The 144179-nt window shown below is 43.2% G+C and overlaps 2 protein-coding genes across 3 annotated transcripts; both read left to right on the top strand.

The window, feature by feature from the left end:
• The first annotated feature begins 2661 nt into the window (after window positions 1-2661).
• On the top strand, window positions 2662-25256 carry TTF1 (transcription termination factor 1). Of its 2 annotated transcripts, XM_021691150.2 has the most exons (11): window positions 2662-2688; window positions 3212-4242; window positions 5566-5792; window positions 7328-7513; window positions 8855-8933; window positions 12231-12361; window positions 14611-14845; window positions 17211-17300; window positions 17560-17625; window positions 21529-21614; window positions 22517-25256. In XM_021691150.2, exons 2-11 carry the CDS (start codon window positions 3230-3232, stop codon window positions 22693-22695), a joined length of 2292 nt encoding a protein of 763 aa, XP_021546825.1. In that variant the 5' UTR covers window positions 2662-2688; window positions 3212-3229; the 3' UTR covers window positions 22696-25256. The 2 variants fall into 2 exon arrangements, with proteins under 2 accessions (XP_021546825.1, XP_021546826.1); XM_021691151.1 differs by lacking the exons at window positions 17560-17625; window positions 21529-21614; window positions 22517-25256 and having other exon boundaries at window positions 14611-14838; window positions 17211-17278.
• Window positions 25257-71329: 46073 nt separating this feature from the next.
• Window positions 71330-132793, top strand: SETX (senataxin). Its single transcript, XM_021691273.2, has 16 exons — window positions 71330-73738; window positions 91038-91137; window positions 100918-101091; window positions 103114-103346; window positions 104302-104469; window positions 105005-105161; window positions 108982-109083; window positions 109272-109387; window positions 111214-111285; window positions 113172-113321; window positions 114574-114681; window positions 117511-117698; window positions 118723-118815; window positions 124750-124848; window positions 126524-126611; window positions 130480-132793. Exons 1-16 carry the CDS (start codon window positions 71954-71956, stop codon window positions 131224-131226), a joined length of 4380 nt encoding a protein of 1459 aa, XP_021546948.1. The 5' UTR covers window positions 71330-71953; the 3' UTR covers window positions 131227-132793.
• The last annotated feature ends 11386 nt before the right edge of the window (window positions 132794-144179 follow it).

The raw sequence follows: 144179 nt of genomic DNA, 5'->3' as shown, positions 1-144179 counted from the left end.
CCATATAGATTTCACCTAGGTTCACCATGCACAGACACACGTTGCAGAATCATCTTGAAAGTATCTGTTGATAGCATCATATGTGACCCTAAACTCTTCAGCATGTATCTATCTGCCAAGAACGGGGACATTCTCACATTACTACAGTGTCATTATCATGTCCATGGATCTCAATATGACATAATAGTAGCGCCTGATGTCTGTATGCCAAGTTGGGAATCTGCATGTTTTAAAAGCTTCCCAGGAAATTGGCACAATACTTTTGGAACCACTGGCCTGGATGATCTCTAGTTCCTTCTAGTTCAGCCTTTTGTGGGTTCGTTCACCCCTCATCATCTTCATTCAATGTGCAAATACCCACAAGGCTCTGGGTAAGAGGGTTCACCAAGAGCAAGTTGCACCAACAGCAAACTTGCACTTCAAGGCCTTATAAACCAACAGTGGACAACACCAGTACTGCATTTCTAGAACAGACCAGACAGACTTCCAACTGCTCATCCAAGACTGGAGCAGCTGTTGGGTGGTGATGGTGTGTGATGTGATATGTACTTGTGATTTCTCCAGCCTGCTTTACTTCCAGACTTTCACAGAAATACAGATTGTGCACTTTTTTTTTTAAGATTTTCTTTATTTATTTGACAGAGAAAGACACAGTGAGAGAGGGAACACAAACGGGGAGTGGGAGAGGGAGAAGCAGACTCCCTGCGAAGCAGGGAGCCCGATGCGGGACTCGATCCCGGGACTCCAGGATCATGACCTGAGCCGAAGGCAGTCGCTTAACCAACTGAGCCACCCAGGCGCCCCAGATTGTGCACTTTTAATGAAAACCGCTTGGCAGCTCACACAGAGGAAGTCAGATGGTAGGTGTAGGTGATGTGGGAAACAAAGGCAAAAAAAATTAAATTTCCTTATTACCTACAGCCCACTGACAAGTCCTTGAAACAGGCAGAGTGACATTCCTCTAGGAACTCAGCTGCCTCGATGTTAATATCTTGCTAAGGGCAAAGGGCAATCTTAGCCCAATCCCCAGCATCCTGTAAGTCTACTTCAACATATAAAAATTCCTTTGGGGGTGCCTGGGTGGCTCAGTTGGTTAAGCGACTGCCTTCGGCTCAGGTCATGATCCTGGAGTCCCGGGATCAAGTCCCACATCGGGCTCCCTGCTCAGCAGGGGGTCTGCTTCTCCCTCTGCCCTCTTCCCTCTCGTGCTCTCTGTCTCTCATTCTCTCTCTCTCAAATAAATAAATAAAATCTTTAAAAAAAAATTCCTTTGGAAGCTTCCTTTATCTCTACCCCCCAAGATATGTGTTGGCAGTCATCCCCCAAGCATGTGACCCACCCATATACACCTGAAGGGTCTCATGACTCAAGTTTTATTAGACACTAATAAATGACCTTTTCCTAACAGCAGCTAGCCCCCTCAAGGTCCTGGAAACTTTGCTTCCAAAATTCCCTAGAGACTTACACTAGCCCTAACCCCTCCCAACTTGAAAGTATATAATCTGCCACTCCTCATGACCCCAGTGCGGCTCTTTCTGCCTACAGGTCCTGTCCCTGTGCTTTAATAAAACCACTTTTTTTCTTTTTGCACCAAAGACATCTCAAGAATTCTTTCTTGGGGTGGGCTCAGAACCCCAACATCTTTCCTACATCACAGGGAGGGGCAGGATAGTGGAGTAGTAGAGAGAGCACAGGTTTGAATCCTGCCTGGGCCACATAAATCCCCTTGTACAAGTTACATTAAGCCCTAGTTTTCTCATCCAGAGGGTGCGGCTGATAACACCTAATAAAAATAATCCTACAATACCCACATGGGCTTGTTACAGGATTTAGTGGGGGGAAAAAAAAACCTAGTTGCCAATATGGTTATGTTCACAATTCAAGGAGTCTAAAAGTTTGAGTGGTTTATATACTGGCCTCGACTTAAAAGCTTTACTTTAAATCATAAGCCAAGTTTCTTCAGGGCACAGTTGCAACGGGAGGATTGGAACACAAGGCTCCTTCTAGCTTCACATAAGCTTAACCCAGCAGTCTCTGCCCACCTCTGCCTTCAACGTCTACCACCCTCCCCTGTATTCACTCCGCTCCAGCGGCCCTGGCCGGCTTCCAGTTCCTCCAGCGACCAAGTGCATGTTCTCGGCCTTGCTTCCAGCCTGGAACAATCTTCCATCTAGATTTCTGTTCGCCGTCTTCGTTTACAACTCAGCTCAAATGTTACTCCTCGAAGAGCCTGCCCTTCCATCTACAGTGGCACTCGCTGTCTACCCTCACTCTCCAACACAATACTGTTTTCCTTTTTTCCTTTCCTTGCAGGATAACCTGACATGATCTTGGTTGATGTGTTATGTCTTCCTCACGTCCGGGACCTCACCGGCTGGCTCACTCCTGGACTAGAACAGAGCTCCGCAAAAACGTGACTAAGAGGAGAGCACCCGCGAGCCAGGAGGCCAGGCGGGGACTTCTGCGCCCTCTCTGTTTTGGTATCACGCTCTACCCCACCCTCACCCCACTCCCGGAGGACCCCCGGAATGAAACCCATGGGCTAATACGCCTGCGTCAAATCGCGGCGGCGGGCGTGTTGCCTTGGCAGCGTGACGCCGAGGCGGGGCCGGAAGCGACGCACGGCTATTTCCGCTTCCACCACCGCGGCATTTCCGGATTGGAAGAAAGGTGGCGGCGCGTTGGGCGGTAGGTTGAAAGCGCTTTTCGGCTTTTCGGTTGTTGGGGCTTTTTGATGCGCGCGTGGAGTCCAGCGGTGGGTGGTGGTGCCTTCGCCTCGCAGAGGCCGCCTTTGGCGGAGGTCTCCAGGGTGGGGAGGCAGCAGAGAGCCTTCTAGAAAGAGGAAATTGTATGCTATCAGACCTTGAGCCAAGGAAAGGGTTGGGGCGTGTTTGAGGAACCCAGAAACGGCGTTGTGTGGCTAGAGCCCAAAGTTGGACGGGAGAGGCAAGAGACGAGGCTGGAGGGCAACAGGGCCTGATCGTGCTGGGCACTGTTCTCCGTTAACTATTTTTTTACCGTATCATAAGGGCAGCGTGACCAGACAGTAAATTACAGTGAGCCTCCTGTGCATTTAGAGTAATATTAAATTTGTAATCATGACTCCAGCCTTGTCATTTGTTATGCAATCTCATTTTTCTGTGATTTTTTTTTTTTCTTTCCTGAGGGTGATGTTTAAAATGCTTTGCCAAAATAAACCATTGTTGTCAAGTTTCCCCACAGGAATAGAATGGAAGGAGAATCGAGCAGACTGGAAATTCACACTCCAGTTTTTGACAAGAAAAAGAAAAAGTACTCTGTGTATAAGGAAGGACATCTGAGGCATCCCCATGAAAGTGTCAGAGACTCCCCCCTGGCAAGCGAGCAGTCTCACGTAACCAAGAGTAAGAAAAAAAGAAAGGATTGCCAGCATCTTCTTCCTTCCCCTTTGAAAAAATCAGAAATTGGTGGTGAGACGAAAAAGGCCACATCCGTACCCAAAAAGAATAAAAAGAAAAAACATAGGGCTTCGGGGGTGGATGGGGAAACAGGTGTGGTGTATGTCTTGGTGGATAAAGAAAATATCGAGAACACACCAAAGAATTTTAGGAGGGATGTCGATGTCGTGTATGTTGACGTGAGCCAGGAACAGAAGCCAACAAAAGAGCCTGAAGCAGGCGAACTGCATTCAGTTCCTAAGTCACATAAAAATGAGTCGGAAGAGCTGCATCATAAAGTTAGGGAGACAAAAAGTAGAAAACATCGGAGGAAAGTGGCCTCCTGGGATGCTGAGCAGGAGAGCCTGCGTGCAAGCCTCGCTCTCCCCAAGCCAGAACCACACAAGGAGGAAACCCTGCTTTCTGTGGACCCAGGAGGTGGAATCACACAAGTACCAGTATTGGCCAATAAGAAAAAGTCTAAGAAAAAAAAGAGAAAAATTGCACATGACCAGGAACTTGAGGCATTGCCTGGGCCTGAGAGTCTAGAGAACGTGTACTCCGAAGGATGGCAGGGGGTCGGTGAGGTTGGGACTGCAGAAGGCAGTAAGGAAGCTGGCCGTGTAAAGAAAAAGTCTAAGAAAAGGAAGCGAAGGTCTTCTGTTGAAAGTCCTGTAGCTCCTGGGGGTGATTTTTCAGTGCCCGCAGGGAGCTTTGAGGACACACACTCTGATTCACTGGAAGGTAATGGTGCCCTGATTGAAGAAAGAGTGAAACCCAGGCCACAGGAGGAGAAAACCCAGGCCTCTTCGGAAGAGGTGCAGAGGTAATGTGGCAGTGGCATGTTTTCTGGTGTGTATGTCCTCTGTGTGAATTCTGCCTGTGACCTCTTTATCCAGCATGCCTGTAGTAAATGGCAGAAATCAGAAAGACAGACCGTTAAATGTACAGAACGATGCATACGTGTAACCGAGTGACTTGGCAGGAAGGTTCCTTTCTTCATATATAAAGTAAGGCAGTTAGATCAGATTTTTACTAAAAACTATTCCAGCCCTGAAATTCTATGAATAAGTTTAAAAGGGCATTTTAAGACCCCCCAAGTTACCTTTGTTCGTCTATATGCATATACTTAGAAAGAAAGAAAAATTCTAAATACTTAGAATTTTTACAGGGCAGGAAAAACCTTGAATTAAGGTTCTCCCTAATAGAAGAAATTTAGACGTCATTATTTATATAATTATTGTGTAAGTCAACTGCTGATATAATAAACACAGCTTTTTTTTTTTTTAATAGAGCAGTTTTTTAAACCACTTTATCTTGGTTCCTAGGACTTGGGACAGATTTTTCTCCCCATTTTTACTCAATGGCAATTTTTTTTTTACATTTTTGCATTTGTTAGGTTGTCCTGGCCTAAAATAGTTTCACCAAGAAGTTCAGTGGGAGACGATGCCACTTCAGGTGGTATCGATAAGAGGGGCCCACTCACCTCCTCTCATCGGGGGTAATACTGATAGGAGGCAGGCATGTCGAGGGCTGTGGTTTTGAACTTGTACTGGGCTGTGGGCCCTCTGAAAGCTGCTGACCCTTTCCTCAAACTAATGGGTATAATTTTTTTTTAAGTTTCCTGCCTGAGTGGTTAGCTGTTACGATTGACCCCAGTAAGAGGGGATTTGGACATCTGGCAGACATTTGGGGATGAATTAGTGACAGTTGCATAGAAAACTAAGCAAAGGGGGGAAAATGTGGCCATTGTTACATTGATTTAATTAATTAGTAACCATTATCACAAAACTGAAATCCTTGGAAGGGTGGGGGGGAGTGTCTTGAGGGTCCATGGGGCAGAACAGGGCTTAGCCCATTAGGAAGTCAGTATCTAAAACCAGAAAACTTAAGAAGTAGTGACACAAGAAATAACACATGCTGGAAATTGGGCTTTGGGCCACACAGGTCCCTTGTAGGCGGCCTCTGAGGTGTATGCATACGTTGGTCAAATTACCTCAGTCCACACATCACAGACTGAATCAGCTCCAACGTCCCTCCTAGCTTTAACACCGGCCTAGTCTAAGTGAAGGATCATTTTAAGAAAAGAATTGGAAAGCCACCAGGGCAAGTGACAGGTTAATGTGAGTTAACTCAATTTTCCCTGCAGGTTAGAACCTACAAATGAAGAGGAAAGACATTTGGAATTGGCCAGAGATTCTGAAACAAGATATTTATCAGAGGACTCCAGAGATTCGGGTGACTCAGATGTGGATTTAGACTCGGCTGTGAGGCAGCTCCAAGAGTTCATTCCGGACATCAAGGAAAGGGCTGCCACCACAATCAAGCGGATGTACCGGGATGACTTGGGGCGGTTTAAGGAATTTAAAGCACAGGGTGAGCTGGTGGCACTTTAATATTTGTCGAACTTTCCTGTCTGCCTAACGAGCCCCTGCCTTTTTTCTGTGAACAATGCAGATTTCTAGATTCACAGATTCATCCTCTGGGTGCCTTCAGCTTCTCCTCCTTCCAGAATTGTTGTCCGAGCCATAAAATTAGCAAAATGAAGAGCCCTGGTTTTGCTCTTCTCCACCTAGCTTCTGGTAGGGGAGGCCTGGAAGGAGAGGAGGAGGAGGAGGCTAAGTGGCAGAGCCTTTGGGGAGGATGCAGGAATAAAATAAAATGAAAACAGCCAGTATTGTCAACTTTGATGAGCTGTAGCTTCTTTCCCCGAGATATTAAGTGGAGGCTAGGCTGGTTGTAATGGCCATGGTTTCACAGGAGACCCAACACGGTCTCCTTCTTGATTTCAGTGTGTTATAAGAACCTCCCAGAAAGCTTATGGAATTGAAGAGTAAACTACACATTTAAGGCTGTGTGCTACAAATGAGCGATATTTACTGAGTGGCTGTGTGAGGTCCAGTACCTCCAGTCCCTGCGAAAAGTAAAATGTGGGGCCTTACGGAGTTAATCGTGGTGAAGAGATTAGTTTTATTTTTTTTTATTTTTTATTTTTTTAAAGATTTCATTTATTTATTTGACAGAGAAAAAGTGAGAGAGTTCACAAGCAGGGGGAGAGGCAGAGGAAGAGGGAGAAGCAGGCTTGCTGCGGAGCAGGGAGCCCGATGCGGGGCTCGATCCCAGGACCCTGGGATCATGACCTGAGCAGAAGGCAGCTGCTTAACTGACTGGGCCACCCAGGCACCCCAAGAGATTAGTTTTAAAAACTAGTCAAATTAAGGAAGAAAAATGTAATTCAAAATAGAGCCGTATCTATAGAATGGTCCCATTCTATTTGTGTATTTTCTGTGGAAATGTTTATGACTGTATTTTATAAAAGGTGCTCTTAAAGTAAGTCTAAGAATAGAAAAACATAGTATATAAGATCGTCAGTACATAATAAAACTTGGTTGCTTTGAGTTACAAAGAGGACTAGAATGTAAAGCATGATGCCATTGCTCCCCCAGCCCCCATACGTATGCATAGAAAATATATGTGAATATTCGAGTTCTTGCCAGTTCACAGCACTGCCTTGCGGGGGGGAGCGAGGCAGAAGAGAGCAAAGGGGAGGCTTCTTTTAAATGTTTGTTTCCATACTGCTTGAATTTTTAATGAACATATATTCCTTTTTAATATAAAAAACAACTACTTTCAAAAGTTGAGTGATAAATGGGGAAGGTCACTTTGGAAGGGGGTGACCAGGGAAGACTTTGGGAGAAGAGTGGCTTGAGCTGAATTCTAAGGGAAGTGAAGTTGGGGGGTGGGGCGTGCACAGCAGGGGAGCTAACAGCAAGTACAAGTACACCGCTGGAGCTGTTCCCAGCAGGGGGAAGCTGGCAAGCCACTGTCTTGTAACTGTTGAAGACCAGATGGTAGGTTTGCTTTTGTTCCTTATTGACAATACATACTTTTTCTCCCCACCCAAATCCTAGGTGTCGCTATTAGATTTGGCAAGTTTTCTGTAAAGGAAAACAAGCAGTTAGAGAAAAACGTGCAAGAATTTCTATCCCTGACAGGAATTGAGAATGCAGACAAACTGCTGTACACAGACAGATACCCAGAGGAGAAATCTGTGATCACCGACTTAAAAAGAAAATATGCGTTTAGATTGCACATTGGTAAGTTTAAAACTGTTTACTCTTTGACCATTCACAGCCTACCAACCGTAAAGGGAGAACCCACGGTAAGTATTTCGCGCAGCGCCTGGAGCATTCAGTGCGTGCAGTGCATGTTACCCGCTGCCATGGCTACGAGTATTCCTGTTGCCGGCCTGTACTTTTGGGGATTTGGAATGTGTTTGTGTCTCCCAAGTATAGTGCTTTTACAGATTTTATAAAAAGTGACCTGATCAACTTCTAGCTTTCGTACTTGGTAATAGGTATCGTTTTGTTTTCTCTTTATTTATTCTTTGTTATGTGTTGTTTTGCATATGCTGCACAAAGTATATTTTTTAAGATTTTATTGATTTATTAGAGAGAGCACAGGGGGAGGGCCAGAGGGAGAGAGAACCTCAAGCAGACTGTGCTGAGCACAGAGCCCGACACCAGGCTCGATCTCATGACCCTGAGATCATGACCTGAGCTGAAATCAAGAGTCGGACGCTTGACCAACTGCACCACCCAGGTGCCCCAAAGCACATTCTTACGTGTACCAGGGTCTTCTAAGTTTTCCAAGTATAGCCTTATCTGTGCTTTGTCTCTGGAACCCTCCTCCTGCAGCTGTACTTGGAAAGTGAGAAAGTCATGAAGCAACACAGGATCAGACTGAAAAAAATCCGTGAATGTAAAGAGGATGATTTCTTAGGTGTTCTCTGACTTCTTTTTTTTTTTTTTTTTTAAGATTTTATTTACTTATTTGAGAGAGAGAATGAGAGAGAGCATGAGACGGCGGAGGGTAAGAGGGAGAAGCAGACTCCCCGCCGAGCAGGGAGCCCGATGCGGGACTCGATCCCGGGACTCCAGGATCATGACCTGAGCCGAAGGCAGTCGCTTAACCGACTGAGCCACCCGGGCGCCCTCTTAGGTGTTCTCGAGTACGCAAGGGGAAACAGACTAGGGGGGTCCCTGTCGAGGGGCTGTTTCATCCTGAGTGAGGAAGCAAGCCAAGCTTGCTCATTGAGAAAGCTCTTCTGTTAATCTTATGGAGAACTGTTGGCATGTGTCCCCCACCTTAGCATGCTTTCCTCTTCATTCAAATTTTGTTAGCATTACTTTGCTTTGTAAGGGCTTTTCCCTCGAATTTAGTAGACCAGAAGCTGGAGCCTTGACTTACTAAGCGTGTAGATTTTAGAGCTCTCCAAGGAAACTGGTGATTTTGTGTGGGATGTATGAAATCCCAGCCTGACCCAGGATCTAGGGTAGTGGTGTTAACAGGAGCCATGCTGGGTTCCCTTTCCAACTGTGACTCCATTTCAAGCCCTGCCCTGTGGGCCCCTCTGACTGCCTTTCTTCTGACTTTAGGAAAGGGCATTGCCCGGCCCTGGAAACTCGTCTACTATCGAGCAAAGAAGATGTTTGATGTCAACAATTATAAAGGCAGGTAAGAAAAAGTCTTAGCATGGTGATTAACATAACAATGAAAAATTTTTTAAAAAAAGAAAAAGCCTTAGCAGCTTGAGACAGAATGTTTTTGCTGATAGTATAAATTAGAATGTCCTCAACAGATGAGAGGTAAAAAACTGAAGATTTTTTCGTGTATGAAAAGTAGACTGTGTATTTGTTGTCAGTGGTATGTCTTCAAAGCTCATTTCGGTTTCTGCCTCTTGAGTAAACGTTTGTGATCTTCCCCTTTCTAAATCCTTGGCCTTTCTTTATACTTTCCTTAGCCCTCAGCGTGCCATGCCTCTCTTATGTTACTCATGAAGTTTTCTTTGCTCTCTGCTAATTTGTGAGCTCCCTGTGTACCCAGACGTTCCTTTTGTTTTGTTTTTTAAGATTTTATTTATTTGAGAGAGAGAGACAGATAGCGAGAGAGAGCACAAACAGGGAGGGGAGGTAGAAGCAGACTCCCACCTGAGCAGGGGGCCTGCCACGGGGCTCGATCCCAGGACCCGGGGATCACGACTTGGGCCGAAGGCAGACGCTTAACCGACTGAGCCACCGGGCGCCCCTCAAACATTCCTTTTCAGTGCGATGTTCCCTTTAGCACTCAGCCTAATTCTTTGGGTTTTCAGTGAATATTTGAAGGTGGGGTAAGCACTAATAGGAGGTCACATAGGAGCGGGTCATTAGTGACAGTGCAGAGTGTCCTGTGGTGATGGTCATTCTCCCTCTTTCCCCAAGCAAAATACCCAACTATATTTTGTTCCCAACATTCCAGATAAAACCGGCATAGATCAGGGGTCGGCTGTGGGTAAGCACTCTGCTCCAGGCCAGAGGGATAGGCAGGAAGGTGTCAACCCCTCCCTCTGAGGGCCCAGCCGACCAGCTATTCGATCTCACTCTGGGAGGCAGATTTAGTAAATCTGACAGGGCCAGTTGCCTTCCAGTTAGCTGCATGATTATAAACCAACACGTACGTATTCTCTGACCTGCAAACACTGATATGACCTTGGTGGGTTTTTTGTTGTTGTTGTTTTAAGATTTTATTTATTTATTTGACAGAGAGAGACACAGCGAGAGAGGGAACACAAGCAGAGGGAGTGGGAGAGGGAGAAGCAGGCTTCCCGCAGAGCAGGGAGCCCGACACAGGGCTCGATCCCAGGACCCCGGGATCGTGACCTGAGCCAAAGGCAGATGCTTAATGACTGAGCCACCCAGGCGCCCCTGACTTTGGTTTCTTAACTTTTGAACAAGAGAAATAAACCTTCAGCAGAGGAAAAGGTTGCCCACAAACTAATACCCGCCTTCCCCTTTTTCCCAAGCCCTGGGGTTGGGCATCTGTGGACAGAGCTTTAAGGAAATGCACTAAAGATGACATGTTAAGTGGGACTTGAAAGATAGCTTTTGGTAAATGAATGGTGGCAGCTGAGGTGACATTTTTCTACCTGTGACATAAGCGTGGGAATGAAAGTTTTAGAATAAGCCAAGTCTGTCATTCCAATGTGTTGTGGTAACCATTTGCCCTTAGAATATATTTTTTCTAACTTAAGGAATTCTTAACTGAAAAAAATCACAGAAAGCCAAAAATCAAAGAATTTTGAGGCTCTGGGGGACGTCAGAGGTCAGTACACCTGTTTCGTCATTGTTATGCACTCACTTTCTCTCTGATGTCCTCCTTTCTGTCGCTTCAGGGGTACCCTTAAGTTGTTTTAAATCTCAGAAAGAGGGACGCCTGGGTGGCGCAGTCAGTTAAGCGTCTGCCTTCAGCTCAGGCCGGGATCCCGGGGTCCCGGGATCGAGCCCCACATCGGGCTCCTTGCTCAGCAGGGAGCCTGCTTCTACCTCTCCCTCTGCCTGCCACTTCCCCTGCTTGTGCTCATGCATTCTCTCTTTCTCGACAAATAAATAAAATATTAAAAATAAATAATCTCAGAAAGACCCTGATTGCCTTGAGAAGGAAATTGCTAGAAAGCATGAGTCTTAGCAGTGAAGGATTACAGGTCTCTCCTCACCATGCTCTGCATTTGTAGATGACCTTCTGAGAGTGCTAGGCTCTTACTGTTGGAAGTAATTCTGGATCACTGTCATCAGGGATGGGTAGTATTTTGCTAGGGCTTCTCTTGTGTTGAGTTAGTAGTAACATAAACCACCATTCCCCGCCCCCTGTATTAAGGAATTCTAGAATGCCCTAAGGATTGCTTTCCCTTCACTTAAACACTTGTGTTTAATCTCCAAATCCACTTAGTGTTGTTTGGTTCTTTTCTTTAGTATAATATTTGTTTTTATGTGGAATGAAAAAGCGCCATACATTCTTTAAGTAATTGTGCATTTGTGTGAAGTCATTTGTCACGTGTTTATTGAATGTCTGTTGTCTGTCAAGCATTGCAGATACCATGGTGTAGAAAAACCAACAGGGTCTGAGCCCTTGTAGGATGTCCCCTCCAGAGCCGTGCTGTCCATCACGGTGGCCACCAGCCTCACGGGGCCAGGGAGCACTTGAAATACATTTAGTCCAAGTTGAGAGGCGCCATATGCTGGAGTTAGAAGGAAAGAACATAAATTACCTCATTAACACTTTCAGATCCTGACTGCATGTTGAAATGGTTGCGTTTTTAATATAGTGGGTTAAGTCAAATATTTTATTAAGTTCATTCAAATGAAATAAAATTCATGTTCACGTGACCACTACAAGGTTTAGATGATGTGTATGGCTCATATTACATTTCTGTTGGACGGCGCTGGTCTAGAGGCAGAGACGGGTAAACGGGGACCCCTCGATGTCCAACTGCCCGTCTGTGGGGGGGTGCTGTGAAAGGGGCAGAGCTTGCTCTGGGGGAGAGCAGCGGGGGACTGGACCCTCAGGTATCGGGACATCCTCGCTGACGAAGGGCCACCTGCAGGGTTTGCAGGAGCTATCCAGGTGGGTGGAGGAAGGCCATTTCCACTGTAGCATGGAGGCTCTGAGGGGAAAAAGGCCTACAAGAAGGCCAGTGGGGCTGAACTGTAGGCCACATGGAGGAGTTGGTGTTTTGTGCATGCAGCGCAAAGCCTTTAGGGTTTGGATGGGAAGAATGTGACCCAGTTATTTGCTCTAGCCCCTGTGTAACTGAGCCAGGCCCCTGGCCTGGGACTGCAGTGACTGATTTATAGGGTGACCACAGTCGAGATGCCGGGACAGGAAGTGACGGGACCAGCCTGCCCTGGCAGCTTTTCCCAGGACTACGGCAAACTGCAATGATGATAGGGTTTTTAATCTTGTACTTAACTGGGAATTGTAACACGTTTTCCCTTTCAGGTATAGCAAAGGAGACATGGAGAAGTTAAAGATCTACCATTCCCTGCATGGGAACGACTGGAAAAAGATTGGCGAGATGGTGGCTCGAAGCAGCCTTTCTGTTGCCCTGAAGTTCTCCCAGATCAGCAGTCGTAAGTGTTGTTCTCTGGTCCTTCCCCCCCCCCCCCCCCCCCCCGGTGAATGGATGGGCCCCCCCACCCCCCCGGCGCAGGCCTCTTTGCCAGCCTGTCTTCTGAGAGAGCTGTCACGTTTTGAGCCATTCTCTGTACTGATTCATTGCATTTCCTCCCGCGTGTTTGTGAAACCACGGGGCCTTTATTCACAAGACCGATTTCGGCCACACCTGAGGTCCTTCACTTTCAGCGCAGCTCTCACCGCCAGCCTGACCCATACATACCCTAGGAAGCTGGCGGGGAGCAGAGCCTGGGCGGAGGAGGTTCCCCCACCAGAGGACAGCAGAGGCTGCAGGGGGCCGGGGTGCAGTTCAGTCGGCCCGTTAGGCAGGGACTTTTCCAAAACCTCCTGTGTCTTTTTCTCCTCTTTTCTGAAAAAGAACATTTTCCTGAGTATATTCTTTGCATTATAAAATTCCCAGTTGCTTCAAGAAGCTCACAGGCGACGTCACTGTCAGCACGGGGATGCTGTGCTAGGTCACATGGCAGAGCAGCGCGTGGGGCAGAGCGGCCGGGCGTCCATGGACCTGGCGTGCCCGGGAGCCCTGCCTTCTGTGCCCCCACATCCAGCCGCTGGTGCCATGTGGGGACTCAGTGTGGCCGGTTCTTCCAGTTTCCAGGAAGTAAAGCAGAAGTCTGCTTTTGGCAGGGGAGGGGGAGTGTTAATCTAGATACTGTTTTTTTTTCCTTTGGAACTCTCAATTTTTAAATATTCATCTAAATTGTTGAGGAAAAGTAACACAATCACGTTATGGGCCAAACCAAAGACATGTGTAGGCTCCCGGTTTGAGGCCTCTTACTTAGCCTAACTGTGACCATCTAGACAAGGAGGATGACCCACAGATGGTTTGATGCCCCCGTCAGAGGCCAGCTTGTGGTTCAGGTGTCTTTGTCATCGAGGCCAGAGTTCCCATTGCAGCTCAGTGCCACACGGGGAGTTCCTGGGGAGAGTTACGGATGCACGTGAAGTTCAGTTATTTTGTCCCCATTAAGTGTTTGAGAACCTCCCAGTTTCACACAAGAGACATTACTGTCAGAAACAAGAAGAACAACATTCTTTTTGAAGTTAAAAAAACATACGTTGCTTTAAGGAAGGACTTCTCTGGCCTTGGTTCTTTTTTTTTTTTTTTTGAGATTATTTATTTGAGAGAGAGTATGGGGGAGCACAAGGGGGGTGGGGCAGGGGGAGAGAATATCCCAGTAGACTCCTGCTGAGCATAGAGCCCAAAGCAGGGCTTGATCTCACAAGCCATGAGATCAGGACCTGAGCCAAATCCAAGAGCAGACGCTTAACCAACTGAGCTACCCATGCGCCCGGGCATTGGTTCTTAAAAAGAAGTGGTTCCAGGGCGCCTGGGTGGCTCAGTTGGTTAAGCGACTGCCTTCAGCTCAGGTCATGATCCCAGGGTCCTGGGATCGAGTCCCGCATCGGGCTCCCTGCTCTGCGGGGAGCCTGCTTCTCCCTCTCCCACTCCTCCTGCTTGTGTTCCCTCTCTCGCTGTGTCTCTCTCTGTCAAATAAATAAATAAAATCTTTAAAAAAAAAGAAGTGGTTCCATTTTAATTTGCGTGTAGCTGTGTTTGATGGTTGTATGTCTGTGTAATCAAGATGTTGCCCTCTGTCTTCTGAAAAGTGCCTGGTTTATCTTTTCTTTTCTTTTTTTTAAGGTTTTATTTATTTATTTTGAGAGCGAGAGTGCGTGGGCAAACGGGTGGGGAGGGGCAGAGGGAGAGGGAGAGAGAGAATCTCAAGCAGACTCCACACTCAGTGCAGAGCCCAATGCAGGACTGGATCTCATGATCCTGAGATCATGACCTGAGCCAAAATCATGAGTTGGACGCTTAACTGACTGAGCCACCCATATGTCCCTTAAGACTATTTTTTAGAGTGGCTTGAGGTCAACAATAAAATTAAAAGGGAAGTAGAGATTTCCCATATGCACCCTGCCCCGACATACAGCCTCTGCCATTGTCAGCAACCCCCCCCCCCCAGAGTGGGACCTTTGTTACAGTCCATGACCCTACACTAGCACGTCCATCATCTTCCAGGGTCCATAGTTCACATTAGGGCTCACCTTTGGTGGTGTATGTGCTGTGGGTTTGGACAAGTATGTAATGACATGTATCCATCATTGTCATTTTGTTTTTGATATTGTGCTTGAAAACAAATAGATTAGCAACTGTAAGATCATCCTTTTGTGTCTACAGCAAGAAATCATGGTGCTTGGAGTAAGACGGAAACCCAGAAACTAATCAAGGCCGTCGAAGAAGTGATTCTAAAGAAAATGTCTCCCCACGAGTTAAAAGAGGTGGATTCTAAACTCCAAGAAAACCCTGAAGGCTGCCTGTCTATTGTTAGGGAAAAACTCTACAAGGGCATATCTTGGGTAGAAGTAGAAGCCAAAGTAGAAACCAGAAATTGGATGCAGTGTAAAAGTAAGTGGTAAGTTTTAAGGTTTCTTACATAAATTTCAACGAGATATTTCCCTCCCCCCTCCCCGTACCACACACATCACTGGAGTGGGTAGATGAGTGGGGTTATAACGGAAGGAGACCTATGTAAGTACCGTGTACAAAACCTTCCATGTCAAAAATGATCACCTCGGGCCAGCTGTTCTAACCACTTTGGTATCAACATCCGATGTAAGTTAGCACCTAACTAACCCTGATTCATCGTGTGGTTTCCTCCAAAGGAACTGGAACCTTTTTAATACTGAATATTGACTTCTGGTGTCTTTACTCTGTCCCTTGCTAAGGCTTTAGTAAAACAAAACAGTTCTCTCTTTGCAACATAAAAAAAACACAAAACTCTCCTCTGGGAGAGAGATCACAAGCACGGTGATGTGCAGGAGCTTGCCCTTCCCATGAGCCTGTCTTGTCCGGGGGCTCCTCTGTCCTCACTAACGCCAGGCAGCTGTATTCATCGTAGAAATTCTTTTTTTTTTTAAGATTTTATTTATTTGACTGAGAGAGACACAGTGAGAGAGGGAACACAAGCAGGGGGAGTGGGAGAGGGAGAAGCAGGCTTCCCGCGGAGCAGGGAGCCCGACGTGGGGCTCGATCCCAGGACCCTGGGATCATGACCTGAGCCGAAGGCAGACGCTTAACGACTGAGCCACCCAGGTGCCCCTCACCATAGAACTTCTTGAGACACCATAGTCACACAGAAGCATTTTCAGTCCTGATCTTGCTGCGCATTCTTTGCCTGATGTGGCTTTTCCGAGCCCTGGAGGGTCTCTGAGCTGGGTGTTCAGCTGCTACAGGACCCCTTGGAGCGGTGGTCCCACAGCTCACGATCCACACGTCATGCACAAAGGAGTGTGGTCATCGTCAGTGTCAAATAAGAGTGAGATCCAGATTAGGTATATTTTATATTAAAAGCAGACTCTTAAATTATACCATTTATTGTTATCTTACAATTCTGCTGTAGAATTATCTGTTTATTTTCATAGAAGATTATAGTCAGGGACATAAACTCCACAGAACAGATAATGTTTTGGGGGATGAAGCATATAACATGGAGGAACCAGAGCCCTTTCTTCCGCTATAGTTTACACTGAAAGAAGGAGTGTTTGTTAAACACTGGTCAGTATTTAAAGGGGGAAATGCTGCAGAGCAGCCGTGCTTCAGGATCGGTATAATTCGGATAACGTGTAAGAGAGACTGCTTTTTAACTTGAAGAGAAAAGCAGGAAACTGAAAACCTGAATGTAGATTTCTTTCATGTAAATTGAAATGACCACAGATGATGCAGTTTACTTTTTTCCTAAAGATTTATTAGAGAACATGGTGGGGGGTCAGAGGGAGAGTGGGAGAGAGTCCAAAGCAGACTCCATCCTGAGCTTGATCTCACAACCCTGAGATCACGACTTGAGCCGAAACCAAGAGTCGGGTGCTTAACTGACTGCGCCCCAGAGGCGCCCCAGAGGCGCCCCAGAGGATGCATTTTGAACGAACACAGTTGGCTGCTGGTACAAACAGTGTCCTCACCTGTGTATCATGGATCCCCCTTATCCAGAATGTAACAGCTAGCGATCTGTCCATCAGATCGTGACAAACTTTGCTATTTGAGATGAGTACTTAAAAAATATTTTTAGCTGGGTCACTGCTCTCGTTAGGAGCTCCAGTCACCCTTCCCTTCAGCCATTAGCTGTGGGCCTCAGAGGAGTCATGACTGTACTAAGTCTCCCTTTGTGTTCCAACAGCTGATCCGTCAGTGTCCCAACAGCAATGTCCCTCTGTTTTCTAAACAATCAAAAATAGAGTTTACAGCTTCATTTAACACCTGTTAAAGGGCTTATTCTCTTCTCCTTTTTATAACGTCTACTACAGAAATTTCATCGTACACACAAATTTAGAACTTGTATCCCTCATCCAGTTTCAGTAACCATCAACTTTCTTTTTTTTGTTTGTTTAAAGATTTTGTTTATTTATTTGACATAGAGAGACACAGTGAAAGAGGGAACACAAGCAGGGGGGGTGGGAGAGGGAGAAGCAGGTTTCCCGAAGAGCAGGGAGCCCGATGCGGGGCTCGATCCCAGGACCCTGGGATCATGACCTGAGCCGAAGGCAGACGCCTAATGACTGAGCCACCCAGGTGCCACCTTTCTGTCGTTTTATTTATCATTTCCCACTTAAAAAAAAAAATTGGCATACTCCCTGGTGGTAAATGTTAGCAGTGATGAGTCACACAAATTAGAAATTAGTTCTCAGTAGGGGTGTGATGTAGGTGAGAAAAGGGCAGGAAATGGCAGTGCAGACTTTACCCCTGAAAGTCTTAAAGTACATTCTTTGTTTCTTTGAACGCAGGACGGAAATCCTAACCAAGAGGATGACGAATGGTCGGGATGTGTATCGCGGAGTTAATGCTCTGCAGGCCAAAATCAACCTCATCGAAAGGTAGAGAAATAGAAAGCAATGCTGTTGGAACTGTTTCTCTCTCTGGCCAAAAAGTCGATGTTGAGCAGCAGAATCTGTGGTGACATGGCTAATGACCTTGGGCTAACCTTGGGCTGGCATGCCAACTTCGCTGGGCCTGAGGGAACTGGGACGGGGCTGAACGTTCTGGTGCCCCCAAGCTTTTCACATGGGTGAATCTGAGAAGGTGTCCGTTGTGCTGATTTATGCTTGAAAACTTCGTGTTTATTTTTTCTTGTAGATTGTATGAGGTAAACGTGGAGGACACTAACGAGATAGACTGGGAAGACCTTGCTAGCGCCATAGGGTAAGGCTGTGTATTCAGTGTGAGGCTGACGAAAAGGTAAGAGATGGCCTCAGGAGTGACCATCTGTGAGATCTGAGCGGATTCGCGTGCAGACTGCCCCGTGCGCCCGTGTATTTGGAGCCTCCGCTCTGGGTGCTGGGGGCCAATGGGACCCTCCCTCCACCCCACCCCTCACCGAAGACACGTAGGAAGGGTGAGTGAAGTGTATGCAAAGTCTCCTGAGAGCTTCGAGGAGCTAACAGGTTGAACGACTACTAGAGACCCCGCATACCCTTTGCCCCAAATCATAAATTCTTAAGTTTGCCACGTTTGCTCACCATCCGCCCTCCCTCTCCTGCTCCTGATTCCAAGGGAATAAAGTAGTTTCCCTTAACCACTTGAGGGTTAGTGGCGGGCAGTGTGCCCTAGACAAGAACATCATCCTGCATAATCACAGTGCAGTGACCAGATTCGGGACATCAGACGCTGGTACAGCACTGTACTCTAAAACACAGCTCACATTCAGGGCGCCCAGGTGGCTCAGTCTTAAGTGTCTGCCTTTGGCTCTGGTCATGATCCCAGGGTCCTGGGATCGAGCCCTGCGTCGGGCTCCCTGCTCGGCGGGAAGCCTGCTTCTCCCTTTCCCACTCCCCCTGCTTATGTTCCCTCTCTTGTTATGTCTCTCTGTCAAATAAATAAATAAAATCTTTAAAAACTAAATAAAACACAGCTCACATTCAAATTGCCCCACTAAAGTCCTTTTTTTTTTTTTTTTTTAGATTTTATTTATTTGTCAGAGAGAGCACAACGGGGGGGGCGGGAGAAGGAGAAGCAGGCTCCCTGCTGAGCAGGGAGCCCGACGCTGGACTCGATCCCAGGACTCTGGGATCATGACCCGAGCCGAAGGCAGACGCTCAATCAACTGAGCCACCCAGGCGTCTCATCCCAGTAATGTCCTTTATAGCATTTCCCCCCGATTTACCATCCAGTCCAGCTCTACTCCAGCTCCCATCTGTCTGTCCTGTCTCCTCACTGGCTTCCGATCAGTAAAGCTCTTCTGCCTTTGTCTTTGATGGCGTTGAAAACGTGGCCGAGCGCAGGCCGTTTGTTTGGAGAGTGACCCTCCGTTGGAGTTTGTCCGGTGCCCCCTCGTGGTGGGGTCTTGTACTGTAGGCAGGATGATGGCACAGGTGACGCCACATCGTGAGGCCCGTGATTCTGATTTTGATCCTTTGGCTCTGGTGGCATCTGCCGCGTTCCCCCCCCCGTATAAAGTGCCAGCTCTCTTGGGGATAAGAAGGGGCCTTGGGAGATATTTTGAGACCACGTAAAGATCCTGTTCCTCTTCAGGCTTCCCCCGGTACTTTCGGTGCGGCTTCATTTGCATGTCTCATCTGGGGGGTGAAGTTGAACTTTCCTATGTTTGTGAGCTACCTCCTTTTGCCTTTGCTGTGAGTCTTTGCTGTACGGCATCCTTGCATTTTGAATCCCTTCCTGCTACTGAAGACAGAGGCCACCACTCTCAGTATCTGAATTTATTGCTCGCCAAGCACGGTCCCTGTGAGCAGAGCAGATCATTGAGGGGTGTGGGGTGCGGGGATTGGGGGGCTCTCAGGAGTTGGGGGTTGTTTGGCCTTTAGTTTTGGAAGGGTGGACAGTGGGGCAGGGCGGCTGCCCCCGGCTGACTTTCAAAAGTGTGACGCCATCCTTGATCCATGAGGAAGGGTTTAAACTGGTTCTGGTGGTTATTTGCACCTTGGGATCATGGACAAGGAACAAAGAACAATCAGTTTGGTTTTTGTTAACTTGGAGAATGGGAAGTTTGTCATGACCCAGACATGCTCATGGTTCCAAACCCTTCCCTTTTCCAGGTGACCTGAGTGAGAGGTGGGGCACCCACTGCTCAGAATCATGGATCCCTGAGAGATGAGGGTGGCAGGTGCTTTGAAAGAGGGGACCTTGCTCTGGACCCACCAACTCCCATCTTGAGAAGTACCCATGGCTGCAAAGTCCTCCCTTTATAATAGCAAAGCACTTTTTGAAAAATTGGACTTTTCCAGTAAATTTTTATATATTTTGTGACGTTGCTTCAGATCACAAGTTCTTAAATTAAAATGGGCTTTTAATGGTTTTAAGTAAAATTACATATTTAAGAACACATTGTTTCACTTAAGATTAATAAATCTCATAAAACTGAGATTACGGCATCTAGTCAAATACTGTTTGAAATAGCACACTGTCAAGTTTTAATAATTAAAACAGTGAAAAATAATATTTAAAAGTTCAGTCTCTTCGGAGTCTTAAAGTCTCCCTTGTGAATTATTTGGGCAGGATGTCAAGAAAGCGTGTCCGCCTAATGAGATGTCATGCCTACTTGGTTTGAAAATGTCCAGATTCAGGGGCGCCTGGGTAGCTCAGTCATTAAGCGTCTGTCTTCAGCTCAGGTCGTGATCCCAGGGTCCTGGGATCGAGCCCCGCATCGGGCTCCCTGCTTGGCGGGGAGCCTGCCACTCCCTCTCCCATTCCCCCTGCTCGTGTTCCTGCTCTTGCTATCTCTCTCTCTGTGTCAAATAAATAAATAAATAATAAAGTCTTTAAAAAAAAAAAAAAGAAAAGAAAAGAAAAAATGTCCAGATCCATTATTGTGACTTCTCCAAACCCTAGCTTGGGTCTGCAGCATGCCCCACAGGACTCACGGCCCTGCAGGAAGAGTTGGAAGGCATGGGGGCCTTAGAACTTGGCCTTTACGGTCAGACTGACCTGGTGTTGACTCCTGGTACTCATTATTTAGCTGTCCTTGGGCACGTTGTTCCCTAACTTGTGTCTGAGCCTCAGTTTCTTCATCCACAAAATGGTTTAATAGGACCATAACGAGGACTAAGGAGATCGGCCGTGGAGGACACATAGCTCAGTAGGGACACACAGAGAGCACCTAGCTAGTGGTTGCTGTGAGGAAGAACCCAGTAAGAGTAAACGTATTCGGGACGCCTGGGTGGCTCAGTCGGTTAAGCGTCTGCCTTCGGCTCAGGTCATGATCCCAGGGTCCTGGGATCGAGTCCCGCATCGGGCTCCCTGCTCCGCGGGGAGCCTGCTTCTCTCTCTGCCCCTGTCTCTCTCTGTGTCTCTCATGAATAAATAAAAAAAATAAAATCTTAAAAAAAAAAAAGTAAACGTATTCACACTAATTAACTACTAGGTTAACTAATTATTGAAATAAGTCCTGCTTTTATCGTCTAAGAAAAAGTGGCCAGGAAGTAAAGTTAGAGATTTTCACTTTAAAAAAACAAGATTTGGTTGTGTCTGTCCTACTTACTGTAAATTGAAAATACATTTGACTCACCAAAACATCATAAACGTGCTTTTTTTAGCTTTGCAAAATAAAAAATCAGGGGACATCTGCCTTTGGATTGTGACAAATACGCATTTATCTTAAGTGAAGTGGTGAAGAGTGTGGGTTTGGGGGTCAGACCACCCAGTTGAAGTCCCAGCCCTACCCCTTATTAGCTGTAAGATCTTGGGCCACTTCTCTGTGCCTCAGTTTCCCCATCTCCAGAATGAGGCACAAGAGTAGTAGCTCCTCATAGAGCAGCTGTGTGGATTGTTTGTGGCTAGAAAGGAAGCCCTTAGGGCAGGGCCAAGTACAAGGTAAGCATCAGCTTATGTTAGTAGTGTAATTTAAACAGGATCTGTCTTGTGCTTTTCACCTTCTTTCTTTTGTGTGTGTGCTTTTTACCCAAATGAACGACAGCTTTTTCATGTGTGTCTTATTTTTGTCCCACATTTGTGGACACCATGGTTTCCTGTTCAGGATTAAGAAAGTTACTGATACCTGTAGATTCCCGAGTCGGCGTACTTCGTACACAGTAGTGAAATAACCAGTTTTTAAACTGATGCTAACTTTTTTTTATCTTTTCCTTTCTAAAGTGATGTTCCTCCGTCCTATGTTCAAACTAAATTTTATAAGCTGAAAGCTACCTGTGTTCCCTTTTGGCAGAAGAAGACTTTTCCAGGTCAGCATTTCTAATATTTATTTAAATAGTTGAGAACACAGCAGGTGGTGCCCCGTGCTGGGAGTGTGACCTCGGACGCATGACTTAACTCTGGGAGTCTCGGTTTCTTTGGTTGTAGAATGGGAGAGATCATCACCTGTTCATCCCCACCTGATGGGACTTTCGAAGTTCTCAGTGAGATAATAGACAGATGAACCGTGGTCAGCAGGGTGCTCGGTGCATGGCCAGCACTCGGTAAATAACTGAGTGCTCCTGGATCACCATCATGTGCGCACACGCCACACACTGACATGCACACGTGTGCACACACGGTTCCAGAACAAACCTAAGATGCCCAGTTCCTTCTCTGCAGCCATTTGTGGGTGGTTTCGGTATTCCCAAACTCAGATCATCAGAGTCCTCTGGGGAACTTGTTGAACACATACATACCTGGACCTCGTTCCATGGGTACCGAATCCTAACCTCCAGGCTGCGTCCAGAGGCTAGATTTTCTCTAACAGTCTCAAGGAGAGCCTCAAGCAGTCTGCCCAGCACCAGCATTTGGGAACCACGAGTTTGGGTGATGCTTTGCCCTGGAGTGTGTGATGACTACTTCTGACACTTAGCAGATAGCACTGCCTGGGTTTGAATCCCGACTGCGTTTGCCCCTACAAATTCCACGACCTTGGCCATGATTTATAACGCCTCTTGGCCTCAGTTTCCTCATTTGAAGAATGGGCTGACAGTAATGCCCTCCTCCTAGGATTCTGAGGGGACTGGTGAATACAAGTAAACCAGTTAGAACAGGACCACTGCACACAGTAATAGCAGCAGTGGGCCACCCACATCCGTGCCCTCTGCCCTTTGACCTTGGGAAGGAGGCTTTGTACAAATAATGTCAAAATTACATTTTTTTTCTTTAGAGATTATAGACTACCTTTACGAGACCACCCTGCCTCTGCTTAAGGAAAAGTTAGAGAAGAAGGTGGAGAAAACGGGCACCGAAATCCAGAGTCCCGCGACACCCAGGCAGGCCTTCCGGTTCAGTGACATCTTCTATCGTGATGACGACAGTGAGGGAGAAGACGGGGAGAAGAGGTAGGGGACAGTGCTGTGTCTTGCCCGCCTCTCCAGGTTTGGTTGTATTTCTGTGCATGGGGCAGAGACGCTGCTTTCAGTACTGATGTTTAGTAGAGAAGGGGCCACGGCCAGAGGAAGGGGACGTCTACGATACTTCATATTATGGAGCCTCCCAAAACGATTCACCCTTTCAGACTCTAGTGTGTTTGCGTGCGCAAAGAAAGAGGAGCATCCGGAGTTGATTTGCTATTGCTGGACTGTTGAAGATAAGCCCACCTGGCAGTTTCTGTAGAACAGCAGTATCCCAAGTCCCTCTCGTGGCAGCAGAGGGGAGAGTCCCGTCCCATGAACATTTCATTGTGTGGATTTCACCACACGCACACTCCCCAAAAATGGGAACCCTGACAGTTGTAGTCAGGCACGCATGCCAGTTTGCTTTCTCTTTTCCCAGTTGTCACTCTGTGTGCCCAGGGAATGTGAGTTCTAGATAAGCATTCGCAGGGGGCTATGGATCTGCTGGTCTCTCAGCCTGGCTTCCGTTTGCATGTACCTGCCTCCGTGTGCGGATCTCATCTTCCTGAGGGAGTCAGGTGTTTAAGGGTACGTATTTTGCATACAAGATGCGTTCTCAAGGGCAGTCACTGAGTTCATCTGGTGTTCCAACTGGGAAAAAAAAAACAAAATCCAAAACAAAAACCCAGCAGTCTCTTCCACTGCTTCCAGAGAAATCTGGCGCTGTTAGATTTATGGAAAGATGCCATGTGGGTCTAAGGCATAGCTCACACCTCACAGAATTTCAAGGATAATTTACATGTTGGGCTCTTCCGTCAAATCAGGAAAGCAAAACTGCTCTAGGTGTTTCACACAGAGAAGGATTTAATGTAGGGATTTAGGTTACAAAATTGTTATATAGGATTGAGAGCGCACACGGGAAGGCTGACTTGCCGAGCCCTGAGTAACTGCGGCCCCCGCTGCCCTGCAAGGGGCATGAGCGTTCCAGGCTCTTGGCCACACGTGAACATGGAAGGAAGGTGTGGGTGAGCAACGTCCCATGCAGCCATGTCACCATCTGTGCCAAGACTGGACTCCACCGTCTCCTGAGTGTTCTCTCTTATGCCATTTATCTCACATCATGACGTGTGCGCTGTCGGTTAATTCATCCACAAAGCTAGACATTTTTCCAAAGCTGCCATACTTGGAGAAGGAAGAGTACAGAGACCGGTCTAGGAGGCTGGTCACCAGCATATCCCCAGCGCCTGTCACGGTGTTGTACGCACAAGAGACAGTAAATATGCAGCAAACAAGTGGATGTTTCTTTTTAGCAAGTATTCTACCTTTCGTCACCTCCTATCCATCGAACATACCCGTCCCCATGCTGACGGGAATGAAAGTTCCTTTTGGAGGACAATCCAGTGAAATACAGCAAAGCCTTAAGAATGTATTTTATGATCCAGCAATTTCACTTACAGAGATAAAGCGGTTTCACTTTTCAGAAATAAAAGAACTCATGTATAAGAATGGCACATTCATAATTTGAAAAGCAGACAAAAATTGAATGTTCCTTAATGGAAATCTGTTAAATTATGGTATATTCCTAGAATGGGATATTATCCAATAATTAAAAATGATTATTATAGTTTGGGTCAACATGAAAAGAGGTAAACAATATTATCAACTAAAATATTTCAGAAGAGTATTTTCAGTTTTGTAAAAGTAAGAAAATAAAGGAAATGGTATATACGTAGATGCGTTAAAACGTGTGGGAGAAATTAAACCCAAAATGTCGACAGTGTTTTCTCTCGGGGCAGTGGGATTGTGAATTTATAGGGTAGAACTCTGGATTTGCAAGTGCCAGAAAATGGGACCCACATGGATCTAAGGAATCCGGGAACTCTCAAGACTGAAAGTCCAAGTAAGGACTGACTCAGCTACTTGTGGTCACCAAAGATGGGGTTTCTGGCGCATTTTCTGCTCCCCCTTCGCCATTGTCCACTTCATCTTCAGTACACACACGGGAGCCCCTTCTCATAGTCACATGCTTCAGCAGACCTGCTCCCCCTTCAGAGGAAGGAAAAAAGGTCTCTTCCAGTTGCTCTTGCTTAAGTCCTGGGTTTTGCTCCCAGTGCTCAAATTAGAGCCTGTGCCCAGCTCTGAATCATCACTGGAGCCAGGAAAAGAGGACTGTGTTCAGCCAGTCTGGGCTCTGCTCTGGAGCTGGGATTTAGCACAGCACGCTTGGAGTGGCTGGGAAGGTAAATACCCCAGTGGAAAAATCAGAGTCCCATTAGCAGAGGAGGTGAAGCGCACTCTGAGGAAGCAACCCACAGATGTGTGCTGACAGTGGGTAATTGCCTGTGCTGTGAATCTTGCCCAATAAACTTGTGTACTTTTTGTACAAGTTCTATTTTTGTAACTTTTTCTCATCGATATCTCCATGCCTCTCCCCTCAAAAAAAAAAAAAAAATGCACCATAGAAATGTTAGCCTTTGCCAAACACTGTTTTTACATCTAAGAGTCCTGGACTGTGGAAGAAAAAGACGGGTAGAGTAGTAGACTGTATATGTCAAGTGCAGGTCCAGGAAAAGAGAAGATTGTGCGGGGAAACCGTGAGTTTGCTCTGGGCTGTGCAGGCTGTGCGGAGACCCCTGGTCTGTGGCGCAAGGAGGACAGGCAAGCAACCTTTGAGAGGCGGGTTTGTCAGCTCCACGAAGGTGAGAGCTGAGCTGTCAAGCGGACAACCCCAATTTAGAGTCTGAAAAGGGGAAAAGGTGTAGAAAGTCTGTACTTGGGAGGACATGAAGGAGGAAGAGCCGACCCAGAGAGAGAGAGAGCGAGTGAGCTCACCTGTCTCACAAGAAACAAGACGGAGGAACAAATAAAGTTGTTTTGAACAGTCTTGCCCGTGCATGGTTTGAGTTTCCGCCCCAGTTCTGGTCATTTGCACTTTTCAATAGGCACGCTTTTCAGCTGCTGAGCTTCATTTGTGGACCTCATTCCCCAACAGAGAGGTCCAAGACCGCGGCAGAGGGGAGGTGGGACATGAGCGTTATAATCAGACCAAGACCTCAGTTCTCCTCCAGGCCACTTTCAGTTCCACAGTTGTTGACCACACACACTGAGTAAGCACAGCAGGAGCTGAAGATGCCAGAGGGAACCGGGCAGACTTGCAGGCGACACAATCCAGAGCTTGCTGAACACCATTTCCAGTTCAGCTCCTGAAATACCCTCCAGTCCTAATTCCCCGGCCTCATCAAACGGTGCATCTGTCCACCAGTTGGCTCATAGCCTGACCAAGCTGTCACCGAGTCTGTTTCTATTGTTGCTCTCTTCCGAACACCCTCTGCTCTGCGTCCTCTCCCTTGGTGGCACTTTCCCGTCCAAGACGCCAAGCCTGGGTGAGCCCTTCCATCTGCCTCCTCCCTGCACCTAAGAGGTAACTATTTCTGGAAGAAAACCACGCAGCTGGGTGCTTGGGTGGCTCAGTTGGTGAAGCATCTGCCTTTGGCTCAGGTCATGATCCCAGGGCCCTGGGATCGGGCCCCGCATTGGGCTCCCTGCTCAGCTGGAAGCCTGCTTCTCCCGCTGCCCCCCCCCCTGCTTGTGCTCACTTGCTCTCTAGTAAATAAAATCTTTAGGGGAAAAAAAACAACTGAGCTGGTTGGTTTCACTTTAATGATTGTCAGCCTCAAACAGACACAGCGTCACCAGAGGATCTACTTTGATTCTCTGATACATTTGCTGTTCTTTCCACACATCAGCCATTATGCCTTCAACCCTCCCACACCCTTCTGCCCTTTACATGATTCACTGAGCAAGTTGAAGGCAGCGGACATCAACTCCCTCTTCCCTCCACCAACCAGGCGATCCTGCCTCCATCTGCACTCATTCCTCCTGCCTGAAGCCTCACCCTGCGCCTGAGGCCCACAGTCCGCCCCTTACGTCGTCTCAAAGATTTTGATCTTTTGCTGATCCCTCTCCTAACGTCAGTCTCTTCTGTTCTGGATCATCATCACCATAAACATGCTCCCAAATCACCCATCTTTAAATATATATGTAATATGTACGTATTAGTACAAGTGTGGAATGGGCGCTTTCCTCTCTGCTCCTCCCACTGCACCCAACTTCTAAATGTCCATGGTCCTCGGGACTGTTGGGGCCTCTCTTCACATCCTCAGTGCCTTGGAATAACCTCGACATGCTGACGGCTTCCAGTTGCATGGTTACAGGTCAGATTCTCCCCTGAACTCCAGGCTGAAAGGTGCATCGCCGGGGGATGCCTGGCTGGTGCAGTCTGCAGAGTGTGCACTCTTGATCTCGGGGTTGTGAGTTTGAGCCCCATGTTGGGGGAAGAGATGACTTAATAAAATTTTGAAAAAGGAAAACCGCATCTGCCTACTTGTGATCTCCATTCAGGTGTCTCACATCTCAAGTTTGACTCGTTAACAATGTTTTAGTCACCCCCACACACCTCAAAGTGCGTCACCCGCCCAGGCTTTCTCATTTCTGCCAGTGGTATCACGTTCACAGAGTTCAAATCAGAAACCTGGGAACCATCCACTGTTGCTGCCGCCATCCCTCTACATCTAGTCCCTTACCAAACCCATCAACTCCACCTCCGGTCAATCATCTGCAATCTGTCCAGCTCTGCCCCCCTCTGTCATGGTCTCAGACATCATCCTCTAACTACACCGATCTCCCTCCTGCCGCTACTGACCCTTCTCCAGTCTCCTCCCACAGCTGCAGAATTGGTCACATCACATCACCCTGTTTAAAACTCGTGTCGTGGGTTCCCTGTGGGTTACCCTGCATGTGGGTAATGGTCAAACTCTATGTCATAGTGTCTTCAAAGGTGTGGGTCCCAGGGCTAAGATCAAGATGGCCTCAGGGCTGCACTCTTCTGGAGGTTCTAGGAGAATCTGCCTCCTGCTCATTTGGCTTTGTTGGAACAATTCAGTTCCTCATGGTTGCAGAGCTCTTTTCTTGCTGGATGTAAACTCAAGGTCATTCACAACTTCTAGAGGCTACTGCATTCCTTGGCTTGTGGTCCCCTTCCTCCATCTTCAGAGCCTGCAAAGAGGTCGAATCCTCATGTAGCATCCCTTTGATCCACTCTTCTGCCTCAGTCTTTAGCTGTTAAGCTAGTAGATTGGGCCCACCTAGATAATCTCTCTGCTTTAAGAAGGTCTGATTAGCAGCCTTAATTTTGATCTGCAAAGCTAATGTCCCTTTTGTCATATAACATGTCATAGTCACAGATTTCGGGGGGATTTAGGATATGGCCATCTCTGGTGGACCAATATTCTGCCTGCTACAGTCACCATTTATAATAATGTGAAAAAGTATCACATTCTTAGGAATGAATGTGCAAGTCCTCTGTGCAAAAGAGCTATAAAGTATTATTGGGAAGAAAATTTTAAAGGCTGTTGAATCTCCTTAAGATAGAATTTTGAAGCTTTTTGTGCATTGAAACTCTACCTGGTTTTGGACCAACCCCAGAATAAAGAAGAACCACATTTTATATACACTCAATTGCTCTTCTGTGTTAAACTTCAACGACTTGCATGAGGGAATTTAAGTGGCGAAATACGTTCTTTTAAAAGCCATATGAATTTCTGGGAACTATTTTGCAATCTTATAAATCATCATTAGAATCTACGTTGTTTTGATTTGGTACTTCCATCATACTTATGGACTGAAAATTATCTTGAAAGTAGTATGTGACTCCAACAAAAGTATGACTTTATTATGTTAAAGACTACTGTATTGATTTAGTGAAATGTTACAACTTGGTAAAGTTATTCCCTTCTTTAGAATTGTGCTCCCCAAAGTCTTGATGATTTAGTATGCCGAACTGTGGGCTGGTTATGTTATCTGAAGACATTAGGTCATTATCTGAGTTTTGCAGCACTATATAATTTAAGCAGAGGCATGACTGGTCACATCTTTTAGCATTTCACATTTGTCTAACTGAAAAAACTGCCACATCTCGGGGCGCCTGGGTGGCTCAGTCATTAAGCGTCTGCCTTCGGCTCAGGTCATGATCCCAGGGTCCTGGGATCGAGCCCCGCATCGGGCTCCCTGCTCGGCGGGAAGCCTTCTTCTCCCTCTCCCACTACCCCCTGCTTGTGTTCCCTCTCTGTCTCTGTCAACTAAATAAAATCTTTAAATAAATAAATAAATAAATAAGGAAGCCTGCTTCTCCCTCTCCCACTACCCCCTGCTTGTGTTCCCTCTCTCACTGTCTCTCTGTCAAATAAATAAAATCTTTAAGTAAGTAAATAAATAAATAAATAAATTGCCACATCTCAAAACATGCTTCTGTCATTGCTGAAGCAGGATATGTCAGGCTATTTGAATATAATTGGCTTTTTGAAGTAGTTGTGACCACAAAGCATCTTTTTAACACAAAGAGCTATGCATCATTTGAAATTACTCAAATAATGTCTTTATAGAAGGTGTGAATCCCAGGTACTTAATGCTTCCAATATTATGGTGCCAGTGTGAAAGGAGGTGGGAGGAAAAAAAAAAAAAAAGAGATCGATATAAACTAATGAAGTGAATTTCACTGCAGCATATTTTTATGGGAAACCCTTTTGGATGCCAAAGGGCAGCTGTAATCTGAAAGACAATTCAGTGAGGATATTTTGTTACAGATAATTACCAACCGTTGTATTCATGGGCTAGGGCTACCATAACAGCATATGGAAGCCTGAGCGGCTTAAACGACAGAAACTTACTTTCTCACAGTTTGGAAGGCTACAGCTCCAAGATGGAGGTACCAGCAGGGTTGCTTTCTGGTGAGCCCTCTCCCTGGCTGGCAGGTGGCACCTTCTCGCTGTGTCCTCTGTGGACTTCCCTTTGTGTGTGCCCTCTGGTGTCTCTTCCTCTTCTTATAAGGACACCGGTCCTATTGGTTTTAGGGACTCATCCTTGTTGTTACAGGATCGCAGGGTTCTTGTCTCACAAAGTCAGAGAAAGAATCTCACGGACACAAAAGAGTGAAGTGAAATGAAAGTTTATTAAGTGAAGGTGAGAGCAGAAAGCAAAGAAGCTGTCTAGAGTGAGAGGGGTCCCAGATGGGTTGCCACAGAGGGCTTTTAGGGGCAGTGTTTTCTTGAAAACCAACTTGGAAGCTTGTGGCCTTGAGATTCTTGTGCCATCTTGGTTTGAGCACAGACTCTTGATAATACCTTTCATGGCTTACTTCTTTGAAGTTTGGTCATTTTCTGTGATTACACTGTAGCTGCCAAAGAAAAAATACTCCCCACCATCCGAGGCCAGGGGGTCTGTTCCCCTATTTCTTGTTCACTCTGGCTTAGTGCTTCTGCCTGCCAGGAATAGTCTCAGAGCCCAGTCAGGGGCCCCCTACCTCTCCCTGCCTATACCTTAACCCTTTCCTTATTCATTATGACCTCATTTAACCTTAATTATCTCCTTAAATGCTGTCTCCACAGTGACATTGGAGATTAGGCTTCAACATAGGAATGTGGGAAAGGTGGGGGACACAATTCAGTCTATAACAACTACTAATGAATATATTTGATACTTATAGTTCTTTCATACAGAGTATTTTGCTAAAAACATTTTGCTCTTACCTTTATTTTACAATGCTTAGTATAAGTGATTAACCTAGCCAGGTTTACTATAAAAAGGACCAGCTATGTGTACATAATACATGTTAATAAACCATAGAAATAGTATACCAAACTTTTTAAATTAGCATATTTTCTACCCAAAATATTGTTTACTTTAAGATTTAGGGCTTTAGGGGCGCCTGGGTGGCTCAGTCAGTTAAGCGTCCGACTTTTGGTATCGGTGGCTCAAGGTCATGATCTCAGGGTCATGGGATGGAGCCCTACGTCAGGCTCCGGGCTCAGCACAGAGCCTGCTTGGGATTCTCACTCTCCCTCTCTCTCTGCCCCTGCCCCCCAGCCCATGCTCTCCCCCCAAATAAAATAAATCTTTAAGAAAAGAAGTGAAAAAAATATTTAGGACTTTAAAATAAAGGGTTAAATCCAGTAAAGGTTTTGATTATTTTTTGTTATAGGAGATGTTTTTATAACTGAAATAACATTTCAGGTAAACAAAACATTGGCAAATACTGATAATTCATTTTTTTTGTTACCATATATAATTTCTTTAATGCTTTTCTTAAAAAAGGTGTAATGCCAGGGCACCTGGCTGGCTGGCTCAGTTGGTGGAGCATGTGACTCTTGATCTCAGGGTTGAGTTTGAGCCCCATATTGGGTGTAGAGACTACTTAAAAATAAAATGTTTTTAAAAAAAGGTATAGGGATGCATGGGTGGCTCAGTTGGTTAAACATCTGCCCTCAGCTCAGGTCATGATCCCAGGGTGCTGGGATCGAGCCCCACGTTGGGGGTCCCTGCTCAGCGGGGAGCCTGCTTCTCCCTCTGCCTGCCACTCCCCCTGCTTGTGTTCTCTCTCTTTCTGACAAAAAATAAAAATCTTTAAAATAAATAATTAATTTTAAAAAGGTATAATGCCTTAATATTAAAGATTTCTAAATAAAACATGTATATATACACGTACATATATATATTATTGGCAGAAACTTAGACGAATAAATGGGGAAATACAGTATATTTGATAACTGGAAGACTCAATTGTAAAGATGTTAATTCTCGGGGCGCCTGGGTGGCTCAGTTGGTTAAGCGACTGCCTTCGGCTCAGGTCATGATCCCGGAGTCCCGGGATCAAGTCCCATGTCAGGCTCCCTGCTCAGCAGGGAGTCTGCTTCTCCCTCTGACCCTCCTCCCTCTCATGCTGTCTCTCATTCTCTCTCTCGCAAATAAATAAAATCTTAAAAAAAAAAAAAAAGATGTTAATCCTCCCCAAATTGATCTATAGACTCTATACAATAAAGTAAAAATATCAACAAGATTTTCTATGAAATGAATAAGCTAATTCTAAAACTTATGCGGAAAAGCAAAAAGTAGCGGATACAATCTTGGAATAAAACAAGGTGGGAATATTTACATGCCAGTTTCAAGAGTTACTGTAAATCTACAATGTAGCACTTGTGCAAAGACAGACTCATGAAACAAACATGAAAGATACTTTATCTACAACAGCAATAGCACACCAGAATTGTGGGCAATGATATTTTCATCGCTGCCCCCCCTAGTTTAGATGATCAATAAGTATCTGATGAATGAATGGATTGATGGATGCAGAGGTGAACAGACCATGAAGCTGCTAAAGCTTCAGCTCCAGAGGCCATCCTCTGCAAGGGCACTTTCTCAGGTGCTGAGAGAAGTGCTAGTCATGTATTCAGAAGATTAAAAAATTTTTTTTTAATTTGTGTGTTTTATTTTCCCTCCCCAAGCTCAGTAATAAAGTCCCCGTGTATTGCATCTATTCACTTGAGAACATGTCTTTCATTTGACAGGTCAAAAGATTAAGCTTGTATTTCTCCTCTTCTCTCAAACCAGTCATTGCCTCTATGGAGCATTGACTTCCTTGAAAATGCTGTTCTGTTGAGCGGTTTTCACCTTGGGACTGAAGGACACCTTTCACCCTCAGGCTTGGTCTAGTCACACAGGCTGGTCCAGGAGAGATGTTCACTCATCTCTTCTGGGGTCACCATTGTTTGCAAGCAGAGGAGGCTGGGTAGCCTGATTTCAGGACTGCTGGTAAAGCTGAAGGGAAAAGGCTGAGCTACCAGGAAGGGTCCTAGGAGGCCTCTACTGGTTCCATGCACTCTGGCCTTCTTGGAAGCCCTACATCTCTCACATTATATCAGATACCCTACAGCCCACGTTTGAGAATATTTGCGTAAAATTGTGTGTTGAAATGAATTGCAGTGGATGGTTAGACATGTTTCTTTCTGTAAAAACTTCAATATTTATTGATACTAGTATTACAGCTTTAGATTTTTCATTCAGTAATTTCCTTCCAGGCTTGCAACATTTTATTAACCTCTTGCAAATTCCAAAGCCCCAGGTTCTGTGTTCATGGATCTGAGGGTTAAATGGCCCTTGTTGCCAACTCTCACTGCTCAGGAAGAGAAGGTTTTGGAAGAGGTGTGAAGGGTATACTGAGGGCCTATGGGACAAGGAACGGAAGGGAACGGGACTGAAATTCAGCTCAGTCATGATAGTAAATACCTCACTTCCTATTCTCCCAGGACCAAGTTTCCCACCAAATACTAGGAAAAACTTTATTTGAAGTTGCTGCATTAGGAGATAAAACATTTTTAGAAGTATTTCAAAAGCATGATACTTCAACTGATTAAATTCTGTCATTTCTAGGGCAGGTGGCATTGGAAGGGTGGTGGACAGTTTGGAGATGTGTTTTGGGGGGGATTTTTTGTAGAAATACTACTTTTTGGGGGGCACCTGGGTGGCTCAGTCGGCTAAGTATCCAACTCTTGATTTGGGCTCAGATCATGATCTCAGGGTGGTGAGATTGAGCCTCGTGCTGGGCTCCATGCTGGGCGTGGAACCTGCTTAAGATTCTCTCTCTCTCTCTCTTAAAAAAAAAAAAAAGAGAAGAAATACAACTTTTGAATTTGAAAAGATGCTTTGGAATGTTTCAATAACATGACTGAGAATTTTAAGTTTCTGCCTTGGAGATTTCTGAAGGGTATTATTTCTAGTCTTTTTGTGCTTTCTTTGTTTTTTCTGTATACAGAATCCCGTCACCTGTGTTTAGAGATGGTTTTACTTCTTCCTGTCCAGTAGGGAAGGCTTTTTACTACTTTTTATGTCCCAGTTGCTCTGGCTAGAACTTCCAGCAATGTTGAATAGCAATGGTCAGTCATCCTCTTCTGGTTCCTCATCTAAGTAGAAGGAAAGCTCTTAGTCTTTCACCATTGAGTATGATGTCCACTATGGGTTTTTCTTTTTCTTTTTTTTTTTTTTTAAAGATTTCATTTATTTATTTGAGAGAGAGAGAATGAGAGAGAGCACATGAGAGGGGGGAGGGTCAGAGCGAGAAGCAGACTCCCCGCTGAGCAGGGAGCCCGATGTGGGACTCGATCCTGGGACTCCAGGATCATGACCCGAGCCGAAGGCAGCCGCTCAACCAACTGAGCCACCCAGGCACCCCACTATGGGTTTTTCATATATGCCCTTTATCATGTTGAGGAAGTTCCCATCTATTTCTGGTTTCCTGAGTGTTGTTTTTTTTTTTTTAATCATGAAAGGAGGTTGGGTTTTGTGAAAGAAGATGTTCTTTTCTGCATCAATTGAGATGATCATGTTTTCCCCCTCCATTCTATTAATGTGATGTATTACATTGGTTGATTTTTCCTGTGTTGAACAACCCCTGCTTTCCTTTTTTTTATTTTAAGATTTTTATTTATTTGACAGAAGAGTTAGTGAGAGCAGGAACACAAGCAGGGGGAGTGGGAGCGGGAGAAGCAGGCTTCCCGCCGAGCAGGGAGCCTGATACAGGGCTTGATCCCGGGACCTAACCTAATCGGATCATAACCCGAGCCTAATGACTGAGCCAGCCAGGCACCCCAACCCCTGCATTGGGGGTTGGTCATGGTGTATAATCTTTGTCATATGCTGCAGAGTTTATTTTGCTAGTATTTTGTTGAGGATTTTTTACATGTCTCATGAAGGATACTGGTCTATAGTCTTATTTTCTTGTGAGGTCTTTGTCTGGCTTTGATATCAGGATAATGCTGACCTCATAGAATGACCTCATATTCTTCTGTTTTTTGAAGACTTTGAGAAATATTGGTGTTAATTATTCTTTAAACGTTTGGTAGAATTCACCAATGAAGCCATCTGTTCCTGGATTTTTCCTTCTTGGGAGCTAAAATTTTAATTACTGATTCAGTCTCTTTAATGTTATAGGTCTTTCAGACTTTGTATTTTCTCTTGAGTCAGTTCTGATAGTTTGTGGGGTTTCTTTAGGAATTTGTTCATTGCATCAGGGTTATCTACAATTTTCTTAGTATTCTCATGCACCTTTCTGATTTCTATAAAGTCAGTGTTAATGGTCTTACTTCTTTTTTGTCAGCCTAGCTAGAATTTGCCAGTTTTGTTAACCTTTCCAAAGAATCAGCTTTTGCTTTTGTTAATTCTCTCTCTTGTTTTCATTTCTCCCCACCCTTATCTTTACTTCCTTCCTTTGCTAACCTTGGGTTCTCTTTGCTCTTCTTTTTCTAGATTTTTAAAGTGTAAAGTGATTTGAGATTTTTTTTAATTAAAAAATTTAATTTTTAAAATTAAAAAAATAAGATTTTTTTTTAATGAAAAAAAAGATTTTAAGCTTGACCAGGTCTCCACAGTAAATATCAGAGGAAAAACCCCCTTGTTCTTCCAGTAGGCAGAGGGGAAAAGAAACCATTTTGAAATACACTAGAGCACCCTGCTCTCACAAGACCTGCCCTCAGGAGAAACCCCTAACGGGAGCCAAATCTGCCTGGGTATTATTATCAGAACCTAAATGACCTGGGGAAAGACAAGACCCAAATCCAATCAGCTCCAGTTACTTGGGGGAAGGGAAATGCCCAACTCCAGCCCACTCTGGCCATCCTCTCCTAAAGGGAAGAAAAAAATGATAAACACTTTTAAAGTTAACAGTCCAGTGATGGAAGCTCACCTAAAGACTGAGACCTAATCATAAGGCTATAGATCACTTCCCCCCGCACCTCGCCATCACATTACTAAAGGCTTATTTACAACCCTTGTGTTTACACAGTGCATCATGCCCCACTATCAAGAAAAAGTTCAAGGCATACCAAAAGGTAAAAACACAACTCGAAAAGACAGCAAGCATCAGAACTAGACATGGCCAGGATTTTGGACTTAACAGACTGGGAATTTCAAAAAAGCTATGATTGGGGCACCTGGGTGGCTCAGTCAGTTAAGCATATGACTTTGGCTGAGGTCGTGATCTCAGTGTTACAGGATTTTTACTCTGTTGGTGCCCACAATTCTTGGTCAGTCTGCTTCAAAGAATGAAGAGGTAAACCAGACAGAGTGACTGGTGGGCAGCAAAGCAAGGTTTTTTGAGCGATAGCAAAGTGATAGTACAAAGTTGCCAAGGGGGACCCAAAGGGGTTGCCACCAGAGTTTCTACGTCTAGGGTTTTTATGAGCTTGTTGGCAGGCTCTTTTAATCTAAATAAAGTTTAGGATAACCCTCCCTGCACCTGTCATCCAGTCAGATTTTTGTCACCTATCTATCTTATGGGAAAGGGTGGATGTCTCCTTCCAAGGTGGTGTAAAATCCTTTTAAGGCTGGTTTTCTCTTAGGTCACAGGCCCCTTGTCCCTGCCTGCCTGCCTTCCAACTATCCTTCATCATCAGGGTCCTGAGATTGAGCCCCGTCGAGCTCCGTGTCAGGCTCCCCACTTGACAGGGAGTCTGTCCCTCTCCCTTTGCACCCCCCTCATGCTCTCTGTCTCTCAAATAAATAAAATCTTTAAAAAATAAAAATAACAAAACTATGATTAAAATGCTAAGGGCTCTAATGGATAAAGTAGATAGCATGAGACTAGATGGGCAATATTGATAAGGAAAAATCTGTGTCCTCAGATGGCCCACCAAGCCAGCAAGGGAGTCCCAGCCCCTGCCCCAGGGCTCTTCCGGGTTCTTCTCACTGCTCTGCTTCCCGCGTGTGCCAATCCGGGTTCCTCTCCCTGCCCCGCTTCGTGCACGAGCACGCGCCAAAAGTGCCCAGGATGTGGAAGTAGAAGTGTATAAATTACCCCCTTTGTGCTCGGGGCTCAGACCTTTGGAGATGACTCTTCTCTGAGCCCGCCGGCATTAAATAAACCTATCCTCCAAGGTCTCCGGGTGCCGCTTGGTTCTTCCATCTGGCAATCCAGTCCAGTTTCCATAACAATAGAAGTACAGAAATGGGAATCCTAAGGAAGAACTAAAAAGAAAGGCTAGCAGTAAAAAAACCACTGTAACAGAAATGAAGAATGCCTTTGATGGGCTTAGTAGTAGGCTGGACATGGTTGAGAAATGAATCTGAGCTTGAGGATATAGCAAATAAAAAAAAAACTATCAAAACTGAAAAGCAAAGAGAACAAAGACTGAAAAACAGTATCCAAGGACTGTGGGACAACTACAAAGGTGTAACATATGCATAGTGGGACTACCAGAAGAAGAAAGAAAAGAATAGAAGAAATATTTGAAATAATAATAGAGAATTTCCCCCAGATTAATGTCAGATACCAAATCACAGATCCAGGAAGTTCAGAGAACACCAAGAGGATAAATGCCAAAAAACTATAACTAGGCATATTATTTTCAAATCACAGAAAATCAAAGATAAAGAAGAATTCTTGAAAGAAGCCAGAGGAAAGACTTAAGTAGCTATGTCCCACTCAATGGTGAGAAACTCAAGGCTAGGGCATCTGGGTGGCTCAGTTGGTTAAGCGTCTGCCTTCGGCTCAGGTCATGATCTTAGGGACTTGGGATCGAGCCCCACATCGGGCTCACTGCTCATCGGGGAGTCTGCTTCTCCCTCTCTCTTCCCTTCCCTCACTTGTGCTCTGTCTCTCTCTCAAATAAATAAAATCTTAATTTAAAAAAAAAACTCAGGGCTTTCCCACTCAGATCAGGTGCAAGGTAAGGGTGTCCCTTCTTACCATCCTTTTCAACATCATACTGGAAGTCCTTGTTAATGCATTAAGGCGAGAAAAAGAAATAAAAGGTATACAGACTGGGAAGGAAGAAATAAAACCATCTTTTTTCACATGTGACTTTATCATCTATCTAGAAAATCCAAAAGAATTGACGAAAAAAAACCCTGGAACTAAGAAGAGATTATAGCAGGGCTGCAGGATTCAGGTTAATATACAGAAGTTAATTGCTTTCCTTTAAACCAGCAATGAACAAGTGGAATTTGAAAATAAAAACACAATAGCACTTACATTAGCAGCCCCTAAAGTGAAATGCTTTGGTATAAATCTAACAAAATATGTACAAGATCTATGTGAGGAAAACCACAACACTCTGATGAAAGAGATCAAAGAAGTAAATAGATGGAGAGATATTCCATGTTCATAGATAGGAAGACTCAATATTGTCAAGATGTTGGTTCTTCCCAACTCGATCTATAGACTCACTGCAGTCCCAGTCAAACCCCCAGCAAGTTATTTGTGGCTATTGACAAACTGATTCTAAAGTTTATATGGAGAGGCAAAAGATTCAGAATAACCAATTCATACTGAAGGAGAACAGGGACACCTGGGTGGCTCAGTCAATGAAGCATCTGCCTTTGGCTCAGGTCATGATCCTAGGGTCCTGGGATCGAGTCCCATGTCGGGCTCCTTGCTCAGCAGGGGGCCTGTTTCTCCCTCTGCCTGCAGCTCCCCGTTTGTGAGTGCGCGCTCTCTCTCTGACAAGTAAAATCTTAAAAAAAAAAAAAATACTGAAGGAGAACAAAGTCAGAAGACTGATGCTACCCAACTTCAAGACTTACTATAAAACTATAGTAATCAAGACAGTATCATACTAGTAGAAGAATAGACAAGTAGATCTATGGAACAGAATAAAGAGCCTAGGAATAGATCCCCATAAATGATCTGACCCATCAACTGATCTTTGACAAAGGAGGAAAAGCAGCACAATGGAGCAAAGAGAATCTTTTCAGCAAGTGGTGCTGAACAGTTGGACATCCAAAAAAAAAAAAAAATGAAGGTAGACACAGACCTTACACCCTTCACAAAAATTAACTCAAAATGGATCATAGATCTAAATGTAAAATGCAAAACTATAAAACTCCTAGAAAATACCATAGGAGAAAACATGGATGAACTTGGGTATGGTGATGACTTCTCAGATACAACACCAAACACATAATCCATGAAAGAAATAATTGACAATCTGAACTTCATTAAAATTAGAACCTCTGCTCTGTGAAAGACAATATCAAAAGAGAAGCCACAGACTCAGAAAACATGTTTGCATAAGACACAGCTGGTAAAGAACTATCATCCAAAATATACACAAACCTCTTAAAACTCAACAATAAGAAAAAACAAACAGGGGTGCCTGGGTGGCTCAGTTGAGCATACAGCTCGATTTTGGCTCAGGTCATGATGTCAGGGTGATGGGATTGAGCCCTACATCAGACTCTGTGCTCAGTGGGGAGTCTGCTTGAGATTCTCTCTCTCCTTCTCCCTCTCCCTCTGCCCCTTCCCTCACTCTTGCTCTCACTCTTCCTCTTAAATAAATAAATAAATAAATAAAAAACAACCTGATGAATAAAAGGACTAAAGACTCAAACAGACACTTCACCAAAGAAGATATACAGGTTGCAAATTAATATATGAAAAAATGCTCCATATCATAGGTCATCAAAGGATTGCAAATTAAAATAACAATGAGATACTATTACACACCTGCTAGGTCAAAATCTGGAACACTGACACCACCAAATACTGGCTAGGATGTGAAGCATAGGAACTCTCATTTATTGCTGGTGGGAATGCAGAATGGCACCACCTCTTTGGAAGACAGTTTGGTGGCTTCTTACAAAACTAAACATACTCTTAGCATAGGATCCAGCGATTGTGCTGTTGATATTTATCCAAATGAACTGAAAACTTATGTCCACACAAAAATCTACACATAGATGTTTATCGCTGCTCTATTCATTATTGCTTAAACTTGGAAGCAACCAAGAGGCCCTTCAGTAGGTTAATGGATAAACTGTGGTACATCCAGAGAATGGAGTATTATTCAGTGCTAAAAAAAAAAAAAAAAAAAAGCTGTCAAGACATGAAAAGACATGGAGGAACCTTAAATACATGTTACTGAGTGAACGAAGCCAATCTGAAAAGGCTACATACTGTGTGATTCCAATTATATGACATTCTGGAAGAGGCAAAACTATGGAGGCAGTAAAAGGATCAGTGGTTGGCAGGGTTGAGACTGGGGAGGAATGAATAGGCAGAGCACAGAGGATTTTTAGGGCAGTGAAAGCCTTCTACGATATAATGATGGATACCTGTCTACGCATTTGTCCAAACTGGATAGAATGTGCAATAGCAAGAGTGAACCCAAATGTAAATGATGGACTCTATCTGGGTGATAATAATGTATCAGTGTAGGTTCATCAGTTATAACAAATGTACTGCTCTGGTGAGGGATGCTGACAATGGAGGAGCTGTGCCTATATGGGGGCAGTGAGTATATTGGAAATTTCTGTACTTTCAGTTTTGCTGTGAACTTAAAACTGCTCTAAAAAAATTAAGTCCTTTAAAAAAATGGTCAAAGGAACTCATGCAGACAATTCACAAAGAAGATACACTAATTCCCAATAAGCACATGACAAAATCATTAGTTATCAGGAAGAAACAAATGAAGTACACTTTTAACCCAGTGGGATGACTAGAAGTTTAAAAGATTCACAATGGGAAGTGTTGACAAGATTGTGGAGAAAATGGATTGTGGATTGTGGAGAAAATGGATTGTGGATTGTGGAGAAAATTGCATTTGCTTATAGGAATGTAAGATGGTAAAATCACTTTGGAAAGTGGATTGTAAGATCTCATAGTGTTAAAGACACACCCTGTCGTGTAGCAATTCCACTCCTTGATTATTTATCCAAGTTAAATGAAAACATGTCCATTGAAAGACTTGTACAGTAATATTCATAACAGTTTTATTCATCATAGCAGAAAACTTAAAATCACCCAATATCCCAATATCAGTATATGAGTGAAAAAAATTGTGGTATATTCACTTAATGATGTCATACTCCACAATAAAAATGAATTGCTGATATATGCAGTGACATCTCTGATCCTCACACATTTCATGTTGAACAAAAGAAGCCTGAGAAAAGAGTGCATAATATATAATTCCATTGAAAAGAGTTCAAGGGGGGGCGCCTGGGTGGTTCAGTTGGTTAAGCGACTGCCTTCAGCTCAGGTCATGATCCTGGAGTCCCGGGATCGAGTCCCGCATCGGGCTCCCTGCTCAGCGAGGAGCCTGCTTCTCCCTCTGACCCTCCCCCCTCTCATGTACTCTCTCTCATTCTCGCTCTCTCAAATAAATAAATCTTTAAAAAAAAAAAAAAGTCCTAGGGGTACCTAGAGTTCTAGGTGGCTCAGTCAGTTAGGCGTCCGAATCTTGGTTTTGGCTCAGGTCGTGATCTCAGGGTTGTGACTTTGAGCCCCTTGATGAACATGGAGTCTGCTTAAGATTCTCTCTCTCCCTCTCCCTCTGACTCTTTCTCTCAAAAAGAAAAAAAAAGTTTAGAACAGTCTAAATGAATCTATGGTGATAGATAAAGTGACAGAAATCAGATCACCAGTTCCATTGGGTGAGTGTGGAGAAGGGGATTTACTGGAGAGTGTCCCAAGGGTACTTTCTGGGTTGAAAAAAAATGTTTTATATCATGTTTGGAGATGGTTACATGAAATTATGGAGTTGTTAAAAGTCCTCAAACCAGGGCGCCTGGGTGGCTCTGTCATTAAGCGTCTGCCTTTGGCTCAGGTCCAAGCCCTGCATTGGGCTCCCTGCTCTGTGGGAAGCCTGCTTCTCCCTCTCCCACTCCCCCTGCTTGTGTACCCTCTCTCGCTGTGTCTCTCTCTATCAAATAAATAAAATCTTTAAAAAGTAAAATAAAATAAAAGTTCTCAAACCATGCACTATTTAGAATCTGTATTTTATTGTGTATAACTATATAAACTACATAAAGTTGACAAAAATTAAAGGAATATGAGACAGAAGTGAAGATGATGTTGAAATCAGTAGAAATTATAACAAAAAATTCAATAATTCATTAAGAGATCAATTTCAAATAGAAATAATGAGGAAGAGATTCTCGGGTTGTTGATAATGCAAATGACAATGAGGAATGAGTCACATGATCAAACTGGAGAAATTACTGAAATTTTTTTAAAGATTTATCTGAGAGAGAGCATGGGAGTGGGGGGAGGGGCAAAGAGAGGGAGAGAGAGAGGATCTCAGACTCCCCACTCAGCATGGAGCCCCACGTGGGGCTTGATCCCAGGACCCTGAAATCATGACCTGATCCGAAACCAAGAGTCAGACGCCCAACTGACTGGCCACCCAGGCATGCCGAAAGTACTGGAAAAAAAATTTGTTTCTTAAGATTATACGTATTTATTCATGAGAGACAGAGAGGCAGAGGCAGAGGGAGAAGCAGGCTCCCCAAGGAGCAGGGAGCCTGATGTGGGACCCGATCCCAGTACCCCAGGATCATGACCTGAGCCAAAGGCAGATGCTTAACCATCTGAGCCACCCAGGCGCTGAAATTTTTTTTTTTTAAGATTTTATTTATTTGAGAGTGAGCACGTGTGAGAGAGTACAAACAGTGGGTGTGGGGGGTTTTGGAGGGGCAGAGGGAGAGAGAGAAGCAGACTCCCTGCTGAACAGGGAGCCCAATGCAGGGCTCGGTCCCAGGACCCTGAGATCATGACCTGAGCCGAAGGCAGACGCTTAAACGACTGAGCCACTCAGGCACCCCAAAGTACTGAAATTTTGACATAAAGTACTGACATATAAAAGTCACAATATGTTTCTAAAGATGAGAACATCCATGACAGCCTTGTAATAATGTGTCATCAGTTCTAAATATTTAGGCTCAGTCACTACATCAGAAACTGGGCTTTGAAATCTTACAGGTCATGTGAAAAAAAACTTGATAGTAATTTTAATTTGACAACCCTAAAAATTTACATGACATTATCAGGCGGAATCAATTTGAAAGAAACTTTTATAAACTTTATTTTTAAGTTTTATTTTTTAAAAAGATTTTATTTATTTGAGAGAGAGTGAGCATGTCTGTGCGTGCACAGAGTGAGAGGGAGAAGCAGATCTCCCTTCTGAGCTCGAGATCACGACCTGAGCCGAAGGCAGCCCACTAACTGGCTGAATCATCCAGGCACCCCTATTTTATTTTTTTAAATATTTATTTATTATTTGAGAGAGAGACAGAGATCGAGGGGAGGAGCAGAGGGAAAGGAAGAGAGAGCGAGAGAGAGCCAGCAGACTCTCTGCTGAGCACAGAGCCTGACTTGGGGCTTGATCTCACAACCCTGAGATCACAACCTGAGCCAAAATCAAAAGTCTGACGCTTAACCAACTTAGCTACCTAGGCACCACTAAGATGTTAAGTAATCTCTACACCCAACCTGGGGCTCAAACACACAACCTCAGATCAAGAGTCATGCACTCTACTGACTGAGCCAGTCACGTGCCCCAAAACTTTTATAAACTTTTTAAAAAAGATTTTATTTATTTATTTGACAGAGAGACAGCGAGAGAGGGAACACAAGCAGGGGGAGTGGGAGAAGCAGGCTTCCTGCTGAGCAGGGAGCCTGATGCGGGGCTCGATGTGGGGCTCGATGCAGGGTTCGATGCGGGGCTCGATGCGGGGCTCAATGTGGGGCTTGATCCCAGGACCCTGGAATCATGACCTGAGCCGAAGGCAGATGCTTAACAACTGAGCCACCCAGGCGCCCAACTTTTATAAACTCTTAATAAAATTTCATCACCCTTGCTAGAGAAAGGACTGCATTCCCTTTGGGTTCTCTATTGAAAAAGATCTTCGGGGCGCCTGGGTGGCTCAGTCGTTAAGCGTCTGCCTTTGGCTCAGGTCATGATCCCAGGGTCCTGGGATCGAGGCCCACATCGGGCTCCCTGCTCGGCGGGAAGCCTGCTTCTCCCTTTCCCACTCCCCCTGCTTGTGTTCCCTCTCTAGCTGTCTCTCTCTCTCTCTGTCAAATAAATAAAATCTTTAAAAAGAAAAAGAAAAAGATCTTCAACCTTATTGTTGAGGTAATTAAAGTGTGTGAAGCCAAAATACACAATTTTTGTAGAGCTGTGTTTGTAGTTTGTTTTTCGGGGGGGGTGATTTTTTTTATATTAGTGGATTTTGTCTATTTAAAAAATGTATAATTTGTGCTAATCATCCTAAATGTTAATTTTATTCCTAATTTTGTATTCATAAAGGGGATCGTTGGTGTCCTACAACTGCAGGGAGGCTGCCTGCTGAGCCCCTAACCCTAACCCTCAAATTGTGTAAGCTCTGGGCTCTACAAATCCTGAGTATACCCTGGATCAGTGAGTCACAGGACATAAAGTTGAGTGTAAAAAACAATTTCCAGTAAAACGCATTTAGGGTAATTTCATAAAGTTAAAAAGCATGCAAATATATCAATATATCATTTACAGATTGAAAGCAAATGTGGTAGAATTAAAAGGCTCACAGAAGGCTCAGAGGCAGGATGAAATTTTGAATTGGGCACTTTTGGCCTTCATGAGCACGTTCCTCTTTAAAAATACCAAAACTACGACATAAAGACACATATGTTAACTATTAAAAGATTTGATCCAACCTAAACTTGCGCCTTTTTTTTCTAATTTTCGAAGAAGTTAAAACATTTTCGTGTGTCTGGTGGCAAAATACCCTGTTCAGTATTCAAGGTGATAAGTCTGTCTCTGCCATGGTGGTGAGGAGCTTGACGTTTTACCAATACTCTTTCCCGTCCACTTTAGTCAAAACCTAAGTAATACATTCTGCAAGGGTCTACATGAAAATGGTGATGTCAGGGAAATACGAAATCCAGGTTATTTATTTTTATCATCTTATCCATCTCTTAAATTTCTTGCCAACAGCCATCCAGAACCTCATTTCAGACCAGTATTCCGTAAACACAGTACTTTAATGAGGACACATACACAACTTATTGTAACGAGTACGGTGTGCAACGGTTCTGTAACGTTCTTAAACACTTGGCGGGGGGAGGTGTGTGGCAGAGAAGCATCGAGAAACGAGGCGAGTAACGGTCGTTGCTCTCGCGCTGCACCGCGCGGTGCGGGGACAGTTCAGGTGCCACAACGGACAGGAGTGGGGGGAGGGGGGCCAAGCCACGCCCCCTTGCTGGAAGGTTCTCCCCGCCCGCCCACGCCCCCGGCCTCCATTCAGTCTTCGGTAACGGGTCCCTGCGGTGCGGCCGTCCCGCCAGCGCCCGCCGCTCCGGTCCTCGGTAGCGTCGGTTGGCACCGGTTTCCGCCTCCTCCATCAGAGTAGAGGCAGGTGGAGACACCTCGCCATCCAAGTCGGGTACGCGGTCCAAACCGGGTATGCTTCCCAATGGTGTTTGCTCTGTCTTTACTATCCTTCGTGTATCCTTTTTCTGTAATACAGGGTGTATATATCCCAAAATTAGGTGTTGATTACACATCTTAGGTATTTAAAGGCGATAAAAAAGGGGGAAAAAAATCCTTCCTGATCTTTAACAGTACCTGAGGCGTTGAAAAAAGAAAAGGGACGGAAAAAAAACGCAGTAGGGTAGGCGCGCAACTCGCCCCGGGCTAGGCGCATCAGGGTGCGGCCCTTACCGGAAGCAAGTCCTGGGCGGGGCCGCGTTCACCGCTCCGCAGCCAATGCCCCTCCTTCCCCCAACACGGGCACTCCCGATTGGCCGAGCCCGGCATCCCGGAAGTGACGCGAGCTTCTCGGCCTCCCCGCGGAGCCCGGGTGCGCCTCTTCCCACGCCCCGCCCCTCGGCGCACCAAAACAAGAGAGCTGCGGCGGGGGCGGGGCCTGCGTTTAGCCAACGCCGCGAGCGCGGGGGGGCGGTGCCTTCGCGCGCGGCGCGGCCGGGTTGGGTGGCCGGGTCGGGACGGAGGCAGCCGGGTGTGGGCCCGTACATCCGCCCTCGGCCGACTGTTGAGCCGAGGCATGGAGGTGGGCTAGCGGCCGACGCGAGGCCGAGCGGGGTGAGGCGAGCGGCGGGCTCGAGGCCGCGGGCCCGGCGGGCGTGAGCGCTCGCGCGCGACCAGTGCGCGCGGGGCCGCGTGGAGTAACCGCCGCGGCGCGTGAGGCCCGGGCGGGTGGGGGAGGGGCGGCGCGAGTGGGGCCGCTTCCCTCAGGAGGGCCGCGGCGCCGGAGGCGGGAGCAGCCCGCGGGCGCCTCCTGCAGCCCGGGGTCCCGGGCGTCGGGACCCCCGCCCCTCCCTCGCTGTCGTCTCCGCTGCGGTCTCGTGCGAGCTGCCTTTGGTCTGGCCATTGCGTAGTTTACTTGGGGATGAGTCGGGGGCTCGCGGGAGACAGTCTCCGTCCTCGCGCCCCGGGGTCCTTCTCCCCGTTTCGGAGAGTGTTCTTGTCCCGGATGGCCCTCCCCTCCCCACCTGAAGGCGCCGGCGGCCGGCGGAGGGGCTTTGTCCGCCTCCGCGCCTGCCGGGGCTGCAAGGGGCCGAAGACGCGCTCGGCCCTGCGGGAACGGGGCGTGGGGGCTGGAGGGGGGAAGAGCCCCCGGTTAGGAGGAAGAGTTACTGGCGGACCGAGGGCTCAGTTTACCTGCTTTCGCCGAGTTGGGGGGTGTTGGACGAGGTGCCCAGCTGTTCTCTGCGCGGGGACAGCCCCCTATGGAGCCGGCCCCCCTGCGGAGTCAGAAGCGCACTCGCACCTTCTTCAGACTTGGGTGCCCACGGGCAGGCTGTTAACCTCCCTGAGCCCGTGCCGTTTGACCCATTGGTACCATCTGCCTCCACTTCATAGAATTGATGAGAATGACGCTCAGATGTCGTAGAAAAACCACTTCATCAGTTTTGTTTTTCTGTCTTATTTCAGAAATGTTCTCTTGGGGCCAGAGTCTGGGTATATGTGAGTGCAAATCCTCACCCATTCACAAATAAGCCTAGGAATCTCGACTGAGAGGATCACTTCTCTGTAGGCCATTAGCCCAGGTAATTATTTTTTAAACAAACGTTTAAGACATTTGTCCGTCACTTGATATGTCAAGCACTGGAGTAAAAATATACAAGACAGATCCTTGCCCTAACAGACTCAGACGTGGTGAGGATGGAGCAGGTGGGTGGCAGCGGTGGGAGACCAAAGTAAACAGCTCAAGTCAGCGCCCTAAGTGCAGTGACAAACATGTACAGAGTTCCCAGAGGATAGAAGAAAAGTCATCAAAGACAGGATGGGTCAGATAAGCCCCCGGATGTGGTGACACTCAGGGATGCACTGCACACAGGTAGCTCTCAACTCTTTTAATCAAAATAAGTGGGGAGGTTCTTTTAAAAAATGGAATCTGAATTTTATTTTTCTCCTAAGTTCTTTCAGTGACTCTGGTATGCATTTAGGGTTAAGAACCAGGGAGAGGGATGGAGGGCGGGTGTTCAAGGCAGTTGAAGGAGCTTCTATAAAGGCAGGGAATGCCAAATACCACCATTTTAGGAAGAGCAAGTGAGGGAGGATGGCAGGAAATGCCGAAGCCAGATTAGGGAGGGCCTTCTGGGGTGAGGTCAAAAATTAGAATTTTATCCCCAAGCTGTAAGAATTCAAAACTCAGTTTCTGCTTTGCCCTTCAGTAGCATTTTGGAGGAAAAATTGGTGGATGAAACAAGAGCCAGAGACATTTAGGCTTCTGTAATCCACACAGATGGTGAAAATGTATTCTTCTGAGGCGGTGGCAGTGTCACTGAGAATAAAGTGCAGATATGATAAGGGAGATAGACTTTATGGAATTCATGAAGTTGGGGGCTAAGGGAAGGAGAGTATAGGATAATTACCAGGTAACTGATTTGAAAACTGAAGGGATCGTAATGGGAGTGTACAGGGTGAATAACAGATTTAAGCGGAGGGTTTTACTCTGTTTTTGACTTTGAGGTGCCTGTCAGGTGAGTAGAGGTTGACTTCATGTGGTTGGATATCAAATAGAAATTGTAGGTTGGGTTAGGCTGTCATTTATTGAGTGGCTCAATTACAGTTAAACATTGCATTGAGAGTTTTACATATGTTCGCAGTCTTTGGGTGGTTTCATTATAGGTAGTAATGGAAGCAGTGGTTTGAATTAGGTTACCCAGAAAGAGGATGTCAGTGAAGAGTCCTGAGGCAAGCCTTTGGAAACGCTGATATTGAGAGGGAGAAAAAAGGAAGAGGTGATTGTGAAGGAGATGAGGTAGAGGAAGTGAAAGGAGATTGGTGTGTTGTCTTAGCTAAAAAATGCATGGTCAGCATTTCTGTATGCTTCAGAGGTGGCAAGTAAAGAACGTCTGGGATTTGGTAAGACGCGGCAGTGAAATGTAAGGTTAGAAGCCAGATTGCCAAGGAATTGAGGAAGTGAATCCAGATTACTTTTTCAAGAAGTTTAGCTGGGAAAGGTAGAGGGAAGTGATTGCTATTTAAAGTTTCTGGCCGGCTGATACTGAGAAATGATACCCTCAGGGCCAGTCTTTGGAAAGTCAGTCCATACTTTTGGTGAAGCATCCTATGTTACTGACAAATCAACTCTCTTCTGATGCTCAGAGTGCAGCTCTTATTTCTGTCCTGCATTTTGAGGGTTCCCTGGACACCACCATCTGTGGCTCAGTAATAGTTCCAAGCAGTTAAAATCTGAGGAAATGAACAGAAATGACTTTCAGAAGAACTGGGTTGTGCAAAAACTTACAGGATTTGTGGTCACCTACCTGCAGTTTTCCCTTAAAATAAAAATCACATTGTATATCTCATTTAGATTTTGGGGGCTTAACTATCAGGCCAGTGATGATTTTAGATTTGGGGACATAACCACCCATTTATGACCTTTCGAGAGAAATCATAGAAACTGTTTCTGTTGTTGACATGCTCTATAGCACTATTTTCTGTATTCTGGCACTCCTGGCACTCATCTGTTATATGACAAGAAAATTTAGTCCTTTCTGGTGTATGGAAGTAGGCTAGCTCTTTGGGTGAGTGAAACAAAAAGACTCCTTAATTTTCTTAATAGAAAGGTTTTGTTTTGTTTTTTTGGTTAAGTGTTAGTTATTTTAAAGTTACACCAGTTTATTTGTACTTCAGATCCTTAATTTTTTCAAAGTTTTTATTGACTGCACAAATCCTGCTTGACACAACTGATGATGTTTGAGAAATCTCCGAGGAGTTTCACTTTCTATTCTTAGATCTTAGATCTTCTAAGTTCACTCCCCACTTTGAATTAGATCACCGGAAAAAACAGCTTCTGTAGACTTCTAACTTCCGAGTATTTATGATATTGGCATTTTAGGTGTAAGAAACTCTTCTTTGAATAAAATACTTTTATATTATGCAAAACCATAATATCCGTTATATTACTTGGTATTCCCTAGTTTGCTGCACGCTTGCACAGGGTGGGCATTAGTAGAATGTAATTGAATTAGAATTAGTGTCAGGAAAGAGTAGGATTCTCTAGCTGAACTAGCTTACTTTTTTTATTTTTCAAGTGAGGACTGTGTAACTCACATTATTTTTTTTGCTTTGCTTTTCAGGAAGCTCCTAATTTAGGACTTAGTGAAATCTTCTTATAAATGAGTTTTGATTTCTCCTTTTTAATGTCCTTTTCTGTATGTTTTCTGAATGTCCCTTTTTATATGTCCTTTTCAGCTTTTTTTTTTTTTTTTTTAAATATTATTTGAGAGAGAGAAACAGCATGAGAGGGGATAGGGTCAGAGGGAGAAGCAGGCTCCCCACTGAGCCGGGAGCCTGATGTGGGACTCGATCCCAGGACTCCGGGATCATGACCTGAGCCGAAGGCAGTCGCTTAACCAACTGAGCCACCCAGGCGCCCTGTCCTTTTCAGCTTTAATGTTGAAAGTCACCCTAATTTTTTTGCATGAAGAAAGCATACAATTAGTACTTTAATAAATTAATTTTAAAAATTCACAAGACGGGCACCTGGGTGGCTCAGATGGTTAAGCATCTTGCCTTCAGCTCAGGTCATGATCCCAGGGTCCTGGGATCAAGTCCCGCATCGGGCTCCCTGCTCAGCAGGAAGCCTGCCTCTCCCTCTGCCTCTGCCTCTCTCTTTCTCTCTTTCATGAATAAATAAACATTTAAAAAAAAAAAAACACAAGACAAATGTGTGTATTTGATTTTACTTACACATTTATATATAATTCTTTAGTCAATGATGTAAGAAGAAAATAAGGAATTTTTTTAAAAAACAGCTTATTTTAGGAATTGGCAGTATGCCAAAAAAGCCTCTGCAGTGAAATACAATTTCTATCAAGAGGTCATTGATTTCCCGTTAGCAGAGATTTTGCACTCTTGAGTTTAGGATGATAAGGCATTTGAAAACATCACACTGCCGGGTTTCTGTATCCATATATTTAATGACTTGGTCATGTTTCTTAACCTTTTATTGTCCCTTCTCCCTCCCTGAAAAGAAACATTTTAGACATTTCTTTCCTATGAATTTCCCATGAATTTTAAACCACCAGTACGTTATATATCTCTTTATGTACTTTATGCGTAAAGGTAGGACTTTTTTGTGTCCTACTAACCAGTTTTCATCTCCTTGAGGATGATGTCACCCCTGATGAGAATGCCTGGGTTAGGTCCATCCTGTTATGAAATGGACTTAGTTGTTAGTGTATAGTTTACAGTTGGGTTTGCAGCTTGTTTCCCATTAATTAGGATGATATTTTATATTCATTGGGTAGTTAATTTAAGGTCAAATTTCTGAAGATCAGTCTTGTTGGATATTTTTCTGGGCCAATTCCCAATAAATCATCATTTTCATATGAAAGAACACTTGCTTCATTCTTCTCGGGTGTGTGTGGTTTTCTTCCTTGTTGCAGACTGGCTGATAGCTGTTTAGATAATTGTCACTTTGGGTTTGTCTGATGTTTTTCTCATGAATAGGCTGGGGTTATGGGTTTTGGAGAAGCATCCTACAGCATTGAAGTTCCTTCCTCAGTACATTAGGTGAGGGGTTATCAACTCCGGTGAGGTGAGCCTTGAGTACTTGGTTAAGTTTGTGTTTGCCAGATGTCTCCACTGTAATGTTATAGTATCTCCCTTTCCGTACTCTCTTTTGTGGTGAGTCAGCAAGTCCAGCCCACATTCAAGATGGGGTGGGATTAAGCTCCACCTCTTGGAACAGAGTATGTGTATGTATTATTTGAAATTCTTCTGTAAGGAAGGTTGGTCTCCCACATTTGTTTATTCATGCAGTCATTTATTTATATCCGTTTGGACTCAGGTGTATCTCTACTGTGGGTTATAATTCACAATTACATTGTTACTTTGTTGATCAAATTGTTTCAGATTTGGCCATCCAGAGCTCTTTGAGGTTGGCTCCAGTGTTCCTTTGATATGCCCACATCCTTTTATATTTTGAGTATTTCCAGGCTCACCTTGTATTTTTGTTTAGTCATAACACATTGTTTACTGATGATGAGCTTTGTATTTACCTTTGTATGCATTTAGTTAAGAATAAAAATATAGCATCTTATTTTTATTACACCTCATTGGAATTGGAGATCTCTTTGGATTTTGGCTTCCATCCTATTTGCTAATCCACTTGGTTCTGTGCCGTCTGTAGTTCTGATAAACCTGCCTCATTCGTGCATCTTTATTCAAACCTTTGACACATTTGGTTCTTGGGATTTCCTCTTGTTTCCTGGTACCTTCCTGTTACTTTGCTCTTTTTGAGACTGCTAGGATTTGGAAAATTACTTTATCTTAACCCTTTCACATGAGTTTGGATGGTGGAGGCTCTGATGTTATTACAGAAACAAAAAGTTGGAGATAGTAAAAAATGTATTAAACTTAGTAGCAATAGGTTGTTAACATTTGTAGCTATTACAGCTTACAGTGGGGTTCATACACACCGTGTGCAGATTCTTGTACCTTTACTTTCTAAACCAGAGAACATTCTCTTGAGTTTTGTTATTGGTATGGATTAATATGGATTTTTATATTTCCATGGATTTCTGGAAAAATGTCTTCTAGGAATGTAAAGGTTCTCTGAACTTTTGACTTGGCTCCAGTACATCACTAGAATACTCCAAAATCTGTACTTTGAAGGCATTGATAGGTTTTTGTCTCTGTAATTTTCCATCAGTACTACACAGTTTTGAGCTTTCTCTATAGTACAGTTGTGTATTGTGTGATGTTTTTTACTAACAAAGTACTTTCGTTTCATATTTTTTATGTGTCAAAGATAAAGTTTTTAAGAGTGGGTTCAAATTTGAGTTCAGTCAGTAATTGATAAGCTGACCAGGAGAACATTCTCCATGTGGTGGAGGCACATTTTAAGTTAGAGACGAGGGTCACACAGGAGAGGCCTGAAGTGTTGTTATTTTTCTTTATTCTTTAGATATTGTCTCTTCTGGATACAGGTGCAGAATGAGCACATGTTGTTGGTGTACGCCAGGTGGCATTTCCACCGTTGACTTCCTACAGCGCTATGCATCCGAGACCCACTCCAGTGAGTTTCAAACAGCTGATGAAGACCTCTGCTACTGCTTAGAGTGTGTGGCCGAATACCACAAAGCAAGGGATGATTTACCATTCTTGCATGAGGTAATTTACATTTGATGGACAGTACTTTTCAGAGCTTGATTATGAGGAAGAGGAGAAACCTGAACTCTTTTGGAATCATTCAGGAAACAGGATTGATGGATGGAATTGAATTGAAACCTTAAGTAGAATTTTAGGTTCCCTCACTTTTAGTCATCGTGATATAAAACAATTTTATGAAATGACGCATGGGTTTTTTTCAGTTTATGTTTTTAAGTCTGTATATTTGATAGTGTTACATTCATGTATCTGAATGGCTTGGGTTATTTTATTGGTTGATTCTTTTTTCTCTTTTCATTTTTTAATGGATAAATGGTATAAACTTCTAAGGGCAGGTGTATTTGCTGGTCATCGTAAACAAAGTGAAACATATTTTAAATATGTCGCTTTGAATATTTGGTTTATTACAGGAAAAACACAGACTGTAGAGGTATGTGCAGATATATAGAAGGGAGGAGAGGTTGATTAGTTATGAATCTGTTGAGAAAACCTTTGCTAAGTTTCCTAGTTACGAAGCTAACCAGTGTCTGTGCTAAAGCTAATGTTTTAAGGTGGGTACCTATGGCTGGACCATGGAAGTGAAGACAGAGAAGGCCTGGTCATGCCTTTGACAGAGAAGCTCCAACTTCTCATCCCCCCCCTTTTTTGGGGGAGTGGGCATGGAGCCCAATGCAGGGCTTAAACTCCCGACCCTGAGATCAAGAGCTGGAGGCTTAACCAACTGAGCCACCCAGGTGCCCCATCATTCCCTTTTTAATAGTTGATAAGGGATGTTGAGATATTTATAACAAAACTCTTCAAGGGCAGTGTTTACACATCTCACGTTGTATGTACTCATATATCATAAAAGTGGCCTTATTTAGGAACTGTTTTCTTCAAATCTAATGTGATATCTATTACTTCTTTAAGCTTCTGTTAGAAAGCTTTCTAAAAAGATCATGACATCCAGTGTTTTGTTGATAATAAGATATAAAGCGTACTGCCCATTTTTCTTTTTCTATAGGTTTTATGGGAATTAGAAACCTTACGTCTCATAAATCACTTTGAAAAATCCATGAAGGCAGAAATTGGAGATGATGATGAATTGTATATAGTAGACAACAATGGAGAGGCACAACTGTTTGACTTTACTGGCCAAGACTTTGAAAATAAGCTTCGAGTTCCTCTTCTTGAAATACTGAAATATCCTTACCTGCTTTTACATGAGCGTGTTAGTGAGTATCGTGGGTGTTCTACAAGTTTTATCAGTCTTTTTTAAGAATTGTAAAAGCTTAGTTTTATCTGTATTGAAAATCTGCTTGTTAAACATATAGTAAGGATACTTCATACTTTCTCCCAACATTGTAGTATGGAAGTTTCCAAACATACAGAAAAGTGAACGATATGGTGAACACCATATATGCGTCATGTAGATTCTCCAGTTGCTAACATCTTACTGTATTTGCTTTATCACACATTTACTCATCTATCCTTTAGTTAATTTTTGTTCTTGTAATTTGTCTATAGCAGAGTTTCTCAACATTGGCATATTGACATTTTGGACTGGATACTTCTTCATTGTGGGGGCTATGCTGTCCATTGTAGGATGTTTAGCAGCATCCCTGGCCTCTATCCACTAGATGCCAGTAGCCCTCTGCTCTTCCCACTACCCATGTTGTGATGACAACCAGACTGTCTCCACATATTGCCAGATGTCCCTTGAGCCTTGAGTGGTGGTGGGGGGGGGGGGGGGGGGCGCCATGGAGGCAAAACTGTCTGTGGTTAAGAACTACTGGTCTATAGTAATTTTCACTAATTAACTAAGGTGTGGCATATTATTGGTGCATAGATTTGGGTCATTTATATTTGCATTTCTTAATGTGAATCTTATAAAAGTGAAGACATTTTTGTGATCTAACAAAATAGCAATACCTTTTTTTTCCCCCCAAATAACAATACCTTTAAGCTGTCTAGGATCTAGTCCATATTCAGATTTTCCCAGTAGTTGCAAAATGAGGTTTTTGGCTGTTTTGTTTAAATAAGAACCAATCAGGGACCATATGTTGCCTTGGTTCATATTTTGTACATCTCTTTGAATCTAGAACAGTCAACTTGTACACATACACTTTTTTTTTTTTTTGCCATAATGTTGACTTACTGAGACCATATAGTTCCTGTAGAATAATGTATAATGCACTTTCTGGATTTTTTAGATTGCTTACTTGTGATATTATTTAACTTCTTTATTCTCTGTATTTTCAGTAAACTGAAAAGTAGATCTAAAGATTTGGTTAGATACATCAATTCTTCCTAAATAAGTTTTAAATAATTAGGTTTTAAAATTCTAACAAGTCAGTTTTCAAGCATTTATTAACAGATACTCTATCCAAGAAAAGTACATAAATGATAATTTTTCACCAAACACACCTATGTAGCCAGCACTCAGAACAAGAAACAAACCATCAATACCCAAGCACTTCCTTCATGCTTTTCCTGTTATTATCACTGTTTCCCAAAGCCATCCTCCGTCACTAACAATATTCTTTGAAGTTTGAGAAAGTAAAGCTGACTGATTAGGTAGGGTAAATGTAGGAGTCTATTTAGGATACTTCTGAAAGGGTAGTGAAGAGATTTCCATAAAGCAGCAGGAATCAGAACAGTGTAAGCATAGATAGACTTAGGGAACTGCATTGAGTCCGGAAATGAACCAGTCATATTTGGGAAGCTTGTTTGATGATGGTAGCTTTTCAAACCAGTGGAGAAAGTGTATTAGTCAATAAATGAGAGTAGGACAAAATAGCCATTTGAGGGGAGAGCTCACTTTATCACTAGTACTAAATAAAGTCCATGTGGATCAAAATGTAAAATGCTAATGGAACTGGACTGATATCCATGCTTCTAAGAAGATATCCTATGGGTATAATTATGCCCAATGTAAGAAAAAATGTGCATACCAGTAAAGTCAGGGTAGTTTATAGGAACACACCATGATCAATCACACTAGACTAGTCTTTCAGATAGGTAAATATTGTTACATGATCAGCATTTTTAATGCCTCATTTAAAAAAAAGAAAAAGGAAAGAAACAACTTTATTTACTTACAGAACAACCAAAGGAGCCATATTTAGGGGCTTTTGATAAGCTGATAAGATTTATGTCTTTTATTTACTGTTTTATTTATTTTTTTTATTTAGATGAATTATGTGTTGAAGCACTTTGTCGGATGGAACAAGCTAATTGCTCCTTTCAGGTTTTTGACAAACATCCAGGCATCTATTTGTTTCTGGTCCATCCCAATGAAATGGTGAGTATGAGTAGTAGGCAATGAAAGGACGTATTTTTTGCACATATAGATATAGATAGTTATAATAGAGGGTTTGGGTGTATATTTTGTTTAAAATATTAAACTGTTAAAAATATGTATACTCACACCCCTCAAAAGGTAAATGTTTCTGGGGAGCAGCAATGGAGCAGAAACACAGAGTGATAAACAGTGGAAACCTGTAGGCCTGGGTAGCTGTAGGTAGCCGGGGATACAGTTTGTCAGGATAACAGGAGTTCCAAGTGTACTCCAGGCAAGGCAGAGGACCAGGGTCAAGGCCTGTGCTCAATGTAAAGGTGAGATGCCCCTGGCTGTGAAAGAAAATGGACAGAAAGTATAGCCAGGTGCCCTCTGGGCCTGGCCTTTTACAGCTGCATAGCAGTAGAGGAAGCAGGTCCAGCCGAGCCTGCACGACCTGGGCCAGGCCCTCACAGGCTTTGTGACTGAGTCTTCAGTGTCCTTTAAGTGACCAGTGGTTGGGAGTCCTGAGCTGCTGGTGTTAGACTGCTGATGAAGTCCTTGAGAGAGAAGAATTCAGAAGATGTTGTCAGGAATATATAAAGTTGATTGAATATTGTGGTAAAGTTTATTATTTTAAAAAAACCCCACTAAGTTCAAGGAAAATGAATATATCAATAATAACTTGGACTAGGTGGTATCAACGTGATGAGGTTGGCAGGCAAGGAGACGAAAGATGTGAGAGCATGCATGTGAGGTTCTCATCTGGTTAAGGGCAGAGCTAGGTAGTGAATTAAATAATGAATTTATTTAGAAAATGCTTTAAAAGAAATAGAAAAAGTTTGTACATATAAACAGGTTTAAAGATACCTTTTGCAAAAAGTTTGTGCAAAAAGTTGATGTAAGAGATGGAAAAACAACTAATAGGCAAATACTGACCTAAACAAAGTGGTGAAGCTATTGTAATATCAAATAAAAAAAGACATTTGGATAAAGATGGATAAGGTTACTACATAATAAAAATTCAATTCATCAAGACCATATAGCATTTTTAAACAAGTAATATGCTGGTTAAAATAGGCTCAAGTAAATGATATGCAGTTATTGGTAGAACTACAGGAAGGGATAGTAGACTCATTATTGTAAAAGATTTCCGTGTCCTCTTCTTCAGTATTGAATCAGTAGATCAATAAAGACCTCAGCAAGGAAGGGAATATATATATAAGGTGGTTTACAAACGTAACCTAATGAATATATATGTGAACTGGGCATCTAACCATTTTTTCAAATACATGTTGAACATGACAAAAGTGATCACATACTAAGCCATGATAAATGTTTCAGCACATTTCAAGGACTACCATGATCTCTGATCATAACACAATTTAGATAGAAGTTAATGAAAAGATAAATGAGTTTCCACATTTTGAAATTAACATATGCTAAAAAAGAAATCATCAAGACTTAAGAATACCCAGAACCGAATCCTAATGAAGATGTTACGTAAAAAAATTATAGGATGTAGCAAAAGAGGTGCTTTCAGGGAAATTGATAACTGTAAGTAATTACAGAAATAAAGCTTCAAAATTTACGAGCTGATTATTCAGAATAGATTATCCTCATTTTATGTTTGTCTTTCCAGAAAAAGAATACTCTTAAATTTATTCTATGAAGCAGGTAACAAGATACAAATAACAAAAACATAACAACATAAAAACAAAAATAATAAAAAGACATAACAACAAAAACAAGACACCTAAAACATTAAGGTTGAATGATGGTCATTAATATGCAAAAATCTTAAACAAAATATTAGAAAATCTATAAATAGAATTTCACCTTACTAACAAGTTAAAAAACTGATATGGTTGATTGGATGCAGAAAAACCATTTGATAAAATTCAGCACCCATTCAGATTAAAAATGCTTAGCAAATTAGGAATGGAAGGGAATTCTATAAGCTGATGAGTTGTATCTGTAAAAAACCTAAAGGAAACATTATCCAAATTGACTAACTTTTAGTGAGGCATTCCCTTTAAAATCAGAAATAGACAAAGGTGCTCACTATCACCACTTTTTGTAGAGTGTTAAGTTGGGGTTCTGGTCAATGCAGTAAAAAAAATTAGAAAAAGAAATGAGAGGCATTAGAATTTGAAAGGAAGAAGTAAAAATGATATAATTTGTAACAATAAGATCATTTACTTAGGAAACCCCAAAGAATCTACAAGTTTTGAGAAATAAGTGTTTAACAAGGTGATTATTTACAGAAGTCTGGTATTTCTGTACACAGCCAGCCAAAAATTAATAAGGATAAATTTCCATTTATTACAGGTTCAGAAAATATTAAATACCCAGGCATAAATCTAACAAAGATATGGAACTTCTACAGGAAAATCATAAAACTTAATTAACACATGAAAGAGAACCTGAATAAGTAAAGAAAGACCCTGTGTTTTTTGTTTTGTTTTGTTTTTAAGATTTTATTTATTTGAAAGAGAGAAAGACAATGAGAGAGGGAATACAAGCAGGGGGAGTGGGAGAGGGAGAAGCAGACTCCCCACGGAGCAGGGAGCCCGATGCGGGGCTCAATCCCAGCACCCTGGGATCATGACCTGAGCCAAAGGTAGACACTTAACGACTGAGCCACCCAGGCGCCCCTAGACCCTGTGTTCATAAATAAGAAAGCTTAGTAATAGAAAGATCTGTCAGTTTGCCCCAGATTGATCTATAGATTCGGAGTGTTTTTAAATAAATTCCAGCAGAGTTTTTAATGTAACACGTTAAGATGTTTCTAAAATACGTATATGGAAGAGGAAGGATCCAAAGTTGCCAAGACATTTCTGAGGATGAGGGAGACTTACTATGAAGCTCTGCTAGTTAAGACAGTGTGATAGTGATGTGCAGACAGATACTTTGGCCAGTGGTATACAATAGAGACTCAAACAGACTCACTCATATTTAGATCTTCGGTATTTGATAGAGATGATGCATCAGATCAATGGGGAAAAGAAGGACTGGAAATGGAAGTGATACAAAGGTATCTCTATGGAGGAAATCATATTTTTAAGTCATATACTTAAAACATCAAGTATTTAAACACTCGAGGTTAAATGTCAAAAATAAAGGGGCGCCTGGGTGGCTCAGTCGTTAAGCATCTACCTTCGGCTCAGGTCATGATCCCAGGGTCCTGGGATCAAGCCCCGCATCTGGCTCCCCGCTCCGCGGGAAGCCTGCTTCTCCTTCTCCCACTCCCCCTGCTTGTGTTCCCTCTCTCACTGTGTCTCTCTCTGTCAAATAAATAAATAAAATCTTTAATAAAAAAAAAGTCAAAAATAAAATGGCCAAACTCTTGGCAGAAAATATAGGTATATATCACTGAGATTTTAAGGAAGGAAAGCATTGGTTATAAAAGGAAGGCTGATAAACGTGACTATATCAAAATTAAGAACTTTTGTTTATCAAAAGACAACTTAAAGTGAAAAGACAAGTTAAAAATTGGGAGAAGCTGTAAACAACACTAACAAAACCCCAAAAGGAAAGTGGAAGAAGATCTGAACAGGCATTTCCCAGAAGAGGAAGTTCTATGGCTAATAAACATATGAAGGACAGTTTGACATTAATGACAAGGAAATAGCAAAACCACAGTATTTTGTAGTGTGTGCTAGTTTGAGGCTGTAAGTATTAGGATGTGGATCTGCAGGACCTCATTGCTGGTAGAAGTGTAAATTGGGGCAGCGCCTTAGAGATTAGTTTGGCTTCGTCTAAATTTGAACATTCCTATGTCCCATGATTTAGCAGTTTCTTTTTTTTTTTTTTTTTAGATTTTATTTATTTATTCATAAGAGACAGAGAGGCGGAGGGAGAAGCAGACTCCCCGCTGAGCAGGGAGCCCAATGTGGGACTTGATCCCAGGACCCTGGGATCACGACCTGAGCTGAAGGCAGATGCTTAACCATCTGAGCCACCCAGGCGCCCCATCTAGCAGTTTCATTCCTGAGGGTGTATGTAAGAGAGATACTCTTGATCATTTGTAACAGGAGGCATATATAAGAAATTCCATAGCACACTACTTAGAATTCACAAAAACCTGCAAACAACTGGGATGCCTGGTGGTGAGGGAGTCCATGAATAAACTGTGAAGTATCTTCACGTGGGAATATCATGTAGCAATCTAAACAAACTATCAACTTGAAACAAAATAAGTGAATCCTGGTAATATAACATTAAGTGAAATAAAGTTTCAGAAGATTCCATATAGGAGGAAACTCTTTTTATAAAGTTAGAAATAAAATGAATACAGATAGATACCACAACTATATAAAAAATAAGGGGATGAAGAACATGGTATTCGAGATGATGGTCACCTCAGGTTGGAAGGGGAAGGAAGATGGGGGGGGATGGGCCCCATATAGTTAGATGCATGTTACAGTAAAGGGGCCTTAGTTTTTGTGTTGGATGATGAGTTTATGGATGCATGTTGCATTAATAATAAAAATTTAAATTTAAAAGTGGGCTACGCATGGACCAAAGATAAAAGTGTGTCATGAATAAAAGGTTATAGTCTAATTCTGAAGTCTTATTCCCTAACCCTCATCCAAAAAAGATGTCAGCAAAAGACTTCAATTTCCTGCAGTCTAGTGTCTCTATAAACTGAAAAATGTTCCTCCTCCAAAATACTTACGTATGCCAGGTAAAATGTGACAGGGTTTATAGGCTTGTCCAAGAAGGTAAGAGTGTAATGGACAGGGAACCTGGAACCCAGAGTAGAAGGTGGACAGTGAAGCCACAGGCATCCAGAGAGTGTTAGCCAAAGTTAGTAAAACCTTAAAGTATATGTTTAACAGATGTATATTAAGGTGTTGGGATAGGGAGTTAGAGGCTCTACCATAAAACAGACTTGAGGGCGCCTGGGTGGCTCAGATGGTTAAGCGTCTGCCTTCGGCTCAGGTCATGATCCCAGGGTCCTGGGATCGAGTCCCGCATCGGGCTCCCTGCTCCTTGGGAGCCTGCTTCTCCCTCTGCTTCTCTCTCTCTCTCTCTCTGTCTCTCATGAATAAATAAATAAAATCTTTAAAATAAATAATAATATAATAATAATAAATAAATAAATAAAACAGACTTGGTGGGCCACACCCTCAGTCGAAAAGGTAGTAGAAAATAATTCACAGATGACAGAAATGTGTCTGTCTCTGAAATCTGGGTGAGGAAAAGACTTCCCTGAAAATTTGTAACCAAAGCCCTCTCTTCATAAGAGAAGTTCCTGTTTGCCTGCTTGCTTGATACTTGCAGAAACCATTGCACATCCTTTCCAGAGGGACACATCAACTGAGTCCTTGCCAGATTCCCACAGATACAGCCCAATGAAGGTACCAAAATTAAAACAACAAAACCACTGTGTGTGAGTGGAAATAAAAATGAGCAAGTGTACCCAAAGAACTCCTTTATTAGAATGATCAGATACAGAATATAAAGTGCTTCAGTAGAAGAGAGACTTGAAAACCCACTCTCAAAAGACCAGGAATATTTTTTAAAGATTCAATTAAAATATGTAGAAATGAAACACATAAAATTAAACACTTTAGATGGATTGAACGGCTAGTTAGGTGTGCCTGAAGAGAGAATGAATGAATTTAGAAGATGAACAGGTTACTTTAGAAAGACAGACAAAGGGATGGAGGGGGAATGTATCTAACCAAATCTTTAGATCTACTTTTCAGTTTACTGAATGCTGAAAAGGCAGGGTACAGTGGGAAGATCTAATCTCAGTTCGCTCTGTTGGCGAAGGAAAGAATCGGAGTGATAAAGAGGTGATGGTGCGTTATTTTTCAAAGTCAGTGAAAAACGCAGATAAGCATGCTCACAGATCCTGAGGTGGAGAAATAAAAGAAAAACCCACACCAGTGCACACTGTAGTAATACTTCAGGATACTAAAGACAAAGGTTTTAAAGGAGCCAGAGAAAAGACTACCTACGAGAGAGCTGCAGTTAGCTTCTCAGTCATAGGAATAAAACCGACGATGGAACAGTGTCTTCCCTGTGCTGAAGAATGGGAGCTGTCCATCTAGAAGCAAGTGCCCAAGAGAGAAGGTGAAATAAAGACCTTTCAAACAGCTGGGGTCCTTTACCACCAACAGTCTGTGCAAAGTCAGCGTCAGCCTTTTCACATTGTTTGGGCAGTCCTAAGTATTACATGACATACTGCTTTCTTGGATAAAGGCTTTTCATGACTGAATATTCAGCCGTGAATATTCAGGTCTACTGTGTTTTGGGTGCAGTATTGTGTAGTTTCCAGATGTTAACTCATTAAAACCTTACAGCTCACATTTCATAGATGAGGAAACTGAATCACTTACACAGACTAGCGTGTGGAACCCAGGGTGTATAGATAGGCGGCCGGGCTCCAGAGCTCCTAGGTTTGGTTTTGTTTTTTAACTGTTTGGAAGTACTTTCCCACTTTCAGAAAATTCTCAGGAATAAAATACCTGTATCATCTTAAGCCATATTCACTAATTGTTAGTGTCTCCATTTGCTTTATCATTTGCTTTCAAGTGACACAGCTTTTTTTCCTGAACCATTTGAAAGTCGGTTTCATCCCTGTGTGCTTTACCGCTAAGTACTTCATGTGTATCTCTTGAGAAGAGGCTCTTCTCTTTCTGTAAGGACAGTGTTACAAGTTTCAGTGAATTTCACACTGATTTAGTAATGTCTATCTTCCAGCTGTACCATGTGCTCTCCAGTGTTCTTCGTAGTGTTTCCCCCCTGTGCTCCAGTATCCGGGCCAGGATCAGCTCTTACACGTAATTATGTTGCTTGAGTCTCCCTTCATCTGGACAATTGTTTCCTCAGCCTTTGTCTTATGACATTTCTGAAGAGTGCTGTCATCCCTGTTCCTGCACCTTTTATTTATTTATTTTTAAAGATTTTACTTATTTATTTGACAGAGAGAGACAGAGCAAGAGGGGGAACACAAGCAGAGGGGGAGTGGGAGAGGGAGAAGCAGGCTTCCCGCAGAGCAGGGAGCCCAATGCGGGGCTTGATCCCAGCACCCTGGGATCACGACCTGAGCCGAAGGCAGACGCTTAACAACTGAGCCACCCAGGCGCCCCTCCCCGCACCTTTTAAAAAATAGAATGCTCCTCATTTTGGGTTTGTCTAATGTTTCCTAGTTGTTAGAGTCAGGCTATGCATTCCCAGCTGGGGTACTCCATAAAAGTGATGTGATGTCCTTCTCAGAGTGTCCTATAACAGACACGCATCATATCATTTGCCCTTTGTGGTTATGTTAATTTTGATCAGCTGGTCAAGGTGTTGTCCAGTTTCTTCACTGTATATTTTCTGTTTCTTAGATACTGGAGATCACAGAAATGCCCTGCTCCTCACCAAAGTTTTCTCCTATATTTAGTGCTAACTGATGCTTTTGCCTGAACCAGTTTTTCTAAGATTGTGAAGTAATTTTCCCATCCAGCACTCAACACATTTACCAGTTAACACGTGACATTGATTGTACTATAACCAGGAGCTTTTGCCTTTCTCCTATTTATTTACCTATTTATTACCAGTATGGACTCATGCATTCCTTTGTATCTTTTCCAAAAGTTTAAAATTCATTACTTACGTTGGCGTAGAGCCAGTCCATTCCTACATCCATTAGCTCTATGTTTTTCAAACTTTTTTGACCATAACCTCTGATAAAAAGTGTTTTTCATTGAGTACACATATACATATGCATATGTGACGCAGACATTTCCCAAAATAATACTCCTAACATGCAGGATGCACGCTGATATTTTTCTGTTCTATTTTATTAGTTTTTTAAGGTTGGTCATGATTACTAAATTTAATTCATAGCTTACAAGAAAATTTTTTGAAGATTTATTTATTTTAGAGAAAGAGCGGGGGGCGGGGAGCTTGGTTGTGGAGGGACAGAGGGAGAGGAAGAGAGAATCTTTTTTTTTATTTGACAGAGAGAGAGAGAGAGAACAAGTAGGCAGAGAGACAGGCAGAGGGAGAGGGAGAAGCAGGCTCTCCGCCAAGCAGGGAGCCAGAGGTGGGGCTCGATCCCAGGACCCCAGGATCATGACCTGAGCTGAAGGCAGCCGCTTAACCGACTGAGCCACCCAGGCGCCCCTAGGAAGAGAGAATCTTAAGCAGACTCCACACTGAGTGCAGAGCCCGACACGGGGCTCTATCTCATGACCCTGAGATCATGACCTAAGCCAAAACCAAGAGTTGGATGCTTAACCGACTGTACCACTCAGGCACCCCTTGTCCACGAGAAATTTAAAATCATTTGTCTATGCTATATTGACATTTAGAGGTGACTTTTGATTTCTTCTGAGGCTCCACTTTTTCCCCCCTCTTAACTTTCTATTATCGAAAATTACAAACATACAAAAGTAGAATGATATAATGAACCCTTATATATCCATCACTGAGCTTTATGAGTTATCACTACATAGCCAATATTCTATATCCCTTTGGATTACTTAGAGCAAATCTTAGACATCAGAGCATTTCATCCATAAAATACTTCAGTATGTCTCTAAAGGTAATGACTTTTTAAAAAAAATTCATATCACCACACCTAAAATAATTCCTTAATATATATATATATTTTTTTATGAAAAAAGATTTTTATTTGTTATTTGAGAGAGAGAGAGCGCACAAGCAGGGGGAGCTGCAGAGGGCGATGGAGAAGCAGGCTCTCTACCAAGCAGGGAGCCTGAAAGGGGCTCGATCCCAGGATCCTGGGATCATGACCTGAGCCGAGGGCAGACGCTTAACTGATTGAGCCACCCAGGTGCCCCTATATATTTCTAATGAGTGGTTAAGTGATTATCTCATAAATGCTTTTTTAGGGTCCAAATCAGGATAAAATAAGGTCCAAGCATTGCGTTACTAGTATCTTAGGCAGTCCCTTAACCGACTGAGCCACCCAGGCGACCTGTATCTTAGGTCTTTTAAAATCTATAGAGAATCCTATTTTCTTAACTAGGTTCTTGCTGCATGTAGACAATTATTTGCTGAATGAAGCAGTGAACATGTTATGCCTTTAGGTTCGGCGTTGGGCTATCCTGACCGCAAGAAATTTGGGAAAAGTGGACAGAGATGATTATTATGACTTGCAGGAGGTTTTGACTTGCCTTTTTAAAGTCATTGAATTGGGGCTTTTGGAAAGTCCAGACATTTATACTTCTTCTGTCCTCGAGAAGGGTAAACTGATTCTTCTGCCCTCACACATGTACGATACCACCAACTACAAAAACTATTGGTTAGGTAAGTACTGTTCCTACACAAATATAACTAGTATTTTTCATGATTCTTAATGAGTATCCTGCAAAGGAAGTGGTTTCTTGGTGATCTGATCAAGGATTTCATAGTTCCCAATTCTTGTTCTGTTGTTCAATTGACTTAGCCATTACACATCCTGTTTTTAAACATTATTTATCCTAGAAACCATCTTTGTAAGAGGTACATGTTCGAGTATGGCAACTAAATCTTTAAAGCAATACTATATGTAACAAGATAATAGTATAACAGTTGACTTTAATGGGGTTTGATATATTTTAAAGAGATTTTCCCATCTGTAAAATATTGCCTGGTTGAAAGAGATAATAGCTTTGGTTTTTCAACAAGTTCTACACTGACTCAAAATAGTTCTACCCTACTTTACTGATTCTGAGTCTTATAGTCATGTGTCATATTTGGCAGTGATGAGTACTCAAAATATGGTGATCTTAAAATTGAAAGCACCTTAGATTTGAGGAAATACAAATTGTGTGGTAGTCGTCATAGCAATTGTTTTCTAACCAGTTCGTACCATTTTCCCTTTTTACTTTCAAGTCAGTCTAAAGTCCTGTTACTTGGGAGCACTTGTGTAGGACTGTCTCAGACTTAAATGTTTGAGGAACTGGATACTGGTTTGCTTCATTTTACCTCCTTGTTATTCTTTTTTTTATAATTTTCTTAAGGATTTTTATTTATTGAGAGAGAAGGATAGAGAGAGAGCATGAGAGGGAGGAGGGTCAGAGGGAGAAGCAGGCTCCCTGCTGAGCAGGGAGCCCAATGCGGGACTCGATCCCAGGACTCCAGGATCATGACCTGAGCCGAAGGCAGTCGCTCAACCAACTGAGCCACCCAGGCGCCCTCGCCTTGTTACTCTTTTGCCAACTAAGCCAGAGAAGGCATGAGAGCAATGTTACTTAATCAAGTCAAGAAAACGTTTGTCAATGATCTTACAGGTATTTGCATGTTGCTGACCATTCTGGAGGAGCAGGCCATGGACTCACTATTGCTGGGCTCAGACAAACAGAATGATTTTATGCAATCAATACTTCACACCATGGAGAGGCAAGCAGATGGTAATAACCTTTATTTGCTAAATGCTTTTGAATACTGTGATGTGCCCTTTTAAAATACTAGTGTCATTGCAAGAATTTGGGTGTATGGTGTGGACAAAAGAAGAGAGAACGTTTGTATGGTTAAGTCACGGATTCAGATTTTTAAATTGGAAGGGACTTCTAGAGTTTAATTTCAGCACCTTACCTTCATAAAAGAGGAGACTGAAGCCCAGGGAAGTTAACTTACTGTTTCTTGTTGAAATGCCCAGTTAGTGGTAGAATCAAGACTAGCAGGGGGCGCCTGGGTGGCTCAGATGGTTAAGCGTCTGCCTTCGGCCCAGGTCATGATCCCAGAGTCCTGGGATCGAGCCCCACATTGGGCTCCTGGCTCAGCGGGGAGCCTGCTTCTCCCTCTCCCTCTGCCTCTCTCCCTGCTCATGCTCTCTCTCTCTTTCTCTCTCTCTCTATATATATATCTTTGTCTCAAATGAATAAATAAAATCTTAAAAAAAAAAAAAAAAAAGACTAGCAGATAAATTTCTAATGACATGGTAGTTAAAATTGTGGAGAAAGCCTTTCCTGTCCTAGGGTCTTCCTTTTTCCTGGTTCTTCATTTCACTTTGGTTCTCTAGGGTTCCACTGTCCAGCATGGTGACTGTTAGCCAAATGTGGCTATTTAAACTTAAAATTAAATAAAGCATTCAGTTTTGCAGTCCCACGAGCTATACTTTGAGTGCTCAGTAGCCACACGTAGCTGGTAGCTACTGTATTGACCAGTGTAGGTAAAGAACATTTCCATCAGCGCAGAAAGCACTCTTGGACAGTGCTGTTCAGATAGTCTAGAAAACAGGGTGTAAAACTTGTCGTCATGTTTATTATTAGACCCTCACTTTCTTTTGCTCATGATTGTATCAGGCTGATCAGGGAGGATCTGTACTGAATATTTCTAATCTTGTTGAAGGAGTAAATAAAGATCAAGGATGTCAGATCCTATGAAAATATAATGAATCATTTTTCCCCCACATTCACTTCTCTTTAGACAACTCCAGCGTGGATATAAAGTCATTTGTGGAAGATTCTAAAAGAGCTATGTAAATGTTACTCTTTGGGGGTGGGGCAAGGGGCTCATGTTCACCACAGATGGGGGGCCAGTTGGGGAGGAGGTAGCAGGTGGCACAGCCACCTTATACAGCGTACCATCCTAGTCCACCGTCAGATCAGCGATGGCCTCAGCTCCATCATCCCCCAGGCTGACTCTGGCTCCTGCCTGACTCTGCCTGGCCACCACAACTCCTCGGGACCATTCAGAGGCATCACTGGAGGGTGTGTGGTTAGTTGAGCAGCTGGTAGTTCTCTTCATATCCTCGCTGGTCACATTTCTTTGGTGGAAGGCATTCCTGACTCCTCTCATGAACAGGTTTCATATTGCTTTGTGGTGTTCCTGGAGCCTGGATGGGTCGGCTTGTTCCTTGGGGCATCAGAAGGGGCTTCTCTGTGGCTCCCCTGCACCCCTCTCTGCTGCTGGCTGGGGTGCCCACATCTGCTGAGCTTCCTTTAGTACCTCTGAGCAGCTGTAGTAAGAGGCAGTGTCCTCCCTGCTGCCTTGGGAGCCGGTCCATCTCACGGCGCTCCTCCTGCTCATCCCGGAGCCTCCTCGACCATGGCCACCACCATCCCCAGCCCCGGTGCCACCCCACACCCAGCGCCCCCCCCCAGTGTTACTCTTTTTGTGATCACATACATTTTCTTGCTACATTATTGTTAAAGTTATTACTAATTCATTTACCAGCATTCACTACATTAATAGTTCATTTCTTTGTGCCTTGCCCATACAACTCTGTCTTCTCCGTTAATCCAGCTCCCCTAACGTTCTTCAAAACGGGAGTCATCTCTTTAAGAAGGCTTTCATAATGGTCTTCAAACTGACGACTTTGTTCCTTACTTGAGAGCTTACTGGCCATAAGACACTATCAGCTGCAGGAAAGGACAAGAAAGTGTATGGGAAGGTTTACACAAATGCCTGTGGTAAAGCAAGTAGAGTTTAAGAGCCCTGAAGGAAATACAGCAGGAAGTTCTCGGTGGCCAGATAACCTATCAGTAACTGAGTGAGTGGGAGCTCCTGTGTCCAGAAGAGTGCTAGAGAAGAGTAAGCGACCACAGAATGTTTGATGTAGTAGGAGCATTTGTGCTGGGCTTGAGGATGGAGGATTCTGGGAGGTGGTGCTGAAGGCATTCTGGTTCTTACTTGGGAAGCTGTTTTTGCTGTAGATAGCGTGTGATTATGGGAGTGTGAAAAATAAAGCTGGAAAGACACAATAGAGTAGGATCTTACAAGTAAGTGCGTGACTGAGGACCTTGAATTTTCTTGGAAGACACTGAAGAGCAATTGGAAGGCTTTTGAGTAGGGCAGTATTTTGCCACTGCGTATCTGATAGAGGAGAGGGAAAGGACTAGAGGTACGAGCTGCTCAGTAGTGGGAATTCCTACCATTTGGGTGAAAAGTAGATAACAAGGCCAAGTTGAGATATGGATGGGTGAAGGGTGTGTATCTGCTTAGCCTAATATTAGCTAAGGTATTCAGTCCTTTACAGCAGCCAAATGGCACACATAATTCAGATCATGCTTAAAACCAGGATTTCTTGTATCATGGGCTTTGTTCGGTAGGAAGGGTTGTTTCAGGTATGGCAAACAGGGTGAGAGAGGTGAGTTTACCTAGACTCTCCATTTGTTCCCCATTAAAAAATTTCTTAGGGGTGTATAGTATTGCTTGAAAAAAATGCAAAATTAGCTTTAAAGTTTACTAGGTTTTTAAAACCTGTGGTTGGCAGCACTTTATTTTAAATTAGCTGCTTTGCTTTCAGGTTTTTTTTTTTTTTTTTTAAAGATTTTATTTATTTATTCATAAGAGACAGAGACAGAGAGAGAGGCAGGCTCCCTGCCGAGCAGGGAGCTCAATGCGGGACTCGATCCCAGGACCCTGGGATCATGACCTGAGCCGAAGGCAGACGCTTAACTATCTGACCCACCCAGGCACCCTGCTTTCAGTTTTTTTTGCTACCCAGATAAAGAATGCTTCATTCTCAGTATGTTTTAGCATCTTTTTCTGATCATTTTGTAATCCAGCAATTACTCCACTGTATTTCAGATGATAGTGTGGATCCTTTTTGGCCAGCATTACACTGTTTCATGGTGATTCTGGATCGCCTTGGATCTAAGGTCTGGGGTCAACGTATTGATCCTATTGAGGCATTTCAAACCATTATCAACAATGTGAGCTACAATAAAGAGATCCAAAATATACGGAACAGCTCTGTAAGGTTAGTTCAGTTAATGTGTCAGTATTTTAAAATAATCTCAATGAGGAAGTCTGTTGTAACTGACTTAGCAATAGGGTTTTTTCCTTTTTGCTTTTTTTTTTCATTTCAGTAATTTCTGTTTATTCTTATTACTCTTTAAGGACCAAGTTAGAACCGGAGTCATATTTGGATGATATGGTGACTTGCAGCCAGATTGTATACAATTATAATCCCGAAAAGACCAAAAAGGTATAAAACATGTTGAGAATTCAGATGATCCTGTATTGCCTTTATATTGTGTAGGCGATATTGTACATAATTAGTTGAATTACTGATGTTATGATACATAGCTATTCTGAATCCACTGCTGCATAAGGCGTTTCTGATTGAACAGATGTACATGGGGAAAATGGACTCTCACTACAGGGTGCACACTTTGGAAGATTAAGGGCAGTTAGGAAGGGTGGAAAGGTTATAGGATGAGGGAGATAAGTGACATGACTGGAATCGAAACCTGCTAATGGAAAGAAGACGAGGTGTACTCATGAATCCTTGACCTCGACATTGACCTATGTTTTCCATTTTTGGGGCGTATGTGTGAACCAAAATAGGAAAACTAAGTGATACATTGTTTAATAGCTATGCATTAAATCCATCATGAATTCTGTTTGCTTATCTAATGTCAGTATTTCTTTCATTTTAGGATTCAGGGTGGAGATCAGCCATTTGCCCAGATTATTGTCCTAACATGTATGAAGAGATGGAAACATTAGCCAGTGTGCTTCAGTCAGATATTGGTCAAGACATGCGTGTTCATAACAGCACGTTTCTGTGGTTCATCCCTTTTGTTCAGTCCCTCATGGATCTTAAGGATTTGGGTGTGGCTTATATAGTAGAGGTTATTCATCATCTGCACTCGGAAGTCAAAGATGTCCTCAACCAAACAGATGCCATGTGTGACAAAGTTACTGAATTTTTTCTTTTGATTTTGGTGTCCGTGATTGAGCTGCATAGAAATAAAAAATGTCTGCATTTGCTGTGGGTTAGTTCCCAGCAATGGGTAGAAGCCGTTGTAAAATGTGCCAAGCTACCTACCACTGCATTTGCACGGAGTTCTGAGAAGTCATCTGGAAATTGCTCCAAAGGAACAGCAATGATATCATCTCTGTCATTGCATTCAATGCCATCAAATTCTGTACAACTGGCTTGTGTGCAGCTGATTAGAAGTCTCCTTAAAGAAGGTTATCAGCTTGGGCAGCAAACTTTATGTAAGCGATTCTGGGATAAACTCAATTTATTTCTGCGTGGAAATTTGTCTCTAGGTTGGCAGTTGACTACTCAGGAAACCCATGAGTTACAAACTTGTTTAAAGCAAATTATTAGAAACATAAAAGTCAAAGTACCTCAGTGTAACACTTTCGTGGATCTGAGTCCTGCAGGTAAAAGCTCTCCGGCATCTTATAGTAAAGAAGAAAGTGAACAAATAGAGAGGAAGTCCAATAAAGATCTGCACTGTCTGGAAAACTCCAGCCCAACATTTTCGAAAGAACCAATGAAAGCTGAGGCATATCAAATACAAGAGAATATATTGATTAAAGCAAGTAACACAACAGAAGAGGATAATGAGCAAAATTATATAAAAGATTGGAAACTAGAAGATCATCTCTCAGCCGAGTCATGCATAAAGAAGAGTAGTAAAAACCTTTTCACTGAAAGAGCTCAAGATCAAGTTAAAATAAGTACAGGGAAGCAGAAGTCTGTGAAAGAGAATTGTACTTCAAGAAATGTACTGCAGAATTGTACTTCAAGGAATGGTCCAGAAAGGGGATGTGACAGAGGAATAATAATGTCAACACATTTGTTGACCGACTCTAGCACTGATTCTCTGGAGAAGTCGTGCACATCAAATGAGGATTTCTCTTTCAAGGATGATGCTCTTGGCAAAACCTCAAAATCAAAAACTAAGGCACATAAAAATGAAATCTGTGCTAAGTTATCACATGTAATAAAGAAGCAACACAGGAAAAGTACTTTGATCAATAATACTGGTAATTTAGAGGAAAACCTAACTGTGTCTAACATTGACAGTTTCTATTCAAGGAAAGATTCAGGAGGCCAGAAAGGGGATGGCTTCATGCACAATCTCTCTTTAGACCCTCTCGGCATTCTGGATGATAAAAATGGGGAACAAAAATCTCAAAACAGTTTATTGCTGAAAAAGAAACAACTGAAGAGTGAAGAGTTAGATACTTTCTCTTCATATGAAAACAGCTATCAAATACAGGAATGTCACATTGATGATAAAGATTTGGGCTCGTTTACAGAAGTGACCAACACTTTCGTGAAGAAAATGTCTCCCTTCAAAGATCCTGTGACTGTTCTTGAATCAAAAGATAAGGAAATTAGCAAGAATACCAGTCAGATGTCTTCTCACTTGAGAGAACAGGCTCCTGGCCTCAGTCCTCAGTCTGACACCTTAACAGATTCTCAGATAGACAGAGACCTCCACAAGTTATCTTTAATAGCTCAAGCCAGCGTTATTAAGTTCCCATCAGATTCAACTCAAAAAAGCTCATCCCAGCTACAAAGAAGAGTGAAAGATGACAGAAGATGTTTCCCGGCTGACCAGAATAATACTGGGGAAGCCTGTCGGGGCCAGATTATTATTATTTCAGATTCTGATGATGATGATGATGATGAAGGAATTCTGGGTTTTGAGAAACATATTAAACAAGATAAAATAGGCATCAAGAAAGAATGCCCGGAGCAGCATACTTCAATAGCTAGTACGAATGTGGAAAAGAAGTTAATAAAGGAAGAGGAGACAAAGTCCGTTTTGCAGTTTGAAGAATCAGATTCTCAGTTTTTTGAGTTTGAAAGTCCATGTGAAGTGTTTTCAGTTTGGCAAGATCAGGAAGCAGAGAAGAATTCAGTTCAAGAGAATGAAAAAAATTCTTGTTCAACTGGCATAGCTGATACCACGAATGATTGGGGTTATGAGACAGATTATGTATCTGAAGAGGTTATTAAGAAGGTAGCAGAGGGCATTGAAAAACACACAGAACCACAGAGTAGTATTTCTGTTGGGGAATTTTGTGAAATTGAAGTAAAAAAACGTAAGAGAAAACAATTTGAAAAACCTATGGCTGAAGGTCCTCTAAGGCCTTCACCTTCTGATAGAAACGAGAACAAGCCTGATATTCTTAATGAGAGAGGTCTGACTGAAAATGATTTTAAAAGTATGGACCTAAGGACAGCGAGTCCCAGTTCAAGTGTTCAGAGAGACAAAGACACTACGGTTTCACTGAAGAAGTCTTCTCCAAAGCTTCGTACTTATTCCAAACCCATTAGAAGAGTCCCACTTTCTAAAACTCCTAAGAAAACACATTCAGATACCAAGAAAGGGCAGAATAAAAGTTCAAATTATATAAGTTGTAGGACAACTCCTGCTATAGTTCCACCAAAGAAATTTCGCCAGTGCCCTGAACCAACTTCAACAGTTGAGAAACTTGGTCTGAAGAAGGCTCCTCGTAAGGCATTTGATTTGTCTCAGCGATCTCTAGAGTATTTAGTTCAGTTACGCGACCATGGTAAAACTGTTGGAGTGGTTGATACTAGCAAAAAGACTAAGTTAATTTCTCCTCAGACTCTCTCTGTCAGAAACAATAAGAAACTGCTGACAAGTCAAGATCTTCAGTTGCGAAGGCAGATGAGACCCAAATCACAACAAAATAGACAAGGACTTTTGGATTATGAAAATAAAGATACTACAAGAGCAGGGCTGTGTCCAGCACAGAATTCTGACATACTTGTCCCAGAATCAGATGGTTCAGATTATAGTTATAAAGGAGGAACTGAGGTGGTTGCTAACAACACTGGGAAACAATTAATAAAATGTGTGTCTTCAGAACCAGAACCCATGAAAACAAAATATGTGTCTCAGGTGACCAGTGATGCTTGTCTTTTGAACCAGTCTGCTTCTGTTGTGTTGAATGGAAGAATACCAACAAAGGAAATCATTGTCTCTGCTTCAGCAGACCCCTTAGGCGGTGGTGACCCAACAGTACATCATTTAGAATTGACAATTTTGAAAGACGGAGAGCCTGAATCCAACAGTGATACAGAAGATGAGAATATATTTCTAACACAGCACGATCCTGAAGATATGGATTTGTGTTCACAGATGGAGAATGGTAATGAGAAACTCATTGAAGTAGTTCATGGCAAAGATACAGCTCAGGTGGAAGAAGATTCTGTAAGTCGGCCTCAGTTGGAATCTTGGAGTAGCACAAAATGTAAATACAAAGATTGTGTTGAAACCCCGAAAAACCAGGGTGACTACTGCTCAAAACACTGTGAAGCTAAAGCAGCAGATGAAGATGTATTTCGTAAACCTGGCTTGCCCCTTTCTGCATCCAAGCCTTCGAGACCTTCCACTGCTAAGATTTTTAGCTCAAGTAGTACTTCACGAATTGCTAATCTTTCCAAGTCTTTGGAAAGTGCCTCTGCACTTCCACCAGCTCTAAAAAATAAGTCAAATGGGGCACAGGCTGTTTTGAAAGTCCCACAGCCAGCCTCTGTGTTGTCTCCAAAGCCAGTGGGTGAAGTGAAGAGTTTGTGCAATGTTCTTCATCCTCAGACTCCAAGTAATTCCATCAGGCAAGGTTACAAACTGACGTTTGGTGAAAGCAAATCCTTCTCAGCTTCCTCTCCAGTCCACATTCTCTTGTCATCGCAGTCCATCTCTGACACCTTTGTCAAAGAGGTCTTAAAATGGAAATACGAAATGTTTGTGAACTTTGATCAGTGCGGGCCCCCAGCAAGCCTTTGTCAGTCCATCTCAAGACCTGTGCCTGTCAAATTTCAAGATTGTGGAGATTATTTTAATGTTTTTTTCCCTTTGATGATATTGAATACTTTTGAAACAGTAAGTATATTTTAGTTGTATACCTGCTGAGACTTTGAAGTTGCTTCTTTTCTTATTTCCGCAGTGATTAGAGTGCAGTTAAAATAACTGACCTAGTTTTGATTTAGATGTAGCTTTTAGATTACGTGTTGAATGGGCATTTGTGCCAGACGCTGTTCTAGGTGCTGGTGATACAGAGGAAGCACTTTCTCAACCTCTGCCCTTCGGGGGCCTCCCGACACAATTCAGAGTGCTAATGAACCAAGTCCAGAGGGAGCACAGGAGTGTTTTTTGATACAGAGGTAAGGGAAGACTTATCAGGAGATGGTCTCCCTTCTGCACTTATTCTTAAAGTAATATAGACCTTTTTATAGTTTTCTTGAGGAGGTGGCATGGGGTAAATTACATTGAACAACACAAAACAGTAAATCCTGAATTTCTCTTTATATAATAATCTGTCTTTCCAGTTTCTTACTCATCCTAGCGGTTGCTCTCTCCCTTTAACTGTCTCCCCTACCTCAACACATCCCATTCTGGTTCTTCTATCTTCCTTACTCCCCCTGACTAGGATTGCCAAATAAAATACAAGATTCCCAGTTAAATTTGAACCTCAGAAAAACAGCCAATACTTTTAAGTGTAAGCATCCAACTGCATTTTGAAAGATGTTTTTGGTATTCTCAAAGCAGGTTAGGGGTCAGAAGTTAGATTTTTACTTTTTCAAGTTACTTAAAAAAAAAACAAAACAACACGAGTATGTAACAGCCTGAGTTTCTTAAAAACAAAACCAAGAACACTGAAGTAAATATTTGTGTATTCATTCACCTGCAAGATATTTGGGTGGCTGATATGTGGCAAGTTTTATTACAGGCCTGGGGGGTAAAGTGAACATGGCAGACTGGCAGAACATGGCCTCTGCCTTCTGGATGTGATCGTTTCAGATCAGGGGAAAGATGCTAGTGTGATCTAGCACAAAGGGCATAGGGCACTTCTGACAAAAAGGTTTGACGGTCTCTGCAAGCGATAGTATTTACACTGGGACCAGAAGGAATCCACCATGGGAAGTATATTCCAGACAGGGTGAGAGCAGATACAAGTAGGTGGGATCAAGCTTAGTGTGTTGAAGGAAAAGGAAATGTATCATACGAAGGGGCAAGTGTGCTAGATAAGATCATCAAGTAAATTGTGAATATTTGTTATAAAGCTTGAATCAAAGCATCCTTAAAATATACTTTTATATCAATTTATGCCCCCAATTTTAGCCATTGTTTTAAGATTTATTTTACTAGTACTTCAAAAGCATTAGAAACAACTAATTGACAAAGGATCTTTAATACCTCCATAACAGCAAAGTGAAATACTGATTTAGTATTAGGAGAATTATTTTCTTCCCATAGAAGAATTCTTAGCTCAGTGAGCAGTGTATGTAGTTAAGTAAGCTGGGGAAAATAAATTTTACTCATTTTGAAGCTTATTTTTTAATCTTTATTCTTTCTGGAAAGCACTAATTTGCTGAGAAGCCATTCATGGCCCTTAAATTTAGGACAGACATGTTTTTTATATATTTTTCCCTGAATTAAGAGGTAATCCTATATTCCTCTATAAGATCTCTTCCTTTCAGGACATTTTTGTAGCTCTAGTCTTTTCAAAACAGAATAGGCACAAGTTCCATTTATACATACCCAGAGTTGTTTTTAAATTTTTTTTTTTAAGATTTTATTTGTCAGAGAGACAGTGCACAGGCAGGGGGAGAGGCAGGCAGAGGGAGAAGCAGGCTCCCCGCCGAGCAAGGAGCCTGACGCGGGACTCGATCACAGGACCCTGGGATCATGCCCTGAGCCGAGGGCAGACGCCTGACCAACTGAGCCACCCAGGCGTCCTCATACACAGAGTTTATTTTTTATGTTTTATTTTTTATTATTTGAGAGAGAGCACGAGCTAGTGGAGGGGGTGGCTGAGGGAGGGGGAGAAGCAGGCTCCCCACTGAGCATGAAGCCTGACATGGGGCTCTATCCCAGCACTCCGAGATCATGACCTGAGCTGAAAGCAGACACTTAACTGACTGAGCCACCCAGGCACCCTATACATACACAAAGTTTGAAATAGTCAAATACTTTTGTAAAAAATGGCATGCACCCCTCACCCTCTCAGTAACCATTTTTTATTCTTAATGGATCCTTTTGATAGCTACTTCCATATTTCTAAATAACATGTCACTCTTGTGACTTCTTAACTTTTCAGTTTTGGGCATCTTCCGTTGCTATCGGAAGTACCCTTTCTTCCATCCCTATATTCTCACATAACCTTTCCTGTTCCCTCATCCTCATTACAGAGTTATTTTATGATTTTTAGATCAGTGTTTTGTTGTTTTGACTTTATAAAAGGTATCCACAGCTAAGTCATGTAGTATGCTGTAACTGCTTTTCCTTTCCTTCCCAACTCTTGGTTTTCTCTGGATTTATTGTCTCGTTTAATTTTCTATATACTTACAACTAAATTAGCTTCAGACTCTTTTGGATGTTTAAATCTCTCATGATCAGGTATATGAAGTAATCTGTAAGTTTCGTATTCTTGGTTTATGATGGTTATCCTGAAGTACTCACCATCCTCATCCCGGGGCTTGCATTTCTTTCTTTCCTGTGTTGGATCTCTGTCTCTTGTGCCCCTAGTTATCTTTCTTGGTTATTCCATCATTTTAGCAAAGCACAGCCTTCCAGCTTCCTGAAAAAAGGATGTGTGGATGATAAAGTTTTGAAACCTTGCATGTCTTAAAATTTCTTAAATTTTCTCACTTTTTCTACTTTCCATCTCACTTTTCTTTTTCTACTTTATCAGAGGACTTCTCACCTATTTTTTTTTTTTTTTTTTTTTAGCATACTTTTAGTTTCATGGGACTCTTGTTCTCTGAGGATTCCATTTTATAGGATCCTATTCTTCTTTTCATGAGCGTGGCATTTTTTTAATTTTTTATTTTTTTAAAGATTTTATTTATTTATCTGATAGAGAGAGACACAGTGAGAGAGGGAACACAAGCAGGGTGAGTGGGAAAGGGAGAAGCAGGCTCCCAAGGAGTAGGGAGCCCGATACGGGGCTCGATCCCAGAACCCTGGCATCATGACCTGATGGCAGACGCTTAATGACTGAACAACCCAGGCACCCCATGGCATCTTTTTATTGTCTGAAGTTTGTTAATGATAATTTTAAAGTCAGTTAAAAAGTTCTCTTTGCATAGTTCCTGTTTCCCCAATTGCTTTTTGCCTGTTCGTTTTAGTGTATACAGACCTTTTATATTAACTCTTTTCTTCAGATAGCTGATGATTTTGGGTGATCTACTCACAATTAAGAACAGGATACTGAAAAGCAGATAGGAGCATTATTCATAGTAACCAAAAAGGGGAAACAACCCAGATATCCACTAGCTGAAGAATGGACAAAATGTATTAATGTCCATACAATGAAATATTCAGTTGTAAAAAGGAATAAGCCATTATCTGCTACTTTTACATGTTCATTGATGAACCTTGAAAAATTATATATAATAATGTAATATTATTATATAATATGTATTGTTATTGTTACTATTATGCTAATACCTGAAACTAATATTATATGTCAGGTACACTTAATTAAAAAGAAAATATTTTGGGGCACCTGGGTGGCTCAGTCGTTAAGCGTCTGCCTTCGGCTCAGGTCATGGTCCCAGGGTCCTGGGATCGAGTCCCACATTGGGCTCCCTGCTCGGCAGGAAGACTGCTTCTCCCTCTCCCACTCCCCCTGCTTGTGTTCCTGCTCTCGCTATCTCTCTCTCTGTCAAATAAATAAATAAAATCTTTAAAAAAAAAAAAAAGAAAGAAAATATTTTGGTAAGTGAAAAGTCAGGTACGGAAGGCCATATATTGTATGATTCCATTTATATGAAATGTCTAGAATAGGTAAATCCATAAAGACAGAAAGTAGATTATGGGTTACCAGGGGTGGAGGAGGAAAGGACACTCCCAATAGGTATAGGGTTTATTTTGAGATGATGCAGGTGTTCTGGAATTAAATAATGGTGATAGCTCCACAAAACAGTGAATATACTAAAAACCACTGAAAGGGTACACTTTAAAATAGTGAATTTTATATTGTATGAAATACATCTCAGTTTGTAAAAACGCTATAAAAAAGGGATGAATTTAAATAGTGACAGGTTAAAAGAGATGCTTAGGATACCTGAAGCTCCTGCTTTGCTAAAATGATCCTTTTTATTGCACTGTGGGGAAGTTAAATGTGATCTGAAGGACACCATAACATGGTGAAACCCAGCATTAGTTTCATTCTTTATGTGAAAATTATATGCTTCGGTGTAGTTCCAAATCTGTATTTTGTTGTATATAAGATTAAAAAGAAGCTCTGAGTGAAAGGGTAGGCTAGTTAACCATTGGCGTTTTGTTGTAAAGCCCCATTCCCACCCTTATAAGTCAGTATCTTTATAGTCTTTTTTCTCTCTTAAGTGAGGTCAGATTTCCCAAAGAAGAATCTTCAGATATTTTGCCTCAAAAGGGTAGGCCTGACGGGCAGCTGACCATGGGATGAGGGTGGGGGACAGGGAAGGGTCCCAACATTCAGTGTATAAACATTTGCCTAATTTCCCTCTTTGTCAGTGCCGTGTCTCCACCGTGCCTGCTTTCCCCACTGCTGTCCCCAAGGCTGAAGACTGTTTTTTTTACCCTCTCCACAGACAAAATCTCTGCAGTATTTTGTGGGTTGCAGAGAGGGGCTGTCTCTCTTCAGCCCTCCTTCCAGATTAGAGGTCTGCATCAGATTGCTAATAGGTTGCAGTTCAGCTTCTTGGACTTGCTGAGTTAGCTACCATTCATCCAGCTGCTTTCCCGCTTCCAACATTTTGATACATGTGTCTTCTGTTCTTTGTCCTAATGAACTAATCTGTTTTTAAAAATTGCTTTGGTGTTTTGGTGGGGTTTCAAGAGGAGTGAAAGGGGAAATGCCTGTGTTCAATCTCTCTGTTTTTTTAAAGATTTTATTTATTTATTTATTTGACAGAGACACCGCGAGAGAGAGGGAACACAAGCAGGGGGAGTGGGAGAGGGAGAAGCAGGCTTCCCGAGGAGTAGGGAGCCCAATGCGGGCTTGATCCCAGGACCCTGGGATCATGACCTGAGCCAAAGGCAGACGCTTAACGACTGAGCCAACCAGGCACTCCTCAATCTCTCATTTTTATTTGAAATTTTCTGTCTCTTTTTTAACCATACAGCTTAAACAACATTGTTTTTGCATTTCTTGTTTCTTCAGGCCAACAGTTATTAGTGGTGGTATTAAGATGCCTTGATTACTTCTAATTTTTATTCTAATGAGCCACAGGCTATAGCATCAACCCTCATCGAGGCTCATCACTCTCATTCTGATGTAATTTGACTTCATAATGTTTGTCAATAGAATGCTATAGTGGGTGTAGACTCTATTTACAAAAATTTGGTTGGTCTCTTATTTAGGACATAAAGCATATCTAGTTAATACACGTTACTGCAGGTGAAATGTAATGACATGTAAATTATCCTTTGGTGCAAAAGACAAATGGGAGCAAATTCAACTTCTGGCAATATGAGTCTTTTATATACTGATGTGCCTGATAGAAGATACATTTATTTTTTAATCCTTGCATTTAACACATAAAAGTATTAGATAAATGTATGCCATTTTGGCAGGTTCCCCTTTTTTAAATGGGCCATTGTGGCGAATGCTCTTTTATCTTTTTTTTTTAATAATTTTATTTATGTGAGAGAGTGAGAGCGCGAGCAGGATGAGGGGCAGAGGGAGAAGCAGACTCCCCGCTGAGCAGGGAGCCTGATGTGGAGCTTGATCCCAGGACCCTGAGATCATGATCTGAGCCGAAGGCAGACGCTTCACCAACTGAGCCATCCAGGTGCCCCTGCTCTTTAATCTTAACATTTATATTTGCTGTCCTTGTCTGCAGTCCTTTCCTGTCACCAGGCTCATTTTAGGTTATATGGACAGGGAGTAGGTAGGAAGTAAGTGCTCTTCTTGGGTACTAACTTTGATTATCAGTACCTAAATCCCCTGCAGGGAAATTCCTTCATTTCTTTAGCTAATCTCAGATTGTAATTTGTTCTGCGAAGGAAGCAAAACAGGCTGATACGATAAGTGATGGGAAGCTGCTCTTGAGACCTGGCTGGGAGCCAGAAGAAGAGCATTTTGTGCAGGGTAGAGGGGAGTGTCAGGAACATGATGCTTTGAGATAGGAACTAACTGCGCATGTATGAGCAGAGAGATTAGGCTGGTGTGTCTGGAGTGAAGGAACTGAGGGGGAAAGGGAAATGTAATAAGACTGGAGAAATAGTCAAGAGCCAGGTGGTGTATGGCCCTGGAAACTGTGGGTTGGGTTTCATCCTCAGTTTAGTGAGAAAGTGTTGGAAGATGTTTAGTTGGTTGGTGTTAGCCTGGGGAGTAGTAATATGCAGTAGATTGCAATTTTTTACATATCATTCTTGGTTGCTCCATGGAGAATAATCTGGAAAGGCAAGTATAGATGCAATTGATGTGTCAAGGGGCCGTTGCAGTAGCCTGGGAGAAAGATGATGGTAATTTGATTTGGGTGGCAGCTCTGGAAGTAAAAGTGAATGCATTGTGGGTAAGTTTTGGAGATGTATTGATGGAATGGATGTGGGAATTAAGGGGAAGAGAGGATGATTCTGAGGCTTTTGGCTTAAGCATCTGGTTAGGCGGTGATGCTGTTTACTGGGCATCACATGAGTTTGGGCTAATGGCAGTCTCTTCTGGAAGTGACATCACAGAAGCCAGAGGGGTATAGTTGAATGTGTCAGACGAATATATATTGTGAGAAAGCCTTGGGACAGTAGGACGTGATTTGGGTCTCAGGGTGGAAAGGAAATGACAGACCAGATTAGAAGAACTGCTACAGATGGAAATTAGAGTGGATTTTTTTAGTTTGCCCTTTTTCCTTCCTCTCATCGCCCTGGGCTAGAACACTGCTCTGATGTTACCGTGTAGTACAGGGCAGAAAAGATGCAGCTAGCTCATGTCAGCCAAAAGTAGTTAGGCAGCATTAGGGTGGTTCTGTAGCCCAGCCCATGTGAGGCATGGCTCACAGTTAGTCTTTGAATTCCTTGGTTCTTGAGAGTTCTTGTCCCTAGGGCTAGGTTATTATAACCGAGGGAGTTAGAGTTTGAAAAACATAAGTGCTGGGGTAGATTTGCAGATTATAATACTTCATGCTCATTTCCTGAGGTATGTCTCTCCCCTCCCCCCCCCCATTACTCCCTACCCCATTCATTAGCAGAGGCACAAAAGCTAGAGTGGTGCTAGGATTTAGCCCCTTGTGTCTCTCGCACCCCCACTCCCACCCCCCACCCATACCTTTCCAGTTGATATGCCTAGAATCTGTGGGGAGTATGAATTCAAGAAGGGGAGATGAATCTCCTTGGAGTGTAGTCACTATAAGAGAAAAGTAGCAACCTGGAAAATATAGAAGGATAAAGCAAAAGTAGTGGAGCAGACAGAAGAAGATTTAGCCTGTTAAATATTTTCAGAGAGAGAGGTGAGAACATGAAGCATGAAGCAGGAGGGAGAAACCATAACAACACACAGAAGATAGTGTGGATGAAAGAGAGAATAGTTGAAATCAAGAATTCATTAAGTGGCACAAATATTAAATATACACAACCTGAGGAATCAGGAAAGGATGGAAGTGGGAAATAGAAAAGAAAAGGCACAAGGTTGGGCACAAGTATTATTCTATGTGTAATAAGGATCTCAGGAGGGAAAAAATGAGCTGGGGTGATAAAACTGAAAATTTCCCAGAAATAGGGAAGGATTTAAGAGTTTGGGTTGAAAGGGTTCTTAGTGTGCCAAGGGAATATAACTAAGCACATGTACACCTTCTTAACAGTTGCAGCAAGACCTTTAGAACGTACTAAAGAGGCAGGTTCCAGGAGTAATACTGTCTGCCAGAGGCTCGCGTAAAAAGAGCCAGAAAAGTTTATGATGAAAGGATGGAAAAGAGTAACAGAATAACATGACCAAAAGAGAGCAGAATTGCAGTTTTATTATCAAACAAAATTGAATGTGAAAATAATTCAGAAACACAAAGACAGTAGATACTCATAAAAGGAACAGTGACCCAAGAACATACAATCGACTGTGAGCATGCATGGATGCAATAGTGTAATCTCAAAATAGACAAAGCAGCAGTTGACAGAGCGGTTGTTGTGGATGATGACAGGCACTACAGCTAATATTCCGTAATACAGTTCATGAAGGCGAGGAAAACAGCAGTGAATAATTGGAAGAGTCATAATTCTGATCATTTGCAGATGGTATCACTATCTACATAGAAACCCCAATAGAATCAGTAGTTGGGTACAAGATTGATGTGCCAAAAAAAAAAAAAAAAGTTCTTTTATAGCTGTAATAACTAGCTAGAATATATAAAAGAAGTATCAGTTATAACAAAACCCAAACTGCAAACGTGTTAAGAGTTAGCCTAACAGCAAATGCATCAGGTATTTATGGAGAATAATTAAGAGACTTAACTCTGTTTTAAAGGCCATTAAGGAGGAGTGAATAAATGAAGAGAGGTGCCATATTCATGGATGAGACAATTTAACATTGTAAAAATGTGACTTCTTTCTGAATCTATACATTTGATGTAGTTTGAGTTAAAATTCCAGCAAGATTTTTTTAAAAAGATTTTTATTTATTTATTAGAGACAGACTGACCACAAGCCGGGGGGAGGGACAGAGGGAGAGGGAGAAGCAGACTCCCCACTGAGCAGTGAGCCCAACTGGGGGCTCGATCCTAGGATCCCGGGATCATGACCTGAGGTGAAGGCAGATGCTTAACTGACTGAGCCACCCAGGTGCCCCTCAGCAGGATTTTTTGGAAGAGCTTTATAAGCATTTTAAAATTTGTGTGGAAGAATAACATACTTTATAATAGTCATTTTGAAAAAGAATCAGCGTAATGGGGAGAGGGGACACTCGTTCAATGTAAAGACATATTTCGAAGCATAGAAATAGATAAGAGGGGCACGGGAAAGGGCAGACAACGCACTGAAATGGAACAAAGACCCTTTGGCTCCTGAGACCTCTAACTCTTCCCTGCATGTATGACAACCTAGGGTAAGACTGATAGGCCACCACAGGTCAGCAGGGAAAGGAGAGACTGTTCGATAGTAGGGGGAAAATTGGCCTACTCCAGCAGAAAAAAATTAGCCTACATTACTATCTTACAGCACATTATCTTCAATTAACACATATATTTGAAAGGTAGAATTACATAAGATAGAATAAACAATATTAGAAAACACATGTCAATTTAGGTGACTAAAGTCCTAAAAACCCAAGAAACATTAACCCTAAAACGAAAAATTTGGATTTTACTCTGTAATAGTTAAGAATTTTTCAGTGAAGGACCCCATATTCGTAGTTAACAGATAGGAAGAAGAGTTAAAATATTCCAAAAGTGACAAGAGACAACTAGGATATACAAAGAGCTTTTGTAAACCAACAAAAATACAGGGAAATCAATAGGAGATGGACAAAAAATAAAACTAGCAGTCCACCGAAGGAAGACTAAATGGTGAATAACTATATGAAGTGCTGCTCAAACAAAGAAAAGGACATTAAAATAACAGAGTGGTGAGCCAAAGTTTGTGATCGCTCTGACTGCTTAGTCTCACACTGGTGTGTACTAACCAGAACACACACTTGTCCATTCATGGGGATCTGTGCGTCTCAGGATGTTATTTACAGGATTGTTTATGGAATTAGAACCAGTTAGGATGGATGAATGAAGTAACAACAGTTCCAACTGTAATCAGTAGCAACAGACTCTTAAGTATTGATTGAAAAAAAGTAAGCGGATTTATACCACAGTGTCCTTTGGGTATACACACACTGCACTGGATTTTTTTAGTGATAACTAGTACCAGAAACAGGGTGGGTGTGGAAGGTGGAAGTTGTGGGAATGGGCATCTGGGGTAAAAGGAAAAATCGAACAAGAGAGGCCTTGCATAGACTGTTGATGGGAGTAGATCTTGAATTCTGATTTACTCTTTACCTGAAATCAAAAGCAAGGAGGCTAAAAAGAGCAAGGAAGTAATCTTTGAAAGTGGAGTATGCTACCTGGGTTAGAAATTTTGGTGGAGTGGTTAGGACAGAAGCCAGGTATAAAAGATGTGAATAGCAGGACTCTTTTGAAAAAAGAAGGGGAGCAGAAAAATGGGCAGTAGTTGGATGGTGATTCGGGAGTTAAAGAAGGATTTGTTTTGTTTGCTAGTGGTGCTTTTTTCCCCCTTTCATTAAGAAACCTTATAAAGCAGTTTCAGATTCACAGCAAAATTGAGGACAAAGCACAAAGTTCCTCTATTACCCCCTTGTCTCCACATGGTTTGGGTGGGTTTTTTGTTTTCCAAGAGGTAAGTCAAGGTGTATGCTGATGAGAAGGGGCAATGGGCAGGAAGAAATTGATGTTAAGAAAATGGGTAACTTCAGAAATTTGAGTCTTAAGGAGGACAAGAGGGATTCAGAACAAAAGTCAGTGGGTTTCGCCTTTGACTTTGTGAAGAAAGGGAAGATAGGACATATGAGTGGCAGTTGCTCTGTAGGTTTTGTGTTTGGTTCTGTCTTGTTGTAAGGCAAGAGCAACGTTGGTTACTGGGAACCACCCTTGTAAGAACTCCTTTTCCACAGTGAAATAGCTGTTATTTTAATAATGTAGTTTTTTTAAATCAAGAGAATTATCTTAACCGTCCCATTATAATCAAAGAAAATGTATATAGTGGTAATATTTTTATCAAAATGTAATAGAATATTTGATCTGAAAAATTATCAAATTTTTAGAAACATACAGTTTTGTAGAATAATCCCATTCTCTATTGGGAAAAAAGAAGACTGGTATATCCTCTGACGACAGGGCCTGACTGGACATGTCCCCCTCCTCCCAGTGTGAAGAACAGGAACATGGTATGTTTTTGTAGTTACAGTGCATTGTATATTACAGCATTTCCACTGTCCTGTAATAATTTGAAGAGCCAGTGAATGTTAGTTTCTGTTCAGTGCATTGTAAATGTTCTACTCAGGGAGCTTATTTTCTAACTATATGCATGATTATTTGTTCTCTGAACCTAGGTGATTTCTTTGATGGACCACAAACATTCACTTATTTGTACATTTAACTGTTATTTCATTTAGTGTGAAAATATTAGCACATGCCATTCATGATGTTTAAACTTTCCAAGTCCAAAAAGGTTATGAAACAGATAAAAATGTAACTTCATCAAATGTACAAACCAGTGAATATATAGTATATATTGAGTATATTCATTAGTACTTTTTGAATTTCTCTGTGATCTCTCAATAAGTTTGGCCTATAATAGGAGGCCACTATAGCTTGACGATCAGAGATCCTCTTTAGTTCTGGTTCCTAAGGTTGCTTTAGAAATTAATATAAGTCCAAATAATTTCAAACTAAAAGTCTGTCCTCTCTCCAGGATGGGAACTATCTGGGACCTTCTGGGCACTCTCAGGCAGATACCCTGTTCTCTAAGATGAGCAGGTTTGAGATTTTATTGATCGGTCCTTTTCTTTCTCACTCTTTGTTGTACCTACTAGGATGCAATTTAATAGCTTTATTGAAGTAGAATTTATATACTCTGAAATTCACCCTTTTAAAGTATCCAGATGAATTTTTAGTAAATTTACAGAGTTTTATAACCATCACCATAATCCAGTTTTTAGACATTTCCAGGAGCACTAAAACTAGCCCTTGAGCCCATTTTCAATCACTCCCCATTCTGCAGCCAGCCTCAGGCAGACATGAATCTACCTTCTGACTCTGCAGACTTGCTGTTTCTGGATATATCCTATAAATAGAATGATAAAATATTTGGTCTTTTGCATCTGGTTCCTTTTACTTAGCATGATATTGAGGGTCATCCATGTTGTTCATGGCTTTTTATTCTCAGATAATATTTCATTGTATGGATAATGCTGTATTTGTTTTTCCAGTCACAGTTGATGAACATTTGGGTTGTTTCCAGGTTTTGGCAATCGTGAATGAGGTTATGAACATAGTATGCATCTTTGAAGGTGATTCTTCAGACCTGCCACATTGTGGGGCACTCTGGACATGGAAGTGGGTGATACAAACTGATTGTAGCTGTGTTGGACCAGAGTCTGACCTCATTAGCAAATAATTCTCATGCTCCACTCCATAAATGCTGGGGAGTCTTGGTTGGTTAACCCTCGTGATGTGTAATTCTTTTTATACATTGTTGGATTCCATTTGCTAATGTTTTGGTGGGGATTTTTACTTTTATGTTGGAGATACTGAGCTATAGTTTTCTTTTCCTGTAATGTCTGTCTGGTTTTAGTATTAGGGTAGTGTTGGCCTCATAGAATGAGTTAGGAAGTACTCTTCTGCTTATGTATTCTGGAAGAAATCATAGAGAATTGGTATAATTTCTTCCTCAAAAATTTGGTAGAATTCACCAGTGAATTCAGCTGGCCTGGGTGTTTTGTTTCAGAAGGTTCCTTTTGTTTACTGATTGAATTTCTTTAATAGATGTTGGCCTATTCATGTTATCTATTTCTTGTGTGAATTTTGGCGATTATTTCTTTCTAGGAATAGGTCCATTTTACCTAGGTTATCAAATTTGTGGTCATAGGGTTGTTCATAACCTTTGTTATCTTTTTCATGTCTGTGGGATCTATAGTGATGTCTCCTCTTTCATTTCTGATATTGGAAATCTGTGTCTTTTTTTTTTTAGGCTTCATGAGCTAGAGGCTCATCAATTTTATGATCTTTTCAAAGAACCAGCTTTTGGTTTCATTGATTTTTCTTACTGATTCCGTTTTCAATTTCATTGATTTCTGCTCTTTTATTATTTTTCTTTTTACGCTTGCTTTAGATTTAATTTGCTCTTCTTTTCTAGTTTCCTAAGGTGGAAACTTAGATTACTGATTTTAGATCTTTCTTCTTTTTAGGCATTCAGTGTGGATAAACTTCCCTCTAAGCACTGCATTTGCTACATCTCACACATTTTCAGAAGTTGTATTTTTCATTTTCAGTTCAGTATATTTTTAAAATTTCTCTTGAGATTTCTTCTTTGGTAATGTGTTTAATCTCCAGATATGTTGGGCTTTTCCAGTTATCTCTGTTGTTGATTTCTAGTTTAATTCTGTTATAGTCTGGAACAGACAGTGTATGATTTCTGTCCTTTGAATTTGTTAAGGTGTGGTTTATGGCCTCAGATGTGGTCTGTTTCGCCATGTGAGCTTGAAAAGAATGTGTGATCTGCTACTGTTATGGAGTAGTCTATAGATGTCATTTATATCTGGTTGGTTGATGGTGCTTTTGAGTTCAGCTGTGTCTTTCCTAATTTTCTGCCTGTTAGATCTGTCCATTTCTGATAGAGGAGTGTTAAAATATTAGATTAATTTATTTTTTTCTTGCAGTTCCATCAGTTTTTGCCTCACTTATTTTGATTCTCTGTTGTTAGGCACATATATATGAAGGCTTATTGTGTCATCTTAGAGTATTGACCCATGTATCTTGGAGCAGTGACTTATTTGTCCCTCAATGATACCCCTCTTCATCCCTGATAACTTTCCTTGCCTTGAGGTCTGCTCTGTTGAAAATTAATATAGCTACTACCTCTTTCTTTCCCTCCCTCCCGCCCTGTCTTTCTCTCTCGCTCTCTCTCTTTCTTTCTTTTTTAAATTGTTCCTTCTATTGTTTGTTAGAAAATGTAGATGATAAGTTTTTTTTTTTAAAGATTTTATTTATTTATTTGAGAGAGAGAATGAGATAGAGAGCATGAGAGGGAGGAGGGTCAGAGGGAGAAGCAGACTCGCTGCCGAGCAGGGAGCCCGATGCGGGACTCGATCCCGGGACTCCAGGATCATGACCCGAGCCGAAGGCAGTCGCTTAACCAACTGAGCCACCCAGGCGCCCGATAAGTTTTTTTTTTTAAATCCTGTCTGCCCAGTTACTAGCTGTATTGCTTTGGGCACGTCATTTGAATATTCTTAGTTTCTTCAACTGGAAATGGCATCTACTAGCAGGTGCAGTGGTGTCAAGAAATAAATTGCCTTGTGTGATACTATTTCCTTTCTTTCTATTAGTGTTAGCATGGTTATCTTTCTCCATCCCTTTACTTTTTTTTTTTTTTTTAAAGATTGATTGATTGATTTGAGAGAGAGTCGGGGCGGGGTGGGGGAGGAGCAGAGGGAGAGAGTCTTAAGCACACTCTGTGCTGAGCCTGACGTGGGGCTCGATCTCACAACCCTGAGGTCACGACCTGAGCTGAAACCAAGAGTCAGATGCTTAACTTACTGTGCCACCCAGGTCCCCCTCCATCCCTTTACTTTAATCCTTAGTGTGTCTTTACATTTAAAGTTTCTTGTAGACAGCATATAGTTGGGTCTTATTTTCTCATTCACTCTGACGATCTTTTATTTAGTGTATTTAGATCATTGACATTTAAGGTGACTATTGATATAAGTGGATTAATTTCTACTGTATTTGTTACGGTTTTCTATTTGTTGCCCTTGTTCTTTGTTCCTATTTTTGTCTTCCATGCTTTTTCCGCCATTGTGGGTTTTTTTTTTCCTTTTTTAAGAGAGAGAGCACGCACATGAGCAGGGGTGGGGAGGGGCAGAGGGGGAGAGAGAGAATCTTAAGCAGGCACCATGCCCAGCCCAAAGCAGGGCTCAGTCACAATCCTGAGATCATCACCTGAGCCAAAATCAAGAGTCAGGCACTTAACCAACTGAGCCACCCACATGCCTCTCTGCCATTGTGGTTTTAACTGAGCATTTTATATGATTCCATTTTCTCTTTCTCCTTAGCATATCAATTATTCTTTTCTTTTTTTTAGTGGTTGTCCTAGAGCTTACAATACATATTTACAACTAATCTTAGTCCACTTTCAGATAACACTTCATGGGTACTGTGAGTACATCATAATAACAAAATATTACTAATTCTTCCCTCCCATCCCTTGTATCATTATTGGTGTTCATTTCACTTATGTATAAACATAGACATATGTGTATATATATATATATATACACACACACACATAAACATACATGAATGAGTATATCATTGCTATTATTTTGAATAAACTATTAGATCAGTTAAGAAAAAGAAACATAAAGGTTTTAATTTTACCTTCACTTACTCATTTTCTGATGCTCTTTTGTTTCTGTAGATCCGAATTTCTGACCAATATGATTTCCCTTCCCTCTTAAGATCTTTTTCAACATTTCTTGCAAGATAGATTTAATGGTGACAAATACCATTAATTTTTCTTTGAGAAAGCCTTTATTTCTCCTTCACTTTTGGAGAATTGTAGGGTTCAGGATTTTAGGTTGGTGGGTTTTTTTCTCTCAATGTTTAAATATTTCACTCCACTTTCTTCCTGCTTGCATGGTTTCTGAGAAGTTAGCTGTAATTCTTATCTTTTCTCCTCTGTAGGTAAGATGTTTTTCTCCACTGACTTTTTTCACAACTTTTTTATCTTCACTATTTCAGATTTCTGAAGTATGGATATGATATGCCTGTGTATAGTTTTTGGCATTTATTCTGCTTGGTGTCCTCTGAGCTTCCTGGATCTGTGACTTGGTGTCAGACATTAATTTGGGGAAACGTTCAGGCATGATTGCTTCAAATCTTGCTTCTGTTTTGCTCTTGCTCCCGGTTGTCCCATTGCATGTGTGTTGGGTCTTTGGCACTTGGCCCACAGTTCTTGGATATTCTGTTCTTTTCCCCCAGTCTTTGTTCTCCTTGCCTTTCAGCTTTGGTAGTTTCTGTTGCCAGATCCTCAAGCTCAGCAGTTCTTTCCTCAGCCATGTCCAGTCTACTGATGAACCCACCAGAGCATCATCCTTCATTTCTGCCAGTGTTTCTGATCTCTAGCATTTCTTTTTGATTCTTAGAATTTACATTATCATCTATTTTTTTTTTTAAATAGAGTGAGGGAGAGGGAGAGAGAGAATCTTAAGCAAGCTCCATGGCCAGCAAGGAGCCCAAGGCAGGACTTGATCTCACAACCGTGAGATCATGACCTGAGCCAAAATCAAGAGTTGGATGCTTAATCAACTGAGCCACCCAGGCGCCCCATTATCATCTCTTGCGTGCTCTGCTTTTTCCATTAAACTCTTAGTGTATTAATTATAGTTTTTAAAAAATTTCCTGGTCAGGAGGTGCCTGGGTGGCTCAGTTGTTAAGCGTCTACCTTCCGCTCAGGTCATGATCCCAGGGTCCTGGGATCGAGCCCCGCGGCAGGAAGCCCGCTTCTCCCTCTCCCACTTCCCCCTGCTTGTGTTCCCTCTCTTGCTGTCTCTCTTTCTGTCAAATAAATAAAATCTTAAAAAAAAAAAAATACACAAAATTTCCTGTTCTGGTAATTCCAACATTCCTGCCATATCTGCCTCTGATTCTGATGCTTATTCAGTCTCTTCAGACTGTTTTTGGCCTTTGAGTATGCCTTATAATTTTTGTTGTAAGGTGGACATGATGTAGGTGAAAGGAACAGCCAGCAGTAAGTAGGCTTTTAGTAATATGATGGTAAGTTGTGGAGGAGGGGGATTGTTCTGTAATCCTGTGGTAGTCTCTCAGTCTTTTGGTGAGGTTTGACCCCTAGACTGTGAACCGTACATGTTTCTCAGTTCCCTCCACCTCCTTAGGTGGGACAGGATGGCCAGAATGGGCTCAGTTGGTTATTTCTTTTCCCTCAAATAGTTTAACTCTGCTAATACAGGAGTTTCTCCAAGATCAAGCCTTGTTAAGATGAGAATGTTCTGATATATTTCAAAATGGTTTCTTTCCTCCTCCTTGTGCTAGAAGCATGAAGGGATTTTCTCCAGTACTCGCTGTGAGGGCCTAGAAGGGCTCCTTAGAGGTAGAACTCAACAAAGTGGAGGGGTCCCCCTTGAGTTATTGTCACTCAGAGCTGTTCACCTGAGCCTCAAGCAGCTCATCAGTCCCAGTTCAGGGTTTCCTCCCCTGGCACTGAGCTTTGTGCTCCTGTCACTTCTGGTTATGGGAAGGGTTGTTGATTTTTCAGCTTGCTTTTTACTCATTAGGATGAAGTGGTGACTTCTAAGTTTATGTCAAACTGGAAACCAGAAGTCACAAGTTAATTTTTCATGTTCTGCCACTTGAGGTTTTAGGTTCCAGACTTTACTTGTTGCTTGTTTTGGGAAATTTTGCTGTTTAGAATTGGCTTTCCAGAATGTTTTTGCTTTCTTAATATGCTTTTTTGCTGTATATAGGTGGCACAGGAGTGGATCAGCTCTCCAAACAAAGAGAAATTCTATCAGTTGCATTTACGAAAATTTCCTGCTGATTATAAAAAATACTGGGAGTTTGTGGGTAAGTTCTTTCTTCTGTAATTTGGAATATATAATAATTGGAAATTTCTGTTTGAGGAAAGCTTATCATCATTTGACTTTTCTGGGACATAGGTTTCCTAAGCTGAATTTGTAACCTCTTACAAGGAATGTTTAAAGTCTTTTAATGAGAACAATTACTGGGACAGTTATGAATATAAAATTCATGGTTGTAACCATTCTATAATTAGAATACCACAGGCCAAAGTGGAAGCTGGGCATGGAAGAGAGGGTGAGTGAAGGGAGCTTGACAAGATTGGTTGGGGGAGGGTGTCCCAAAATCATAGTGTTTATAGATTCTGAGTAAATGTTCCTGCTGTCTGTCTTCTCATTTCATCATTGGTCTGAAACACATACCACACTTATGCATTAGTTATAAATCAACCAAACATTCAGAACTCTTTAATAAAAATAAAAAGTATAAATCCTCTTTTGCCTCCCCCCCACACCCTCTGTCCATCCTACTCCATAGATTCAATTAAGATAAAAAGCATGTGTATGTATATTTTTGGGGAAAGGTACTATATGTTCATTGTAGGACACCGAAATAATAATAGCCAACAGAAAAGAAATACCACCAATTCCGATCATTCCAAGATAGTCCTATGAAAATACTAGTATATATCTTACTGCGAGACTGCTCACCTGTGTGAGTTGGGTACATGTGAATGTAGTAGGGTCATCCAACTATGTAGTGACATTTTTCATTCATTCAGCAAACACTGACTTTATAGTGCCTGATAGGGTCTGATTCTAGATGCCGGGTATATAGCTATGAAGAAACATAAGATTCCTGCCTTCATGAAATTTGTATTTTACTTAATTTTATTTAATATACTGTAAATGTTTTTTCAGAGTTACTAAATAACAGTATATTTCTTTTTTCTTTTTTTAAAGATTTTATTTATTTGAGAGAGAAAGAATGAGACAGAGCATGAGAGAGGGGGGAGGGCCAGAGGGAGAAGCAGACTTCTCGCCAAGCGGGGAGCCTGATGCGGGACTCGATCCCAGGACTCCAGGATCATGACCCGAGCCGCAGGCAATCGCTTAACCAACTGAGCCACCCAGGCGCCCAATAACAGTATATTTAATATTTATAGTTATTCCATTGTAAATATATTCCACAGATCTACTTAACCAGTTGTGTCTGGTTAGACATGTATATCGTTTATAGTTTTTCACTGTTGCAAACACTCAGTGTAAACTTTGCTAGGTCAAACAGCATGTGTATTTTAAGACTTGTTCCATATTGCCTCTGCCTACCAAAAGGAATATCAGTTTCACTTCTAACATGAAGATATAAGAATGTACATCTCCCTCATTTGCTAGCTTCAATTTTGTTTTCCAGTTTTATGTATGTAAAGTGTATCTCATCTGAGGTTGTAGCTTTGTTCCCAAATCTTTTCTGATAATGAGTATTCTTTTTTTTTTTTAAAGATTTTATTTGTTTGAGAGAGAGAATGAGATAGAGAGAGCATGAGAGGGGGGAGGGTCAGAGGGAGAAGCAGACTCCCTGCTGAGCAGGGAGCCCAATGTGGGACTCGATCCCAGGACTCCAGGATCATGACCCGAGCCGAAGGCAGTCGCTTAACCAACTGAGCCACACAGGCGCCCGATAATGAGTATTCTTAGTGAGTGAGGTTCCAGAATATGGGGATAATGGTTCATGCCCTTTGCCCCTCCTCCTTCCTTTTTCTTTTTCTTTTCTTTTTTTTTTTAAGATTTTATTTATTTATTTGAGAGAGAGAGAATGAGAGAGAGCACATGAGAGGGGGGAGGGTCAGAGGGAGAAGCAGACTCCCTGTTGAGCAGGGAGCCCGATGCGGGACTTGATCCAGGGACTCCAGGATCATGACCTGAGCCGAAGGCAGTCGCTTAACCAACTGAGCCACCCAGGCGCCCTCTTTTTTTTTTTTTTTTTTAAGATTTTATTTATTTTGAGAGAGAGCACAAGAGCAAGGGGAAGGGCAGAGGGAGAAGAAGAGGGAGAGAAGCAGACTCCCCTCTCTGCAGGGCTCCATCCCATGACCCTGAGATCAGGACCTGATCACTCAACCAACTAAACCACCCAGGCGCCCCCCCCCCCCCGCCCCCATTAGGGACATTGTTTTCTTCTTAATGTGTGTGCTTTGTTGTAAATTGCTTTTGGCAGTTTGTTACTCAGTTTCACATGCAGGTTTTGAGGCACAGACAATTTCTACAGATGTACAAAACTATTATTTCTTTATGGTTCTGACTTTGGTCTTTTTTTGTTTTTAAGATTTTTAAAATTTATTTTTGTGAGAGAGAAAGAGAGGAGAGCAGGAGAGCGCACCTGAGCATGAGGGGTGGGGGGCTGGGGCAGAGGGAGAAGCAGGCTCCCCACTGAGCAGGGAACCCGATGCGGGCTCGATCCCAGGACCTCAGGATCATGACCTGAGCCGAAAGCAGACACTCAACTCACTGAGCCACCCAGGCACCCGCCTGATTTTGGTCTTAGAAAGTGGATACTTTGAGGGGCGCCTAGGTGGCTCAGTCGTTAAGCATCTGCCTTCAGCTCAGGTCATGATCCCAGGGTCCTGGGATTGAGCCCCACATCGGGCTCCCTGCTCCTTGGGAAGCCTGCTTCTCCTTCTCCCACTCACCCTGCTTGTGTTCCCTCTCTCGCTGTCTCTCTCTCTGTCTCTCTCTCTGTCTGTCAAATAAATAAATAAAATCTTTAGGAAAAAAAAAGTAGATACTTTCATAATTTCTTGTAGTTTTATATTTCTTTTAAATATTTAAATCACAAATTTATCTGGCATTAACTTGATCATATGTTGGAATTACATAGTATTTACTCTTTATCTGGCTTCTTTCATTTAACATATATGTAAAATTCATCAATTTTGTGTGTCATCATTATAGTAGTATTTCCTTATGTGAACATGTCCTGATTTTACTGTGTGATTTTTGTTTTGTTTTTATGATTTTACTGTTGACAGACATTTTTATTTTCAGTAGTTTTGGCCTGTGTGTCGGGTCCCAAGGTTCAGTGATTCACTAGGACAGCTTATAGGTATTAACATATACTCATACTCATGGTTGTGACTGTTATGTTAAGAGGCTACAAAGCAGAATCAGCAAGGGGAGAAGCACATGGGGTGAAGTATGGACGACACCAGGAGCAAGCCTGAGTCCTCTCCCAGTAGAGTTACATGCAGTGTACTTAAGTTCCCAGTAAGGAATTGTCACAGTGCACGGCATGCAGAATGTTACCTACTAGGGAAGCGTGTTAGAGATTCAGTGCCCCAAATACCCTCTGCCTGGCCTAAACTCCTGACTTCCAGAAGTAAAGCAGGTGTTTGGTATAGACCATATTTTTGCAAATGGTTTAGGCACAGCGAGTCTGATGAGTCAGCAAATGATAATCCCGAGATCCAGGATCCCACATGCCAAAGGCCACCCTTGTAAGCAGACCTTTCTAAAGATAGCAGCCTCGGGCGTGCTCTGTTAAACCTGACACAGAATTTCATGAACAGTGCCACCCTGACGTTCCTGTGTTGGTGGGAGAGCATTTTTGTTGAGTCCTATCCAGAGGAGGATTATGGAGTCTCTGGGTATGTGTATGTTCAAGCTGACTAGGTAATGCCCAGCCTGTTGTTCAGCATTAAACTCCACCAACAGTATACGAGAAGTCACATTGTTCCCGGTCTTCACCAACACATTTGTATTGATTGTCGTGTTAGTTTTAGCCATTATGCCATGTTTGTCTTGCTGGCCTTTTGTGGTTTTATTTTGTCATATCCTTGTTATCAGTGAGGTTGAGCACCTTTTTATATATTTAGTAGATGGTTCAGTAATCTCTTTTGGGAAGTGCCTATTCAAAGTTACTGTTAATTTTCTGTTACCTTTTTCTTATTGATTTGTAGGAGTTCCTTATATAATCTGGATACATGCCATTCTCTCAGTTTGGCTTGCATTTTGACTCTCACTGATGTCTTTAAAAAGCTTTATTTTATTAAGAATTTCTTATTTTTATTATTTATTTATTTAAGTACTCTACACCCAACATGGGGCTCAGACTCACGACCCCAAGATCAAGAGTTGCATGCTTCCCTGCCAAGCCAGCCAGGCACCCCTAGAACTTATTTTTAACATAGCAAATGCATCTTTTTTTTTTTTTTTTTTTTTTTTTACTAACAACCCTGAGATCAAGACCTAAGCTGAGATCTGTAGTTGGACACTAAACCGACTGAGCCCACCCAGGCACCCCTATTTTTTTTTTTTTTATGGTTGGTGTTCTATGCCTCATTTAGGAAACCTTTTCCTGCTGCAGCTCATAAATATATTAACATCTGGAACAAGTGTCAGCAAACTATGGCTTGCAGATCTACCCCATATCCTGTTTTTTGTACTACCTTAGAGTAAGGTTTTTACAATTTTTTTTTTTAAAGATTTTATTTATTTATTTGAGAGAGAGAGAATGAGAGAGAGCACAAGAGAGAGGGGAGAGTCAGAGGGAGAAGCAGACTCCCTGCCGAGCAGGAAGCCCAATGCGGGACTCGATCCAGGGACTCCAGGATCATGACCTGAGCCGAAGGCAGTCGCTTAACCAACTGAGCCACCCAGGCGCACAGGTTTTTACAATTTTTTTAAAAAATATTTATTTATTTGACAGAGAGACAGCAAGAGAGGGAACACAGACAGGGGGAGTAGGAGAGGGAGAAACAGGCTTCCCGCTGAGCAGGGAGCATCGGGCTCGATCCCAGGACCCTGGGATCATGACCTGAGCTGAAGGCAGATGCTTAATGACTGAGCCACTCAGGTGCCCCAGGTTTTTACATTTTTGAAGAATTTTTTTTAAGACTTTATTTATTTGAGAGAGAGAGAGCATGCACAAGCGGGGGGAGGGGCAGAGGGAGAGAGAGAAGCAGACTCCCTGTCAAGCAGGGAGCCCGATTCGGGGCTCTATCCCAGGACCCTGGGACCATGACCTGAGCTGGAGGCAGATGCTTTAACCGACTGAGCCACCCAGGTGCCCCAAAGAACTTTGAAAAAAAGATATGAATATACAACAGACCCTATGTGTGGCTTGCAGAAAAAAAGTTTGGCTCTTCACAGAAAAAGTTTGTAGCCCCTTTTCTAGACAGTTCATTGTTTTGTCAACCTGGAATTTATTTTTATTTTATTTATTTATTTATTTTTTGTGGTTTTTTTGTTTGTTTTTTTAAAGATTTTATTTATTTATTTGACAGAGAGAGACACAGCGAGAGAGGGAACACAAGCAGGGGGAGTGGGAGAGGGAGAAGCAGGCTTCCCGCCGAGCAGGGAGCCCGATGCGGGACTCCATCCCAGGACCCTGGGATCATGACCCAAGCCGAAGGCAGACGCTTAACGACTGAGCCACCCAGGCACCCTGGAATTTATTTTTATTCATGAATGGGATGTATAGGGGTCATGTTTCATTTTTTTTTCTGAATGGAATTGTGGTTATCCCAGTATCATTTATTGAAAAGACCACCCTCTTCATGCTGCGCAGTGCCATATTTGCCATAAATCTAGTGTCCATTTAACTCATGGATTTTTTTTCTGGACTCATTTCTTTATTGGGTCATTTGCCTACCCTTGTGCCCACATCACATTGCCTAATTACTTAGTCCAGCTTTATAATGAGTTTTAATAACGACTGGACAGTTCCTCCTACCTTGTTTGCCTTAAGAGTGCCTTAGCTATTCTTGTCTGCTTGAGTTCCCGTATAAATTTTAGAGGAAAAAATGGGGAAATTGGGCAAGAATTGACATCTTTTTTTTTTTTGAGAATTGACATCTTTCTGATAATTTTCTAATTCATGAATAAGAAATACATCCAGTTATTTTGGTTTATTTTCAGTGATGTTTTAGTGTTTACGATGGAGAGGTTTTGCAGATTATCTTTGGTTTGATTTTTGTGGAGATGGGGTGTCATTTGTAATTCAGTGAATATCTCTAAAAGATACAGACCTAAAATTTTATAATAAGATTACATTTTATTGCTAAAATATTAAGTTATTGCTTAATACCAGATAGCTAGTCAGTGTTCAAATTTTCAATTTCATCATGAATAACAATTTTTTTCAGCGAGTTTGAAATAAGGTCCAAATTAGGTGCACACATTGACACTAGCTGAAAGGTTTTTTTTAACTATAATTTTCTCATTGTTTTTTTTCCCCTTTGTAATTTGTTTGTTGAAAAAGTTGAGTTGTTGATCCTTTAGAATTATTGTCTATACTTGTTGATTGTGTCCCCCTGGTGTTTGTTGGTACGTTTTCCTGTCCTCTGTATTTCCTGTAAATTGATAGTTGTATCTAGAGGCATGATCTGATTCAAGTTTGATTTATTATTTTTAGCAAAACTGTTTCATAGATGGTGTTGTGTTCCTTTATCAGGAAGTACATGATCTCTAATTTCTCTTTTAGTAATATTTACAGCTGTGGATGCTTAATGCCTAGATTAATTTATTAAAGGTACAAAATGGTGATATTTTTATTTGATCATTTCTTCATTTATTAGCTGGAATAGTTCTATAAAGAAATTTCTCTATATTATTTGGTTACTCTCTGGTGTACTTTATAAAGAAATGTAGAAAAGTACTTGACTCTTGACCAGTTTTTATTTTTATTTTTTTTTAAGATTTTTATTTATTTATTTGAGAGAGAGAGAGAGAGCACATGAGACGGGGGGAGGGTCAGAGGGAGAAGCAGACTCCCTGCCGAGCAGGGAGCCCGATGCGGGACTCGATCCAGGGACTCCAGGATCATGACCTGAGCCGAAGGCAGTCGCTTAACCAACTGAGCCACCCAGGCGCCCTCTTGACCAGTTTTTAAAATAATGAGCTAATTCACCGCAGGCACTGGTGTTGACCAGTGTGCTTTTTTTTTTTTTTTAATTTCATAAATGCATGGACTTAAATATACTTGTGTTTCTATCCATTATCATTTAAGCCCTTTAGGTAGGACCCTACAAGTCTTTGAAAGCTGACTTGCTATCTGATATGACCAATATTATCTATATTCTTTTATCCCGTATCTGAACTTGCAATTTTATAAGTAGCTTAGCATCCTGTAGAAGAAAATGGTTATTTCAAGAACAGTATGATTACAATATAATAATACACTGTATGTATGAACAAGTAATACATGTAAGCATAAGAATACAGAAAGGTTGAAAAAACAGGATTGGAGAAAGACACTCACATAAACCCTACTAAAAGAAGATGTGGGGGCGCCTGGGTGGCTCAGTTGGTTAAGCGACTGCCATCGGCTCGGGTCATGATCCTGGAGTCCCGGGATCGAGTCCCACATCGGGCTCCCTGCTCAGCAAGGAGTCTGCTTCTCCCTCTGACCCTCCTCTCTCTCATGCTGTCTCTCATTCTCTCTCTCTCAAATAAATAAAATCTTAAAAAAAATTTTTTTTTAAATAAATAAATAAAAGAAGATGTGTTTAGGGTGCCTGGGTGGCTCAGTCAGTTGAGCATCCTACTCTTGATGTCGGCTCAGGTTGTGACGTCACGGTTGTGGGGTCTAGCCCTATTTCGGGTTCCGCGCTCAGCAGGTAGTCACTCACACACATGTGCATGCGCTCTCTCTCTCTCTCTCAAATCTTAAAAAAAAAAAAAAAAAAAGACATGTTTAGCTCTGTTAATATCAGACTAAATAGACTGTAAGACAAAAAAACTTACATACAAAGGGAATCATAATAAGTTTAGTTCAGAGGAGATGACAATTCTCAATGTATATATACCTAATAAAATATATAAAGAAAAAACTGAGGGGCGCCTGGGTGGCTCAGTCAGTTAAGCATCTGCCTTCAGCTCAGATCATGGGATTGAGCCCCTCGTTGGGCTCTCAGTTTAGCAGGGAGCCTGCTTCTCCCTCTCCCTCTACTGTTTCCCCTGCCTGTGCTCTCTGGCGCTCTCTCTCTGTCAAATAAATAAATAAAATCTTTAAAAAAAAAAACCTGATAGAACTAGAGTATACTTTTTACACATATATGAGACTTTGAACTATTAAATTACCAAAGGTGAATTTTAAAAAGCACACCATAAAGTGAAACACAACAGAAGTAAATGAACCTAATTATATATTACATGTATTACCTTTTGTTTTGGTTGAATACTTTTACTTTTTTTCTCATTTTAAAATTTCTTTTTACTTTTTCTTGTTAGTTTGGAAATTATCTCTCAATGTATACATCTTTTGCTGTTTTAGAACAGTTAGGTTAAAACTTAAAACATGCACCCTTGATTTATCAAAATCTATAGTTTTAGTAGCTCTTTTAAGTGTTTCCATAGATGAGGTAAAACCTTTTAAACTGTGTGAGACATAATCTGTAGCCCCCAGTGACAGTCCTCGGTTGTTTACTGATGCTACCGCTTTGTGTTTTTCTTCTCTCCTTGTGCCCTGCTTATCCCTGGTGCGTGTTGGTCATTATCTTTGCAATGTTATTTATAAAAATAATTTGAGGCCTAGGATGATACTATCTTCCTCCACAGAGGATTTTCCTTTGCTTCTGCCAGGCTTCTTGGGGGCACCTGCGATGTGGGATCATCTTAATCTGGTTTAAGGGATTGGCTTTTCTGGAGCACCCAGCTGTTTGGAAGCTGGGCTGTAGCCCACGTCAAGGCGGGTTTGCTTCTGCTTCATCCTTGGGTGTAGTCCTGAGTCCTTCGTAGTCCCAACCTGAAGCATATAGGGCTACCAGAGTCCCCACTCTGGACAGGCCCTGGACTCCAGTTTTTGTCTTTTTAGTCCAATAAGGCCATCCCAGGTCTGGCCTGACCTCTTGGCTGCCACTCCAAGCATAGTTGAGATGTTTCTAGGGGAAATACTGGGCTGACTCCATTGGATTTCCACATTCTTCTGGATCTCAACACAGTAACTCTTCACTGTTATAATTGCTCTGATGCCTTCACATAGATATTTCTTACCTGCCACATTTTATTTATTTTTTAAAAAAGATTTTATTTATTTTGAGAGAGAGAGAGAGAGTGTGCGCGCTTGCTTAAGCAGGGGGGAGGGGCAGAGAGAGGGAGAGGGAGAAGCGGACTCCACACTGAGCAAGGGAGCCTGGTGCGGGGCTCTATCCCAGGACCCCGAGATCATGACCTGAGTGGAAGTCAGAAGCTTAACCGACTGAGCCACCCAGGCACTCCTAACCTGCTCCATTTTAAAATCTTGTTTGGATTTAGTGGTTGTCTGTCTAATCCCAGTGCCTCGTATTTTAGTTCATTATATTGTTTCTGGATCTGGTGGTTGGTGTGCTCAACTTTTCTGTGGTAGTGCTTGCTCTGTTTTCCCAGCCCCAGTAGTTTACAACTAGTCTTTCCCCCTTGTTTGAAATGCCACCAGTAATCGCTTCTCGGCCTTTTGGCTAAGATCAAATGTGAAATGCCACCAATAGGCTCAAAATTCTTACGTCCTTGGATCTGTTTTGGGGTTTTCTCCTGGGATTTTGAAACCGAGGAACAAAAGAGAAAATATTTTGGTTAAAAACTAAAATAAGTTTTAAGGAAAGGAAGTTTACTAGCTACTTTTGAATATTATGATTTTATTTTGGCTTTTTAGCCATTGCGAAGAATACATTTTATAATACTGTATAATCCGTATTTGAGAATGTTGACTGGCTTAGAGTATTATTTTGAAGTATATTACAAAGTCTAGTGCTGTATACTTGCTTGAACTTAGTACAAGTGTTAATATCGTTTAAGTTAATCTCATTTAAAATAATTCTGTTAGAATCAATGCCAACTTCTTATTGTTTCATAGTTCATCTTGAGGAATGTGAACTAGCTAAACAGCTTCATCCAAAGGAAAATGATTTGGTGTTTTTGGTTCCTGAAAGACAAAATGGAGAGAAGAAAGATACAGAGAGAAATCGCATGCAGGATCTCCGTGAATATCATTGCGGTTATATTCATAAGTTTCGCCGCACTTCAGTCAGTAAGTAGATAATGAGACTGTAAAGAGAAATCTGTCAGATATAAGCTCATCTTTTAATTTCCCTCTGAGTTGTGCTTTACCGGCCACATACTTGTTAAACATATTTGAGACGTGTATTTGCCAGGTTGGTTACTTGCCATCCAGAGTCCTTTTTTTAATTTTTCTAGACTCATCTGGGAAAAGCCCAGTACTTACTGCTCTAGATTTATGATTTAAAAGCTTTCTTTTGTAATGTCCTCTCTTTCTGATACATTTCTTCATCTGTCATTGTGTTTGTTATTAAACAGACAATTTGCAAACCATCTGTTTTTTGTATCTTAAAATCACAACCTTGGTGTTGCGGCTAAATATCAATGAGAAGACCAAACATATAAGTCATTGTGAGGCAACTCGAAGGTTCTGCTGTTTCCCTTGCCCCCATCCCTTGTGTCGTAGGGACCCGTCTCCTGGAAGTAGCATCGCAGAAGTAACGTCAGCTTGGATGTAATCAGTACCTGCTGTGTGCCAGGCCACGTGCCTTGTCCTTCCTGTGCTCGTTTATCGTCTTCCTCAAAGCCTTGCAAAGCAATAAGATCTATGTATTCCCTGCTCACTAGGAAATGAAGGCTCAGGGATATTCAGTACCCCTCCCAAGGTCATTCTCAGTATTAAGTGGTAGGCCCAGAATTGAAACCTACATTTGTTTGACTGCAGGGTTGCCCACATTCTTCATTGTATGCTGAGCAGCCTTTTTAACATTGCTGCTTTCTTAGCCTCAGCTATGTGACAAGAACATGAGTTCATTATTCCTTCGCCTTTTTGCATCCAGTCGTAAAAACAAAGCTCCTTGGAGTTCAGCATCATGCACTGAAACTGATGTGCTGTATTTCTATCATAAGTGTGGTCCAGCCCAGTTCTTCCTGTAGAGTGCATTTAGGGGCGTAGCAGGAGGGGTACATAGCTTAATCTGTGCTTTTGACTCTTGCAAATGATGACATGTGCCAAATTTATATTTCTAAGGTATTCTCCTTCTAGCTCCTCAAGCATCCAACTATCTGACATCTCCATTTGCAAATATGTTAGACAAAAAGACCAAAGGAAGCGCTTGATTTTCTACCTGACATCTACTGTTCCTTCTGTTTTTCCCATCTCAGCAAGTGGGGCCTGCCTTTTTCTAGTTGCTCAGGCCCAAAACCCCGGTCATCCTTGATCCTTTCTTTGTCTCACATCCTACATGTAATTCATCAGCAAATCCTGTTGACTCTTTCTTTGCAAAGTATCCAGAATCCAATCCCCACGTCTGCTTACTACATCCTGGTCCACACAACCATCAGCTGCAGTGGCTTCCTGGTGGCCTGTTTGCTTCTGTGCTTTTCCCATTGCTGTTTATTCTCCATCTGCAGGAAGAGCGATTCTTTTAATGTCTAAGTTTAAGCATGTCACTTCCCAGTACAAAGCTGCCCTGTGGCTTTCTACCTGACTTGGAATAAGGTTCAAAGTCAGTATTGTGGTCTGCAGAGCCCTATAAAATGGAGCCCCGTTTTCTTCTCTGAGTCTTCGCAGCACTTGTCTCCCTACTTTTCCTTCCAGCCATACTAGGCTTGTCCCTGTTCCTGAAATACTCCAGTCACATCTTTGCAATTGTCGATTCTTTGCCGGTAACACCCTTTCCTCAGATAAGGGCGTGGCCTACTCATTTATTTCAAGTGTCTACTAAGATACCATCTTATCAGGAAGACCTTCCCTGATTTGCCTGTGACGGTAACAGCTCCCTCCCATCCCTCATGATTTCTTCATCCCCTTTCTCGGCTTGCTTCATGGTGCTCATCACCACCTGACGTGTTTATTTGGTTATCTGCTTCCCTTTTCTTGAAAGGAATTGCCTGGTTCTTTGGAAGCATTCAGTAAACATTTGAGTGAATTACTTGAACAATATCATACAAAAAACATAAGTTAGAAAATACATAATTCTGAATAACCTTTTTAGCTGGACAACATTATTCCCTGGCAACTGAAATTGCTTTTTCTCCTTCTTGATAATAGTGCGCAATGGGAAATCTGAGTGTTCCCTTTCCATCCAGACTCAAGATAATTTGCCAGTCAATTTAAATGAACTCGTGAAATGCGTTGTAATCAGTTCTCTGGTAACTACACAAAGGAAGTTGAAAGCCATGTCTTTGTTGAGTGGACGGAACCAACTGGCCAGAGCTGTTCTGAATCCAAACCCCATGGACTTCTGTACAAAAGATTTACTAACTACAACATCTGAGAGAATTGTGAGTCATGGTTAAACGGGAACGAAAAGTCCGAAAATTTCGTGTCAGAATGTGACAGCATCATGTCGTGTTTATTCATTGCACATTCCTGTATGTCTGGGACAAAGCTGTATCCCCGTGTGTGCACAGTGAGGATGTGTGGCGCTTCGTTATGTTACACAGCTTACCTCAGGAAAAAAGTGTAGTGCAATAAAGAATTGAAAATATGCTTAAAGAGGAGCATTAAAATGTTAGATGAGCATCCTACTTAAATGCTTGTTAGGTGATTAAAATTCAGAGGTAGGAGTAGGTTAATAGAGTTAATTTTGCATTTGAAAGATCGATGGAGAATTGACAGGTAAAGTTGCCATTTTGCATGAGCATGTATGTTCTCGCTGTAAGAGCTATATATATTCATTCCAGGAGATTAATACTGAGGAAGGCAAGAGAAAAGTAACAGTGTTTGGACCGCTGCTGTGTGGGGGCTTTCTGTGCAGTATCTCATTCACTTCTCGTCCTCTCTGGAATCCCAGATTTAATGGATGACAAAGGCATAGACTCAGAGAGGTTAGGAGTTTAGAGACCTAGCTTGTGAGTGAAGCTGAGGTTTAAACTTAGATCTGATCCAAAATCCGGAATGTTAGGAAAGAAAATCTTAGAACGTTTTTGTACTATCTATGGAAAGAATAAATAGAAGAAAAGTATTGAACAATTTATTGTGATCCTCTTTGTAAGAATCACAAATAAAAATGCAGTTGTTGTAGTTGTAGGTGGGCTGAAGCCTACAGACGCTCATAAATAACTTCATAGTAGTGAAATTGGTTCTGTAGATTAAAGGTCATGTTGGGGTCTTTCCAGATCATAACCAAAGCTTCTGTCTGATAAAGGTTAGAAGAAATTCAAATGGTTTTCTCTTCTTCCTTTCCTGTGCCACTCCCGGAAGAGCAACTCATTCTCACTAGTGTCTTTTGCATAGATCGCCTACTTAAGAGATTTCAACGAAGACCAAAAGAAAGCGATAGAAACTGCATATGCCATGGTCAAACACTCCCCGTCAGTTGCCAAGATCTGTCTGATTCATGGACCACCTGGAACAGGAAAATCAAAAACTATTGTTGGCCTCCTGTACCGCCTGCTGACAGAGGTAGAGTATGTGAGGGCGTCCGTGCTGGGAGCCGAGCACATCGTTCCACATGAGTTAACTGACATACGTAAATGACTACTACAGGTCTTCCTCCCTGCACTTTTGTGTATCTTTTTGATACTGTGTGGAACTGTATCTGAGAAAGAGGTAGCAGAAGGAGACAAGGGTATAAAAAGTAAAAAGAGCAGAAAATGTCCTGTGTGACACTAAGCTGAAGGGCTAGAATGGTGGTCTTGTCACATCTAATGCCAAGAAACTGTCTGGAATGTATTCCTGGGCTACATTTTGGTTGGATTGAGTACGGAGTAAAATAACTGGATAGTGAGGTGAGGCTCAGGGAAGCTATGATAAAATGTCCTGCTAGAGTCATTTTAATGTCAATGTAAGATGTAGTTGCTGTTACTTATTTTTAAGTATTTATAAGGGGAACTTTCAAACATACACGGAAGTAGAGAAAAACTGGAAAACTCTGTAATAGAGCTCATCAGTATTTTTTGTTTGTCTGTTTGTTTGGCGTGTGTGTGTCAAATTGTAGAACCAGAGGAAGGGGCATTCAGATGAAAACTCCAATGCCAAAATCAAACAAAACCGTGTCCTTGTGTGTGCGCCTTCCAACGCAGCTGTTGATGAACTTATGAAAAAAATCATCCTCGAATTTAAAGAAAAATGTAAAGACAAGAAGAATCCTTTGGGTATGATACTTATATGGCTTTTAATTTGTTTTTGGTTTTGTTCTGTGTTTAGTGTGGGCAGCTTTGAATGCCAAAGAATAAGCCAGTTTTGGTAATAACTTCTTGGGGCTGTGGCCCATACGTACTCATCAATTCATTTAGCAAGTTTTATTGAGCATTTACTCTGTGCCAAGGCCCTGTGCTAAGTACTGAGGTTTCAACAGTGAAACCTTCCAGGAGACGATAATGAGGAAGTGGATCAGTGGGCAGTTAGAGTATAAATCTGGACATTCTCTAAGAGCAGTAAGATGTGGCTACTTTCAGACACCTTAGAGCGGCCCTTGGTTCAGTTGTGGAGTGTTAGGGAAGGCTCCTGGGGGAAATGATGTCTAAGATGAAACCTGGAGAGTAGTTAGGAGTTAGCCGTGGGAAAGGATTGGTGGGTATGGGGAGCTCTAGCAGAAGTTACTATCAGTAACAGGGACCAGAGGTGAGAGAACCTCCGTGCAGAATATCTGGAATATCATAAGCCCCACAAAGGCGAGGGTTTAGGCATTCCGTTTGCTGCGCTCTCTCCAGTGAGATTCAGGCCATGAGGGTACGCAGGGACTATGTTTGTTTCCTTGGGGAGGTGTGTGAGTTCTGTATTGGGTTTTGATGGTCAGGTGTACCTCATATGAAAGGTCAAGAGTTTATAAAAACACTGGTCTACCATAGGTAGACCTTGAAGTGAAAATGTTGGGTTGAAGGATTTGTGCATCTTTGGTTTTCTAGATAGTGCCAAATTGTCCTCACACGTGGGTGTAGCAGTTTACACGTCCAGGAGCAGCTCCAATGCATACGCAGTGGTGTGGTTTTAACGTGCCTTTCCCTGGCTGGCTGAGGGAAGGTGAGCACTCTCAGCCATGTGCTGACCATGCAGCTGGGCCGGGATCAGGACAGGGCCAGCCAGGCATCCAGGTTGGATCTTCCAATTTGTTAGAGAAAAAATGATATCTTCTGGCTGTAGAAGAGAACTTTGGTCTTTTATACTGCATTCATTGTCACTTCTTCCACTACTTGCAGCTGTCCTGGTCCTTTGTTATTAGTTTCTGTCATGAAGGGCTGTTGAATTTTATTGCACGCATTTTGTTGCATCTGTTGAAATGGTAATGAAACTTTTTTCTTTAATCTGTTAGTGGGGTAAAGTACAGTGTTTTTCTAATACTAAAATGTCTTTGATTCCTAGAATAAGGCCAACTTGGTCATGTATTATTATTTTTTAACATGTTGCTAGATTGCTAATGTTTAATTTAGGATTTTAAAATTAGTACTCATGGGGCGCCTGGGTAGCTCAGTTGGTTGAGCAACTGCCTTCGGCTCAGGTCATGATCCTGGAGTCCCTGGATCGAGTCCCGCATCGGGCTCCCTGCTCGGGGGGGAGTCTGCTTCTCCCTCTGACCCTCCTCCCTCTCATGCTCTCTGTCTCTCATTCTCTCTGTCTCAAATAAATAAATAAAATCTTTAAAAATAAATAAATAAATAAATAAAATAAAATAAAATTAGTACTCATGAATGAAGCCAGCCTGTGATTTTTCTTTGTCATATCTATGTCTGGGTATCATTACACTGACTTTAAAAATGTAATTGGGGATAATTTTTTGTTAATTCTTTGGAATGTTTTATATATGACAGAGATTATCTATTCTTGAAGATTAATTTGTTTTTAGTGTTGTTTTGTTTATTGACAGATGGGTAAGTTTTAATCTGTCCGAATGTCTTAGCTGTTAATAGGTCTATTCAGGTTTCTGTATTTTAGTGAGTTTGGCTAATTTGTATTTTTTCAAGAAAAATCAACATTTCCTCTTAATTTTTAAATATATTGGTATAAAGTTGCTCATTGTATTCTCATTTTAAAACTCTCAACTCTGTTTTGATTGGGTCACCTTTGTCATTCCCTGAATTATATATTTAGTCCCTAAATCCACATGTGGTATGAGCCTATGTTTTGAAAGTCCTGGAAGAGATTTTGGTTTTTCCCAGCTAAGCCCAGGCGCAGTTAGATTCATTTCCTTTTCATCCTCCCACCTCTTTCAGGCCCTCTTCCTTTCCAGTGGGTTTTATTTATTTATTTTTTAAAGATTTTATTTTTATTTATTTCACAGAGAGACACAGAGAAAGCGGGAACACAAGCAGGGGGAGTGGGAGAGGGAGAAGCAGGCCTCCCGCGGAGCAGGGAGCCCGACGTGGGGCTCGATCCCAGGACCCCGGGGCCATGATCCGAGCCGAAGGCAGACGCTCAACGACTGAGCCACCCAGGCGCCCCATCCAGTGGGCTTTAAAATCCAAGCCTCCATTATAAAGTTCTCTGTCTTCACTGGAATGGTAGTTTTGCCAGTGTAGACATTTGTCAAACTGTACAACTAAAGATTTTGAAACATCTGCATTTTATTGAATGTTCAGTAAAAAAAAAAATTCTGAGCACCGAGACAGCACCAACCCTGACTCATCCTGTTCCCCCAGGGAAGCCTCAGCACCTTGTGGGCTTTCAACTCTGGTTTTGAGCTTTCTCTTTGTTTTTGGCCCCTAGGAATTTCTCTTGCATTTCTGTGAGCTCACCCTGCAGTTTAAAGGAGTCTGTTTTATTTTATTTTATTTTATTTTATTTATTTGACAGAGACAGAGATAGCGAGAGCAGGAACACAAGCAGGGGGAGTGGGAGAGGGAGAAGCAGGCTTCCCATCAAACAGGGAGCCTGATGTGGGGTCGATCCCAGGACCCTGGGATCATGACCTGAGCCGAAGGCAGACGCTTAACGACTGAGCCACTCAGGCGCCCAAGGAGTCTGTTTTAATTTATGAAGCATTTCTAGGTATTTATAGGAGGTGAGTTTCCAGGTAATTTCATCCACCTTTCTCGTGGAAACACAAGTAAGTTAGCAGTTTTGAAACCTTTAAGTAAATGTTGGCCAGAGAAGATGGCTTCAAAGTTAGAAGAATGAGCTGAACTAGGAACAAAATATGTTGTAGACAACTGCTTAGTAAGTCATTCATTCATTCAGCATACATTGATTGTGCTTCAGTGCCAGCCACTATCATAGCCAGTGAGTACAACGAAACCCTATTCAGTGGAAGGAGATCGACAGTAAACAAATAAGTATGTGATGTGTCAGATTGTGGTAAGTGCTGATTGCTATAATTTAGCCCCATGATGGAGTGAGAGATTTTTAGATTAAGTAATATATAAAATATGGTGACTGCAAATAAAGGTGTGGTTAACAGCTAGCCACTTAAATGACATTTACACTGTTTGCAGTTATCTACTCCACAGTTTCAGCACCTTGTGTTCCTTAGATTCTGGAGTAGCAGCATGATATGGAGTAGAGTTTCAAAAACTTTGTTGTGAATATTCCACGAAAGGATTTGATAGTAAAATATGATTCTGTCTTAGAAATTCAAATATGTATTAATATACGAAAGTCTTTACATATCTGATATATCCTGTGGTTAAGAAATCTATCTTATTTCAACTCACCTTTCCCAAATGTATTTTACTATGGAATGTTGTACAGAACATAGTTTGAGAAATGTTGGTATAATTGAATTTCAACTTTCTAATGTCCTGTTTATGCAGCCTCTGTAGCTTTTATTAGGTAGAAATGGTCAGTACTCACCCTGCAGGGTGGTTGTGAAGAATATCTAATGTGTATGAATCCTCTAGTGTAGTTTCAGGTGTGGAGTTGATTGATAGTTAATGTTGGCTCCCTTCCCTGATTGTTAGTATGCTCGCTTAGAAATAGGTACTATGTGCAGAGATTGGCAGTGTCCTTATTAATCTCTAAGTATGATTTTTTTATCAACAGGGAACTGTGGAGATATAAATTTAGTACGTCTCGGTCCAGAAAAGTCTATTAATAATGAGGTCCTAAAATTCAGTTTGGACAGCCAAGTTAACCACAGAATGAGTAAGTATTCATTAAGGCACATACTAACATTACTTCTGTTTTCTTTTATGTGATAGTTAATGTGTTGGGCATTAAAGGTAATTTGGAGACACTCGAAATAGCCTTGCTTTGAGAACTAGTTTTTCTTCTGATTGCATATGCATATGTGTATATTTGTGAGACTTATCATATCATTCTTTTTTTTTAAGAAAAAGAATTACCTTCTCATGTTCAGGAGATGCATAGAAGAAAGGAATTTCTAGATCATCAACTTGATGAACTTTCCCGCCAGCGTGCTTTATGCCGAGGAGGAAGGGAAATACAGGTATCTAAACATGTCTTGATGAATATTTTTTAATAGCTGATAAGTACAGAAGCTAGTGATGAGTATTTGATACCAATGTTTTATTGTGGAATAGCATAATTGGTGTATAAAGATGTATGAAAAAGTGGTATGCCTTATATTAGGGATTAAAAAACTTTCTAAAAAGGAAAGGTAGTAAGTAATTTAGACTTTGCAGGCCATATGGTCTCTGTTTCAACTACTCAGCTCTGCTGTTGTAGCATAAAAGTAGTGATAGATAATACATAAACAAATGGATGTGGCTGTGTTCCAATAAAACTTTATTTATAAAAACAGATGGTGAGCTGAATTTGGCCCAGGCTGTAGTTTGCTGTTGCCTGCCTTATATTAAAGCTGTAGTGAATTTATTAGATATCTTTCAGCAAGTTAAGGCCAAGTTAGACAAAAAGGGAATTCACTGACTTAGATACCTAGGAACTCTGGGAGTGATTAACTCCAGTGTAGCTGGATCCAGAGGCTCAGATGTCATTTCTCCATCCCTTGATTTTTCTGTGTGTCAGACATTTCTCATCTTGGAGAAGACAAGTGCCAGCATCTCTGGGTACCACCGCTCCAGCTTAGAAAACCCAAGGGAGGGGCGCCTAGGTGGCTCAGTCAGTTAAGCATCCAACTCTTGATTTTGGCTCAAGTCATGATCTCAGGGTTGTGAGATCAAGCCCCGTGTTAGGCTCCATGCTCACCAGGGAGTCTGCTTCTCTACCTCTCCCTCTGCCTCCCCCCTCCACCCCCCCCCCCAACTGCCCACGCTCTTTCTCTCTCTCTCTCTCTCTCTCAAATAAATAAATAAATTTTAAGAAAGGAAGGAAGGGAGGAAGGCAGGCAGACAGGCAGGAAGGAAACCCATAGGGCGAGAAGGGGCTGCTTTCCCTGCTATCCATGCATCAGTTCCATGGAGGGAGTCTGATTAGTCCCTGGGTGTGCAAGCAGGTCTAATCCCTGTTTTTAAGGGAATGTGAGCCAGTTTACCAGGCCTATGTTATATGCCCATCACTGTGGCTAGAGGAATGACTGGGATGTGATTAATAACCTGTTTGAACCACCCAGAAATTAATGGAGGAATGAGCCCCAGGGGTTGGACTGCCCAGCAGACAGAAATAGCACACATGGGACACACTAGACAGAACGGAATCTTGTACAGTGTTAAGCTTTATCAGATTAACGCTTAAGTGAAGCTCAGGGTGCCAGACCATAGAGAAATTGAATAGAGACGTTTATTACGCACAGATCCTGGAGGAAGTACACGTCCCGCCTCCAGGGGCCACACAGGGAGGTCAAGGCAGAATGCAGACCGAGAGGCAGGACCTGGGCGCTCGTCTTTGTTAGGGTCTGTGGGTGAGGTGCTTTGGGGGTCCTGGGCTAGGGCCAAATTGGGCAACTCAGCCCAAAAGAGCAGGGCTTAGATAACCTGCATGGGTGTGCATAAGGCACACAGGCGCTGGAGGCAGGGGAGACTGTGGTCATGAGGGCAGTCCTGTTGGAGCTTCCATTTGCTGGGACTCTGTGGCTGCTCTCTTACCTGGGGCCTTGTTCGCGGGAGGGCTCGTGTCCACGGAGGGTCTCTTCAGGCTGCCTGGCCGGACAGCGTGCACGAGGCAGCAGTACCGTGGGGTAGCGTGGCCGCAGCACAGCCTGGTGTCAGGACTCCTGGGGAAGAGAGAAGGAACTGGGTGAACAGCGAGTCTTGGGCAGATAGATTATAGTGCCACCTGAAAGGCAAGGCAGTCAGCGGGAAAGCATTTTAAAATGGCTCAGTTTAATGTTAATGATTGCACTCTCACTTTTCCCAGAGGCAAGAATTAGATGAAAAAATTGCAAAAGTTTCAAAAGAGAGGCAGGAACTAGCTTCTAAAATTAAAGAGGTAAGTGGTTCACCTGGAGCATTTTCCAGGTTTTTCTCTCTTTCTCTTTATTATGATTATTTCACACAACTGATGGGCTTTTCTCAATTGCATTTAAATATTATGAAAAACTTTTTTAAATGTTAAAGTAGAGAAAATGATGCAATTACAGGTACATTTGCTGTTTTTGTTTTAGCCTAATAATTCTTATCGTCATTGAGATTTCTAAGAAAGAGGTGATTATAAAGTATTTTTTCCTTTTCTAGGTTGGGTAAGTATTAAACTCCGTTGTTAGGTGCTCTCCACACCCCTGGCACTGCAAAGTCGATTATGATAACTATCATCAGATGAATAGTTAGTGAAAGTAGATTTGAAGGTGTTTTCCCTGTTAAAAAGAAAATAAAATCCGTGCCCGCCCAAGGACACCAAAAAGAGAAGGGGAAAAAAAAAGGAAAATCAGATGTCTAGATTCAAGTAGCGTGACAGTGGCTGGGGATTTGGCAAAAGAGAGTACAAACAAGTCTTTTACAATTCTTGACTGAAAGCATAAACTTATCCTATTTGTTTTTGATCATAAGAATCCTTCTATAGCATGTGTAACTTCTTCCCCAGTATTCTCTGGGTATAAAAATATCATCAAGGGGCATCTCGCTGGCTCAGTTGGTGGAGCATGTGACTCTTGATCTCTCGGGGTTGTTGAGTTTGAGCCCCACGTTGGGCACAGAGCTCACTTAAAAATAAAATCTTAAAAAAAAAAAAATGAACAAGATTTAGATTGATCAAAGCTAGGATGAGCCTGATATATATCCTCGTGACCAGATTGCAGCCCTAATAAACCAGTGGGGGTCAGGGAGAGCAGGTTATAGCAACTGGTAACGTTACTAGTATTTTTAAGCTGAGATTTTTCTCTTGAATGTATTAGCCTTCCCGATATAGCTAAATAAATAACAGTTGAACAATTTAGCTGTTTGTTCATTTAAATAAAAAAATTACGTGGAACGGTTTCTATTAAAATTGTAAACTGAGCCCAAAATTACTTCCCAAACTTAAGGGTGAAGTCTGTTTTTGCATATACTGTGGGTTTTGCTGCTCATCACCTTGTTCTGTGGGCCATTGAATTAATTGTACTTGGCAGTTTTCCTCAGGTGGCTGAGAGGAGAGGTGTGTGACAGTGCATTCACGTGTGTCCCTGGGAGGGCCACAGTTGCCACCATCTCCCTGAAGCTTCCACACATGCTTGGGAGTCCACGTCTGGGGTTGAACAAATGCGCAGGGATGAACCCCTGTTTAGGAACCGAAATAGGCTCACTGAATCTCTGATAAGAACCCTGGTTTATTGGCTTGAACACTAAATGGGAGGTGCACTGTCTGGCGCCATCACACAATCCATGTGGCAGAGATGGACCGAGGTGGTCTTTCTTACGTGCAAGCAGAATGCTTCTCGTTTTCACAGGCATTGTCGTCGTTGGTACAAGCCTTTGTAAAAGAAAGAACAACATTGTATACTTAAAAACTGACAGAAAAATGTATGTTCAGGCTGAGTTCTGACCCTAGTTTAACTCAGATAATTGCTTCACAACTGTCTCTACGCATTCTGATACCTGCCCACATACATCTCCTGTAAGAATTGTAATTTGCTTTGACCAAATCAAGCCTGAATAAATTTTTCCTAATGTGCTTAAATCCTGTTCTGAGCTTAGACTGCACTGCAGTGCACAGTGTTCTCTCTGGTGGTTTCTGATTATCTTAAACGTTTCTGCCGTTTTCTAGATTTGAGGTTCCCCCTCAGCGTTCACCAAATATGTTTATCACATAATAAATGGTGGATGTTTTACAGTAAAAAATAGGCCTACCATAATCAATTTATATACAGCGAAATATTGATGCATCTTTATTTGTTGTCTTAGGTTCAAGGACGCCCACAAAAAACACAGAGCATCATCATCTTAGAGTCTCATGTCATCTGCTGCACATTGAGCACAAGTGGTGGTTTACTGCTTGAGTCTGCTTTTCGTGGGCAAGGGGGTGTCCCCTTCAGTTGTGTCATTGTCGATGAGGTCAGTAGGCGGTCGGCGGTATGACTTGGATGTTGCTGTGAGGGCCGAGTCTTGAGGGAACCATGCTGCTGCTGAGTTAGAGCAGAGTCCTTGTGTAGCTGGTTTTTACCTGCTGTCACATGTGTGTAGTCTCTTATGTTGAAATGTGCTGCTTACGGCCCCCCACGGTTAAAATGGCTTTCCCAGAATTGGGATTATATAGTCTTAAGGATGCCTGACTGTTCCCAACAGATCCTTCCCAAGGAGTATCTCGCTTCTGCTTGGAATAGCTCTGGTTCCCTTTTGAAGCAGTTTTAATATAACTTTGGACAGCTCTGAGCCACAATATTTTCAGCTAATACCCTTTATTCGTAGTTCATTCATTGAGCAAGCATTTGTTGGGTACCTACTGTTGGCCAGAATGTAGAGCCAGAAGACAAAAGACGTGGAAAATGAGATACAGAGGATCAATCCAAGATCCAGTTTCACCAAAACAAAAGAACAGAAACCATGGAAATGATGAAATAATTGAAGAAAATGTTACTGAAGAGAAGCTTGAGTCTTGCAGATGATGAGGCCTGCGGGGAACAAGGAAGAAAGGGGGTGGCAGGGAGAGGGGGGTCACACAGCCACGCAGTTCCCGTGGGCAAGTGCCCAGAAGGAACAGAGAACATAGGACTGGGGCATTACACGCCTTCCAGCCCGTGGCTGGTTCCCAAGTGGTCATGGTACCCTACTGGTTCCAGCTTCACAATGCACCTGTGGTGGTTCTTCTTAATTGATTGTTTAGTGTTTGTTTCTGTTGTTTTATCTTCTAACCAAAAAAAAAAAAAATCCTTATTTTTTTCTCATTTTTCTTATTTTTTATTATTTTAATCACCTGGTGTTCATCACAATAAGTACTTTTCAGAAATCCTTATTTTTGATACTCAGTGCAGAAGGAGAAAGTGTGATACTTTTCTGAATGTTAGAATATTTATGAATTAGATAAAGTGTACATGGATAAAGAAACAGCAAAGATGATTTTTTTTTTTTTTAAAGATTTTATTTATTTATTTGAAAGAGAGAGACACAGCGAGAGAGGGAACACAAGCAGGGGGAGTGGGAGAGGGAGAAGCAGGCTTCCCGCCGAGCAGGGAGCCCGATGCGGGACTCGATCCCAGGACCCTGGGATCATGACCTGAGCCAAAGGCAGTCGCTTAACCGACTGAGCCACCCAGGCACCCGCAAAGATGATTAAGAACACTTTCTCATTCTGTACTTTCTTCCCAAGGCCGGGCAGTCTTGTGAGGTTGAGACTCTTACTCCACTCATCCATCGTTGTAACAAGCTCATCCTCGTAGGAGATCCTAAACAGCTCCCTCCCACGGTCATTTCTATGGTAAGTTAGTTTCATGTTCATATTGCTTTAAAGTGGAAGGGCCTTTTTTGTTCTTGTGTTTGGAGGGGGTCTGTCTTGGGTCATCATCTCTTATTTGGAAGGAAAAGTAGGGAATGGCTAAGGAAAGAGAACCACTGTTTGAATTTTAAGAGTAAAAGTCTGTAAAAATGTCCCTTTGTTCCTGATTGTGCTTATGTGCATGTGTGACCCGAGCAGGGCGCGTGCCCGAGACCTGAAGACAAGAATGACCGTGTTCCATGTGCGGCCTGCTCTATCTTGGGGAAGGGCGGTGCACAGCTATTTTAAGGGCTGTATCCAATCCATTTTAGTAACATAAACACCAAAACAATAATAAAAGAAAAATTTTAAGTTTCCTAACCTCCTGATTTATATTTTAAATGTATGCAAATTTGAAAACGTCATCAAGAGTACTTTAAATATACTCTTAGAGTACATTTCCAGTTTTAGAATTCTATGTCCTATCATACAAAAAAAAAAAAAAAAAAGATACGCTGTGCCTCTCTCGTCCTCTGAAAGTGCAGTGTCAGGAAGAGAAAAGGGGCCGTGAGCCCCGCTTGTGGGGAGGACCAACCAGCACCTCGAACGTGGCCCGCCCCTCTCTGCTGTTACCGCACCACAGAGGGCTCCTAGAAATGCACACCAGAATCGGGACTTTTGTAGATGTTTTGGGTAATCTGAATAGGTGTAGACCATGGCTTTGAATTTAATTAATAGTTGTATATTTCACTAATACAAAGATTGTTTGTACAGAGGAGTGGTTGCATAAATAACCCCAGAGAACAGATCATTCCAAAGCATTTCTGTTCAGTTGTGGAATGAAAACAAGTGGTTTTTGTTGTCATTACTGTGTTTTGACTTCGGAATTATTGAAAATGATAGTGCGGTTCTTTGACATCTGAGCACGTGCATGATCACACTATGGTGTTAGCCTAGAAGCACACCTGAGATCTCTGAGTGAAAACCTGTGTCCGTAGGAAAAGCTGCGGGTGATTCTGTTCATGGAGAATAATGAAGAACCGACTTTGTATTGCATTTCTTTTAAATAACATGGTATCTCGCAAATTTACTGATTTAACTTCTTGAAGGGACTCAGCATGTAGTGAAAAGGGATTGTTGATGGGCCCCAACTTTACTGCTTACTTTGGTGATTGATAAAAGCAGCAAAAATGAGAAAAATCTGCTTGGACTTATTATTATTACAGAAATAATATGGGCTTATTGAGAAAAATTTAGAAGATAATTACAAAGTTAATTTTCTCAGCTTTTCTATCCACCTGTTTCTAAGAAGAATTACTGGGAACAGTTTAGTGAGTATTTTAACAGATTTTGCAGGGCATTTGTGTGTTCGTTTATTCATTTCTTTCCATCAGTATTCATTGAGTGCCAGCCTAATTCAGGCACTGTTTCAGGTACTGGTGTTAAAACAGTGAAGAAAACAGACAAAAGTCCCTGCCCTTTTGGAGCTTGCATGTAGGGGGTAACAGACAGTACATAAGTCGCTAGGATATGGTATGTTAGGTGGCTATAAGGTTTGTGTGTGGTGGTTGTATGTGTATAGAGTTTGCTTTAAAGGGGGCAGAAGCATTCTGTGCCAAGTTGTCTTTTTTTCCGGTCTGTAAATGGATCAGGAATATCCTTCCATGTCAGAACGTAGAAATCCACATCATTCTGTAGGGTAGACTCAGTCTTTTTCTGCAAGTGGAACTGTTGTTACCTTTTTCTTTTTCAAAATAGGTTTGGCTAACTTGTGAATAGATCAATTTCTGGGGATGTAGATAAAATTGTTGAATGTCTACTACTAATATTTTATTTAGTTACACAGACTTATTCAAAATCACATATAGAAATAACCTATGATTTAGGAAGTAATGCCTTCCCCCCCCACTACTCTCCTAATCTGTGAAACAGGTTTTTCGAACTTCGCACACACGTCTTCAGCATCACGTGTGAAGATCCCATATCCATTGTCTTAGTGCATTCTTAAGTGCACATTTGCTTCTAGATGATTTAAGACACAATACTTATTGAATATTTGTATGATGTTGACATCGAAAAGTATATCCCACGGCACAGCTACAATAACATTAGAACTATTCTCTTCATTTATCTTTTAGGTCACTAATTTTTCAGGTCTTAACTCATCAATAGGTTTATGAAATCAACTTAGTAATTATTGTCACTTGTCTTTCTCCTCCACTGGAATACAAATTCTGTGGCACTTGATCTAATTCACTTAACAGTCTTAGCACTCCAACTTTTAGGTGCTCTCAGTGTATGCTGGATGGATGAGATTGGTCTTTAAAAGGCTTGTGTACAATGACAACCAATATTTCCATCTGTGAGAGAATACCTTAGATATAATTGTTAAAATCTGTGTTGCAATTCTTTGTTTCTTTTATTATTGATTCTTTCAGGTGATCTCTGTTAGCATCAAAATAGCTTTAGGGTATGGCCATTACAAGATCACATCTTTTCCTTTTTTTTTCTTTTTTTTAACTAAGTAGGCTCCACACCCAACATGGGGCTTGAACTCACAACCCTGAGATCAAGGGTCGCATGCTCTACCGACTGAGCCAGCCAGGTGCCCCAGATCACATCCTTTTCATAAGCAGTATGTGGGTTTTCTAAATAAACTTTTATAGTCAAGCTACATCATTTTTCAAGGCCTGGAGTCAGAAACATCTTTCTCTGAATCTGTGGTTGTTGGCCATCTTATGCCGCTTACATATTAGAGCTCAGTTGCTGTTTTTACAATAGTGGGAAAAGTATAAACAAATGCTTGGAAATTGTTGTTCTCGCCCTTTCCAGAAAGCACAGGAATATGGCTATGACCAGTCAATGATGGCGCGCTTCTACAAGCTGCTGGAAGACAATGTGGAGCACAATATGATTGGCAGGCTGCCTATTTTACAGCTTACTGTTCAGTACAGGATGCACCCAGACATATGTCTCTTCCCCTCTAATTATGTTTATAACAGAAACTTGAAAACAAATAGGTGAGTTCCCATTCATTGCTTATATTAGCTTATTTTTATTTGTGGGCTTAGCTGCTTAGGAAGAATAGCTATTTTACTGTGTTCTTAAGTCATCATAAAAAGCATAAATCAGAGGTTTAATAATTTTTTCTAATTACAAAAGCCATGTTGATTTTAGCAAATGCAGATAAAAAAGAAGGGGGGAAGATTGCCCTTATTTATGCTACCCAGAAATAATCACTGGTAACATCTTGGTATATCTATTTCTAGTCCTTACACTATACATATCTTTTTTTACTTTTTTACTTTTTAAATTTTTGAAAAAAAGAATCACACCATACTCAGCATAGTACAGATCTTTGACTTATGATGGAGTTACGTCCCAATAAACGTATCATAAATCAAACCTACCTACCAAACATGGCTTAGCCTGGCCTACTGAAACATACTCAGAACACTTACATTAGCCTACAGTTAGGCAAAAATCATTAACACAAAGCCTATTTTATAATAAAGTGTTGGATATCTCGTGTAATTTATCAAATACTGTACTGATAGTTACAAACAGAATGGTTGTCAGCGTAGAAGTTGGTTACCCTCATGACTGCGGGGCTAACTGGGAGTAGCTCCTCAGTGCTGCCCAGCGTCTCGTGAGAGGATTGTACTGCATGTTGCTAGCCCTGGACAAGATCCAAATTCAAAATTCCAAGTACAGTTTCCACCAAAATGTATTGCTTTTGCACCAGAGTTAAGTCAAAAAATTTTAAGTTGAACCATCCAAAGTCGGGGACTGTCTGTATTCTCTGGCTTGCTTTTTTCACTTACTATATTAGGAGTGACTTTTCAATTGCAGTTATCTTTAATTGCACAGATCACTCTCCCTAGCCTAGAACAGAAATAAAATCTGTTTTTTACCTTTCACTAAAACACGTTTTGATAAAATAAGGTATTTCTTATCCTTAGTTCCCTCCCTAACAAAAAATAGTAATAAAAATAAAATATTTTCTTATAACTTGTATTCTGAATGGTGGTTGCTTTTTTGTAGACAGACTGAAACCAATCGGTGTTCATCAGACTGGCCATTTCAACCTTACCTGGTGTTTGATGTCGGAGACGGTTCAGAAAGACGGGATAATGAGTATGTTCTCCTCTCTTCAATCCCCAGGGATGGTCCCAGAGCTGTTATTTTTGTTCATATTTACATGGAAAACATTTTCCATACATCTCTTTGCTTAGTGCCAGGGCACAGGCATTTTTCTGGAGCTAGGCTACTAGCTTTTCCTTTATTATCATAAATTACTAATATCTTTCTCTATACGTTTCGGCCTTTTAGTTCTTCTTAATTGTGTAATGGGGATGGTAATCCCCATGGTAAGCACTTGAGTAAATACATGCTAATAAGATCACAGCTGTTGTAAGACAGACATGGCCCCAGTGCATGGATGGCTCTTGTGATCTAAGAGGAGAGACAGACACAACTGGGTAATCGCCAGGGTAATTACTTATTCCAGCTGGGTTAAGCGGTGTGAGGATCAGTATAGACCCGTTTGAATTAAGGTAGGAGACAGAGGGTGGACAGTACCTGATGTCTGGGATTGTGTATAAGGGAACGTATTAATGTGGTCTGTGAAGGATTGAAAAGGAGTGGTGACTGCTAAGTAGGAGAAACTTCTTTTTTTTTTTTTTTTTTTTTTAAGATTTTCTTTATTTATTCATGAGAGACAGAGAGAGAGAGAGGCAGAGGGAGAAGCAGGCTCCCAAGGAGCAGGGAACCCGATGCGGGACTCGATCCCAGGACCCTGGGATCATGACCTGAGCCGAAGGCAGATGCTTAACCATCTGAGCCACCCAGGCGCCCAGTAGGAGAAACTTCTAAGGAGTTAGGGCGTCTTGTGAGAAAATAGAGGGGTAGTGGTCTGTAGGCTGTGTTTGTTAGCACAGGGCCTAGCATGGAGTACGGGGAGAGTACACATACCACCTCTGCGTCCCTGAGAGCGCTGTAGAGCAGGTGGCGTCCTCAGTAAGGATTAGGTATTAGTTGAGCTACTGAGGTGGGGGACAGGACACTGAGTGAAGAACTTAGGGCTACAGAGAAGCAGTTGGCCATAAGCATTGTTGGGGGTGAAGGTCACAGAAGAGTGTTGACCTGAGAGGTGACCGAGGAAAGTAAATTAGACTTCAGTGATGGAAGAGAGAGCTGGCTAATGGGGTTTTCTGTCGAGTAAGTCAGAAGTTAAGATTGTGGGTATTAAAGGCCCTTAAATTGAGACCGCTAAGGTGGCCTCAGGTGCAGCGCATGTTGCTGCTAGAACAGTAATGAAGGGGTGCGTGTAGTTTGGGAGGTGAGTTGGGAGTGCAGGAAGAGGCCAGTGAGGATGCAGGCCTGCTGCAGGATTCCATGTTGTTCACCTCTGGGGGCTACATCACATTTAGTCTGTGTGGATGGCATCCCCTCGCCGTGTGGTGCCCAGCCAGCGTGGGGAATTAAGAAAGATAATATGATAAAGCACTTTTTTCAGTGTGTGGAAGATAGCAAATTCTTAGTGTTCACTATTTATTATTCATATCTTCGTTATTATGAATACTTTTGTTCTGACTGTTGCTATCCCTGTTACAACAAATGAAGATACCGGTGAGTAAACTTCAGTTGACTTCAGAGTCTTTTCTTTCTTACAACTTCCTGTTTCACTGGGTGGTTATAGGTCTTCAAGTATGCAATATTAATAGTCATTATAACAGCTTCTTTGAGCCGCTGATGACTGAATAAAGGTAAAACATACCTGCCTGCCCTTCACTGTAACGGAAAACAAAGTAGGACTGAAGCTAGCAGTTGGACTGCTATTAGTTTTGATGTGTTTTGTTTTGTTTTTTTCATCTTATTTAGCTCATATGTAAATGTTCAAGAAATAAAACTGGTAATGGAAATAATTAAACTTATTAAAGACAAAAGAAGGGATGTTACTTTCCGGAACATTGGCATAATAACCCATTACAAGGCTCAGAAGACGATGATTCAGAAGGATTTGGACAAAGAATTTGATAGAAAAGGGTGAGGCATCTATATTTTTACAGATATTTCCAGTTTTTCTGTTGAATTAAAAAGAAGAAAGAGGGGATAAAAGGAAACCTAACTCTAGGAAATGGCCTTAGGCCGTGATAATATAGCAGGAGGAGACTCAGGGCTTCGGTCATGCTGGGTAGGGAACGCTCAGACTCCCGGCCCCGCAGACCAGCCATAGACAGAGTACCTCCTGCTGATCGGGATGTCCTCACCACCATTGTCAGTGGAACCCACTGAGAAACCCTCCAGTCCTCTTCCTTTACTTCTATGACTTGTTAATCTGAATTCTCATTCTAGTAAGATTCACGAAGTAACACTTTCACTTAGAATAAAGTATTTAATCCTTTTCATGCCTTTATGTACAGGGTGAAGATCATGTTTTTGTCTCCTTCTTACCTCAACAATAAAATTAAAGATTAATTATCGGAAATCCATTAATTCAAACATTTCTTAACCTAGGAACACACAAGCTACCAAAATTGGCTCTAGAAAAAAATAAGAAAATTTGAACAGACCTGTAAAAAGTAAAGAGACGGAGTTAGTAATCAAACACTTTCCAACAAAGGAAAACCCAGGACCAGGCTTCACTGGTGAATTCTATCAAACAGTAAGATCAGAATTAATACCAATCCTTCTCAAACTCTTCCAAAACATAGAAGAGGAGGGAAGACTTTCTAACTCCTTTTATGAGGCCAAAATTACCTTACCAGAGCCACGGAAAGACATCACAAGAAGAGAGAAACTACAGGCCAGTATCCCTTATGAATATGGATGTAAAAATCCTCAACAAAATAATGGGAACTGAATTCAGCATATTAAAAGGATTATACACCAAGACCATAGTGGAATTATCTCAGGAATGTAAGGTTGGTTCAATATACAAAAATCAACATGACACAACATATTAATAGAATAATGGGAGAAAACCCACATGATCATCTGAGTAGATATAGAAAGAGCATTTGACTAAATCCAACACCCTTTCAGGATAAAAACATTCAATAGACTAGGAATAGAAAGGAACTTCCTCAACCTAATAAAAGGCATCTATGAAAAACCCACAGCTAACATCATATTTGATGGTGAGACTGAGTGCTGTCCCCCCAGGATCAGGAAGGACGCCTGCCCTCACCACTTCTGTGCAGCACTGTATTAGAGGTTCTGAGCAGGATTATTGAGCAAGAAAAGAAATTAAAGGCATCCATATTATAAAAGAAGTAAAACTATCCTTTTTCATAGTTGGCAGGACCTTATATATCAAAAACCACATAACATTCATTCTAATGAGTTCAGCCAACTTGTAGGATGCAAGATCAGTATACAGAAATTAGTTGTATTTGTATACAGCAGCAACTAGCAATCTGAAAAGGAAATTTAAAAAACAATTGTTTATAATGGCATCAAAAAGAACAAAATACTTAGGAACGAATGTAGTAAAGACGTATAAAACTTACACATCAAAAAGTACAAAACGTTGTTGAAGGAAGTTAAAGAATACCAAGATAAATGGAAAGATAGTCTGTGTCCGTGGATTGGAAGACTTCGTGCTGTTAAGGGGGCAGCACTCCCCAGAGTGATTGATCTACAGATTTCAGTGTTGTCTCTAGCAGAATCCAGCTGCCTGTTTGACAGAAACGGACAAGCTTAACCTAAAATTCACGTGGAAATATCTTGAAAAAGAACACTAAATGTTGGAGGGTTCACACTTTACTATTTCCAAACTTACTGCAGAGCTGGTTATCAGGACTGGTACTGTCCTAAGGATAGACATAGAAACCAGTAGAATAGAATTGGGAGTTCAGAAATGAACCCGCTCATTTATGACCAGTTGCTTTTCAACAAGGGTGCCAACGTCATTCAGTGGGGAAATAATAGCCTTTTTATAAATGGTGCTGGGCCAACTAGATCTCCACACGCAAGAGAATGTATTTTTTTTTTTTTTTAAATAAGGAGCAAGTGGGAGGGAGGGGCAGAAGGAGAGGGAAAAGGAGAATCTTAAGCAGGCTCCACGCCCAGCACAGAACCAGACACGGGGCTCCCTTCTCATCACCCTGAGATCATGACCTGAGCCAAATCAAGAGTCCGAAGCTTAACTGGCTGAGCTACCCAGGCACTATGAAAATGAATTTTGACTCTTGTCTCACACCATACAGTATAATGAACTTAAAGTGGATTAGAGCACTGAATCTAAGCGATAAAATTATAAAACTTGAAATAAAGGTATAAATCTATGTGACTTCAGATTAGACAACAGTTTTTCAGCATGACACCCATGCACAAGTTACCAAAGTAAAAATAGATAAATTGGGCTTCATAATTAAAAATTTAGAAACCTTTGTGTGTCAAAGTACACCATTTAAAAAGGGAGAAGACGGCCCCCAGAATGGGAAAATATACGGATAGTTCCTGATTTACCATGGTTTGACTTAGAATTTTCCAACTTTATGATGGTGGGAAAGCAGTACACATTCAGTAGAAGCTATACTTCAAATTTTGAATCTGGATCTTTTCCCCAGCTGGTGATGCGCAGCACAATCCTCGCGGTGCTGGGCAGCAGTGGGCGCAGCTCACAGGCAGTCCCGCGGCCACTGGCAGCCATCCTGTACCTATCCTGGAGCAGTGGTCAGTAAATTACGTGAGATAGCCAACGCTTTATTATAAAATAGGCTTTGTGTTAGATGACTTTGCCCAACTGTAGGCTAATGTCCGAGGTAGGCCAGGCTAAGCTACAGTGTTCGGTAGGTTAAGTGTAGTAAATTACATTTTCAACTTGGGGTATTTTTAACTTACGATGGGTTTATTGGGATGTAACCCATCCTAAGTCAAGGGAAATCTGTACTTGCAAATCATGTATCTGAATTATATAAAGAACTCCCACAACTCAAAAATAAAAAGTTAATCTAATTTTTTTAATGGGCAAAGGATTCAAATAGCATTTCTCAAAAGTAGGTTGTAAACAAATGGTCCACAAGCACATGAAAAGATGTTCCACATCATTTGTCATTAGGGAGATGCAAATCAAAACCACAGTGAGACCCCATGTCACCCATCTAAATGACTCATAAAAAAACAGACAATAACAAGTTTGGGCAAGGATGTTGAGAAATTGGAACCCTTGTGCATTGCTGGTGAGAATGTGAAATGGTAGATCACTGTGGAGAACAGTTTAGCAGTTCCTCAAAAAGTGAAGCATAGGGGCACCTGGGTGACTCTGTCAGTCAAGTGTCCTCTTGATTTCAGCTCGGGCCTGGCCGTGATCTCAGGGTCGTGGGATCAAGCCCATGTTGGGCTCCCTGCTGGGCATGGAGCCGGTTTGGGATTCTTTTCTCTCCCCCTCCCACTCTCCCAACATTCACATTTGTGCTTTCTCTCTCTCAAAAAAAGTGAAGCGTAGAATTCCTGTATGACCCAGAAATCTCACTCCTAGATAAATACCTGAAAGAATTGAAAAAATGTTAGCACAAGAGCTCGTAAGTGAATGTTGATAGCAGCATTGTTCATAATGGTCAAAAAGGGAAAACAACCCAGATGTCCCATCAATTGTAAATGGATAAATAAACCATGGCGTATCTGTACAACCAAATATTCAGTCCTAAAAGGAGTGCAGTACCGTTACATGCTACAGCAGGGATGAACCTTGAACATGTTCTAAGTGAAAGAAGCCAAGCAGGAAAGGCCACATATGTTATGGTTCCATTTATAAATAAAATTTCCAGACAGAAAGTAAATTCGTGGTTGCCAGGCCTGGAAAGAGGGAAAAATCGAGATTAATTGCTAATAGGCACGAATGAAGGAAATGTGAAAGTACATAGTGGTGATGGTTGTACAACATAGTGAATATACTAAAAACCACAGAATGCTATACTTTAAAGTGGTGAATTTTATGTTACATGAATTATATATTGATAAAAGATACCATGACAAAAGCTGAAAAAATGCTACTGTATAAATATGCATATTTAATAATTATCTTAACGTTTTTCAGTAAACATATTTGTCTTTTGTAAATAGGCCAGCAGAAGTAGATACCGTGGATGGGTTCCAGGGCCGGCAGAAAGATTGCGTTATTGTTACGTGCGTCAGAGCAAATACCATGCAGGGCTCAATTGGGTGAGTGTCACTGGCTTTTTACTTGTCTGTAATCTCGATCTGTTTTTGATCACTGTTGGAGAATATCATTATTTGCGGTATTTTCCTTTATAAAAACTTGTGTCACTTCATGAAAGTTTCCTTTTTCACTTGTAAAGTTGATCCACTGTCACGTCTGCTTCTCTTGGACCTTGTCTATCACCCACGTCCAGGGGCAGTCTGTTCTTTGACCTCCTAAGAGTAACCTAACTCTTGGCTCGGGGGTAGTTTGCAGGGGGCCTGTCCTCTCCACGATCTGTCATAGAGTGGCTTTTCATCTTCTCTGTGTTTTTGTGCTTTGCTAAGTTTGTAAACCTTAACTCCTGTCAGTTTACTCACTAAAGATGCCAAGGACATTGTAATGAGTGACAGAAAACTCCCCTGAGTCTCAGAGCCCTGAGACTCTTGTGTGGCTGCCTTTTCCTGCTCTTGAGGAGCAGGTGAAATTTACAGATTATAAATGAGTTTCCTTGCTCTTAAAGAAAATAGTAACATGAGTTACCTGTTCCCTGTTTGGAGAGAGTCTGCATGGACAAGTGAAGACATTGGTATCTCTGGGGCATCCTGTGAAGCAGAAAGGCCACCTTCTTCATACAGCAGTTCTGTTATTGCTGAGCTCTCCTCAGATGTGTTGGTACTTTTGTCTGATATGTGTGTGCTTCTCCTCTGGCTCCACAACATTTTACTGATCTCCGATATACTAAGAATAACTGATCTAGTAGCGTGTTTTTAGGATGTGTCCAAAGCTTTACGGATGATACTGTTAAGGGGCGCCTGGGTGGCTCAGTCGGTTAGGCATGTGCCTTCAGCTCAGGTCATGATCCCAGGGTCCTGGGATCAAGCCCCACATCGGATAGGGCTCCCTGCTCAGCGGGGAGTCTGCTTCTCCCTCTGCCCCTCCCCCTGCTGGTGCTCTCTCTCTCACTGTCAAATAAATAAAATCTTTAAGAAAAAAAAAAAATGACACTGTTAAAATTCCCAGTATCTTTTCCAAGTCCAAATAGGAGATTGACAGACAGATGCATCACTTTCAAGAAAAGCTCCAGGCCTTTTGTTTCCAGGTTTTAATGGGAATTGCTTCTTTGCTGGGGACCCTGTGTTGGGAAGAGGGAGAAAATGATGTACCATTAAAGAAGGAGAAGGATGGGCGCCTGGGTGGCTCAGTTGGTTAAGCAACTGCCTTCGGCTCAGGTCATGATCCTGGAGTCCCTGGATCGAGTCCCGCATTGGGCTCCCTGCTCGGCAGGGAGTCTGCTTCTCCCTCTGACCCTCCCCATTCTCATGTGCTTTCTCTCTCATTCTCTCTCTGTCAATAAATAAATAAATAAAATCTTAAGGAGAAGGAGCACAGGGAAAGCTCTCTGAAGCACTGTCTCTGTGTCACCTGCACTTATGCTAAGTTGTTCTGCAGAAGGAAGTAACTTTGTGGGACGCCTGGGTGGCTCAGTCGGTTAAGCGGCTGCCTTCGGCTCAGGTCATGATCCCAGGGTCCTGGGATCGAGTCCCACATCGGGCTCCTTGCTCAGCAGGGAGCCTGCTTCTCCCTCTGCCTGCCTCTCCCCCTGCTTGTGTTCTGTCTCTCTCTCTGACAAATAAATAAATAAAATCTTTAAAAAAAAAAAAAAAAGATGGAAGTAACTTTGTTTTTATTGCTTAGATTTCTGGCAAGTTTGCAGAGACTGAACGTCACCATCACACGAGCCAAGTACAGCCTCTTCATCCTCGGACATTTAAGGACCCTCATGGTAGGTGCATTCTCAGGACCAGAGTGCTCCAAAGTTTGCCCATTGTGACTGATACTCGGTTGAGGTTTTGTTTTTATTTTCCATCAAAATGGAATTGATTGCAGGGTGACAAAATAATGAGCTTCTTCCCCCTGGTTGTCCTGTCCTTCAGCAACTTCTGTCTGGGAACTTCTATAGATGTAAACTGCTAACCCTTTCCCAGTCCAAGGCCCAAGTATCCACAGTATCCATAATGAAAAAAAAATTATGTCTCCATCATAGGACTGTTGAGATCTATAAATCCATCCATACATCTAAGGTGCTAGAACAGTTGTTGGCACTTAGCACGCACTCAGCTACTGTGGCTGTTATTGGCCCAGCTTAACGCCAGCTCGAGGGAGTTTGCAAGAGGAAGCTTGGATCTTCTTTTCTGTTTTGGCATGGGGAGCGTACTGCTCACCCTGTGTCACTTGGGTGGGGGAGGCCGTGTCAGAGCTCCTCTAGGAGACGGGGCGGGTTTACATCCGTGGTAGGCAGAGTGTGGCCTCCGTCGGTGATGTCAGCTGGCTAACACAGGTGTTTGCTGCTTGCCCCTTCAGGGGGTCACAACTTCGAATTCTTCTCATTTTTGTGTTTCCCAAAGTCAGTGGTTATGTTAGGGGAGAGGCTAACTCATTAGATTTTTTTCAGTATTTTTCCCATTTTCTGGTTAGTACCACCAGAGGGCATTCAAATACAGTCTTACCCATTCAGTTCTTCCCTACATCTGTGGTCTTCAACTTCTGTTATTTGTGTGCCCCCTTGAAGGAATTTTTAAAAGCTGCATACCACCTGTTTTTAAGTTGATATTGAAAATTTGTTATGGTAAGTTTAAGTATTGCTTAAGATTTTGCTTTTGAATATATTATAAATATTGGCATTGTAAAATAAAACTATTAAAAATCTTTACATCACTTTTTTTTTTTTTAAGATTTTATTTATTTATTTGAGAGAGAGAATGAGATAGAGCATGAGGGGGGGAGGGTCAGAGGGAGAAGCAGACTCCTTGCTGAGCAGGGAGCCCGATGCGGGACTCGATCCCGGGACTCCAGGATCATGACCTGAGCCGAAGGCAGTTGCTTAACCAACTGAGCCACCCAGGCGCCCTCTTTACATCACTCTTAAATGAATCCATTGGAACAGATAGCAGTATGATTCTTTCTGCTCTTTGAAATTGAATTTCCACTTGTACTTGTTTGGGATAAAATTCAGGGGGGATATATATTTTTATAATTAAAAGCCTTTCTGTTATCTCATACTGTTACATTTCTCTGCCACAAAAATTTACATATAAATTGAAAGTTTAAAAAGTATTTTTATAACTACCTGGGGAAACTATGTGAAGGGTGCACGGAACTTCTCTGTACTTTTTCTGCAACTTCCTGTGAATCTGTACTTACCTCAGAAGAAAAGATTTTTTTTATTATTATTTCTTAAAATTTTTTAAAAGATTTTTTTATAGAATTGTTTTTCCTGGTACCATTAGGATCTAAGTGTTAAAAAATGATTTCTTATCAGTTGATTAACCTGTTAGAATTATCCTTTTTACACGGTTGAATTTTGGTAATGTTTTAACCTGAAAGGTAAAAAGTGTATTAGAGCTATGTGTCTCCTAGCGACGCCCTGATTGAAGGAGGCTTGCTGGGCACCCCCAGTTTTACTGCCCCCTCTCTGTGGCACCCGGGGATCTGCATGCGCCTTGGCGGTGGCGGTGCACCCCCTGGAGCGCCTGGGCATGGATGAGTGGTGACTGCGGGACGGAGCGGGGCGGGGGAGCCCCTGGAGCACGTGGGGGGGAGCTGGGGTGTCTGCACTCTTGGAAACCAGTGGCACAGAAAGACCAGAATAGGAAAACTGTGGTCCTTGGGGCTTTTTTCCTTTTTTTTTTTTTTAATTCTTAGCCCAATTTCCCTTATGGAAACGGAATCGATGGTGAAGGTACTTGGTTTCCTCTGAGAAACCAAGAGTAATAGCTCCTTCTCAAAACTGTTTTTGTGATCCTAGGATCGGATTAAATACCAAGTTGAGGTGCCATAGACTTGGCAAAAATAGCAGCGAGGCCATCTGCTTCACGTTACATCTGTGTTTGAGCCTCAGGGTGAGATGCTCGGGAGCGCTCCAGAGTGAGAAGGAGGTCCAGGCCCTGGGCCCAGTAGTGCTCGCGCGGGCCTGTCTGGTGCATGCTGGCCCTGGGCGTGCGCGTTGTGCATGAGCCTTCAGCCTTCACACAGTCCCAGTTCGTCCAATCCAAGAAGCCATTACGATAGGAATCATTATTTTATGTACTACTATTAAACTGTGACACTATTTTCACGTAGAATTTTTATATTTATTAAAAGAACTCTTTTAGGCTTGTTTCGACAAGACAGACTTCTATCACCCTTGTTCATACATAAAAGAGAAAATACAAAATGGATAGGCTGCGATGTTCCTGGAAGGACTTCACTTTCCGAGTCTAGCACTACAGAATCATTCCCCAGGTCCCACTCACACACGTCCTTGTTTCTGCCACAGACTGTTCCCTGTGCAGTCAGCGGTTTGGGGACTGCACATTTCCTAAGGGTACCCCACCAGGGTCTCCAGGGTTCTCTTCCAGCTCCCAGTCTCCATTCGCCCAGGCGTTAGTGCTGGTACTGTCTTGTCTCGTCAGAAGGTATCTGTGGATAGGTTTTCAGACAAGAGCTGGGATTCAGTCTTTTTTTAAATAGTTTATTAACTGAAAGTCAAGGGGTTGTGGTTGCCTAACCATGAATTCCTCCAGGATTAGGTACTCGGAAACTGCTACCTGGCCAGGAGGTGCCCCAAATTAAGAAATGTTAAATGTGAAATCAATGTGCATTTTAGAATCCATTAAATAAAACATTATGCCCATTTTACAGATGAGGAAATAGGCTCAGAGAGGTTGACTTGACCACGGTCATGCAGCAAGTAAATACTGCTGCCCTCACCCAGTTTTTTGAATAGGGCAGGAGGCCACGTGAGGGCAGCTGTCTCCTCTTTCTTTAGGCTTTGGATTTTCTCCTCTCACGCTCACTCTTCTTTCTAAAGAGGCCCACGTTCTGATGGTTGTAAAGTGGTAGTTTATTGCTGAGGAAAGTCAAATGGGAAGAGAGGAGAGATGCGTGCAGGTGGGGTTTCCTTCTCCTTAGGTTTGCTTTCGTAACTTAAGTTCCTCCAGAAAAGAGACAGACAGTGGGAAAAATCTGTGGAATAGTTGTCTCAGTGGATTAAGACAGTTTAGCCCTTTGGAGTCTGGGAGGCCTTTGGGAATTCAGTGAAGGCTATGAGCCTCTTTCTAGAATAGTCACACACACCCAAAATTTAGGGCTCTCTGAAACCAAGCCTTCCTGCTCCAGAATGTTAGCCTTTCGAGAGATAGGCAAGACTCTAGATCAAGTGTCCAAGGGAACTTTCTGGGATGACAGAGCTGTTCTGTGCACCATCCAGCACACTAACCACTAGGCACGTGTGGCCCCTGAGCACTTGAAATGTGGCTGGTGCAGCTGTGGAACAGAACTTTTTATTTTACTTAACTTTAACTAATTGAAATGTAAGTAGCTACTCGTGGCTGTAGACAGCTGGTCCGGTCTGCAGAAGCTTTGCTTCCCACACAGCATGAGCCACAGGGTAAAATGGTGGAAGTTCTTTCTCACAGGCAGTGACTGGTGCTCTTTTCTGGTAACGTGGCTTCATAATTCCGTATTTGAACTTATTTTTCCTTTAATGGATTCTTGAGAATCTGTTCGTGAAGTGTATTTATTATTATTCAGAAACGGAAGCAGAAACTTCATGCTTCCCAAGCGTATGAGTGTTTTGGGGGTGTAATTGTTTTTCCCTTCTCTGTTTCAAGGAAAATCAGCACTGGAATCACCTGATTCAGGATGCACAGAAGCGGGGTGCCATTATCAAGACGTGCGACAAAAACTATAGGCACGACGCAGCGAAGATTCTGAAGCTCAAGCCCGTGCTGCAGAGAAGTCTGACTCACCCTCCTGCCGTAGCCCCAGAGGCGTCCAGACCCCAGGGCGGCTTGCCCAGCAACAAGCTCGACAGTGAATTTGCCAAGACATCTTTCACTTCTTCCCTATATCACACGCCCCCTGACTCCAAGGAATCTTCTGGTACTGTCACGACAAAGGACCCTGAAAGGCCTCTCCTTCAGGACCGGCTTCGGGACCCACGACTGCTTAGGAGGATGGGCCTAGACCCCGAAGCCAAAGGGGTGTGCCTAAGGGATCCGCAGCCCTTGAGCCCCCAGCATCCCGGAGCGACACCTCCCTCGGGCGAGCCAGGCTTCCCTGGGAGTCACCAGGATCTGGGTAGCGCACAGCAGTCCACTGCCAGAGGAACCGCTCTGAACAACTACAAACCTCACGCGCAGTGTGAACCTCCAGCTGCTGGGACTGATGTCTCCACAAGTAAAAGAAGATGTGACTGGGAAGGAGGGCTCAACCATAGAAGAGAGACCCGGGCTTTCAGTGAGGGCGACCAGGACAGGTGGAGCCCGGAGAGCCACTACTCGAAGAGGAGCCCTGGCTGGGACAAGAGGGGACTGGAGAAGGAGGACTGCAGCTCAAAGAAAAGAAGGCTTTTATAGTGAAGCCACATGGCACAGACTGTCAGCCACAGCATCGTTGCAAACTTAAGATGACCAGCTAGTGGGACTGTCCAGATAAGATCATTTTTTTTCCTTAAAGGAGTTTGCTGTTGGAAAACATGGAAAATGTATCCTAACACCTGAGCCTCTTGGTCATCTTCCACAGTTTTTTTGTCAGTTGTAAAAGCTTTCAAGGGCCTTTGTGTGTCTGTAATACTGTCCTTGAAGTCGGAGACTTAGAATGTTGAGCTCCTGTCCTTCTGAGATAAAGGGTCAGACTGAGGCAGGTGTTGTAGAAGTTGAAATGTATATTTGTATAGCAAATAACAAAATCGTTTTAAAATGTAATCTAGTAGACCGCTTTTCTTTCCCCTACTTAAAATGTTAGTCATTTTCAGCAGAACAAACTTTATACTTAAAAAACAAAACCAAAAAGGTGGGAGGAGGAGGGCAGGCCCTTTCAGATGTTGTTCCGGCAAGACCTGTTCAGCAGCCCAGGTATTCTGGGAGGCAGGGTTCATGCCGGTGGGTCAGACGGCTCTAGTTCTATTTAAGAAAACAAGTGGAGTCTCCTGGGGGAAACTTCGGGCAGCCGAGTCCTGTTCAGTAAAGTTCTGCTGCTGTTGGACGTTTTCAGATGAGGCTCCTTGGTGCAGGATATTGCACTGCTCTGATGAGTCCAGCCTCCTATTTCAGGAAGCACAGGGTTTCTAGCTAAAATTCGTGTTCCCCTTGAGATAGACAAAGATGAAACAGAAGAATAATTCTTGACCTACCATTCAGATGCCCCCAGCATATTGTGAGTGTCCCGTAACTGGTGGGTGACAGGTCCCACGGTTGCCGGGGCTGGAGCAGCGTGGGGACCCCTGTGCGTGAAAGCCGGCAGGTAGCCGGGAGAATCCAACCAGATTGCTCTGGGGGAGCCTGGGGAGCTGCATGTTAGATGTCTACCCAGGGACCTCGGGTCACCGACCTGGCAGCTTGGGATCCAGGAGGGCCAGCCAGATAGAATACTGTAGGCGGGAAAGAAACACCCTTTCAGAAGAGAAGGCTGAAGGGAAGTGCAGACGTTGGAAGTTGAGACCCAGGAGGAGAGTTGACAGGTTTCCTGTGATCTTTGGAGACTGTGTTAACTCCTGAAAAGATGCCACTTTTGTAGGGTCATCTGGTTAGAGGGGGTTGTACTGTGGTTTGGGGTGCCGTGGGGAGGGGATGTTTGAGTACCTGCACCGGGGGGGTGGGGGGGGCCGCTCATTGCAAAGTCCAGTTTTCCAAACTCACAGACATGAGAATATATGGTATCAACAGTTTGCACCTATCAGAACTAGTGGTTTGTAGGGAATGCTGGGCAGCCCGTTGGCTAACTTGGTGAGGGCCTCCCTTTGAAGATGACTGTGCACCGTTTGAAATTTTGCCATCTGCTTTTTAAGCAAAGAGGGCTTCGTGTCAGAAAATTCTACTGAAGCTGGTTATTAAAAGCTTTAAATGTTTGATTGCCAAAAGTTTAGACATTCTGCTTCTTCATTTCTCACATCACCCCAGCGGGGGTCTGCTGACGTCGAGCGGACACCCCCGGCCCTCAGGGAGCACACCCTCTGGCCCCACGGTCGGCCTGCTCCCTGCGTGCGGGTAGGGCATGGGTCCTCGGCCGGCAGTGTGAGAAGGTGCAGGGCGAGCCCCACCCTGTCCGGGTCAGGGGCTCTGTAAGCTTCCTGCTTGTGCCTTTGGCAAGAAATGGCGCTGTTACTTTGAGTTTACTTTCCTTCTACTCTTCTTGAGCAGGTTCTTGGCGGTAGCCGTGTAAAGGGCCTAAACTCTGTAGGCTTAGAAAGCAGGCGTGACAGACACAGTTGGGGGCCAGGAACTTCTCCCTCTGCTGGTGCAGCACGGGGACTAAGAAAGAAGGGTTCCGGGGCGCCTGGGTGGCTCAGTTGGTTGGGCGACTGCCTTCGGCTCAGGTCATGATCCTGGAGTCCCGGGATCGAGTCCCGCATCGGGCTCCCCGCTCGGCGGGGAGTCTGCTTCTCCCTCTGACCCTCCTCCCTCTCATGCTCTCTGTCTCTCATTGTCTCTCTCGCAAATAAATAAAATCTTAAAAAAAAAAAAAAAGAAAGGGTTCCTGTTCCCAGGCCGCGGACTTCGCTGCCACGCCCGGACCGTGGGCTTCCGATGAGCGTGACGTGTGTCCTCATACGCCCTGTCCGGCCGCTGGTTGCCCACGCTCCCCATCCGAGCCTGTGTCCTGCTGACCTCTCCCTGTGAACGCAGGCCACCTGACACTGCATTTGAAACTGTTTGTTGTTCCACTTGGTAAAAAAAAGTTGGTATAAAGCATTTCCTATGTGTAAATGGGGCCCTTCTCGATGTGGCTGTCCCAGCAGTGTTGGTGAGTGGGAGTTAATCTTGCAGAGTGAGGAATACGGCTGTTTGCTTCGTCCTTGCCACGGCGCTACAAGAAAGTGGCCTGTCTTCACTGTTCGTTCTTTCAACATGAATATATTCTGCTTAAAAACTTGTTTTGCTTCTCTATATATAATTTTCCTTGGATTTATGTGCATGGTTTATTTGGTTCTATGTTTTCATGTATCACCAGGAGCAAATTTGATAAGTACATGTGAATAACCTCCTGTAAATGGATTTTATAACAAAAATGTACTAAACTATTTTCTAAAATTAGTTGCGCAAATGATAATTCTTTGCTGCAGCTTTGACTCTACGCTCTGAGTTCACAGCTGGGATTTGGTAGACAGTACCCCTCTTTGTGAAAACCTCCATTTTAAGAGAAAGTGGTGAAATTAAAAGCGGAAACCGGAAAACTGGCCTGAGTTAGGTGGGATTCAGCGTCAGTGTGCTCAGCAGAGTGCTTCAGGCCCGTTCAGCCTGCCACGTGGTCTGTCTGCAGACAGCACATGGTGGGGATTTGCTTTATTCAAGAATGTTCTCCAGCCCCCCCACCCCCGGCTCTTGGGGTGAAATCTCACCTGTGAGGTCACGAGGTGTGTCACGACCAGCCCTGGTGGCCAGTCCTGTTTGGGGGCTTGGCCCGACAGAAAAGCATGCTCACCTTCAGGCAGAGGCTGGGGAGGGTGGGAGAGGCTGGGCGGGCGTGAGCGGAGCCCCTAGGGACACGATGGGTGCAGACGTCCAAGTCAGGGTGACTGCCGACGGCCACAGAAGTGGAGCGCGCTTCCTTCGCGGTGTGGGACTCTGCCGCACTCCTGTTGGAGGGCGCTGGCTCATTCCGGATGTGCGAGCAAGTCCCAGGAGGGTGAAATGACGGATGGTGGGTAGGGGCCTCCTAAATTCACCAAAGGACCTGGTGAGAGGCCAGTGCTCCGAGGTCCATTTCATCTGTGGAATTCGTTACTGCCACATCTGTAGTGACGATTTTTAAAGTCATTCCTGCCCGACTCGCAGTCACCACCACCTCCCGGGGGCCACCATTCATTGTTTGAGGAATAAATAATTCAGGGAGGAAACAAAAATTTAGCTTCAGCTTAAGTAGAATTTACGTATCATGCAGCACACGACAGCACCTTCTGTACTCGAGGGACCCCTCCGTCGCCCTTAACGGACCTGAGTTATTGTCACCCTGTCCTCCCGTACGGAGGCATCTGCCACGTTGAGTGGCATAAATGGTATCTGTAGACAGATGGGGTGCTGGAGCCCCGCGAGGCGGTCCGCGTGGGCCCTGCTCCCCAGCCTCCAGCTCACCTGTGCTGGTGGATGTGCTGGTGGACGTGGCCACCTTTGTGTTGCTGCCACCTGCCTGCAAAAAGAAGTGCTAACAAGGCGTTTTCAACCCGGGACGCGCTTCGGAGTCACCTGGGAGGTGTGGAAAAATGCTGCCCCTGGGCTCTAGCCGAGAATTTCTGATATAATGGGTCCGGGGCCCCGCGCTTGCTGCCTTCTACTTTTTTTTTAAACTCTTAAACTCACTCTCAGGTGATTCCATTGAGCCTCCAGCCTTGAGGCCTGGCTCCTAGGGGTCAGGAGGAGAGAGGAGCAGCCCTCGGGCCCACGGGGGTCATGTCTGCCTTCCTCAACCATTGTCGCCCCCAGGAGCCCCGGACAGGGCAAGGCCCACCATGAAAGGCCATCGGGGCACCTTCGCTTTCGTTCCTTTCGTTCGGAAGGAGGTTCCCAGGATAGCAGGGCCAGGGGAAGAACTGGAAACCGCTCAGGTGACTCCTGGGGCCGTTAGAAGGGAGGAGGGCCGGGGTGAGTCCGTGTGGCCAATGAGGCCTCGAAAAGGCAACGGGTCTGGTGCTTGTCCAGCAGGGACGCCCGCGTGGCTGCTGTTGAGGCGAGGGAATCCCGGGCTGGGGCTCCACGTTGGAGCTAAGCCATGCACGGCAGAGTCCGCTGGGCGCGTGCGGGTGTTCTAACACCAGCTCCTATCGCTGAAGTGCTCGCCCGGGGTGCTAGAGCTACGAACTAGCAAAGCTGCGGGGCTGGGGACCGGAAAGGCCTTACTTCTAACCCCTCCGGTAGGCGCCAGCACACAAGCGGGGCCTGGGAGGGACTCGGTGTTAACCAGAGAGGGGGCAGGTCTGCCTTAGCTCCACCCTGGCCACCGGCAGCTCGCAGCCCCCAGGGGCTTCACTTTCTTTAGCTGAAAGTGGAAATTGGGGTTTGAGTTCCTTTTCTGATTCTTTTCACCAAGTTCCAAAATCAGGCCCCGATCCCTGAGGTTCTGGGGAGGGAGAGCCAAGCTTGTGGTGGCTTTCTATCCTAGCGCACTCGGGCTTCCGCAACAAAACCCCAGAGACCAGGTGCCTTAGAAACATTCTTCGCCAGCTCCGGAGGCTGGGAGTCTAAGATCGCAGCACCAGCAGATGCCGTGTCTGGTGATGGCCTTCTCGTCGCTGTGTCCTCCCGTGGCGGAAGGTGCGTGGAAGCTCTCTGGGGCCATCGTGAGCTTCCATCCGCATGACCTAATCACCTGCCAAAGGCGCCACCTCCTGACACCATCACTTGGGGGGCAGAATGTCAACGTATGAATGGGGGGGAGGGGGACACAAACCTCACTCGGTTGCAGTTTGTAAGGTGTCAGCTTGGGTGGGTAGAGCTCCCCATAGGTTTGCTTTCGGGTGGGCCACAGGAGACCCTGCGTGCGGTCTGAGGCCAGAAAAGCAGCAGCCGCCCTACTGTTCACAGGCTCTGAGGCCGGGACAGAGGCCCGGGGCGCTGTCATAACTCATGCCTCTTGTCACCGCTGGCTCGTTGGCGTGGGGCCTGCAACCGTCACTGTTCAGCTTCTCCAATACCTGGGACAGGAGGCTGTCTGGGTCCAGGACAGGGGGCCCCAGCTTCTCCTGGGGGACGCCCCCCGTCTCCACCATTGCGGGCAGACGGACGTGGGCTCCAATCCACCTCACCGATTCCAGCTTGCCTTCGCTCTCCTGCTTCACCTCCGTCTTCCTTCCCGGACTGCCTGCCTGTGGACTTCGAGCTCCAGCATGAGGCATGAACATGACCACCTCACTGGGACGGTTCAACCACTCACAACCGCGTAAGGCCAAGTCAAGGAGATAATACCTGACGTTGATTGCTGACAGTGGTTCTGCTTAATTGAACTCCGAGACCCGGAATGCTCTGGTCCCTCCCAGGAGCAGAGTTGGCAGTCCCCTCCTGCGCTGAGTAGGGCTGACTGTGGAAGCAGTTGGGTATTGTGGAAACAGGTGACTGCAGGGGGTGCGTGCTCTCGGTCGGATCATCTGCTCTGGGGGAAGCCAGCTGCCTTGCTGTGAGGGACACTCAAGAATCTCTGTGGGGAGAGGTCCTCATGGGGAGGAACCGCCTTGTGCCAACAGCCAGCAGCGTCAACATGGGCAGTGAGGGCGCCATCTTGGAAGTGGACCCACCAGCCCCAGTCAGGCCCAAGTCAGGCCCAAGAAAGTCCCCAAATCAGAACCACTGAGCTAAGCTGCATTGGAATTCCTGACCCACAGAACCTGTGTGACCTAAATGTGGGCCCAAGCCCCCCCAAGTCAGTGCTTTTCTGCCACAAAGAATGAGCTAGAAAGAAGACACACGGCGTTATGCTGTGTGCAGTCAGCAGGCATTCCAGCTTGGGGAGGCAGAGGCGGCTGAGAGCTGACGGGCGGGGTAGGAGTTGGCATTCCAGACAAAAACTGGAAGGCGCAATGAAGAAAGCACGATCAGGTCCGAGAACCCAGCAGGAGCTAGCGGCGGGGCGGAGGGGCTGGCTAAGGAAGGCCAGGTCCTACAGGTCCTTTTCGGCAGGCGAGTAGCCGAGTCTTACGCAAAGGGCAGTAGGGAGCCCTTGCAGGTTTTTAAGCAACTTAAATGCCTTGATTGGAACCCCCATGTCTGGCACTCTCCTCCCGGGTGATCTTGGGGCATAGGGACGGGTCCCGCGGCACGAGCCCGTTACAACTGCCCCGCACACCATTACAGGGGCGGCTAATGTTGGCACCTTCAGGGCACAGCGACAGACCCCCAGTATAGTTTTCAATCATTTTTCTTGACCTGGAAAGGATTCACAATATTGTGGTAAGGGGTGGTTATGTTTTTCTTCGCTCGCTCGCTCTCTCTCTCTACATACAGCACACAGAATTTTTTAATAAGGGGGGGAAAAAACCCTAAAAGGACATTTGCCAATATGTTTAACAAGGGCTAGGCAGTTGGGGTTTTTTAAATAGGTTTTATTTTATAGAGCATTTTAGGTTCACATCAAGAGGAGAGGAAGGTATGGAGGTTTTCCAAAGATCCTCCTCCCCACACACCAGCCTCCCCACTGCCACCAACCCTCTCCGGAGGGTACATTTGTTGCGGTCAGTGAGTCCATGGTTTGCATTAGGGTTCACTCGGGTGCATTCCATCGGTCTGAATGATCGTGTGATGACCCCCATAGGCCGTTCCAGCCTTCTATGGGACTGTTCCACTGCCCTAGAAATCATCTGTGCCCTGACTATTCCAGGGAGTAAATGCAAGTTTATTCTCTATTTGGTTGTTGTTGTTTTTTCATTTTTCCATTTGTTGTACAGTGAGTGTGAATTATTTTTGTAATAAAACTAATGGTATTTTAAAGGAAACACCAGTTCTTTCGGTCATTCTGTCTTACAAACGGCATTGCCCTGGAGCCTGCGAGAAAGGCTGTGTTCGCAAATCTTCCTCGTGCGAGTGAGCCACTTCCTCGCGGTGGGCTCCGGGGCGGTGGCCGCCCTGCGCAGGTGCTCAGCGGCCCCGGGGCTCCTGGGCTCCCCCATGGCCGTGGCCGCAGCCACCAGGCCTCCTGGCCTCCCCACCCCCCCCGCCGCCCCGGACCCCCAGTGCGGGGGGCGCTGCAGGGGCTCGCGGCCTGAATGGCCAGAGGGGCAGCTGCGCAACAGGGGACACCAGCCGCCCTCCCCACCCAGGATCGCGCCGCCTGGGCGCCGCGCCTGGCACAATGGGGGGGTCCCCGCTGTGCCAGGTGCGCGCCGGCTGCCGGAATGCGACGGAACCCGCCACCGGCAGGGCGGCGCTCTCGGCCCGCTCCCAGCTCCCGGGGGCCCGCGGAGGGGACCTGCCTCGAGATGTCCCCCAGCTCCGCCCTGGCTCCGGGGGAGCGGTGGGGACAGTGACCAGCGCTGCCACCCTGCAGCCTCCACGCACGCAGAGCAAGAGGCAAAGAGCAGGGCAGAGCCGGAAGGAGCTCGCAGGTAGGGGAGCAGGTTTTCTTTCAGATACGCCCCCTGCGCGGTAGTGCGCAACGATAAATGTTACTTGTACCCTGGTCTCGGTGGAAAGGTGTGAAAATCGCCCATCTACATCGGTTGCTCTCAAAGCCAGTTTGACCCGAGGCCCCTTATGGACACGGGCCTCTGCCAGTGTCCCCACCGGTAGAAAGGCGTCTAGCAACGTTTTTGCTGGCAGTGGATGCATTGCTTAATCAGGGAAGATGCGCCAATGTGCACGAAAAAAATCCAGTATATAAACTTAGGGGCTAACTTACTCGAATGGCACAAACGCGCGTTGCAACAGGACTTCCGGCCCCACTCTGGCTCCCGCTGGGGGCTTCGGACAACTTGCCCCGCCTTTCTGAGTCTCATCTGGAGAATGGAGATGCCTTTATTTTGTATGTTTTAGTGTTTTTATGAAGGCTATGATACTGCATCTCTCCTTCTGTGATTCGAATTTGCCACTCAACATTGTATTTTAGGATTTATCCATGGTGATGCATATAGCTCTAATTTAGGGGTTCTCAGGTAGGGGGGACAGTTGTTGCAATTTGGGAGTGGGCGCTACTACCATCTATCGCAAGCCAAGGGTGCTGCGTAATATGGCGCGTGCGCAAAGACAGCCTTCCTCCCCCCCCCCCCCGCAGCAGAATGGTCCAGTCCAAAATGTCAGTAGTGCTGCGGCTGAGGGGCCCTCTCCCAGTCACCCACTGTCACCTCTGGATGCTATCCCAGTGCAGGACCGCTCCGCAAGCCCCACATCTAGCCTCCTGTGCAGTGCATCTGGATTGTTTCCATTTATCACTCACTATTCAATACTTCAGTGATCACTCCTGTACAGATGTTCTTGTTCCTTGCACTGGATTTTCTCTAGGATGTATACGGAGGAGAGGAATTGCCAGGCAAAAGCCCATTAGACTAAATCATATGCTGATTTATATTCCCAGCAGCAGTGTATGTGAAATCTCATTGCCCCACATCCTCACAAACACAGGGTGTTACCAGACTTTTTAAAAAGCTTCTTTGCTGATCTGATGGGGGTAAAATTTGTATTTCCTAGATTACCACCAGGTTGATCTTCTCTTAGGTTTGTTGACCATTTTTGTTCCCTCATCCAGGATTTGCTGGCTCTCATCCTTTGCTCATTGTTCTCTTGGGCTGTTTGTCTTCTCCCTTGTTTTTTTTTTTTTTTTGAAATTCTTAATATATTTTCAATGTTTTTTTTTTTTTTAAAGATTTTATTTATTTATTCATGAGAGACAGAGAGAGAGAGAAGCAGAGGGAGAAACAGGCTCCCCGCAGAGCAGGGAGCCCGATGCGGGACTCGATCCCAGGACCCTGAGATCATGACCTGAGCTGAAGGCAGACGCTTAACCATCTGAGCCACCCAGGCGCCCAATATATTTTCAATGTTAATCCGTTATCTCTTTCATGTATTTCCAGTATCTTGTCTCGGTCATGGCTTGCGCTTTTTTCCTGATGTCTTTTATGGTATAGAAGATTTTTATTGCAGTGTGGTTGAATTTACCAATCTCCTAAAGGTTTCGAAAGCGTTAATTTGCTTTTAACCTCTTGAGTTTATTTTTATTTATGGCATGAGGAAGGGATACAATTGTATTCCCCGCTTCTCACAAATGCCACCAAATTGTCTTAGCGCTATTATTAATGAGTTTATTTAAAAATTTTTATCGTTTTCATCCAACTTTTTGTCCTGAAATTTTTAAATGTAAAGGAAAGTTAAACTAGTGCAGTGAAGACTTAAATTCAATGAAGACCTAAAGTACCTGGATTCACCAGTTCTCGACCCCTTACCACGTTACCCTTTCTTGTTCTGTTCATCCATCGGTCTCTGCTTTTCGTTTTCACGGAACAATTTCCAAGTGTCTTGTGATAATCATGATACCTCACTTCTAGATACTAGAGAACACATTTTCAAGGAATAAGGACTTTTTAAAACATAACAATACTGTTATCGACATTTGATATAATTATCTAATTTGTGTTCAAATTTCTGCAATTATCCTAAAATGTCCTTTATTGCTGTATTTTTTAAAAAGACTTTAATTCTGGATCCAATCAAGGATCACACACTGCATTTAGTTGCCCTGTCTCTTCAGCCTGTAAAATGTTCCACTCGTTTTTACATTTTCTTTTGTGTCAGTCTGTCATGATATGGACATTTTTGACAAGTAAAGGCCAGGTAGCTTAGAGAATGCCCCGTAGTCTAGATTTGTCTGATTGTTTCCTTGCGATTTGAATCAGGTTAAATATTTTCGGCAAGAACGTAGGTGGTGATGTATTCTTTCTGTGGCATTGTTATCGGGAGGCACAAAGCATTCGTTGGCCTTGTTGTTGGTGATGCTGAGTTTGGTCACTTGGTTAATTTAAGGCGGTGCCACCAGCTGCCTTCTTTGTAGTTAACCCATAATTTGGGGCTGAACCACTGAGGCCGAGAGAGGCCTGTTGCTCGTGAACCTTCTACCCACTGCCCTTAACATCCATGGATGTTCCTGCCCAGATCAGCCGTCACAATGGAGGCTACGAAATAGTGATTTTCCAGTGGCCGTCTCCTGAATGCGTCATTCTAAAATTCTATGAGGAAGAGCTCCTCACTGCCTGCCCCCCGCACTCCTCTTTAGGAATATCACTGGAGACTCAGGATGTCCTTTAAAAAAAAAGACAGTGTGTAAAAATCTGCGACTGTCATTATCCTCATTATACTCCAGTGATCCCTGTGGATGTGCCCTCTTCTTCCTCTGAGCACCTCCTTACCTTGTGAGTGCAAGAGGTTCCGGGCTCATCCCAGACTTTCTTCGTCCCCGGTGGAATCAGGATGAGAGAGCCTCCCCATCTTTATCTCCAAGGTCCCCTCCTGCCCTTTGCCCACGCCGTCAGCCCTCACAGTCCGCTGGTTTGTGGACCAGACCCTGGGCCCCAGAGCGGGACCCTCCTCTGTGTTACCCGGTGCCTTGGCCCTGGACATGGCAGTGATGAGGAGGGGCACTCGCTGTGCCTGGGCTGGGGCCGGGGCTAGGGCTGGGGTGTCGGCCTGATTCCGCGGGCCCCAGGGCCTGGCCCCAGAGGTACTCAAGTATATGTAGAGGGCAGGAGGAGAGTGGAGTGACGCCCCGCTCGCGGGTCTGTTGGGGGGGAGGGGGGACACGGTCTCAACTTGCTGAATCCCCCCTGGCCCTGAGATGCAGGCACATTTACCAACCCCATCGCCCAGCCGAGAGACTGAGTAACTTGTCCAAGGTCACCCAGGTGGTGGAGGACAGCTTGGAACCCAGGTGGTTGGACTCCAGGGTCTGTGCCCTTCACTGCCACCCCTTCTGCTTTTAGAACCCCCCTCCCCTTTGGGGGGGGGTAGAAATGTGGGTCCTCGGTCAGCTGTGAATGTACAGCATGGGACAGACCCCAGGGCCTCTGGTGCCGGCTCCAGGGCTCAATCCCAGAGTTCCCAGGACTCCGGGCCCCGTTCCAGCCGCTCCTGGCGGGGTCCCCAGGACCACCGGCCTCAACAGCAGAACAAGTGTGCTCTGGCCAGAAGTCATCTGGAGCCCTGCTCTTGCAGGTATTCCCACCTGGTCTCTGGCCTAGGGCCGCTATTGCAAGATGGCACCGTCTTCTGTGCCCCCAGGAACACAGCCACAGGGACTCCGGGGGCCTGGCCAGACCCTGTCCTGTCGGAGGGGCACATGGGCCTGGCAGGGAGTCACTCCTATAACAAGGAGCTGGATTCCTGTTCCCCCCAGAGCACGGGTTCTGGGTGGGAAAGAGGACGGTAGGTGGAAACAAAGAATGAAAGGACGTGCTTTGGGCATTTCTTTTTCATTGCAAAAGATCCCCTTTGATATTCAGGACATATTGCTACATTTTATAAAGCGGGTTACCAAGAAGGGTATATATAAGATGAAGCCATTATTGTTTTAAAAAATAAAATAAAATAGAGGGAAAAGGTGGCAGTGTGCAGGTCAGTGTGAAAAGCTAGGTTCTGCACCGGAGAGCCTGGATTTGCATCCGGGGTCCTGCTTCTTCCTGGCTGTGTGACTCTGGGCGGCTTGCCCACCCTCTCTGTGCTGAATAGTCATGTTTCTCTGTGCCCTTTCTCTAGCTGGGGAAGGGAGACTCTCTCCCTCGGTGGGGTGGGAAATGCTGGACACAAGGCTGTGCGTACCTGGTGAGGACCCAGCAGGAGGCAGGCCTGGGGCGAGGGCCGCAGCCCTGGCAGCATCTGGGCAGGGGGGGCCCTCTGGCCACCTTGGGCTGCATACAGCCCCGGCTTTGTACATCCAACTCCCCTGACATGTGCCTTCAAATAATCTCTTCTGCTTAAGTCACCCTGGAGCTGGGTTTTGTGCTGGGCCTAAGCCCTCTGAGCAGGACACTCTTGGAGGCTCAGAGTTGTCAGCCTTACGTAAGGTGGCTACACTGATAAAGCCCACTTCCCAGCTTCCTTGCCGGGATTCTCGAAATAAGGATGTCAAGCCTGACCACGATGCTTACTACTGGGCTTAATAATGCCGGCCCAGATTATCTGTGGGTTTGCTTTATGGAAAAGTACTAGAAATGTATATCAGAAAATATTAACTGTTATTAGCTCCGAATGGAGGATTGTGGGTGATTTTAATTTTAAAATTATTATTATTTCGCTTCTTTGTATTTGCTAACTTCCCTACAGTCTGATTTGTGTTTTGCAAAGGAAAAATAAACAAGTAAAGCTTTCCTTCCCTGGGCCTTTGCCCCGAAACTCTTCTGGCCTGAGATGTGCTGAGATGTGCTGGGGTCCCTCTGGGACTGGGGGAGAGGGGCCTAGCCAGAAGTGTGGGGCCCAGGGCAGGGGTGCAGGCATGGGGTGAGCCCCCTCTGAGCCCTGCCCACCCAGGCCTGCCTGGAGAGGCCGAGGGCTGTTCCCCCGGCGCCCATAAATGCCTCGTAAGTGTGACGCATGGCAGGGGAGGCCAGAAACGCTAACACAGCAGTCCTGCTTATTTAGAGGGGGCAGGTGGGGGCAGGGGGCGAGGCGAGGCTGCCGCGGAGGGGCGGGTGGGGAGACATTTCCCGCGACAGCAGAGCCATTCGGATGAAGCCCAGCTCCCCAGGGCTCCTTGCTCTGCCTGCTGTAGAGCCCGCTAGAAGGGTTGCATGGGGCGCAGGGACGGAGGGCAAAGCAGGCAGGAGGGCCCCCAAACCCCCCCCACCTCGGGCAGATGCCCCCCTGCCTGGGGCTGCCCAGGCTGCAGCGGCCCTGGGTTCAACACTGGG

The sequence above is a fragment of the Neomonachus schauinslandi genome, chromosome 13 (assembly GCF_002201575.2).
Source record: "Neomonachus schauinslandi chromosome 13, ASM220157v2, whole genome shotgun sequence".
Taxonomy (NCBI): domain Eukaryota; kingdom Metazoa; phylum Chordata; class Mammalia; order Carnivora; family Phocidae; genus Neomonachus; species Neomonachus schauinslandi.
Note: the sequence above shows the minus strand (reverse complement) of the source record. Positions and strands in the feature narration are given on the sequence as shown.

Coding starts and splice junctions, on each gene's coding strand:
- TTF1 (XM_021691150.2), top strand. CDS start 3,230: ATGGAAGGAGAATCGAGCAGACTGGAAATTCACACTCCAGTTTTTGAC. Junction 5,793..7,327: donor TAAGGAATTTAAAGCACAGG/GTGAGCTGGTGG, acceptor CCCAAATCCTAG/GTGTCGCTATTAGATTTGGC. Junction 7,514..8,854: donor TGCGTTTAGATTGCACATTG/GTAAGTTTAAAA, acceptor TTCTGACTTTAG/GAAAGGGCATTGCCCGGCCC.
- SETX (XM_021691273.2), top strand. CDS start 71,954: ATGGCTGAAGGTCCTCTAAGGCCTTCACCTTCTGATAGAAACGAGAAC. Junction 103,347..104,301: donor CTACAACATCTGAGAGAATT/GTGAGTCATGGT, acceptor TCTTTTGCATAG/ATCGCCTACTTAAGAGATTT. Junction 109,388..111,213: donor GAGGAGGAAGGGAAATACAG/GTATCTAAACAT, acceptor CACTTTTCCCAG/AGGCAAGAATTAGATGAAAA.